The 134,593-nt window shown below is 40.0% G+C and overlaps 9 protein-coding genes and 1 pseudogene across 9 annotated transcripts; 9 read left to right on the forward strand and 1 right to left on the reverse strand.

The window, feature by feature from the left end:
• Positions 1–9,528: 9,528 nt before the first annotated feature.
• LOC139734335 (tubulin alpha-1C chain-like) lies at positions 9,529–21,875 on the forward strand. Its single transcript, XM_071645128.1, has 4 exons — positions 9,529–9,872; positions 19,217–19,439; positions 20,053–20,201; positions 20,581–21,875. Exons 1-4 carry the CDS (start codon positions 9,870–9,872, stop codon positions 21,562–21,564), a joined length of 1,359 nt encoding a protein of 452 aa, XP_071501229.1. The 5' UTR covers positions 9,529–9,869; the 3' UTR covers positions 21,565–21,875.
• Positions 21,876–30,079: 8,204 nt separating this feature from the next.
• Positions 30,080–41,525, forward strand: LOC139734318 (tubulin alpha-1C chain-like). The gene is made up of 4 exons (XM_071645110.1): positions 30,080–30,264; positions 38,021–38,243; positions 39,232–39,380; positions 40,540–41,525. The coding sequence occupies exons 1-4, from the start codon at positions 30,262–30,264 to the stop codon at positions 41,518–41,520; spliced, it is 1,356 nt and encodes a 451-aa protein (XP_071501211.1). The 5' UTR covers positions 30,080–30,261; the 3' UTR covers positions 41,521–41,525.
• Positions 41,526–52,573: 11,048 nt separating this feature from the next.
• On the forward strand, positions 52,574–54,143 carry LOC139734369 (tubulin alpha-1D chain-like). Its single transcript, XM_071645161.1, has 2 exons — positions 52,574–52,694; positions 53,011–54,143. Exons 1-2 carry the CDS (start codon positions 52,574–52,576, stop codon positions 54,141–54,143), a joined length of 1,254 nt encoding a protein of 417 aa, XP_071501262.1.
• Positions 54,144–61,599: 7,456 nt separating this feature from the next.
• On the forward strand, positions 61,600–70,327 carry LOC139734336 (tubulin alpha-1C chain-like). The gene is made up of 4 exons (XM_071645129.1): positions 61,600–61,668; positions 67,418–67,640; positions 68,227–68,375; positions 68,747–70,327. The coding sequence occupies exons 1-4, from the start codon at positions 61,666–61,668 to the stop codon at positions 69,728–69,730; spliced, it is 1,359 nt and encodes a 452-aa protein (XP_071501230.1). The 5' UTR covers positions 61,600–61,665; the 3' UTR covers positions 69,731–70,327.
• A 6,927-nt stretch (positions 70,328–77,254) lies between these two features.
• On the forward strand, positions 77,255–80,429 carry LOC139734337 (tubulin alpha-1 chain-like). Its single transcript, XM_071645130.1, has 3 exons — positions 77,255–77,358; positions 78,499–78,721; positions 79,053–80,429. The coding sequence occupies exons 1-3, from the start codon at positions 77,356–77,358 to the stop codon at positions 80,183–80,185; spliced, it is 1,359 nt and encodes a 452-aa protein (XP_071501231.1). The 5' UTR covers positions 77,255–77,355; the 3' UTR covers positions 80,186–80,429.
• A 9,701-nt stretch (positions 80,430–90,130) lies between these two features.
• On the reverse strand, positions 90,131–91,978 carry LOC139734371 (piggyBac transposable element-derived protein 4-like). The gene has a single exon (XM_071645162.1). The coding sequence runs from the start codon at positions 91,976–91,978 to the stop codon at positions 90,131–90,133; it is 1,848 nt and encodes a 615-aa protein (XP_071501263.1).
• A 9,516-nt stretch (positions 91,979–101,494) lies between these two features.
• On the forward strand, positions 101,495–105,405 carry LOC139734319 (tubulin alpha-1 chain). The gene is made up of 3 exons (XM_071645111.1): positions 101,495–101,627; positions 102,896–103,118; positions 104,273–105,405. Exons 1-3 carry the CDS (start codon positions 101,625–101,627, stop codon positions 105,403–105,405), a joined length of 1,359 nt encoding a protein of 452 aa, XP_071501212.1. The 5' UTR covers positions 101,495–101,624.
• Positions 105,406–109,187: 3,782 nt separating this feature from the next.
• On the forward strand, positions 109,188–115,363 carry LOC139734339 (tubulin alpha-1 chain-like). Its single transcript, XM_071645131.1, has 3 exons — positions 109,188–109,360; positions 113,322–113,544; positions 114,061–115,363. Exons 1-3 carry the CDS (start codon positions 109,358–109,360, stop codon positions 115,191–115,193), a joined length of 1,359 nt encoding a protein of 452 aa, XP_071501232.1. The 5' UTR covers positions 109,188–109,357; the 3' UTR covers positions 115,194–115,363.
• Positions 115,364–119,471: 4,108 nt separating this feature from the next.
• On the forward strand, positions 119,472–121,753 carry LOC139734372 (tubulin alpha-1D chain-like; annotated as a pseudogene).
• A 4,589-nt stretch (positions 121,754–126,342) lies between these two features.
• On the forward strand, positions 126,343–129,288 carry LOC139734320 (tubulin alpha-1A chain-like). The gene is made up of 3 exons (XM_071645112.1): positions 126,343–126,351; positions 127,562–127,784; positions 128,156–129,288. Exons 1-3 carry the CDS (start codon positions 126,343–126,345, stop codon positions 129,286–129,288), a joined length of 1,365 nt encoding a protein of 454 aa, XP_071501213.1.
• Positions 129,289–134,593: the final 5,305 nt, after the last annotated feature.

Here is a 134,593-nt window from a genome sequence, read left to right on the forward strand (position 1 = left end):
TCCCCGTAGATGATCCGCACAGGACAGTACCTGGCATGTATCTCAAAAGTAGTCGCCCGGAGGTGCGCACGCACATTTTTTTAACCGCAACCGCGTTTAGGCCCTGTCACACCTTTCCGGGCAAGCTACTCGGGCTTGTTACGTGTAGGGATTTTCTAGCATACCGGACATTCCTGAGGGCGGAAAAGGATTTGAGCGAGTCAGCGCATGTGTCTTACTTGCTAGACGCGTCATACTTGCGAGTATACTGTGTGACCGTACCAGTCGCGTGGGGGCTGACAACTCAGTGAAGGAATTCCTCTAATGGAATGGCTGAAGTCCCACAGAATTTCATTATCTTGGCTGCATACGGGACTGCGAAGTACCTGCGTGGGAATTGCCTGGGAAGTACTGCCGCTAAGGGTCTCCTACTGGCGTTCTGCGTGGACCTCTACGGGCATTCCCGCGACTCACCCGGAAAAAGTTTTGGTCATGCTCAAAACTTGGCTGCGGTTAAATCGGACTTGCGTGAGCACCTCCGGGCAGCTACGCGCTAGATACTGTCAGGTGCGGACCAACTGCGGAGAGCTCCGGGGAGTAAATTTGTTTCCCCGCAAGTCAAGCCGCAGAAGTTCCCCCGTACGGTATGACAAGGCATGAATGAAAATTGCAAACATTCTTGTTCGCCCGCTGAAAATCTTCTACGTGCTGGAAACTACCTCCTCGCCACAAGCCCGCGTAGTGGTGTGACACGGCCTTTAGAATGGTTCGGCCGCAAGGGTAGTGCGCTGCGTGCCGCGGCGAAGTCAGAAGATTCTGGATCTTTCGGATGTTGCAGTGGCTACGATCATCGGCAGATGCGGGCTCCACTGAACAAACCAAATCGCATGATGTAGTACTGACTTAGTTAACGTATATGATGGGTGATTTCTTGCTCCCTTTCATTTTTCTTCTTGTGAGGGCATGCACACAGGGTAAAAGAGGTACCCAGGTCCTCCTTTCGTCATGTTTATAGAAATACATTCCTGCCTACACCATGAAACATTATGCTACTTCCTGTAGTTCGCCGGGCTACCTTACTTGACCGTCTACAGGCCTACCTTATCATCAGTTTTCGTGTAGAGACTGATGTGGGGTGCTTATTATTTTACATAACAGATACTTTTTCATCTTCTACTTCTTCTACTTCTCCCTTTTCCTTCGGCGTGAAGAGGATTTAAGTTCCGTCTTTCTTATTGTCAGGTTATCAGGGTTGTTTTTTTTTTTGTAATCCTTTTTTCTTTCATGTAGGCCCTTTAGACGAATTTTTGTTTTCCCAAGAATTAAAAAAGAAAAATGATCGGGGAAGTTAAAATAGATTTATGAAAATGTTTGTAGAGTGGCGGGGGGTAAGAATGGTTTAAAAAGCTGGCTTTTTTTTCTTTTTTTTTTTTTTTTTTTACTGTTGTACTTCGGATTGGCGCATGTACAAACACCGATGGATGAAGCGGGGGGGGGGGGGGATCAGCCTGTCACGATTTTAGAGGTGGGGTTTTATCAACCTTATTTGAAACATTTACATTTGAAATCTCATTTAAAGAAATAGCGATTTTAAAAAAAAAAACAATCTTCTGTCGCATTTCAATAATGATTAAAGAAGAAGCTATCACTTCTATTTTCGGTTTTGTTTTGTTTGTTTGTTTGTTTTTGCTTGTTTTGTTCAAGCGGATTCTGCTCGCAAGCGTGGTTCACCCCTGAAACGCTTATCTCTATGATTAAGGATAATACAGGGTGTATAAAGTTTTGGTACCTCAAAAGTTTCCCTGAGTTTCCTTGTCTTAGTTTGTGTTTCAGGTTAAAGCACCTTAACTACATATAACTAACACTGTGAGACTTACTCTCCCCAAAGTGCTCTCATGTCTTAGTAATCATGCAATAATGGTTTCCTACAATACGTGTTTATTGATTGTCGCGGTACCGCGTCGAGTCAAACTAACGGTTCGTTCGAATTTTTCAGATCCCGCTCTGCTCTGGTAAGAATAGCGTATGTATCTTTAACAGAACACGTAGGAGCAAAATTTTAATACTTAAGAAAATACTGATGAATCACTGATGTATATCTAACAACTCACGTATATGATTGGCGATGTAATAGTCATTTGTGCGTGATCTTTCCGTAGTTCTTGCACAACTCTCTGCCGGGCCTCCATCATGACATTTGCTCCTGCGACAATTGCTCCCATGAAATATGTGTACACTAAGCCAAACACGAACTGTAGCCACAGACATAACCCTTACCTTAATCCTAATCATCACGTCAAACTAAACTTAAATTCCTATCACAACTCTAACCCTAACCCTAAGTCTTTGGAGAATATAAGACCGGAGCAATTGCCGCAGGATCAAATGTCGTGTCACCATACATACAGCATACGGTCAACTCTGAGCCTTTCTTTGACGCTTTAAAGGCATAATTTACCATTTGCAGTTGAAACAAAAATCCAGCATTAGTGCTTCAAAATAGTTCTAAAATGTGAGTTAGGGATAGAAACAACCACTGTAAAAATTTGAATCCGTATAATCTATGCAAGTGTCGTTAGATACACAAAATGTGAACAATAGTTATATTAAAAATGTTTCAAGACTAAACCGTGTACAGTTACGGTTTATTGAGAAAAACACTGATATCTCCTTATATTTTAGGCTTTATTGCAAAACTTTTATATGGTAGGATGTTTTATGATACAACAGACCTACACATATGCATCAAATGTGATATCTCAAACATTTTTGAAATCACTGCTCCCAAAGGTAAACTGGACCTTTAAAGTTCTCAGCAATCGAACTCTGAGAACGTCTATAAATTAATTATGAATTCGATTCGCGAACAATAGTGGTTGGTAAGAAATAACATTTTTGTATAAAAATACGCAAAGAAATGTTATGCTGGTTATATATTTTAATACGGCCGCACAGAGTTAGAAATATTTTACAGAAAACTGCAGAGAACAATGCATCATTTCCGTAGTAAATTAATTTTGAATTCATAACTGGTGATTTGATGACGTTGAAATGATCATCGTAAAATTGTATATTAAAAAAAAAAAAAAAAAACTCTTTTCATCGATTACACAGTCAGAAAAATACCTTATTAATCGATCGATTTTATTTATTTTTTCTTACCTTAGTTGATTGTCAGGTTATCAATATATTCTCATCTCATTTGATTTGATACAATTCCTTTATATGTTAAATTAATATTGATTTAGACCTGAATTCATAACCAGTGCTTTGAATGACGTTGAAATTATCATCATAAAACTGATTACAGTATTAAAAAAAAAAAAACTTCCTTTTCATCGATTACACACAGTTAGAAAATTCCGTATCAGTCGATCGATTTTATTAATTTTGTTCTTATCTCAGTTAAAGGAGACCTCCGGATGATTTTAAGATTTTTACATTTGAACAACTATGAACTAGTTATACTGAGGACAAAGTTTCAGAATTCATTATGACTGGAATGAAGTATGAGAATATTTTCAAAACTGAGAACAAATTGCGATGAACAAGGATGATGACATGGCAGAGTCACCATAAGTATGGTTGAGTTGGGGCTCAAGGAAGCAGAACAAAAGAAGAAGGCATGCTTATAAGTTTATACACAGGTGAACTTGCGAGCAAGTGGTATTTTAATGGAATTATACTGCTACATTTCTGAAATACGTGAACCTCCTATGTCATCATCCTTGTTCAGTGCAATTTGTTTAAGGTTTTTCAAAGCCAGTTTCTCTGCTCAAGAACCACAATAAATTCCACAAATCTATACATGGAGATGTCGATATATGTGCTACATGATGTGAAATTATGAAAGTAGCTTTTGAATTTTTCTACTTATTTTGTCCACCATGTTACTTAAAGGGACTGCACAGTGCTGGTTGAGATGTGGATTTAGCTTTTAGCGTTTTGCGAGATATTCAGAAACCACTCTATGACATGTCAAAGAGCATGCAATTCCAAGGGGAATCAAAGGTTTATATGGTGAAAATCGGTTTTCAAATGGTTGAGATATCCAAAATCAATGTGAAATAAAGAGATCCTAATAAAATAGGTGACGTGTCGCCTTTCATTATTTTCACTTTTTTTATATATCCCTGCCATTTAAAAACCAGTTTTCATCAAATAAACATTGAATCCTTCTTAAAATTACATGCTCTTTCATATTCAATTCATAAGAGGTTTCTCATAATCTCACTTAGGAATGCTATGAACCTGAATCTTCACCTCAACCAGTACTGTACACAGTTCCTTTAAGATGAAGATCAGCACTTTTGTGCCTACTTTAAATGCACCTGTACAGTTTGAGACAATCAATTTAAATAGAACACAACATTGTCATAACACTTCATTGTTTCAAGCATATGACACAATGTACCTAGTCGATGCCGCTTGTCACATTTTGTTATTTTCAGGTCATCAGTTCCTTTTTTATTATTCTTTTTAATGTAGGCCCTGTAGACTAATTTTTGTTTTCCCAAGAATAAAAAGAGAGAAAACAAATTATCGGGGAAGTAAAAAATAAGTTGATTATAAGGTTTGTTTTTTTGTTTTTTGTTTTTTTTTGGGGGGGGGTCAAGATTGGATTGAAAAGCTAGCCTTTTAAAGTTTTTCGACCATTTCATTTTTTTTGGGGGGGGGAGGGCTGTTTGGGTTTTGTTTTTTGGCTTGCGTGTGGATGTGACTTTTTGTTGGTTTTGTGGTGCACGGTCTAATAATTAGGCTTACTTGCTCGATCTCAAACTACCTAAGTCGGCCATGTACAAGATTTCAGATATAGGCCAAACACCAAAGGATGAAGGAGGAGGGGGGGGGGGGGCTGTAACGGTCGTAGAGATCGGATTTTATCAACCTTATTTGAAACACTAGCATTTGAAATTTTAAAAAGTAAATGATTAAAAAACAAATCTTTTGTGACATTTCGATCTTAAAGAGGAAGTTATCACTTTTCGGTTTTGTTTTGTTTGTTTGCTTGTTTGCTTGTTTTGTTAAAGCGGATTCTGCTCGCAAGCGTGCACTGATATGGATCTGTAGTACAAATGTTATGCGTCAATGTGGTCTTTGGGCGGAAAGCCTGCGAGACAGACTTGCGATAAGAAGTTAAGCGTGACTCTTCTTCTTCTTCTTCTCGCATGTGTGTGTGTGCGCACGCACGTCCGGCTTGTCTATGTGCACTTGCCTGCATGCAGTGTGTGTGTGTGTGTGTGTGTGTGTGTGTGTGTGTGTGTGTGTGTGTGTGTGTGTGTGTACGTATGTATGTGAGTGTAACAACCTGTGTTAAACTTTCTTTCGGGAAACCTACTCTTCCAATTCTACTTCTACATAGGTTCTCATCACGCACAATTTTATTTATCCGTCATGAATGACATGTACTTGAGAATGATATCAATTGTTTTTCGTGCCATGTAGCTGCTCTTTGAACATGCTGAGGTCGTGGTTTACGGTGTTACTTATATTGTCATGGATGGATGTTGAGGACACATCTCTACAATCAGTAAGATATAAAATGAATTCTGAACACATATAATTGACAATCACGCATGTAAAGTACACGTGAGAGGCTTGCTTCTTTATGTAGTACTGATCTTCACGGCATAAAAGTCCTCAGCAATCGTTTGTCCGAGAACGTCCAAAAAGTTATTTTGTAAATCTATTAATTTGAAACATGTCCAGAGAGTACAAAGTTTAAGAAAAATACATTAATAAATGTTATGCTAGTTACATTATAAAAGCTGATCATTAAGTAAAGTTAATAATTCAGAGTGAAGAATATTTATAGAAAACTGCAGAAAATAACGAATGATCTCTTTAGTAATTGAAACCGAAATTTAAAACTTGTACTTTAATGACGTTGAATGAATCAATGTAAAATTAATAATGATGATATAGATTATATCATAATTGTTATAGTCCATTTTGATCGATTACATCTTTCGATGAACTGTCATGTTAATTAGTAATGCTCGATGACGGTGTTTTGACTTGGGGTGTCACAGAGTTTCAGAAGAGGAAAAAATGTGCATTATTATGAAAAATCCCTATTAATCGATCGATTTTATTTTTTCCTTTTCTCAGTTGATTTTCAAGTTATCAATTCTCATCTAATTTAATTTGATATAATTTGCAAAAGACATTTATTGATTTGTCCGAATTAAAAAAGGAACGAGATTTTTTTAGAGTTTCTTTGCAGCCATCAATGTGGATGAGAAAAAGGGGATATTCGTGATTGATTAAATACAGTTGCGTGCGTCTCTTTCAATCGATTCATTAAAATTAATGCGTGTGAAAGGTCGACACGTGTGAAAGGTCGACACGTTAATACTCGACAGGAACACTGAACCCACGGACAATGCCACACATACAATGATCAGGCGATTCCTTGGACAAAAATTGCATGAGAAAAAAAAAGAACAAACCGCTCTTTCTATGCTTTACGTCGTGTGTGTGTGTGTGTGTGTGTGTGTGTGTGTGTGTGTTGTGTGTGTGTGTGTGTGTGTATGTGCTTATGTGTAAAAGAGTTTGTGTATGTGTGTATACGTGTGTTGTTGTTGCTGTTGTGTCCGCGTATAGTGTTGTGTGTGCACTGTGTTGAAATATTAATGTGTGTGTGCGTGTGTGTGTGTGTGTGTGTGTATGTGTGTGCGTTTGTACCACTGCTCACAACACAATCATGAGTCATTGTCTGGCATTCCATCGAAAGAGGGCTGAACATGGAATTATTGACCAAAACTTTCAGCCCCTCTACCGCTGCCGACAATTATTTTCACAATCAAGGAGAATCTATAACCATGGAGCTACTAACATAGCTCCATGCTATAACTAAAGGAATCCTTGTAATATCACTTAAAGCCCACCGCACACTACACGATTTTGCCCCGATTCACCGGTCTTAAGACCTTAAGACTATAGAAGTGTGACGTCTCAGTCTTGCCATTTTCTAGTCGTACGACTGGGTCTTGGCGCCAGTCGTAGAGATTTGACATGTTGAATTTCTACGACTGGTCGTAGGCTTTCAGCCATTCACAATGCAGTAAAATGCGAGCGCACGCAGTGCGCACTGCGCGCGCTTTATACAGTCGGGTCGTATAGTGTGCGGTGTTCGGTCGTACGACTGGTCTTAAGACCCAGCTTGGCTTAAGGCCACCGCACACTACACGATTCGACTGGTCTTAAAGTCTTAAGCCAAGCTGGGTCTTAAGACCAGTCGTACGACCGGACACAGCACACTATACGACCCGACTGTAAAGCGCGCGCAGTGCGCACTGCGTGCGTTTGCATTTTGCTGCATTGTGAATGGCTGAAAGCTCACGACTGGTCGTAGAGATTCAACATGTCAAATCTCTACGACTGGCGTTAAGACCCAGTCGTACGACTAGAAAATGGCAAGACTGTGACGTCACACTTCTAGTCTTAAGGTCTTAAGACCGGTGAATCGGGGCAAAATCGTGTAGTGTGCGGCGGGCTTAGAGTTCTGTGATGGGGATGGAGTCACAGAACTCTTAAGGCCACCGCACACTACACGATCAGACTGGTCTTAAAGTCTTAAGCCAAGCTGGGTCTTAAGACCAGTCGTACGACCAGACACCGCACACTATACGACCCGACTGTAGAGCGCGCGCAGTGCGCACTGCGTGCGCTTGCATTTTACTGCATTGTGAATGGCTGAAAGCCTACGACCAGTCGTTGAAATTCAACATGTCAAATCTTTACGACTGGCGTTAAGACCCAGTCGTACGACTGGAAACTGGCAAGACTGTGACGTCATACTAGTCTTAAGGTCTTAAGACCGGTGAATCGGGGCAAAATCGTGTAGTGTGCGGCGGGCTTTAGGGTGCATGATCCCCGTGTTTTAGTCAAATGCGTACGCGGGCGCACGGCGCAAGTTTCCTATAGAGACCTACGCTATTAGCCGGGTTCACACGTACACCAATTAGCGGGATACAAATCTGGAGATTTGCATCGCGATCGTCATCCCGAATTTTTTACACGAGTGGACAGAAAAAACCCGAAAATTAGCGGGATAAGCATCGCGATGCTAATCCCAAGAAATCTTGCGCTGGTTCGTCAATTAGCGGGATAATTGGCCCCGCGCTGGTACGTGTGAACGGTCGGGATTAGAATCTCGAGTTTTTATATCCCATCATGCAATGCGCACATCACAATATAGCGAGGCCTCTGCGAAGGACAAAGGGAAGTGCGCGCAGGCAATGATAGAAAAGGGCGCTGTGTGACCCAGTTTGCAGGCTTTGCTGTTTTCTCTATCGGCAATTAGCGGGATAATTCGGTACGTGTGGAAGCTCGCCAAATTAGCGGGATACCGATCACGATCGCTATCCCGCCAAACGTGTGGACGCTCGCAAAAAAAAAAAAAAAAAAAAATCGAGATGTGGATCGCGATCTTCATCCCGCTATTTTGTACGTGTGAACCCGGCTATTGACTCCTCTTAAGCGCTTACGCTTTGGCCCACTTTCCCGAGTCCGAAGAAGTCCGATTCACTGTAGTCAGTGGTCGGATCACAGTTCGGCTCATGATTCGGCTGAGGGGGATGACAGCTTTAGCAAACTTCTTTTGTGATGTCATAATAACAAGCACATATGTACGCACCCTGGCATTACTACAGACTGCGCGATTGAATACATATTTTTTTTTCTCTCTTTTTTTTTTTTTTTTTTTGCTTAGATAGAATGCATTCGTTTTGAAACTTTAAAATCGAGTATACACACAGACAAATAATTTCTTCCTCTCTTTTTTATTTTTTTTTAATTTGCTGAAGTGGTTGAAGGAATGATTAGTAATAACAAATCCTAAATGTAAACAATATAATTTTACATCTCTGTCACATAATTGTCTATCTGTAGGATTGTGATCATGCAGTATGGACAGAAAGAAAAATAGACAGAAAGTTCTGCATTTCCTAAAGGCGTCAACTGCACGTGGAAAAAAACTGTCAACGCTATAGGTGAAAAACAATGGTATCGGGGCCCTCTGGTATAGTACATTGGTATCACTGAAGAGGCGATTCTGGCTAAAGAAGACTATTATTAGTACAATATTATTATTATCATTATTATCATTATCATCATAATTATTGTTGTTATTTTTATTATTTAACCTGATCATATACGGTTCTTCCACTATACCCACGGAACAATACCGTTCATACCCCCTACCCCTCCTCCTCCCCCCCCCCCAACTCATATCCTTTCTCCGTCCCTCCAGAAAGTATTCTGATCCATCGTGTTTGCACCAAGGAGCAAAATGTAATGCAAATGATATGAGCAGGGACGGGACGGCGCAGTGTGGAAACACTGTATAGCAGCTGTATGAGAGACTGCGGGGAGAGATGGAGGGGAGAGGGAGAGAGCGAGATAATAATATTTAGAGAGAGAAGGGAACAGAGAGAGAGAGAGAGAAGGGGAAAGAGAAGGGAGGGACCTCGCCTGCATCGCCCGAGATGCTACGGCTTCCAAGCTCTCCCATCACCGAGCTGCACATTTCGAGATCGGCGCTTCATCATCATAGTGATTGCTCTAGCCATCCTCCGGAAAACGCTGCCATACCTTTTCTTTCTTTTTACTCTTTCTTTGAACTCCATCAGTATACCGTTCTCTGCATCAATCTCTCACCATTCAAAAGTGTAATTCGGTGGGAATCCTTTTCCTCTCTGCTGCATTCAAGAAAATTGTTTTTCTGTATATATTCAGCATCGAAGATATCACTTTGTGAGTGCAATTGCGGAACCCATTACAGGTCTAGGAAGAGAGTGTTTCAACTCAAACCCGCAGTTAGAATACTGACGTAACACCACATTAATATCTCTCTTCGCACATTCAACATCTAACTTCGTTACATCATGGTGAGTTTATAAGCTTCTTATTTACCATTCAGAGCATTTAAGCTCTCCGCTTATTTTTGTGTTTAATCAGATTTACATACGACGCAGGAAACCCTTTTGTTGAGGTGCATTCGTCATCTCTTTTGTACGCCGTGCTAGCATCACGTAAAACATCTATCTATAGAGCGGGGGGGGGGGGGAGTCAAATTTCAAACGATAATTCTAAGTATAATGTATACATGATGACCGTTATAGAATCGATACATTCTCGAGGTATACAGCCCAAGGAGCCTTCCGCTGGTCTACTGTTGCCTATCCCCTGTGAACTTCACAAGGAGCTGCAACACCCCCTTTCCTCAGTCTAGTTCTCCTCCTCCCCCCCCCCCCCCCCCCCTCCCTTCCCCGAGCAGGCTTAGCTCAAACAAAGAACCCACCTTTTCAATTCGTTCTGTCTCGCCGCCGCAAGGCAGACTCCTGCAGACTTAGAAGCAAAAAAGACGGTATTTCAAAGAAAAGAACAGGGAGAGAGGGAGAGAGAGAGAGAGAGAGAGAGAGAGAGAGGAAGAAATATGAGACTGCGGTACAGATATGTTTTAAGGTGTCGATTCAAGTGAATACGAACAGTAAACGACCCATTTAGGTGCTCATAACAATTCTGGCGTCAAGGGGTTTTGATGTTGCCATCATGAAAGAATTGACCGAATGCTCACAGAATAAACAGGGGCGGATCCAGGAATACTGTAAAGTGGGGGGGGGGGGGGGGGGGGCGCAACTAATATTTCCGATGCCACTTCCGGGTTTCATTTCATTTTTTGTCTTTTGTTTAGTAACGAAAAATAAAGGGGGAGGTGGGGGTGCGCCGGTTGTGCCCCCCTTTGGATCCGCCACTTAAAAACCTCTTTGATCTTCCATGTGTGTTGATATTTTGAGAGGAGATTACCTACTGCACATATTGTCTTTTTGGGTCATTTGCTAAAAAGGAAGGTGGTCCAACTTCTTGCCAAAAGCATCTCGATTTCAAGCTAATACGAAAGGCCAAATTTTCTGCCATCTTTGTGTTAGTCAAGAAAGGAGAGAAAAATATGTGTGGAAGTATCAGCAAATTCCAGTACATGTATACCATGGCTATAAAAAGTAGCAATGGTGACTTTCAAACATGTACACCATTATAATAGCTTCAGACCCGGTGTAGATCAGTTTCCACCTTTGCAAATTTAAAGACACTTAAAGTGCGCCTTCTTTTCCTCGTTTATTCATAGCCATTTCGTCATTGGCTGAATTGAGCTGACGCCTTCATTAATCTGTTCAGTAAATTCATAGCTTTTGCGATTTAACTCTCTCTTTTGGCTAAGATTATCAAGCTAGTAAGCGCATTCATAAAGAGGTTCTACGGCTGTGTGACTGTGATAATGACAGGTTCTCTCAGTGCTAGGAAGAATGACGCCTTGAAGCAAAGCAGATTACGTCACGCTGTGAAGTGAACTATCCGAGAGGACGATGGTTAATTTGGCATGTGATACGACACGTGGTATCATGCTGAATTAAACCTCCTAACACGCTGTGTTTGCACCGTTGTACACCTATACGGATTTTTTTTTTTGATTATATACCTGTCAGAGCGCGTTTGAGTGAATGAGTGATATTAGACACTGACTCATGTAAGTTGCACTTTAACTTCCCATCTGTGTTATCGTGTGTCAGTTTTCATTGTGTTTGGTCAGGCATTGCCAGGGGAGGCACATAATAGGGATTATGTTTAGTCCTATGGCAGATCCTCGGTTCCACGTCAATAAATTATAAAATGTCCTGTCATCTCTTCTACATTGGCAATGTCTTTTTTTAGTATGATATGAGCATAGAAATTACATGTTATATTTACTTAAATAATATTGCTTTAAGTGTCATCCAATTAATAATTATATCCATGATTACATTGCATTGTCTTATACATACCTTCTGCCATTCTCTGTATTATTCATAAGTCCATTTTGGTGATCCTTGTGAAGATGAAATTCATATACGTGTGGACACACTAAACGAACAGACTCCCACGATAACAGGCTCGAAATGGCGCACGAACAGAAGACAAAAATATTTAATGTCGTTTTCCTCTTTTTTATGGAGCAATCTCAGTGCAGTGGACTGGCGGTAAGAGAAATGCTACTTAAGAATTTAAGAACTCGCCAATCAGAGATCATGTCACGCAAGGGAAAAGGCAGCCAGCGAAGCCGGTGTTCCCAACAGTAATGACTCGCACAGAACAAGGTATCTCATAAAAAAAAACACTTCAATTTGCATACATGTATACTGAAACACCTACAGTCACAGTTTCATGGGTGTATTATATCTGCTTGATTCTACCCCTCACCTGTAACGTCTCGTGTGAGTCCATAGTGCAAACGTTGAGATCCTAATCAAGCAACGTCATCATCGTCGTCATCATTATCGTCATCATCGATTTTAGCGTTACCACAACCATCAGCAGGCTATACGATCACCACTATAGATGTGAACTCGCTTCATTGTCCAGTTGTACAAATCTCTCGCTAATGTAGCATGCAGTTTTCACAAAATCTGCACGAGGTTTATAACATGGCAAATCAATTCTCGTAGACATGGTACTTTACTTGATTGAATAATGTTTTATACTTCTTGCATTATCAACATGATCAAATTTATTCATTGATATTGTCAGTCTGATCATGATTACAGCAATAACATAGTTATTAAAACAAAACAAACAAATTTATGAATGTATTATGTGTCTAGAATTAGCATGATAAGGCTTTTCATCATGTGTCAAATTGGTGGTATTTCATGTAGGCCGCAAATAAACCCCGATTTCCTTGTTTCAATCATAACTTGCAAATGAAATTCCAGGGAATGGAAAAACTGTCACCGTGTCTGCTGATATTCCACAAAATATCAGGGAGAGCTTGTGAAGTGAACAATGTGATCATCAGTCTGATCATGATGCGATTTACGATCATAACAGGCAAAATACGGACATCTCTCACAGCGCGACTTAGGAGCATCACTTTCCTTTAGTAAAGAAACTAGAAACCTTTAAATGTTGTCGTTTAAAATCATGCAAGGATGCGTTATTATTTGATTTTTGATTTGATTTATTTCTGCATTCAATATGATACAATTTTAATACAAATTTTAAAAAGTACATAGAATAGCAAGTGCAGTGAAATAAATCGATAACAGTACACAAAAAGATACACATAGGCGATTGCATTGAGCAGTGTACGTACACAGAAACTTAAAATAAAATAAACAATATTTTTCAGTAAATAACAGAGATCATTGAATGCAGGAGACCACCATCGTAAGCGATTAAGCTTGAAATGGATGGAGGCCTCATTATGATAACAAGCAAACATGCAAGAAAATTCTATATGGATTTATTGAGTGAGGGTATGAGTATTGACATGAAAAATATCTGGGGTAGTTTTGCTGAAACACTCTGTATCTGCCACGGCGCCTCCGGAGCGCCGTCATCATAATAATATGGACCGGGAATAAAAAATGGCGGCGATGAGTCATAGCTGCCAAACTACTCACTGCACAAATCACTTCGAGTCTTCACCCGCCTCCCCCCGATCCACGTCAGCGTCTGACGTGAAGATAGTGCGACAGAAGCTGCCTTCTCCTCGAATATTACCCCACCATTCTGCATCGCACTACATCGAATAGCCATACAATTAGCATTTCTCCGTTCCCTTGCTGGCGCATTCTGCATTAAACGTCTGATGTAATAGATGCGGGAAAAGAAGATGCATGTGTGTGTTTGTCTCTGCTGTGTGTGCTGAGCGCCTTGAAAAGTTAAATGATCCGTTTCACCGACTACGAGTACTTGAAAGTAGTATATACGCCGCATGTACTCTGCTGATGACATCGACACCAGGCTAAAGATGTCTGATGAGATCTGAGCATCATTGTTCCAAAATGCGAGAAAACATAATCTCCGATTCATATCGCTTTCTCGCAATTATTCCGAAGAATGCATTTTATTATTCAAATTCAAATTCAAATTCAAACTTTATTTTCACTTTCTTTCTTCAACAGCATGTATAAGAAACAATATCATGAATTTGACATGCGAATCGTTGTAAATATATATAACCAGATAGGATTAACAACATGTTCTTGTCTACATGATCAGTAAAATAAAGATACATACACTCTATATAATATTATTATTATCATTATCATCAGCATTTTTAAGCACGCACGCTACTACTTCGGATTTCCAGAGAAGTCACAAAAACAGCCATTCTCTGGCATGAAAATCGCCTTTTGCGAAGAGATAATTTGTGTAATTTATATAAAGAGAGATAAGAATATGAAAATATGAAGTAGGTCTATAAAAGCGGGTATATGCATGTGCTTATGTATCATGTCCGCACATCAGTTTATTATACATGTATGTGTATGCATGTGTGTCTCTATGCACTTGGTATGTAATCTATGTGCATAATGTCCCGGTCATTTCTGTCATAACATAAGTAGGACTTTTTTTTTCTCAACCTGTTATAGTCCAGTGCCCCCCCCCCCCCCACTCCCCTCACTCCCCATCATCCAATCGCTCTACCGGTGCACCCGCTGCACACTTTAGACCTATGTAACAGCATGACCACGGATAATGAGTCCGAATCCAATGCAGACCTACAATCATTGACAACTGGTGATTTGTTATACTCTGTGCTTGCTGCGGAAGACTGCGTGGAAAGGATGCAAACAGCTGGCAGATGGTGCAGAGGGGCTGGCGTATCATAGAAATCAATGTCTGATGTGGCTTCGAACGCCAAAATGCTTTTAAAGCGGCATTCTATTTACCCCGCCATTGCCAGCGGGAATTCGTTCCGATATATTGGAGTCGGTTCAATGTGACTTTCAAAGTTGACACAGAGAATCTTGTGTATACAATCAACGATCAATGTAACGCCTGGAATAACAGAGGGATTAAGCATATACTATTGTTGCTCTACAAAGCCATTATGTATAATCAATTAAGTAAATGCAAAGCAGAACTTTTCGTCTTTAGGTCTCATCGCAAAGTTTGTGTTGATAGGTCCAGATTCGGTGGTCTGCATCTTCTTTTGATGATGGGCATCGTTTTATCTGATTACGTATAGTTTTGGAAAGGGGGGGGGGGGTTGAGTGTGCTTTCCGCTTAGAGGACCATGATCTCTCGGAAGGATCATATCACAAGCATCGATAATCATAATATATGTGAGTTGCGACTTTATAAAGCCACTCCTCACATGCACAACGAACGGAGGCTCGTAATCGACGTCTACTAGTATAATAAACGACAGTGGAAGACGTCGTGATACACGCTCTTTAGTGCATGGTGTATTTGCGCATTTATCATCCAATGGCATACAGGAAACTATCGAATTTAAGCATGGGCAGATGAAGAAAATGAGAGAAACGGGACCAAGGAGAGGGGGGAAAAGAGGAGGGGGAGGGGAGTAAACAGAGAGAGAGAGGGGGAAGAGGGAAAAGAGAAAGAAAGAAAGTGTGTGCATTTGTGTGTCTGACTAGATTGTGCATGTGCATATGTGTGTGATGTAGGCCTACATGTGTGATGTGTATACGTTTCTCCGTGTTTGCGAGGTATAGCGATAAAGAGGGGACGGGGTGAGATGGGGAGGGGGGAAGCAGAGGATGGGAAAGAAGGAAAGAAGAGAAGAAGCATATTAAAGGGGTCGGAACTCTCTGATTTCGACCTCAAAAACAAAAACGAAAAAAGAAAAACTCTGATGTCAATCCATAATCGAAAAGAGGGCATTAAAGATTAGCGAGATTATTTCCTTTATGCATGCATGGAATGGAAATCATTAGGGATCGATGTGCAGTTTTGGTTGAGATGGGGGATTCAGATTTTTTTTTTTTTTTTGCGAGATGATTAGAAACCACTTATGAAAGTGAGCATACAGTTCTTATAGTAATCCAGATTTTATTTGATGAAATTCAGTTATGAAATGGCTGAGATATCAAAAAAACGAGTAAAAAAAAAGTAATCCTATAGTAAAAGGTGGGTCGCATCTTTTATTTACACCTCTGTGTGTTTGGATATCTCAGCCAATTTCAAAAGCGATTTTTATCAAATAAACTTCAATTCCTTTTAGAATTTTGCTCTTTCATATTTCATAAGAGGTTACACATTTTCTAACCAAAAAAAAAAAAAAGGAGATGAAAACCTGAAGCCCCATCTCACCAAAACTATTCCATGCCATTAGTACTGAATCTAAAAATTGCCGATGAAATTAAATGCTCGCCGAGTCAAACGAAATATGATGACAATTAGTGCGTGAGTGTTCACACACCAAATCTACAGATATTCATTTTCGTCAGACATTAATTTAGCTAATGGTCATTACATTTGCGTCACACGCTGTAGTCATAATCCTTATTGATGAAACACCATTACAGCGTAACAATGGAAATCCTTACAATATGCATGTTTTTCATTAATGACATGTTCCCGAAAAAGAATCGAGAGAAAGAGGCATGATATTATTCTGAGTAAAAAGTCTGTTGACATAAAATTGATAGTAGGATTTTGTTACGATTCATAAACTTTGGCAATGGCTTTCCATGCATAAGCACGGCATGATGAATCATTACTGTGGTTCTACATACTTAACGCGCAACTGAATATGGTGCAGTTGTTTTTGCTGTTTTTTCACTCGTTTACTGAGACTAATATACAAATCGTATTAGTAAGACTAACTTGCAGACGAATCATAACTCATTAATCAATCTTACAATTTAGGGGCGTGGTCACGTCTACGACCACGGTTCGCCTGCCCATGAGTCATTCGTGTCACGTGATGTTAGCTCGTGGATTATAAATGTGATGTGACTTCGGAAATAAAGCATACGTCCTCCCCAATAAATACCCTAATAGCACTTAAAGGGGGTCATCGTCCTCATGATATAGTGCAAACTAGCGAGATGAACGATAATGAAATGGGACATAACATTCGAATGGATGGACATGAACATTACATCAGTCTGTTAAAAAATTCGATACGAACAACTTCTTCCGACATCTTCTGTCAAAAATAGTGCGTGCTTCAGGGATCATCTCCGACTCTCCCTCATTCCGATTAAAAAAAATATGTCATATGCAATTTATCTATCGGCAGAATTACAAAATAAAGCTTGTCAAATCACAACAAAGATATCATAATCACAACTCCCTCCCCCCCCCCCCCCTTTCACCTTTGGAGCATTGCGAAAGCCTTTCAACAATTCAAAGGTCACTTGTCTTCTGTTATAATGCTTTTCGGTTTTACAAGGTGGAATTCTCTGTCATAGTTATTGCACAGAATGTCGTTCATCGGGACAAGCAGGAGGAATTGCTCTACAATGGTGGCTTACATAATTATTACTTCTACATAAACAGAATATTAAAGTTGTGTTCAAGAAAGAATGAAATCAACCCGGACGGGCTGACTAAAGGTAGAATTACCGTTATCGTTCATAATGTATAAATTCGTCTAATATATCAGAATATCATCTAGCGTGTTCCGTGACTTATTTTCATTTCACTGTTAGAAAGGTCTGTAACTCGCTACATGCGTATTGGGAATTCTGAGATTTTGTGTACCCTTGCGGTATCCCGCTTTTCTTGAGCCTCTTTGTGGTGTCTCGTGTTACATTGTAAATGCGCCGGTGGGAGTCGGTTGAGTAGTAAAGGCGTTGGGGTGTTTATTGTAACTACATCGGCCCATTTTTTCAGGAGGTATCCCATGTTGCACTTGCCCACTGGATACGGGAACCGAATGTGTTGCATGGTACAGCTGTATGTGTTACTATTTCACAGAAGCAGTGAGTTAAATTCAGGTGTAGGTGATACGCAGATTCTTACTCTCATTGGTCCTCTACCAACTTAGCTCCCTCTTCTCTACCTGGTTTCAATGCATGATGTAACCTAGCTTTAATTGCTGTTTCTTCTGCTTCGGTCTTCTCTCGCAATTTTTTCAGCCTGATGACCTCTTATAGTATTGCCTTCCAATAATGGAGTCGACATTACACCACGGGGCTTAATGCGTCAATTTCCGTGGGTCTGGTTTGCTTAGTGTCGGACTCATGCTCATGGGACTTATTTGCCTAGTGCCGAACTCATGGGTCCTATGACTCATGGGCTGTATACATAAGTCGTGGGCTATGTGGCTCGAGGACTGTATGATTCGTGGATATCGAGCTCATGACGTACACCCTCCAATATAGTGCGCGACTAGGATATAAACACATGCATGGCTAACCTGTAGATTTTGTACCAATGGAAATCTGACTACAAAATGTTGTCTCAAGGAATTCAGACATCTTAAGCTGGAACAGATACCTTGCCTGTCCTCTCCAGAGCAAAGCGACTTCCGGTGGCCAGTTCTGCCAATTTTTTATCAGTACTGATCATATATCACGACCACAGCGGGTTATGAGAAAGTATGCTCCCAGCACAGCGGAGATAGGAGGACTTTGGTCCAGCGGAGTTACCGGGCAGTGTCAGGAGTGTAGGATTCATGCTTCACTGTCACGACTGTGATGGAGAATTTCAAGGGTAATAACCGGAGACGTACATGTGTTAAAGGGTCTATGTTTTGCTGCTGATTCTCTTGAAGTTGCCCCAAAATTAATTCTTCAAATCCAAGGGTCAGCAAATGCTACTGCTTTCAGTCACCTTTCCGAATCTTTGGTTTAGAGCGAGGCTGCTCATTCCAGGCTAAAGGAGATAAAAGGCTGTTCGAACCTCGGCAGAATAAGCAATCCATCATCCTCATTAATGTAGTTTTCGACCCACGTTGATGTGATGCTAAGGATCCTCTGTACATCTTTTCCCATAACATTAGTCATCTTGACTATCGTGCCTGATGATAGATAAACAATGTGTATGCAGGCAGGAAACGGTTGCAGGAACATTGCAAGACGCCCTCGGTCAGGAACGCAGTCAGGAAAGCATTGTCGGTACTCTTCCTTCTCGCTATATCCTCAGAATTTAAGTTCTTTGTCCAGGCTTTCGCTCCCCCCTCTCTGTATCTATATACACATACATACAAAAATACACACACACACACACACACACACACACACACACACACACACACACGTAATATTCATGTCACATACAGAATATTGTGCAGAGCTATCAGGATGAGGCTTTGAGATGTCATTTGATTCAAGCAGAGCAAAGGTCCCGAAATGACTGAGACACGTACTTTTTGACATGTCTGAACATCCTGAAATTTCTAAATGTTCCAGGTCCTACTCTGAATATTGTCATTCAAGAAATTAAATCTCGTTCTCTCTCTCTTTCTCTCTCTCTCTCTCCCTCTTTCTTGTAGCGTGAATGTATCTCAGTCCACGTTGGTCAGGCCGGTGTCCAGATCGGCAATGCATGCTGGGAGTTGTACTGTCTAGAGCATGGCATCCAGACGGATGGTCAGATGCCAGCTGACAGTACACTGGGCGGAGGTGACGACTCCTTCAACACCTTCTTCAGCGAGACTGGAGCCGGCAAGCACGTTCCCCGTGCCGTCTTCGTCGATCTCGAGCCCACGGTTGTCGGTAAGAACTATCGCTATATTATCTCCTATCCTATATCACCTCTTCTGTTTGACAGCTGTGGAATTTCAGTTGATATTATCTCAGCGATGAGATGCCAGAGTAAATAACGCTGGATGGCCAACGTGCGACAGTAGGGCATGAAAGCATTTGTTTACACCTCTTGTTCAAACTATATATAACGGAATTTATTTCCGGTTTCAATGCAACCGTTCAACACTACTATCTTGATTTAATGTGAATCGTCACTGTGCGTAAATGGAAAAACAAAATATTTATGAGAACGAATCAGAGTACAACCTAGTCAGCGGCTATAAGCGTGAACTCAGGCTTGTGCTATTTTGAAATTCGAATACCACGTGTTTTTTTTTCACAAGGTTTCCTTTTCAATCATTAACTTCGCTGGCTTGTTGTAATGCATTCGCAGTGGTCTTTCAGTGATCTTTCAGGTATTCTCTCTGTATTAAAATTATCATTTTAAGTACCTTATACATCATAACAAACATTGAAGGGTTAACACTAAAAAAATGAGAGTTCAAATACCATCTGATCAAGTTATTCTCACAGTCTCATTACAGTCATTAATCGCCGGTCTTGTGTATCCTTACCTTGCTAGATGAGGTCCGCACCGGAACCTACCGCCAGCTGTTCCACCCTGAGCAGCTGATCACTGGCAAGGAGGATGCCGCCAACAACTATGCCCGTGGTCACTACACCGTTGGCAAGGAGCTCGTTGACCAAGTCTTAGACAAGATCAGAAAGTTGGTATGTTTTCCTGGGGTATTTCACTCAAAGGTATATTCTTGTATGACACCCACTGCTGCGAATAGATAGAACGTTGTCATACTCCATTTACACTCTTAACACTCGAATTTTCTTTTAAACTACATTTATCATGAATATGGCTCACTTAGAAGGACACACATTTTCTGTTGCACGACCGATGGAAACTTTATTGACAAGATGATCTGTATGTCTGTTATTCAAACATGATCACAAAATGCTACATACGCGCATATACACAATAATATACACGAATTGTCCTGGATTAACTAGTGATTATAAAATCTTCGATAATACCATTGCGGATACCAAACCAAGCTTGTTGACTGTTTCTGAACCACTTCTTTTTCTTTGTCTGCAGGCTGACCAGTGCACTGGACTTCAAGGATTTCTGGTGTTCCACAGCTTCGGCGGTGGCACCGGGTCTGGCTTCACCTCTCTTCTTATGGAGCGTCTCTCCGTCGACTACGGAAAGAAGTCCAAGCTGGAATTCTCAATCTACCCTGCTCCTCAGGTGTCCACAGCTGTTGTCGAACCTTACAACTCCATCCTGACGACGCACACGACACTGGAACACTCTGACTGCGCCTTCATGGTCGACAACGAGGCCATCTACGACATCTGCCGTCGGAACCTTGACATCGAACGTCCCACCTACACCAACCTGAACCGTCTCATTAGCCAAATTGTGTCATCTATCACAGCATCCCTGCGATTCGATGGCGCCCTCAACGTCGATCTGACCGAATTCCAGACCAACTTGGTGCCCTACCCCCGCATCCACTTCCCACTGGCCACCTACGCTCCCGTCATCTCTGCCGAGAAGGCCTACCACGAGCAGCTGACCGTTGCTGAGATTACAAACTCCTGCTTCGAGCCCGCCAATCAGATGGTGAAGTGCGATCCTCGTCATGGCAAGTACATGGCCTGCTGTCTCCTGTTCCGTGGTGATGTCGTCCCCAAGGATGTCAACGCCGCCATCGCTACCATCAAGACCAAGAGATCCATCCAGTTCGTCGACTGGTGCCCAACTGGCTTCAAGGTCGGTATCAACTACCAGCCACCAACCGTCGTACCCGGTGGCGATCTGGCCAAGGTCCAGCGTGCCGTGTGCATGCTGAGCAACACCACGGCCATCGCCGAGGCTTGGGCTCGTCTCGACCACAAGTTCGACCTGATGTACGCCAAGCGCGCTTTCGTCCACTGGTACGTGGGAGAGGGCATGGAGGAGGGAGAGTTTGCCGAGGCTAGAGAAGATCTCGCTGCTCTCGAGAAAGATTACGAAGAGGTCGGCGTTGATTCCAACGATGGTGAGGAAGAGGAGGGCGAGATTGAGGAATACTAGATCACCGACAACTTTCCGTTAGTCATTGACCATTTTAGTTCATTATCACACTGTATCCGCAGTTTCAGTGAACAAAATAATAAGCTTTGGCCTTCCATAATTCATTTGACAGGGTTCCGTTGATTATTCAGCCACATGATATGTGCTGGGTGTAAACTGTATATGTGGATTTCATCACGATCAAAACAAAAGAGCATGATGTACAAAATTGACATGAAGATAACGAACTTCAGTAGCTGTCTTGATTGTGGCTTACGCGGGATTTCCTTTTCCCATCGCTGTATCATTTTCTCGTCATGCTCAGAATCTTGGTATGTTATTGATGTCTCGTGTATGGTATCTTCAAAATTGTATGACTAATGAGAAGAGTCAGATATTCTATTCTGCTTATTGTTTATCTATATTTTTTTCTAATGAATCATGTGTGGATTACGTCCATTAGCATACAAAACAAACAGTGTTCGTCATAAGTAAAGAATGCTCTGGGGGCAAAACCTTTGATACGTTTCAGCGAAAGAGGAGGGGGGGAACGGGCGATCTTAGACATAAATGACACTATAATTCCACAATATGTAAACCTGGAGATTGTTCTCAATACCTTAATATCTATCAAACTTTCTCGATATTCCAAGATATTATCGTAGAAAATTAATTACTTTCAGTCTGTATAACTGAAAGGAAAAGTTCCAAGGTATCATAGTCGTGAATCAATTAATGAATATTGGTCTAGTATGTTTTGAGCCAACCTGCACCACATTAGTAGGCCCTACCTGCTTCATTAACTAACACACAGTGGCTATGATTGGACTCTATTTCAATTCATGCTAAATTTCCGTGCTTCCAAGTCCTGAGAAGATTCCGGTACTCAGTATTTTATTCGGGACATTTCTTCCACTCAACACTCTGGAGACTAAAGAACAAAGAAGGTGCTCCCAAACTCTGAAACAGCCCCCTCTTGCGGGGTGAAAACTCACTATGATAGGGTATGTCTTTTTGTCAAGCTGACGTAGCTGGCGCAGATCAGTAACTGACTGGACACCTGGACAGTATTTCATGAAAGTTGTCAGCCCTGAGAAGTGTTCAGTCTCTGACAAATTCAGTAAAATCCTTGGTTTTGATGAGCCGAGAAACTCGGGTCACTGACTGTTACTATGGTAATTGTCAAGGACTGACAGCGTGTCAGTGCTGATAAATTTCATGAAACGATGTCCTGATCTTTTAATAGGTGTGTTTGTCTGCAAAGAAAATGAGGATTAGCTTTGGTTAGGCATAGAATTATGCATTCTCATCGTCAGGGGCTCCGTCAGACTTTCCAGATCAAGGATAGTAAAATGCTTTCATTCTCTTTACAAAAGCAGCATGCGATATCATGATAGCATAGATGAAATACACTAATGGATATTTGTGCACATTCTCTGAGTCATTTTACATCTTCCATCGCAGTAAAGAGCAAATAGACAAAAGCGATAGAACAAATATAAGAGGGGTTTCGTAAGTGTACCAATAGTACACGATTATGCTTAACTCTTTTTTAAAGTGTCAAGATAGAAATACAGTATTACTTGGATGTTACCTGTGAGCTTCTTAACTTCCGGTGTCACTGTTAACCTTCCTAAAGTTCAGATATTCGATGATTTATGTTCTCGTTCAAATTTACTGTTGGTGTTCTGTTGCCTGCATGTGAACATTTCAGTTGTGTATAATGTTTTTCTTTGTGAAATTATGCAATCGACGCTTGGTAAGAACAAAAAACGTATAGCCAATAAATTCAACAAGCTGAAATGTATGCCGCTTAGAGTGCTTGTGCGAATTGTGTGATTTCATGGCTCGTTAGATTAAGGTACGTACTTTATCTTTTCTATTGTCAAACGTAAATGAATTGCCTTCTTCCTCTTGCACACCAATACGCGATTAGAATTCACTATTCCGAGGGTTTGTCCTCTCGAAGTTTCATTAATCCGAAAATAAAATAAGATTCGTAATTCTAAAAGTTCGTTTGTACCCATCTTTTTTTTTCTATTTTTGGATTAACAAACTTTCGGAATAACGAACATCATTTCATTTTCGGACTATGGAATCTTCAGAATAACTAACCTTTGGATTAACTGACCCTATTTCATTTTCGGATTAACGAACATGTAGGTAGGCCTACAGGGAATTTCAACTTCTGTGTCTCGGAATAACGTATCTTCGCAAGAAAGAACATCGCTCCCGTAGACACGTATCACACTCGCGTGTGTTTGACTCATGCATGCGTTCGTCTGTATGGGATTGGTCCTGTTACGTGTTGGAATGGAATTGCTTATCGACGATCCTGTTTGCAAAACACACCAACATCCAGACAACAAGACTGCAAGACAGACAGAAATGCATGAAAACAAATAAACAAACAAACAAATCAGAACACACACGCGCGCATATAAAGACACACACGACCATCGCCAAAAGTTTTAGAATAACATGATTTATCGATTTTACATAAATCAGAAAATGCTGTACAACGGATCTGTCATTTCACTGTTCATTGCATTTATATTCACATTTCTGAAATGAATAAAATGAATAGGATAACAATTACAGTTAAACTAATTATCATTACGCGCATAAATATAAATGGAAAAAAATGGTCACCGATAAATGTGTGTTCTTGAAAGAATGTGTTCTTGAAAGAAAAAAATAACAATCAGATTTTAGATCGGTTATTGGTGTGAGACTCATGGTAGTATGCATAGGGCTCCGCACGAAAAAGATAACAACCAAAAAGCAATCTTTATTACAATGAAATAAAATGAAAAACCAAAAAGGAGAGACAGAGAGAAATTCTTGGCAGGTGTATCCCGCCCGATGCAACGTCCCTGGGCTTGGCTTTTTTTAGACCTTTTTACATGAATAGAATCGGTATCTGGCAATGCTGAGGTATAATTATAATGGTAAATCCTCTTGGTAGTGTGTTGTTGTTGTTGTTGTTGTTGTTGTTGTTGTTGTTGTTGTTGTTGTTAATTTTTGTTTAAGAAAACAATAAAAATAAATGGGGGCTCTATTGAATATAACTTGCTCCAGACAATACTGATATCAAATCAAACTACATTATGAACAGCTCAAACAATATGATTATTTGAACTTTATAGATACTAATACAATGTCTCCAGGAGGGAGCTCATTAGAAAAGAACAGTGTGAAAACGTCTCCGCGTGACCTTCATAATCTTATCTTCAGAACAAAGAAGGGCCTAGTGCTAACAATGAAGATGTTTCTCTGGGTTAATATGACAATCAATTTACATCATTATCAGCAGCCCTATATTATGTAGAATCGCTCTAAGCCAGCATCAACATTGCAATAAGCCAGTTCAGAGTTAGCTCATGGTCACATTGGTCCGAATGACCTTTCTTTTTTTTTCCTCATGTGGTTAGGGGCACTTCATTCGTTTTAGCGCGACATAGTGCGTAAGCTTTACATACATGGAATTCATTGACCCTGTTCAAACAAAGAATGAACTTCCATAGACCAGATGACCAGAATGATCCGTCAATTAACACTTGGGAAAGCATCCATTTCATTATTTTGCATTGAATGTATTAACATTCTCTTTCTATTGATAATTGCCAAATACCACTTTTGCTGTCAGGTGGATGTGCTGGCAAGCAGCGTTTATAGGGATTACATGAATAATCTGTACATCACAGATGCTTATCCCAGTGAATTAAAAAATAAACATGCCTGTTGGTACGAATAACCTTTCTTCTGCTCATGCGCAAAGTGGAACTGCGAACTGGCTTATTAACGGAGGGAGTAATCAATCTACAAGTCCTGTAATTGATACAGAAGAGAGAACGATAAGCAAGATGTAAATGAATAAACAAATAAATTGGACGAAGAATCAATAGAACGCTGAAGCCAGTGGGAGGGCCTACGTCCAAAGAAGGTCATTTTAAGCAGGGAGGTGTCTCACCTCCCTGTTTTAAGCAATCTTAGCTCTTAACGTATCTCAAAGGATTTTGCGCAAATTCTAGAAAATGTGTTTGAGATTACTTTGCTGGAAAATGTAAAAAGAAAATACGTATACAGCAGGAAATATGTCACGTGACAACGAAATCCGAACTGCAACAAATCATTTAGAGGAACTTTCAACAGCTTTAACTTTCCTGCTACTTCTTCTTTTTCGCTCTGAGCTTCACCGAGGTATGATTTTCATACAACGATTTTTCAGTCAAAATTAAGAGCTGGAAGGAGACCCCCCCCCCCCCCCCCCCCCCATTAAGTTATCATAGACTTACCGTAGCTTTATAGGTTCGACATCAATAAACGTTTCTGGTGCTGCATTTCAAGTTTGGTTCAGCAGTGCCAGGATCAGGTAGGGTTTGCGATTACAGAAGGCTGGTTTGCAGGTATAGCGAGAACTAATTTTCAAGCAGTCAGACAATCAAAAACGAACCATTTTGATCTCTCTCCCACCTGCCTGATTAGAACTCGATGAATGATGAAGAGTACACCGCGAACCACCGAGAATAGAATGCTCCTCCCATGAACATTGGGTGAATGCTGCCATCAGCGACAGTAACCTGCAAATTTCACTTTGTGAAATCCCAAACAGATGCAAAACAAAACTGGCGTCGCCACGAACCAGTGACTCTCCTTAAAAAAAAAAAAAAAAAAAGAAAATATATGAAATTGTAAGAGAACCCCTAGCCAAATGGAAAATCAGATGTTGTTACAAGAAGCGTTTAGCATAGGCCGATTTGTACATTCTCTGCGAACACAGTACACACGCCCAAAGAATCATGATAAAAGGTATTATGAAACACGTGTTCGCATGTGAGTCTGTGCGTGTGTGTGGGGAGGGGGGGGGGGGGGAAGGGGGAATTCGTCCCTTTACAAAAAAAAAAATGTCTGTCTGTCACTGTGTGTGGATGTATGTGTGGTGTAGTGTGGGTGTGTGTGTATGTGTGAGTGAGTGTGTGTGTGTGTGTGTGTGTGTGTGTGTGTGTGTGTGTGTGTGTGTGTGTGTGTGTTAGGTTGTGAGCGTATCGTGTGCATCTGTATTTTCAGTATCAGCATACTCCACGCAGTGGTAAAATCAAAATGTGAAGAAATAGAGAAGCTCATATCCACTATGCTGCATCCTCAACCCTCCTTCCAAAATATGGGGACATGTGAGTATAATATCTGTAAACCTTACTGTTGCTCATACAACGCCATTACCCAAGCTATTTTGACCCCTTCCAGGCCCAAGGAGGGGGGGGGGGGGCACATTGTACATGCCCCCCATATAACTTCTTTATTACATGATGTATCACCGCCATATTTGGCACATGAGTAGATCAACTTATACTCTATATGACCCAACATTTGAAATTTCTCAAGGTCACCCATTGAGGGCGCTATTTGCCAAAGTATAAAGATATGCATAGGAAATATGCTAAAGCCATGTTTTTTTTTTCTTTTTATTTCTTTATCCTGGGTATATGTTCTTATTTCATTCTAAGCATTGTGGTTGAAATTTCTCAAGGTCAACACATGGGGGCGCTATTCATTACAACATAAAGAAATATTATACGAGACCTATATGATGCAGGCTATTGCATGTGACATGTACATATATTTGTATCACATTCTATATTTTAACAATATTGGAATTTTGAGTTTGCAGATTGATAATATGATAGACAAATGATACTACAAGCAAAGCTTGTGTGAAAATGACACTGAATAAAAGGTTAGTCTTTGGAAAATGCTGTATTTTCCATTATTTCTTATTATATCTATCGTTTGTTGTCCATGTCATATTAGAATAAAGTAGATAATATGAAGACCAATTCAGGGTAATTCACGACCGTAATTACTTCACATTTTGGTCCTTCAGCAAAGTACAGCCCCCAAGCCCCCAGTTATTCATCCATTATTATATTGTTTAAACTGAAACTGGAACAGAAAAACGTACAAAATTTGACGGGACATGGTTGTCAGTTTACGGTTACCATCACAACCAGCAATATCGGATATTGCTAAGTTATACATCAACATTTTCGCAATAAAGTTTTGGGAAAAGTCACCAAATTTGATCGAAAATCGACTGAAGGGCATATCCTAGGGGTGGCAAATGAAAATATGGTAGGGGGCACAATGTGCCATCCGGGCTTTATGATGGGGTAAAGGATATGCAATATCAACAAATGTATTTTTACTTGTGTTGATTTATAATGTCCTGATAATATACGTGCCATATTTTTGAATGTATTTTCTATTTTTCTTCAGATTATTCGGATACGCCAACAAAAAATGAAAAAAGAAATCTTCCTAAATTTGGATTCTGTTGATGACATCATCTGCCCATCACTACACTACTCAAATGACCCCGTATAAACTGGATGTAACTTGCATATTTCCATGCCATGCTACCTAATTAGTAACTGTACATGGATAGGAAACGTAGAAAATATGACATATGATTTTATTTAGATAGTCGTTTGGCTCCGTGGGTGATGATCACCGTTTTATTACTCTTCTCAAGTCAACGTGCATTTCATTGTAGGACATTGCTAAACGGCCAAGTGCATTGCATTTATAGGACGATCGAGGGAGGTGAGACTCTCACCTCCTGATAAGACACAGCCAGGTAATAGCTTCAGTCAAGGAAGCAGAATGGATAAAAGGAGAGAAGATAATTAAGAATAATAAAAAAGGAACTAAGAGGATAATGAGAAAACGAAAAATAAGAAGAGGAGGAGAGATTGACGTGAGCGAGAAGAAGAAAGAATGAATACAATAAGAAGGATAGAAAAAGTAGGCCTAAACCCTTGCTTATGTTCGATGGCCAAATAGCATTTGTACGGTATAGCCTAACATACAATATGTGATGTTATCAATAATGCTCCCCGAATTGAGGGTCTACAAAGAAAAGCAACAGACCAAATGAGTAGGGCCGGCAGGCGAAATATTTGTATATAATGGGGAATGTTTGAAATAGGCAGGACGACAGAGAGAAAGTTAGAAGAAAATAAGACATGATAACTAAAAGATATTGGAAAATTTATGAAATGATATTGCTTATGTATATCCTATTTACTATAGGGCCTACAGCGATTTTGTCTTGCTATCATTGTCCTGTGTAGTGTATAACGACTTGAACAAGACTATGTATTTACGGGGGAAGTGCTCAAATATGCATGAGTCATTGTAAGGCGCGAAATGCCATCTGCTTCCTTGTAAATTCCTCGATAGTACAATGTACATAAACTATATTATTATGCAATTAATGCAACGCGTATATCCAGCACACGTGGAGCAATCGTCGTCTGCTACATACATAACACTAAAACACGAGCGTCATACCAAGTTCTAGAATTGATTTCGTATCGCTATTGCGTAAGTAAACACTATATAACAACGTAGATATCATAGTATATACCTTCATTATAGAGAAAAACAAACAAAGAAACAAACAGACTTTTCTATAACGGGTGTGAGAAAGATGCTGACGAAAATGTTTGAACTGCAAATCTCCGTTGTCAGTTATCATAATTTACCTGAGGTCAACATGTAGGCAACATTGATTAAAGCTGAGTACAAACTTTTTGGAACATACAATATAATTTGTCTTCTACAAAATATTCCATTAACTACGAAATCCGGGGAAATTGTCTGAATATGTTGTGGGCCATATACACAGCCTACTGCTTATACCAACCTCAATAATACACTATCTCTGTATTATGTAGATAAAATATTACATGTGAAAATAATTTATACAAAGATATAATCATGATCAAGTTCAAGACAATGTGAATGTAACGTAATATTATAGGCCCATACATACAAAAACCATCGCAGGTCCACCGTTTTATGCAAAACGAATACTACAACGTAAAATGTACAATGTGAAATGGCGACAATGATATATTCCTCAATATCATAATAATAATTCTCGATATCAAAATGAAAGTTATGTACAGTGTATGTATAACCGTATACGTATTATGTACATGACCTTGTAAGCCCTGTATGTATGTGTATGTAGTATGCATCTATACATGCCGGACTCTGTATTATGTCGCAACACTTGTCTCACGTACTGACGTATACGCGATTGCTACATGCATGTACTTTCCCCAGCATATGCTGACTGCCAAATTTAGTCTTGATACTACGTACATCTTTCCCCTGAGCCACACTGTTCCACTCTCAGCATTCCATGATCCACGTGGTGCCATTACTATTATTTCAAAGAGGGTGCAAAGGAAATAGAAGCTTGAATCAAAAAAAAAATCCTAGGTTTTTACCTGACAATACTCTCCCGCCTACATTTGCCGTTAGTCTATGCTTTTATTGATCAAAATGAAGACTTTAAAAATGATTGTCTGTTTAAACTGTCAAGTAAAATGTCGGAACATCAAAGACTACAGTCCAATGCAGCGAGAGCTGCAAGGCCCTCCTCTGCTCACAGAAGGTCCATTGCCTTATAAAACCAGGGAGCGTTGTACGGATAGTTTCATTCCATTCTCTTTGTCGACCGCCCATCACAACGGACCACAAAGAGAGCTACGGGAGAAGAGCCCAACTGGGGAAAGTCTTCATGATTTATAATTATTTTTATGCTCTCATTTGAGCGTGAGATCTCAGGGGTGTATTTCTGACGTAATCAAGTTTGTTTTCTGTTCGTTTGACTCGTTTGACTCGGTGCAGGCTATCATATTCAACATGGTAAGTTACCTGCTTTCATGTTTTATTTCATTATCATTTTGTTCTAAACTTATTTTCTTTCTTTTTTGGAGGGGGGGAGGGGAGGGGGTGGACAGGCCATTGTAAATTTGCTTTATACTGGTGTGCCAAGACATTTTTTTTTTTAAATAAGAACTTGGTTCGAAGAAGAGTATAATAATTGCTATTGAAATAGTTTATACGAGCATGTGCTGAGTAATGAAGATGTAAATGGTCAGGCAAAAAGATTATCATCATAACGTGTAAGATAAGAATAAAGATTTGTATACTAGTACATCAAATGAATCAAAACAGAGTTTTACGTTTCACTTAAGGAGCTTTAAGCAAACACGAAGATATTAAGGTGAGTTAAAATTCCGTGAGAGATAAAAGTGGATAATAAACTCGATAGTAATAACAGTCCTAATGCTTCTCTTTCACGGTTTTCTTTTTCGTTTCCAAGTTACGTAATATCTATATCTATATTTCTATGAGTGCGTGAAGGGGTCTCGACCAGCTACAGCAGAATTATAAGAACCCATTACAGAGGGAAAGAGAGAGAGAGAGAAAGAGAGAAAGAAAGAAAGATAGAGAGAGAGAGAGTTGTGAAATGTTTCATGATTTTTTCAACTATATTAATAACATATTAAGACTTGTTTTGCTAAAGTAACATAAGTAAGAGGGAAAATGCAACTATTTGCATTTTTTTACCTTAATCTCTGTTTCAAAGTTAGTGAAATGTTTATGTTTTTGTCAAAAATTAAATAAAACTTTCAACTAAATTAAATTGAATTTAAAGTTCAATACAGTTTGGAGATATGCTGAGAACGATGCTTAATGCTACCTAGATATGGCCCTTATCACAATGTGTTTTAAGCTCTCTTTCCTTATGTTATTCCAGATAGAAGTGCTATCTTGTCATTCGTATTGCACTGAGCTCGATCGTTCTACCCTATTCATAAACATAATGTATAGTGTTTTGTTGCATATTATATTAATAATTTGGTAAAATGGCAATCATTATGCGATTATGAAAGACATCAAATTCAGGATCTTTAAAAAGGAAATGATCTGAAGCTAATGTCAAGGTGAATGTCGAAAATTCGACTTAGGCATTTGGCCATAGGCCTATATGTTATACAAAATTTCATCATAAAGACATACCCGATAGATAGGTCCCCCCCCCCCCTCTCCCGTACACACATGCACAAATACACACACAAACGCAAATGCATTATCTGGAAAAATAAGCTGAAAAGTACATTATAATCTTATTATAGCTTGATGTGACATTGTTTAAAGGGAAGCTGTCAGTAGACAAAACGAAACAGTCAACCAAAAACAAAACAAACTGACATTTTTTTTTTCATAACGCAAAACCAACGAAAACTTAAATTGGAACAAGATGCGGTGATCTTCACGGCGTTGTTAGCTAGCTTAAGATCTGCGACGCGACCGCTAAGATGACGCTAATTCAGGAAAAATGGGGTTCTGCACAGCTGTTTATGGTTATGGCATCGAAGGGATGCGTCGTCTCAAGTTATAAATATCGTTCGCGTCGCAGAGCCTCGCAGAGCTAAAGCCTGCTAGTGTTGGACGTGGCGACGGAAATTCTAACGGAAGCGTGTCATTGGCGTGTGAGTCACCACGGGAGGGGAAATTCAAGATATGACCTCTGGATATCCATCAAATTACCCGTATTATTTTCTTATGTCTGACCTGAGTTTCCGGAGAAGGAGCCCAAAGTTATTCCACTTGACAACTTCTCCAGCGAGCAGGACTGGAGTCTGTAGAATCCAGGGGCGGATCCAGGGAGGACCGCAACCGGCGCACGCCCCCCCCCCCCTTTATTTTTTGTTGAAACAGAAGAAATAAAAAGAAAAAATGGGGGAGGGGTGCGTGCGCCCCCCTTTAATTTTGTAAACGCGCCCCCTCTTTACGGAATTCCTGGATCCGCCCCTGGAATCTGTCATGTGTTGACACACAAACACACAGTGACACATATCCAGTTATAGGCTCACACTGACACATACAAACAAACGAGGGCGCACACGAATAGACAAAAATACACACAAGCTTTGCAAGTACTATAATGTATAAGATTCTCTCCAAGATGAGGACAGATTTAAATGTGTCAACATTGCTTGAAGATTGGGAATTCGCATAAGATTCGAAGGACTCAAAAAACTATTTCATTAGGAAGTTTAACCGTTCAATTTTGGAAAAATGTTCATCTTTTCATTTCATACTTTTGATAGGATGAGGGAAGGAGAAGAAAATGCGATGAGAATGGAATAGAAGTGAAGTCATCGTTGAGGTGATTTGTAAAAGAAGGATCAAGTGGATAACCGGCGCAGTGACTCAGGAAATAAGTCTAATTCAATTTCAATTCAATTCAATCTTTAATTCGGATTCAATATAATTATAAATATAAAAATACATGTGAATATGAGCAAATTGCACAAAAAGTGTATATTAAAAACAATGGAAACATCGACAAAACAAGGCGAGATTATGAAAAAAAGAAAAAAAAGACAAAAGAAAAAAAAAACACGGAAAAAACAGATATAGCACAGGTACATAAAGAACAGAAACGCATTATCATTGTGTGTTTGGTTGATAGGAAAATGGTAGAAAGCCAGAATAGGCTTGTTATGTTGCGCATACCCCGCGTTATCATCAGTATAAAAAATACTTCAAAAAATAAAATGTATAGTTAATCATAAATAACAAAAATATAAACACCATAATTCAATCTGAGCTCCACTTGCAAATGCACTGTAAAGAATTGAGCAACAACAACGTTATATTGCATGTCATCATTAACCATTTTTGTGCCGCATTCATATTGCCTGTCCATAGGTTTGCAGTGTGTGAAATTTGTGCACAATTATTGACTCATTGGTTCAGAAAGGGCTAATGACATACAGCGCTGTTGTGAACAGACGTCCAAATTAATTAATCTATATACGCACAGCCAAAAGGTTTACGCTCTGATTCTAATTACCCGTGTTGGCGATCGATACCAATTGGACTTCTGGAGAGGGGTACTTTGCATACCGTGACGTCACTGAATATTCATCGAGCCTTTTATCGAAGTTTATCGAAATTCAGTTATACTTTATAGTTCTACGTAGACAAAATGTGACATTGAAAGTCATTGCATTAAACGGGATCAAAATAAATTACCACACGTTATGTAAAAAAAAGGGTTGTCCAAATTACTGTAGAGGTCATTCGCTGTAGCCACTTTAGGTGGAAATTATGATGACGGCATTTACTTCTTGGCTAAAACATTTGTAACACACCGAAAATCAAACAGTAAAAACAAAAACTTACGGTTTTTTTGTTGTTTTTTTTTGAAGCGTGATTCGGAATTTATGAGTGTATACCATTGGGTTATACCAAATGTCGTTATGACTAGATATACAGCTTAGGCCTACATGGTTTCTATTTAAGTGAACGTAATTTTAACATAACAATATCTTCTTTGATAATTACTTCACTTATACTTGCCAGTGTATCGAATTGAAAATGATCCGTAGGAATGTATTCGATATAGAATACGGGGAATTATATCAGTATTCTATAGCAGCCTTTGTTGCATTTATTATGTACGATGTTCTGCAATACCCACAGTCGAAACCTTTTTATCAGATCAAGCACAAAGTCAGGTTGTCTCAGGTAGGGGAAACACGCTCAAAGGAGCACAAGACTCTCATTTATGCTCGTGAGTGAAACAGGCAAAATAAAAACAAAGCAAAAGAAACGAAAATGGTTGCCGCTATGCATCCCATGAATCCCACTTGTCCATCCATTTTATTTTTGTACACGATGGAGAGCCTCCATTTTTGGAGAACGGTAGATTTTTTTTTTTTGGTCTTTTTATCCGGTCAACATGTCAAGAATGCTATAAAATCATAAATCATTTTTACAATTATGCTTATTTTTCAATGACGTGTGAAAATGTGTGTTATGCGTTTGGAGGAGTCCTCTCATTTTGTCTGACGTTGAATACATTATGTACATCATGGCCCGAATTCACGAAGGTGGTACAACTGAAGCCATGGTTTAAACCGCAGACAACTTGTGTGGAGCGCCAAGTGTCGCATGGCCTATTTCGTTACGAAATCGGTCATTTCGTCGACGAATCATTTCGTAACGAAATGACAACGTCGACAAACTGATCATTTTGTTAACGAAATGAACATTTCATCAACGAAATGGTCATTTCGTCGACGAAATGACTGATTTCGTTACGAAATAGGCCATGCGACACTTAACGCTGCATACAAATTGTCCATGGTTTCAACCATGGTTTCAATTGTACCACCTTCGTGAATTCGGTGTATCTAGAGTCGCGTTTCCCTTTAAAGCATGACACTTATTTATACATGCGGGTTATCGGTACGGTAGATCTCAGCAACAGCTCAGAGCATTGGCATCCGCCTCCTCCGAAGCTCGGCTCGTCTTTATCATCAGATCTGCTGTGCAACTCCAAAGATTAACATTGATCTATCACATTAAAATCCTGCAACAAAAAAGGGGGGATCTTACAATCATTATCGTGAAAGGTTGAGTAGGGAATAATTTAAGAATATAATTCAGTGTACATATTATGCGCGTAACAGGCGGTAATGGAACGGTTCGTGCCTGTGACCTTTGGGTGTGTGTGTGTTGTAAATATACGAACTTCACGGCAATGCCGAGATAGCCTTACTCAAGGCGGTCTCGGTTATACTCCTCTTTGAAAATGATATTCCCAATGCAGTTCGACATCAGAGCAACTTCCAGGGGTCATTGAGAATATCATATTCGCATGGCAGTCTTGACATTCCAAAAGCAGTTTAGTCAGGAGCGACATGATGAGAGTTTCACTCTCGGACTGCGGACGTTAACCTGCTCGTAACTCCCTGCCGTTCTCGACATCAACATGATAAAAGAATTCACAATGTCTCCTTGAATAGCCTACATTCAGGAGACCAACATCTGTTCCGCGGCTGCTGTTTGCCATTCCTGGAATTTCAATACGTAGGCCTGTATTGAAATCTCGTATTGAAAATAAGCTTTTGAAAATAGCATATATTTAACTGGTTTATCGTCAAGTTAAGTTGCTTTCGATTTGTACGTTTCAATTTATCTATATTTGTATGACTACAGTAATCACGGCCTCAAGAAGAAGTGCGGATATTGATCCTACATAGTATATTGTGCGTTGGATATAAGATTGAACTTTGGCAAGGCTGGTTAAAGGACAAGCTCACCCAAAAATAATATTGAAGTGAAGGCAACAATATTATTAGAACGCATCAGTGAAAGTTTGAGGAAAATCGGACAATCCGTTCAAAGAATTGTTGAAGTTCTTGTGCAGCCTTCGCAGGATGACACGACTACTGACAGTTTGTGATGTCACATTATGCAGGCCTACAACGATACAAAGAAAAAGAAACATTCCACAAAATTTCATTTTTTAATTCCCTCGACTTGTTACTGAAACATGTCAAGAATGATGTCGTCCCCCCCCCCCCCCCGCTTTCTAAGAGGTAAGACAAGCACTCTGTCATTTTTCTAGAAATATGAAGGTATGCTGAGTTTTTTTTCATTATTAATTGTTATCTATACGTGACATCACAGACTGAATAGTAGTCTTCTTATCCAGCGATGGCTGCACAGAATCTTTAAGACTTTATAACTGTTGAACGCTCCATTGTCCGATTTTCCTCAAACTTTCATTGATGTCTTCTACATTGCTGCATTCACTCAATCCACACATAGTATACGTTTGGTTGAATTTGTCCTTTAAAGGTGCTGTACAGTACTGGTTGAGGTGGGGATTCATATTTTTTACATTCCTAAGTGAGATAATGAGAAACCTGTTATGAAATATGAAAGAGCACGCAATTTTAAGAAGGATTCAACGTTTATTTGATGAAAATTGGTTTTCAAATGGCTGAGATATCAAAAAAAGTGATAATAATAACTTACAACTTTATTAGGATCTCTTTGTTTCACCTTGTTTTTGGATATCTCAGCCACTTCAAGACCGATTTTCATCAAATAAACTTTTGATACCCCTTAGAATATTGCATGCTCTTTGACATCTCATAGAGTGGTTTCGGAATATCTTGTAAAATTTTAAAAGCTAAATCCTCACCTCGACCAGAACTGTACACACCCTTTAACAATATATGCGTTTGGAGGTGGCTCCGGTTCAAGTTTGAGCAGGATACAAGTCTCGCTGCCAACCTTAATTGCGTACTACTTCCTCATGAGGGAAGACACTCCGAGCGTCAAAGTTGATTTAATATAAAAAAGACTCAAGAAACACACAAAGAGAGAAGGATGGGGATTTCCATCAAAGTCTGACACGACAAAAGAAGTTTACATGGAATGTTATATTTCAACATGCTTTCGTGTAAGAGTTGCATGGGCCCATGATACGCACATGTGAAAAGAGGATAAATGTCCTTAGTTCGCACATGTCTCATTAGTTTGAACATATATTTATATGTGTCAATTATGTTAGAAATATTTTGTCAATATTCAGGCAACTATAACGCTACCCCTTCTCTTTCTCCAATATTATTCATCCTTGCTAATTATTGCAACTCAAGGAAATGTTAAAGTAAAAGATGCCTTTTTATTATTTTAAGTAACGAAAAGGGATATTTGGTGAAGATTTGTTTGTAAAAAGAAATGGACTTGTGAGACTGTGACGTCGTCAACATCTTATTTACTTTGTGTTACTGTGACTGTCATTACTGTTGGGGAGGTTTTGTGAAACTGAAAATTCCATAGCTTTGCATTTCTTTTGGTACAATTGCGGAAATCTTAACGGGTCTATTTGTCCGATTTTATTATATTGATTAAATTCAGTTTGTCATTTCAGATGTACATTGTTTGATGCAAATATTTAATGTACAAGTGGCGCTGTGTGTGTAGCATGTTTGCAGAGAAAATCAAGTAAATCCGAGAGTGCTTTCACCTTTTACAACATTCTGTCGTTTGAGATCAAGAGGACTATACATACTGTCATCTTAGCGCGCTAACGCCCCTGTCGGTTCTGAACGGCCGATTTTGGTCATGAAGAGAATGAATCAGTTCTTCACTGGCCTTTTGAAGTGACCTTTTATGGTCATCCTCTCCTCCTCGAGGAAACGCGCACTATCCATTTGCTATCTGAAGCCAGCGGGCTTGTCTAAATCGCAACATGAACGCTATATCGCTAGAGCACACGCAATGAAATATGTCATATCTATGTTCATATTACTTATAGTATCGGCTCGAGAATTATGGTTCTGTTGACTTGTTCCTCTTTTCTTGAATTCAGCACCCCATAATAGTCCACGAGCAGTCACAGATATCGAAGAGAAACGGGATCCGAAGTTCTATATTTATATAAGATATGATACCATGATACCAAAGAAGCTTGTTTGGAAAAGATCCACAGACTATGCACGCTGAAACGCGGTAGGGCTACATGAATATGGGCGGTTTTTTTTTCGACAATTCTTAACATCCATACTTCCTCCTTCGTGTGTTCATTGTGTCTTTATCCACGCCGACAATGTTTCCTTAGTTTATTTGCCTATCGCTAATACTTCCTTGAAATGCCATTGTCTGAAGAGAGTCATTTATTTTCGTCATGCAATGCGTGCCACAGACATTATTTAACCCTTCTGTGGATGCCCGTTGTGGAAAGGATTCTTGTTCCGTGCTGGTTATAAAGATCACATTTTCCTTCGTGTCTGTCTTACAGCGTGAATGTATCTCCATCCACGTGGGACAAGCCGGTGTTCAGATCGGCAATGCATGCTGGGAGTTGTACTGTCTGGAGCACGGCATCCAGCCCGATGGTCAGATGCCGAGTGACCACTCCCGTGGCGGAAGCGACGATTCCTTCAACACCTTCTTCAGCGAGACCGGCGCAGGCAAACACGTCCCGCGGGCCGTGTTCGTCGACCTCGAGCCGACCGTCATCGGTACGATTTGTTCTGATCAAGATGCAGTTTTAAATCACTATACTCTTCGCGTAACATAACCCTTTATCGGATATATGTCACAAAGATCATCTAAATTCCATGAATGTTTGAATCGCTGCAATAGCACAGATCAGAATTCTGACAAATATTCCACTACAATCAATTCTAATATGCCATTAATACTTTGGAAAAAAATAAAAGCATAACTGATAGGACTGATACCTCACCTAGCGTTAATAAGAAACGGCAAATTTCACAAAAGACATTTCAGTGATTTTTCTTCAGTATAGAATCTGGCCTAAATGAAAGAAAAACAAAAACACCCCGATCCATTTAGCTTAACAGTTAATCATCTCCCTAATAAAAGAGAAAGTTCGATGTAAAGCCAGGCAAAATGTTTTCCCGAAAAAAAATCCTATAATCCTCGGTGTTTAAGATATATCTAAATTATCTATATTTCACGTGTGTCTTATAGGTATTATAATAATCCAAGACTCTACATTCATGTCCAGCTGAGAGTTAGCACTTCCTCTTTGCAGCCCTTACAATATTATCGTTTAACCTTTAAGAGGTCGATAGCGTTAGAAACATAATACGTTCCAAATCATATCATTTTCTTTATCTCCCTGTAATCTCACTTTCATATGTACAGCCAGTGGGTGCAGGCGTATTGATCATTCCCATCTTGCAGTATCCAGGTCTACATATGATACTACACATGATCTTAGCCAAAAGGCCGAGAAGCGAAAGCAAAAGGCAAAAAGCAAAAGCAGCAAAAGGCCAAGGTCTGTGGCACATTCGAGATGTTATGAATGACGTTGGAGCAAGTCAATAGTATTTTTATGCTTGTTTATTCTTTCATTGTTGCTTTATAGACGAGGGTCCTAACAAGAGCCGCACAATGCATGTTAAGTGCTTTCAGTTATGTCCTTAAACATTTTCACCTACATTCCATCTACATCAGTCATCTCTTTTATTTCTTTCGCAGATGAAGTCCGTACCGGAACCTACCGCCAGCTGTTCCATCCTGAGCAGCTGATCACTGGCAAGGAGGATGCCGCCAACAACTACGCCCGTGGTCACTACACCGTCGGCAAAGAGCAGATAGATATTGTGCTCGACAGAGTTCGAAAGCTTGTGAGTATTCTATGTATTCTATCAATCTTATATTTAGATGGAATATAACCACCACATGCAAGCAAGTGTTATATACTTTCCTGAGACCATAAATGGGGGCTACAATGATCCTACCCTCCCATTTTTATACATTTGTAGCTGTCTCGAGTTCGTAACGAAGTAAAACTAATAAGAAACTCTTGGTAGCCTCGAGAGTCATGAAGTTATTGGAGGGATAATCTCAAGAACGTTAAAGGACAAGTTCATCTTCATAGACATTTAGGTTGAGTGAATGCAGCAATATTAGTAGAACACATCAGTGAGAGTTTGAGGAAAATCCGACAATCCGTTCAAAAGTTATGAATTTTTAAAGTTTCTGCTCAGTCATGGCTGGATGAGAAGACTACTATAGCTTGTGATGTCACATGAGTACAACGGGATAAAGAAAGTATGAAGAAAATTCACCTTATTTTCACTTATCTCGCATAACAAAAGAACGCTCGACTTCTCTCTTTCAGAAGGCAAGGGGAGTAATATTATCCTTACCGTACATCAGTAACAATTCCAAGAAATGTGCACTTTATTTAAAAAGTAAAATTTTGTGAAATTCTGTTTTTATTTTCATTATATCGTTGTACGCATGTGACATCACACGCTGTAGTAGTCTTCTCATCCAGCAGTAATTGCGCAGATACTTAAAAAATTCATAATCTTTGAACGGATTGTCAGATTTTCCTCAAACTTTCACTGATGTGTTCTACTAATATTGTTGCATTCACTCAATCCACATGTACATGAAGGTGGACTTGTCCTTTAAAGACAGATTTGATTTGCAGATTGTCATCTTGGGGGGGGGGGCAGTGAAGAGAGAAGGACGAGAGTGTGACAATTAAGGGATTGAACAGGAAGAGTGGGAGTTTTATAGGGGTAAGGTAGACAGGATAGGGAAAGACAAGGGGATGGAGGTCTCCTCCCTCGACAGAGCAATGTCGTAAAAATCACAGTGTCGTAACTCTTACTGAAGGTCAATAAAGCAATGCTCTTGAAATTTTCAAGTTTCCTCGGGGAGCAGCAGGAATATAAATGGCTTGATAGATATATATTGATAGAGAAAGACAAAGATATTTTAGAGAACATGATCGTTTGTATCAAAACTTTTTTTTACCCCTGTCACTAATAGGCAGACCAGTGCACCGGTCTTCAGGGATTCCTCATCTTCCACAGCTTCGGCGGTGGAACCGGCTCTGGCTTCACCTCTCTGCTCATGGAGCGACTCTCCGTCGACTACGGAAAGAAGTCCAAGCTCGAATTCTCCATATACCCGGCGCCTCAGATCGCCTCGGCCGTCGTTGAACCATACAACTCAATCTTGACCACTCACACGACGCTGGAGCACTCTGACTGCGCCTTCATGGTCGACAATGAAGCCATCTACGACATCTGTCGGCGCAACCTCGACATCGAGCGTCCGACGTATACCAATCTTAACCGTCTCATTGCGCAAGTCGTGTCTTCAATCACAGCGTCTTTGCGTTTCGACGGTGCGCTCAACGTGGACCTGACTGAGTTCCAGACCAACTTGGTGCCGTATCCTCGCATCCACTTCCCACTTGCGACATACTCTCCGGTCATCTCTGCCGAGAAGGCCTACCATGAGCAGCTGACCGTTGCCGAGATTACCAACGCCTGCTTCGAGGCCGCCAACCAGATGGTGAAATGTGATCCTCGTCACGGCAAGTACATGGCCTGCTGTCTGCTGTACCGTGGTGACGTCGTCCCCAAGGATGTCAACGCTGCCATTGCTACCATCAAGACCAAGCGCACCATCCAGTTCGTCGACTGGTGCCCAACTGGTTTCAAGGTCGGCATCAACTACCAGCCACCGACCGTTGTGCCGGGTGGCGATCTGGCCAAGGTCCAGCGTGCCGTGTGCATGCTGAGCAACACCACGGCCATCGCCGAGGCCTGGGCTCGTCTGGACCACAAGTTCGATCTGATGTACGCCAAGCGTGCCTTCGTCCACTGGTACGTGGGAGAGGGTATGGAAGAGGGAGAATTCTCCGAGGCCCGTGAAGACATGGCAGCCTTGGAGAAAGACTACGAAGAGGTCGGCATGGACTCCGTCGATCCGAACGACGAGGATGAACAAGAGGAATACTAATCTGATAGAGGGACAATGCCAAACAAAGATCAAATTATTTCCACCTTTCTTTCTTATTGATGTAACCAGGAGTTAGGTTTCCTCTTATGTTTAAAGCGACCACTAAAACATTGAAGCCACCACTAAAACATAAACCTTCTGCGTTTCACTCCACCGTGCAGTTACGTAGTTAACCTTCGTAGACCTCCTATTCCATCTCAAGGCAGACTATATATCAATTTCACGAGTAATATAGTTGACATAGCAATGAATACAAATAGTTATCTGTACCTCGCGGTACATCCTCATTACTAAACTTGTTTACAGAACCATAGGCGCTTTGCCACAATAACTTTCATAAACTTTGACACCTTTGAAAGGCCATACTGTCAATGAACGACGTTCTGCCAGCCGTTTCAATGAAAATATTGGATGTAACAACTTGCATATATCACAGTTTGTACATTCTTCTTTCTCTAGAATAAAAATTAACAAACATGGGTAGGTATAACTCATATTTTACGGCGTGAAAATAATGAAATCACAAAGTATCGAAATACAGGCCTACCGTCAAATTTCGAATACACCCAAAGATATTCATTTAACTATTTGAAGCCCTTGTAAAATCTTCGTCTTCTGGCAAAGTTGTCTCATACGATACTGCCAATGAACATTTCATTAAGTATAGGAGCAAGTGTGACAACGATCTTTGTGCAAGATCCCATCGATATATTATACTTCAGGGTAAACATTACGAGTATGTGCATTATAATTTCTTACATTGTGCAAGATATTTTCGGAAATGCAATAAAACGGATCTAGTAAACACTTTAATGTTTGACGAATATTCTTAATGATACTTTCATGTCCCACATAGAGCCGGTTCCAGCCGATTCCATCTTTAACGCTTACGGACAATGTTCCGCTGAATGATGCTAAGTATTTCACTGTGTCTGCTGTACAAGTCGTATCACCATTCTTCGCTGAAGCTCCCGACATCTGTGTGTGCGCACATGTGCCACTTGAGGGCGTGATTGTAATTTTGCCGGCGTCAGCTCGTCATTGTCACGGCGGCCCTCGTGAAACGTGTCTCGAGGCAGCACTTACCGAGCAGGCAACAACATCGTTAAAGGGACTGTACAGTACTGGTTGAGGTGGGGATTCAGGTTTACAACATTAATAAGTGAGATAAGGAGAAACCTCTTATGAAATATGAAAGAGCATGTAATTCTATGAGGAATTCAACGTTTATTTGATGAAAATTGGTTTTAAAATGGCTGAGATATAAAAAAAGCAATTCTCATAAAGTGTGGGACCCACAATTTGTTACGATGGCTTTGTTTAATTTGTTTTTGGACATTACAGTCATTCCAAACCCAATTTTCATCAAATAAACTTTGAATTCTCTTAAAATGGTTACTCTGTATTATATCATAAGTGTTTTCTTGGTATCTCGCAAAAATTTAAAAGCCTAATTTTCATCTCCACCAATACTGTACTATCCCTTTAACCCTTCGGCCCCGAACGTCGGCGACTGCACGTCCTGTACACGGTTCTGTGTTTGTGCGTTGTTAGTGTGTGTGTGTGTGTGTGTGTGTGACGGTGTTTCTTTGAGTTTTCATGAGTGTGCGTGTGAGATGTGGGTATGTGAAAATGGACGCCTTTATCATCATTGTACAACATTTAGGAGTTTAGCGTCACCGCGTCCTCCAGAGAGTAAAAGCACGCCGAGAAAAGTTTGACACGGCTTATGATATTTTGGGTGCTAAAGTGTTAAACAGTATGTAATCGCTCCAAGCAAACGACAGTATTCCATAATGGCAGAAAATATTGCCATTTTCTTTGTGACTTATTAATTCTCCCCACGTTCCGCTGAAATAACGAAAACAAAAATAACAACAGTTAACCTTGTGACTGTGGTGTATGTTGGAAAGTAGGTCAGGCAGGTGATATATTGTGACGTTGTTGTCAGTGAAATAAATCGTCATGTATCTCATTTTATTAAAGCAGAAGAGTCTGCTTTGATTAGAACCTCGTTTGATTGAAGTAGACAAAACAGGGTGTATTCGTCGCTTACAATTCCTCACGTCAATGACATCGCAAAGGCAAAACAACAACAAAATTGCATGAAGTATAGTTCCCCTTTAAATACTTCCCGAAAAGTATCAAACAAACATAGAATCAAGTTAGCAACAGGAAAAAAACACAAAATGATACAGATGCAAATGAGTTCATGTGGTTGCTATGAAAATGAAGTAAATAGCTAGCTAGTTGCTGGCACGTCTTCGTGAATGTGAATTATTCATGACGTGAATTTCGCTCGACGAAGTGTAATCATCATGGGCAAAGAGGGTGCCTCTCATCCAATACTTGCTAGTATGCGGTACTGCTTGAGTAGCGCATTTCTTACCTCTAGGCCAAACAAAGCAAACTAGTCAGAGGTTATAAGCAAGCGGTTGGTAGTGGTGGAGGTCCAGTTTATTGAGTGAAAGAACAGCCAAGCCATTAATATTCTTTTGATTATGATGACTACGAGACGATGGTAAGAGTAGCAATGCTGCCACAACCATACCGACGCAACGTGGAAGTACACATCATCAGTGTCGTTGTCGATGATGAAGATGATATTCATGATGATGATGATGACGAAGACGTTCTTAAAGTTGGTGATGATTAGAATATTCAAAAAGATTTTAAAAAAAACAGTGTGACATTAATGCTTTTGAGACATGGAGAAAACGTCCATGCATTTGTACAAGAATATTTCATTGTCTCACTCTCAATATCAAAGAACTGCAAAGGTAAATACTGTAATGGTAAGTGTAGATAGATAAGGCGTGTATAAAAAGCAGCGGAACACGAGTTTCCCCAGCTCCATTCACCCGTTTTTAATCCTAAACATTCCATCCACGTGGGTTTCGAACCCTAAAATCGTCTCTAGTGTTATTCGTACACAGCGTCTATTTCGTGGCGATTTTCGGAGGTGCCTTGATGAAACATATTAATCGCAACCATTTTTTTTTCAAACTGACTCTGTCATCCTATAGCAACGAAATTTCATTGGATTAGTGCATGCATGAGCATGCCGTATAATTGCTAAATGGCGTTGATGTTGACCCCTTAGAATGCTGAAGGTACTAATCCGTGCCAATGGACAATCCATGCAGGGACGACCTATCGAGTTACATTCAAAGGGGTCAACAAGGGTCATAGACCGATCTCCAAAGCCATAAAAAAAAATCTCCCTGACCTACTTTGTATTTATAGTAATCACGATTAAAAAATAGTAATAATAACCAATTCAAACCGCTAACACGATATGTGCAGGCGATAGTGTAATATTCAGACACTGTTTTCTCTCGACGGAGTCGAATTAACGTCACTCTCAAAGAAAAAAAAATCGATAATCTGACCAACATTAACAATGTGTACCTGTTGTATTGGGTGCACGTCACGAGACCGACACCCACGAGTCGTACATCCCACGAGTCATACAGCTCACAAGTCATACAGCCCATGAGTTATGCAGCTCACGAGTCATACAGCCCGTCAGTTTGACACTAAGCTTACAAGGCCCACGAGCCCGTGTTGTATCTGTCGAACTCGTGGGCTGTTTTTACCAAGTGTCGAACTCATGGGCTGTATGACTCGTGAGCTGTATGACTCATGGACCTGTTTTCAATGTCGAACTCGTGGGCTGTATGATTCGTGGGTGTCGGTCTAGTGGGATGACCCCGTTGTATTGAATGTCTTTACAAGTTCACCAATAATCATCTTCCGACTGTTACAGCGAAGCGGACGAGACGTCAAAATGATCATTCAGAATAGAGGACTGATTTTGACGTATTATACCAATTCTTGTCATCATCACTTTTTAATTACTTCACTCAAAATCATGCTCAATTCTGGATAGTTTGGATAGTTATAATCAATTAGCCGAGTTTTCACACTTTCGAAGCCTCGTTCAATTGCCGACATGACCAGATATTGAAAGCTTTTCTGCATATCAACGTATCGACTTAAAACACGTGATGTTGTTGTGGTATACCATTGGACAGATATTAAGGTACATGCTGTTAATTACTGCACTTTGCAACAAGAAGTTGTGGGCCAACTTGACAATTTTTGCACAATTCTCTATATGCCTCGCTTCTTTCATTCATTGTTTGCCACATGGATTGAGATCAGTGTAAAAATGACATTATCAGATTACTCTTATTAGCATGTTTATGACAACTCTTATTAGCATGTTTAGAAGCACGGTAAGACGGGTCAAATCGTAATTCAGCCTTTATCCCAATTAAGTTATTCAAGGAGAATTTTCATACTTCATCAAGCAAACTGCTCCTTAGAACGGGGTCAGAGAACCATTTTTTTTTTCATTACAAACATTACACAAGGAACATCAGATCAATGAAATAAAACGACCAAGGTAAAGCAAAATGCACATTTGAAGTAAGCCCATGCATTTATCTTACATGATGACAAACGCCGTCACGAGGCGTATTATATTGTTTCCTTGTTTCCCACACATGCGTGTCTTCGCCTGTAAAGCAGTGTTTCAACTTGCCGTCTGGTATTTGCACGATCTCTTTATAATGTCTTTAAATATTACTGAACAGTATAGATTCACACTAATGTTACACAGTATGTTCATGCCACGCACCGGTTCCCCCAGTCGGTATATTAAAAAGGACGTCCTTGAGCGACAAGAGAGTAGAGTTGAGAGCTACAATACCGTGTGGGAATGTTTTCCATGTCAGCGTGGCTCCTTTGACTGCAGACCGCTGTGCGCAGCAAGATGTGAAAAGTTCCCATCACAGTTCGCAACGTAACTAAAATGGTTGCTTTTTTAATTAATAGGTCACCTGACAGCCATCTAATGTTGACTTCCACCGATCCGTATAGGTTTACAAATCGCAAATTCTAGACTTTTAAAAAAAAATCAAAATGTGTATTTGCAGATTATTTGATAATTCTGTGCAAGATTAATTTTTCGTGCAGACGGTAATAAGATAACAACACTCTGGACTGCCTTCCGTGATGTCATCAACAGTAAAATCAGATGAAGTAGGGGCCACAATGGCTAAAATTTTAGACACCTTTGACTATATCTAATGCACATATTTCACAGTTGCAGGACAGGCCTGGGTTCATAGAATAACACTTTAGAACCTTTCAATTATGACGGTCATTGTTATGTACCATTGTAGGCAATGTCCCAGGAATGAACAGGTGTGGCAGGGTTACAGCTCGGTATTCCGAAGGTAATTCGTTATTCCGAAGGTAATTCGTTATTCCGAAGGCTCTTCAGTCCGAAGATTCGTTATTCCGAAGGTTCGTTATCCCGAATTTCATTTTCGGATCAACAAATCTTCGGAATAACGAACCTTCGGAATAACGCCACAAATGTTCGGATTAACGAACCACTAGGTACAGGGAATTTGTGTGTTTCGGATTAAGGAACCTTTCGGAATAACGAACCTTCGGAATAACAGCACCCGTGTGGCAGTATAGGCCCCTATACTGCACAGTTCACTCCCGTTGTAACGAGCACGGTTGTAACGAAATATTCGTTGCAACGAAGTAAAAATTCGGGTCAAAAGAATATTATCTATAGGCCTATACATTTATGTACTTTACTTGTTAGGCTATAATAATGACAATAATGATGATGATAATGATAATGATAATGATGATGATAACAATAATAATAATAATAATAATAATAATAATAATAATAACAATAATAATAATGATAATAAAAATAATAAAGCAGCTGGTCCCGAGGTCTGCGTTAAAATGGGAGTGTATACTCTATGCGAATCTTGTTATAAATTATAGTGAGCCGGTGCACCTGGTTATTGCACGATGCGTACCTTGCATAAGTTATTGTTAAAATGCTTATTTCAGCTGACTTAATTTATTTCTGATTACGTCACCTAAAGCAAAACAAAAATGAGGAGTATGGAGATTAGCGGGTGCAAAAAAAAATTGAAGTGATAACATTTGATGCACGTTTCTATCAAAGAATTCCTGACTCAAGACCTAATTCACAGTAACAGTGATCATCATGGACACAGAACCAGAATTGGATGTTAGGGGGTCTTTTAAGATGAATCTTATTTCTTTCTTAGCAGTGTTTATCTGGATAGGTAGCCTACAAGTAGCACACAACCACACACACACACACACACACACACACACACACACACACACACACGTAGACGCACACAGCATGGACGATGAACATGACTTACGATGTCAGAAGAACATATAAATGACAATTTTCACTTGAAATCTTTCATGCTTTTTATCTGGTTAGAGATGAAAGCATAACATAACTGTATTTCTATCTATAATGCCAGAATGTAATTATATATGTTTGTACACACACACACATACATGCATATATGCATACATATACAGTGCATGCAGTGTATGGTATAGTATGCCATTTTAACGTTGAAAGTTAAGCCTTTGATATAAAGGTATATCGTCATTTGATTAAGAACAGAGACAGGTAACGATTTATTTTGTAATGAGTGTAGACGCCAAGTCCTTCACTGAAACAAAGCAACAAAAAAGTACCATTACCCTGTGAAAAGCATAGAATATAAACGAATAGACCTGACGGCTGATTCCAATATACCGTAATCTGGCCAGCTGCCCTTGCTTGAAGATGTATTAGGCTTGCAACATCCATGGATACTTCATTTTTTTTTTCGCTGTGATTAACACGATAAACAGACAGACAGACAGACAGACACACATACCAACACCAAGAGCCGCGGAATGTGTGTTTTTTGTTTGCTTTTTTTTTTTCGGGGGGGGGGGGGCCCTCCGGGACGATGTTATTAGTATATATTTTAATCAGCTCAGTAAAGAGACAAATTAGTTTTTCATTTTCAAGTGGAGAATCAATTTTTGACACTTAAAGTCGTTTTGAACTGTTCTTTAGGATATAAAGTCTGATATTACATTATTGTAGTGTATAATTTTCAAATTATAATCCTGCAATTGTTTTGTTTCATTTTGTTCAATAGAAAATAATTGCCTCCGCAACTTATCGATATAATTGAAAATGAATCGTTTCCTCTGCTCATGTTAGGCACATCCATATGACTACACGCAGATTGGGGTGTATCCTCCTTTCAGCAGATGGTAATAAACTTGACGTATAAAATGTACGAAACATGAAGCACGCATGTGCATCATTTGAGAGCTGTCTATTTAAGGTTCTTGGAATCTGTGTGTGTGGCGGTTTCTGCTTTTTTTTTTCCCATAATGTTTTCAGGGTGTGCACTGAAGAAAAAAAAATCCACTTCCAACATTGGATGTACGAGGAAGAATTCGTGGAATTCGCAAGGGAGAGCACGATGAAGTGCCGATGGAGGCAGAAGGGGTGTGACGTGGGGAAGGAAGGGGGAGCTGCGCCCCTATGTCTGATACAGATATTGGTTGTTATTCCGAAGGTTCGTTATTTCGGAATTAGGTTCGTATTTCGTTGTCAGGCACCTTCTTTTCACTTTCGGGTTTGTCCGTAACAAACCGTTGTATAACGAACCTATTTCATTTCTTAATTGACGAACCTTCAGAATAACTAACATTATTTCGTTTTCGGATCAATGAACCTTCGGAATAACGAACCTTCGGAATAACGCCACAAATGTTTTGATTAATGAGTCCCTTGTATAATGTTCTGATTAACGAACCTTCTATAGGTATACATGGAATAGGGAATTTCTGTCTTTCAAAATAACGATCCTTCAGAATAACGAACCTCATTTCACTTCCGGGTTAACGAACCTTCGGAATAACAAACATCACTTGTCTGATAAAATATGTGCTTGAATGATGCCCTTGGTAACAGTTTGTCCAGATCTGAACTCGGTGACATCGATGTTCGAGTTCTGGATACACAGCGGACCACTAATTTTCTTTTAAACGCGTTCATCAGTAACCGATTAGTCTCAGATCTTTTCTCCATTCTTACTAGTGTACAGAAAAATTAAGAGAAATAGTATACCCAGTGTCATTTTTTTATAGTCTTGTGTTTTCTTTGACTGTCTATTTTTGTTCTGTTACGTTCTGCTTTCGGTGCAGATATCAGATTTCGATGCTATTCGCTACGGTTAACAAATTTTCTGTTAATCATTTAACAGTGACAGATTGATCGCTTTATCACATCTTATCTCTTTTTTTTTATGCTTCTATACAAAAAGGAAGAGATGCAGCAAACCGGGGGGGGGGGGGCGTTTCATGAAGGAACTTGTCGGATAAAATGTCCGACAAGTCAATTATATCCGACAAGTTCAGAGAAATCAGCCAATCAGACTAAAGATTTTCTCAAAACTTGTCGGATATTATTGACTTGTCAGATATTTTATCCGACAAGTTCCTTCATGAAATGCCCCCCTGGTGTCACATATCTCTGTGCTTTCTTTGATTACCTGCTTTAATTTTGTTCTGTTGTGTTCCGCTAAGGGCGCGGATTGATTCCCATGTCATCGAATCTGCTGGTTTATGATAAGAAAAGACGTGGTGCTTTATTATCGTCATGACGCTTAAAGGAGGACTATGGATGATTTTCAGATTTTTACATTTAAACAACGACATGAGTTGGTTATATACTGGGTACAGAGTTGTAAATTTTATAATAATTTGGACGAGGATTAAGAATGTTTTGTAAAACTCATAACAAATCACAATGAACAATAATGATGGCATAGTAGCCTCACCTTACAAATACGTGAGCGGAGGTCAATGAAGCAGAACATAAAAAGAAAGCATGGCAAATTCTACACAGGTGAACTGGTTTAAAGGAATAACATTGCTACATTTCTGAAATATGCGAGGCTCCTACGTCGTAATCCTTGTTCAGAGCAATTTGGGGTTTGTTTTGTTTTGATTTGTTTTTGTTCTCTGATCAAGGACCACGATAAATTCCACAAAATCTATACATGTAGCTGTCGGTTTATGTACTACATATACGATGTCAAATTATGAAAATCGTCTGGAGTTCCCCTTTAAAGGAAAGATGATTCTTTATCTCCTTGTGTCTCTCTCTCTATATATATACCAATCTATCCATGAACGATTCTTTTATCTATTTATTTTTTTTTTCTCTCTCTCTGTTCATATCTTCCATGATCACTTGACGACAGGAACATTCATATCAACAGACTTCCCTGTCGACTTTTCTATTGATTGGATGGTGATCAATAAACGCATCAATCTATGACATTGGCAATGAATGACAAGAATTGCCCTCAAAATAACTCTGTTCACCTGGCAACCTCCCTGTGAGGCAGGAGCACAGACAATGGATCGAATCCGGCGCAAACACGAAAGCTCGCGCCGCCATTGGTTGCCTTCCCTGGATACGCCCCATGTCGGTCGTCTGTTTTTATTGACAACGGGGGCTGCCGCTGGCAGGCAAGGCACTGCCGTCGAGCCAGGTGATATACCAGCGAGTCGAGAGCTGGATGCGCCACTTACCACGGATTGCTTACAGCTCATCGCACGTTGCGAGCAGTTTTGTGAACCACCCTTGCCTTAACTAGCCAAAATGGTAAGTGCCGCCTGTGATGAATTTCAGAAAGCTTTTCCATTTTCTTCTGTGTTGTCTGCCCGTTACTTCATTGCACTTGAAACTCAAAATTCCAACAGTTTTTTTTATCAATCATTTTCAAAATGTTTGATTTCATATTTGCGTTGATGAATATGTTGATGAATTATGAGAATGAATTGGTGTCGATGTGAAGTTATCTTGCTTGAATGTTCTTCTGCATGGAGATGGTGAAGACTGAACAATTCATGGGGGGGGGGGTGGTGGAGGAGGAGAGGTATCAATACTAAAGGCAACCAAGGGTAAAACAGATGAAGATAAAAATTGTAACGATGGACACACATGTCTGACAGTTAATAGACAAGTGATGGTCCTGTATATGTATTTTCAAAATTTCGAGATATTTTTTTTGGGCATATCTGTCAACGAGCCTCTGTGAACCAGCTTACACAATAACCAATTGGCTTGAACGCACAGTAGCTGCTTAATGAATATTTCACATACTGCTTCATAGTTGTCATGACAACCAGAGTTCATTTTCAGGCTTCCATTTGCGTTCTCCTCACGTACGTCAATGCCGTTGGGTAGCAACCCTTTTACATTACGATACTTATGATCACTGGTGATTGTCTGTGTGTGTCTGTGTGTGTGTGCTTCTTAAGTTCTGTGTGTGTGTGTGTGTGTGTGTGTGTGTGTGTGTGTGTAGAAAATTGCAGAAAGTCACATCAACCTTTGTAGCCGAGCTTCAAAACATTATTTTCATCTGCTAATTAATCAGCTCGAGCGCATCGCTAAACTTCAGTCAGGTCTTCTGACTATTGTCATGAACTTTTATGTTGCTGATGTTTTGTTCTGCGTTCATTTTTCTTAAACTTGAAAGACGTTGATAACGGTTGAAACCCTTACATAACTCCAACAAAATCATTAAAATCAAATCAAAATTGTTATTATTTTCTTTTTATTCCAAAGCAACGCTTATGATTCGTAATTGCGATGTCATATCTATGAAAACAAGAAACATTTCTGTTTTGGGCCAAGTGCTTTTTGCCATTGTCAGATATTTGAATATTGACATTTCGGCAATTAGTCTCTTATTTCTTTTTTTTCCAAAATAGATTAACAGAGAACCTCCACGAAGGATACTTGTATATCAATTCTACAGGTTCGGATTACATACTGCAAGGTCCGTACACCATCAATGATTTTGCTTAGCTGATACACCAAGAAGCTTTGATAAATGTTTAGAACCGGACCGGAAAGGATGTTCTTAAAGAAACTGCTGAAAATCTTCAGTTGCCAGTTGATACTGACATTTTGATATGTCCTTTTATCTTTGCCTGTATACTGCTCAAAGTCGACATCGATTACAATCGTTTATATCACTGACTTTTCTTCCTACAGCGTGAATGTATTTCTATCCACGTCGGACAAGCCGGTGTCCAGATCGGCAATGCATGCTGGGAGTTGTACTGTCTGGAGCACGGCATCCAGCCCGATGGCCAGATGCCTTCTGACAAGACCATCGGAGGAGGTGACGACTCCTTCAACACCTTCTTCAGCGAGACTGGAGCCGGCAAGCACGTTCCCCGTGCCGTCTTTGTTGATCTCGAGCCAACCGTAGTCGGTAAGGACTTATTTCAAACATGTTTTGAGACTATGATATAACCATAATTTACTATGATTTGTCAAATTGTTTTTTCTTTTTTTGTTCATTTTAGCCAGGACCAAAGTATGTATTTCAAATAGCGGAAATGTTCTTATGTCAAGAATAATAAACAAAATATCTAACCTTACCTCTGTATCGCCTCTCGTGGGCAAAGGATGAGCATTGATTTCAGGGAAATAGACGTTCTATGCTAATCGTCTACGTTGTCTTCTGTCCCTAATAGAAAACTGTAATGATACAAGGCTCGTCTATGTTTTTTCCACTGCCTTACCAGATGAGGTCCGTACAGGAACCTACCGCCAGCTGTTCCACCCTGAGCAGCTGATCACTGGCAAAGAGGATGCCGCCAACAACTACGCCCGTGGTCACTACACCGTCGGCAAAGAGCTCATCGATCTCGTCCTCGACAGGATCAGGAAGCTGGCTGACCAGTGCACCGGTCTTCAGGGCTTCCTCATCTTCCACAGCTTCGGCGGTGGTACCGGATCTGGTTTCACCTCACTGCTCATGGAGCGTCTCTCCGTCGACTACGGAAAAAAGTCCAAGCTCGAGTTCGCCATCTACCCTGCACCTCAGGTTTCCACTGCTGTTGTCGAGCCATACAACTCCATCCTGACCACTCACACCACTCTTGAGCACTCCGACTGTGCCTTCATGGTCGACAACGAGGCCATCTACGACATCTGTCGGCGCAACCTCGACATCGAGCGTCCAACCTACACCAACCTGAACCGTCTCATCGGTCAGATTGTGTCCTCCATCACCGCCTCCCTGCGATTCGATGGTGCCCTAAACGTCGACCTGACGGAGTTCCAGACCAACTTGGTGCCCTACCCTCGTATCCACTTCCCTCTGGCCACCTACGCTCCCGTCATCTCCGCCGAGAAGGCCTACCATGAGCAGCTGACCGTTGCCGAGATTACCAACGCCTGCTTCGAGCCCGCCAACCAGATGGTGAAGTGCGATCCTCGTCACGGCAAGTACATGGCCTGCTGTCTGCTGTACCGTGGTGACGTCGTCCCCAAGGATGTCAACGCTGCCATCGCTACCATCAAGACCAAGCGCACCATCCAGTTCGTCGACTGGTGCCCAACTGGTTTCAAGGTTGGCATCAACTACCAGCCGCCGACTGTTGTGCCGGGTGGCGATCTGGCCAAGGTCCAGCGTGCCGTGTGTATGCTGAGCAACACCACGGCCATCGCCGAGGCCTGGGCTCGTCTGGACCACAAGTTCGACCTGATGTACGCCAAGCGTGCCTTCGTCCACTGGTACGTGGGAGAGGGTATGGAGGAGGGAGAGTTCTCCGAGGCTCGTGAGGATCTGGCTGCCCTGGAGAAGGACTACGAGGAGGTCGGTGTCGACTCCGTCGAGGGTGAGGGAGAGGAGGAGGAGGGCGACGAATATTAGAGCAACTCAAATGTCGTGATTATGGTCTCGTAACCAGACAACTCGCTAGAATCTCCTTTGCTGTCCAAAGTCAGTCGTAACACGTCATTGTAGTGAGAACTTGCAATAAAAAGATTCTCACATCTTTCAAAAGAACACCTCATCGCAATAAAGCAAGTATCTATAGAGATATCCTCAAGTGCAACTTCTTGAGATGAGATATAAAGCCTATTTGCCTTGTCTGTCTCGAATATAATGGTAAAACTGTAGTCATAATTTGATCTTAGTGACAATTTCTTACATCTAAATAACAAATATCTATAAAATTCCACGTTTAAGACATGGACGTTGTCTCCAGCGTTATCGTTAGACGAAGTTGCTATCTACCGTCAAGTGCTGTAAGGATACAGATGTAATCGTTTCATCAAGGCTCATCACGTTCATTATACACAGACTGTAGTATGCCTTCTTGTATCGAGACTACCTGAAATACATACACAGTACCTTGCTTGCACACCTTTCATGATGTCATTTTGTCATTGCATCTTTTACCACTTTCCAAAGCTATCTCTATAAATAGTCATTGTAGCTAGAGTGTGCCTCTTGTTCAAGAGTCTTCATTATCCGCTGGTTGGTAGAGTGCGCTGTGCTGCGGATGGTGAGGTCTGGAAAAGCTGAAGTAAATCATGCCTCTTTTCTTATATAGCAACAATAGCAACTGCGTGGTGAGCAGTGGAGTGAGTGTAGTGTGCATGAAGACAAACGTGTACACTAGAGGAGTGACGGAATTATCATAAAATCGATTGTGAGTGATGATGTACCCTTGCAAACAAGGCTTCAAGAAAATGTCCTTAACAGAATAGAGTGGGATTTACAGGACACAAACGAGCGAGAGAATTGAGAGATTTGTGTTGAGATGAACGTACACGCAGGCCGAATGAATGACTGGATAAATGGGTATATTGGTCCACACGTGTAGTGGTGACGAATGTGCTGGCCTGTTTGATACAAACAAAACAATAAATGAATTGAAATGGCATGTGAGCGGTATGGTTTTAAGATTTTGATTCCGCGTTTACCACACATTTAGTACAACTGGACTTTTCTTCTGATGCAAAAGTCAGTATAAAGGAAATAAATTTTGCATTGTGATATTGTGACAATAAGAGAGATTTTCAATTCTCAGGTAGATCGAGTTCAACACGCCTCATCGACCGGTAATGTACCAGACTAATTAAATCACTCCCATACCACAGAACACTCCGAGTCTCAGTGTATATGAATAAAATTAGTTAGCTGGATGATGCCAGTTTTAATTTTGATTAGTTTTAAAACTTTTTTTTTTCGTTTTGTGTTTCATTTTTTTTTTCTGAGTCTGAGCTTTCGCTCTCAGCAGAATCTTCGTCAGAGGCAAAATTACTTTTTTCTTACCGTTTTTATTTTTTAAGAATTGTATTTTTCGTATTTCACATTCACAATAATACGAGGAAGCATGAAAGGTGAGTCTTCAATTCTCTCTTTTTCTTTCTCTCCCTCTCTTATTATTCCCACCATTTCTTTCTCTTGTTGTCCGTCTGCCTGCGCGTTACACTATGTCCACGTACAGTCAAACCTGTCCATAGCGAGCACCCAAGGGAAACGGAAAAAAGTGGCCGTTATAGACAGGTTAAAATCTACCGCGGGAAACAAAATATGTGGCCGCTGGCCGCGTTAGACAGGTGGCCGCTATACACAGGGTCTTTAACAGGGCTTTTCTCTCGGGGGATTTTTCAGTGGCCGCTACAGACAGGTGGCCGCTAAGGCAGGTTTGACTGTATATACCTATGTCTATGACTCTAACAACCGAGCGATAGCATGCAGTTGGTTTCTAGCTCGCTTATGCTTGAATCGCTCATTACGTGATGTCGACATATCATATCAAACCTTGTCACGACATCGCATGATTTCATACCATAGCAAATCTTCCCACAAATGTATGTCACACATAACTATTCATTATCTGATGTATACTTCCCTGCGATGAAGGGAGCAGCTGGTTGCCATGACTACGAAGCCCTGCCGCTCAGACTATTAAACCCGTCACGTTTCGCTCTCAGACGTCACGTGACCAGCGACGATGACTCATAGCCCCGATATACGACGTCGTCTGATATGGGCGCTGCCCTCACTCACTGTGCATGTCGTCAAGTGCACCCCATCGTCGCTTGCTTCATCGTTTGTTATGCCTTTAAGCCAACAGCAGTGTGAAATTCACAAGACACGGACTGCTCTGCGGTCGTACATGGCATTGATGTGTGCATGGCAATTATGAATATTTTAGCCTTGCTACCAGGCTGTCATTAATGTTACTCCGTTCGGAGTACTTCTTTATAGTCATACACAGTGAATGATGTATAGGTTGGTTCATGTTTAATCTGGAAAGACTTAGGAATTACCCATAATCTTTTTGTTTAATCCATAATGAAAAATAACGCAGTACGGTTATCGATCTTGTAATTTAAGGCTTTGATTCGTAAATTAGTTAAAAATGATTAGTATGATCCATTTATGACAAAGCATATTTTTCTGCAATACAAGTTTTTGTTGTGGCAGAAGACATGTCACATATTTGACCTAAGGGCTTATCGCCTCAGTTACGTCTTTTGTTGCAGGTAAACTTTAGACATCCACAGACACATAACAATGATAAGACGTGCATGGGAAAGAAATTAGGTAAGTGATCTTTAGACTTGACGTTTTTAACAAATGTATAGTTCATGAACCAGCCGCGACAGACTTGTTCTTATGCTGAGAGTCAATGTGCCTGGAATACCCATCGACTTCATTATCACAGTAATTTGCAACATAAGGAGCGCGCTTTGACTCTGATCGCGCTTAAAGTGAAGGGTAAACTTCAACTGCGCAGTGAAATAAGACTTTGCTGATTACAAAAGAAATGGAGGATATATGTCGGTTTCTATTCCAACTTTCAAAAGCGCAGAGTTGAAGAGACACTGATGTGTACACGAAATCATGAGGTGTAGGGTCAGTGGCTGTGGTATGATGAGCAGAAAATCTTGAGGGGCAAAAGTCTTTCACTTTATCCTCACTATACCTCATATTTTCGCCGTCTTTCATGCCTTAAATGAAACTATGGTATAGGCCTAGTAAATATGATTTTATTTCTGCATTTTAAAGTAAATTAAATGTTAGAATGGTAGTAATCGCAAACAATTTGAAAATCGTTGATTCTTCAATCAAACCATTACGAAAAAGGAGACTGCCATCTTTATGTTAAAGGTACTGTTTACCTTTGGGAGCAGTGATCTATAAAAAATGTTCGAGTTATCACATTTGAGGCATATGTGTACATCAATTGTATCATAAAACATCCTACATACTGTATGAGAATTATTTCGCAATAAAGTCTAAAATATCAGGAGATATCACTATTTTTCTCAACAAACCATAGGCCTAACTGTGGACGGTTTATTCTAGAAACAATTCTATCACAACTATTGTTCACATTTTGTATGTTTAACAATACTTGACATTGGTTAAACATTCTTACATTGGTTATGTCTATCCCTAACTCACATTTATCTCTAGAGCTATTTCGAAGCATTATACAAGCTAGATTTTTTGTTTCATCTGCAAATGGTAAATAATGCCTTTAAGCGGAAGCTTGATTTTGATGACGGCTTCTTCATTAATATTTCATTATTCAAGATGGCCTTTATATCACACTTCTGTTTTACTTTCAAAAAGGGTCTAGTATTAATTCATACTAGTGATAAGAGCAAGGGAGGGGTTGGGGGGGGGGGGTAACTGCCCCTGCTGCGTGCGACCTTCGTATCATGATATTATGACGCGATTCGTGCGTGACACACGAACATTTCAACACCTATACTTCCTTGGTTTGAGCGACAGCACATGCAACATACATAGTAGTAGTCCACATCTTGTGTCCGTATGTATTACAGTGCTCACGAAAGAACACTTCTCTATATGTTATAAGGCATTCTGGTCCATGCGTGTCTGCATACATCCGATATACAAGTTTACAATTTGCCGGTTGTTAATTTTTGTTACCCATCAATGTATCCGTTCTTTGTTCTTGAAGTTAAAGTCGACACTCCGTTTTCAAGTTGATTGTCAATGTGGAGACTAGAGTAAACACAAACAAAATAGCACAAGTTTCATTACAAAAAAAAAAATGATGGCAAATCTTAGGTATCAGTGTCATGTGAAACCATACGTGACATCTGCGATGGATGCGGTGTGGCGTTTGGCAAGCAGATGCACAACAGCAACTCATGTGAAGCACATGTTTTGGCTAAGAATCCCGAAAGAATTCCAGGAGAGTTTTCATATTTCCTTTTTTTTTGACGTAAGTGTCTATTCAAGGTTCAGTCTCCCGTTCAAGAGAAACATCACTGCATAATTCAAGTTTAACTTGTGTAGCTATCATGAAATGTGCGCAAATTATGGAAATACCTTTGAAATTATGGTAGCTGAATTCCCCAGCTCCCCCCCCCCCAAGAAAAAAACAAGCCAAAAAAAAGTAATGATATGTTGTAGGATTTCGTCAGGTTCTGATTCTTAACATTGAAAAAATTACATTCTTTCCTGTACCCGTCATTTTTTCCTTGAAAGGGGGAGGGGTGTTATAATGGCACCCTCGTGACATGTCGTGAAGTGTGTGTTACAGGTGAAACAATACAAAGAAATACACTTCTTGACTAGTAATTTCGTGAATGAATGCCGTTGTTTATCAACATGAGTATGCAGAAAATCTTTAGCCTGTTCCCAATCCATCACGCGCATTCGACCAGCATATACATGTATATGTACTGGTCGAATACTATACTGATAAGTAATATTCCTAAACAGTTTGTAGCTGTTTTTTTTAATCATTCTTTACGACCTACTTTCTTTGTATAATCAGTATACACACACACACACACACACACACACACACACACACACACACACACATATATATATATATATATATATATATATATATATATATATACATTTACGTATTGTATAATATTTTGATAGTGAATGTCCATCTTATGGACTTATAAGAATTAACAAGCACTGCCATCCAATTGCCAATACACAATATCTTTATTCTGTGACATGTCCACATATTTCCCGGGTACAAACACGACGATTATCAGTACAATGTGATGCATATGTCAGGCCATCTATGCCTCATTAAATATTCCTCGTTTGGGAAGCGAATAAAGCGTGTACTGAATAAAACATGTCATTACCGCTACACGAATATCTCACCTCCATTAGTCCCATACTACGGTCTGCTGCTATCACTGTGAGTAGAGTGAGAGAGGGGGACAGAGGGGGACTTGATTGGGCCGGGCCGGATATTGACTGAAAAAGAGAAAATATGAGAGATAATAAAAAAGGGAGACAGAAAGAGAGAGAAAGGGAAGTCCATTCAGCAAGTATATATTGTTATAGGGGGTGCTGTTCGTTATTCCGAAGGTTTGTTATTCCGAAGGTTCGTTAATCCGAAACACACAAATTCCCTATATACCTAGAGGTTCGTTAGTCCGAAAATGAAAAAGGGTTCGTTAATCCGAACATTAAATGTGGCGTTATTCCGAAGGTTCGTTATTCCGAAGGTTCGTTAATCCGAAAATGAAATAGGGTTCCCTATTCCGAAGGCTCGTTTATCCGAAAATGAAATAGGGTTCGTTATTCCAAAGGTTCGTTGATCCGAAGTGATATAGGGTCCGTAACGAACCTTTGGAACAACGAGCTTTGTTTCATTTTCGGATTAACGAACCTTAGGAACAACGAACCTTATTTCATTTTCGGATTAATGAACCTTCGGAATAACAAACCTCATCATATTTTCGGATTAACGAGCCTTCGGAATAACGAATCTTCGGAATAACGAACCTTCGGAACAACGACCCTTCGGACCAAAGAACCTTCGGAATAACGAACCTTCGGAATAACGAGCTGTAACTGTCATAGGTATTGATGTCTCCCACACCGGCCACGTAAAACAAATCATAATTCCAAATTCAATTCAACTTCAAACTTAATTTCAAAATTTAAATTCAAAGATAACAGATTATCATTATTATCATATGGAGTTGGAGTTAACTATAGCGTGTGGACTTTTGCACATACAATTCAATTCAATTCAAAGGTCTTATTTTCACTTCTTTCAACAGAATGTACAAAAAGTATAAATTCGACATGCGTGTGAAGGAATGATACATAGATAGCAAAAAATAACATTTGTCAGTAGTCATTACAAAATGAGACATTTTTCATACAAACATATTTATACATTCTGCGAAAAAATGTGGAGGTACCCACTCAAAAGACTATGCTTGTACAATGTGGGCACCTCACAGGAGAAAAAAATAGGTGGAAACTTAATTACAAGTGTGCGGGATGAAAAAAAAAAGAAGTGGAAGAGGGGAAAGGGAGGAAACAGAAATAGAAGTAAAGAGACGAGACAACTAAAAACAAAAAGCCTAGATCAATCGATACATTCAAGATCAAACCAACAGAGACTATTAGCCATATTAGAAGTGTAGAGCGTGGAAAGCGACGAGAAAGTGATATATACAATTGTATGGAATATTGCTGATAGCGGAACATGTTATCTGTTCTGTGAAGGCACGTGTAATGTAATGCACATGTAGATGGAGCCAGATATGAATATTTTAGACAGAGGAAATGGGAGAATAGAGGGAGAGGGAGAGAGAGGGAAGAAGCGTTGTACTCGAAGACATTAAAGCCACTGTTTACCATTGGGAGCAGTGATTAAAAGAATGTTCGATTTACCACATTTGGTGATATGCATCATAAAGTATCCTACCCTATAAAAAATCTGCAAGAAAGTCACAAATATTATGAGATATCACTAACCTTTTCAATAAACCATAACCGCAGACGGTTTATTGTTGAAACAATTTCGATAAAACTATTGTTCACATTTTGTGTATTTAACAATACCTAATGTGGTAGGGTACATGGTAGGACAATACGGTATACCAGATACCATGGTAACCATGGATCATCAACCAATTTAACATTAAAAGTCTCATAGATATGAGTTGACCAATATGGCACATTTCCAACGAAACACCGTGGGTTGAAATCACTGCTTTCTCTGAGGAATAAAGATAACAGACATTATGATGAATTTTACTCTAGATACATTAGGTTTGTTTGTTGTTGGTTTTTAAGGGTAAAGTGTTCAGTAAACTCATTCAGGATGAGCAACAATAACTGAATAAGTGACACCTGTGCGCGTTTTCAGTGAGTCAGCATCGGATGAGAACGGGAATGCCAGAAACACTTTCACCATTTTGGGGACAATTGAGCAGATGAGGAGAAAAAGGACGCACAACTGTTCGACTGCGCATGCCCCCCACAGGCGCTGGTGTGGCGGCGGCATAAAAAACCGCGAACGAGAGTGCGTTTTCATCAGTTGATAACCAAACGTCTGCTCAAAGCTCTCTTCGCGACGCTTCGCAGCTCTAGGTATCAATCCAGTTATCTTGCCAAGATGGTAAGTCCATCTCAGTACATACTCATAACATTGACCTTTGTTCTTGTCCTCCCCCTTCTCTTAAAGGTTTTACTTTCGATTTGTATGTCTGTATAAAAGTATTCCATTAAACATATCTATGTCGATGTTTTTGTCCAGTGTATTTTATCTTGAATAAACACGCGTATGCTTCAGTATTGATATACTCGGATTTGTTATTAGCAAGCCATCCTTTAGCAAACCGTTCCTCAAAAACGCGTAAACTTGCACGCTTTGTGTATCTAGGATATAGGCCATATTTGACAGTCGTTTGCTAAGACGTACAAAGCAAATATTATGATCATCGTTGCGTTGGGACCGCAGTTACGTAATGCTCTCGTAGTTATCATTGATTAAGCTGTATAGCGATAAAGAATGGTGCAGCAACTTATCCTAAATCTTTCAAGTATTTACGGCTCGATTCCAGATTGTCATTGTGAATAAAAAAGCATGCTAATATGTGCTAACTTATCTAACTTTCTTACCTCAGAGCTGGAATAAGGACGCTGGAACAATGATTGTGTTTACACGCATGACGTATGCCGAAAAAAAAATATTGATGACTTGAGTTTCTCCTGATTTTTACGTAGATAGAATTACAGAGAAGTGCAATGAAGGATGAGTGTTTAATAGGCATAGAAGCTTCATTATTACCCTTGAAACGCAGACGTGTATTCTATAGTTGTAGTTTTACTGGCAGGACTTGCCACTGCAGCTTGCAGTGTATAGTTCAGACAGGGGACATAATATCATGACCGGCACATAAAAGTGCAATTGTATCGTAAAGGACTGGCATCCCCAAAGTCTTGAGATATCAGAAGACTGAATTTGCTTTTATGTAATTAAATTTCTTGGGGGAACAAAAAAAGAGGTGCATCACTATCATGTTATTATGATTCAACAATCTGTCTGTTTATCAATTGGTGTAAGTTCTGACTTGTTTTTTTGAGCATAATGATGGTACTGCTATGAAACAGATAGAAAGATAAATAACTGAGATGATACAATAAAATTATGTGGACAGATATAGATAGATTTTGAGATAATAGTACATCGCAAAATGACAATATGATTACATATAATTGTATATATGCGATCATGGCAATATATTACACAGTTTCGATTTGCATTCTGTTTTCCGATTCATTTGATGACTTTATTTTCCTTTTAACCCTCCACTGTCAAGCGTGGAGAAGCATCTCATTAAGTGCAGGCGATAGAGCGGGAGGCATATTCCTGTTCTGATACTGTAGATGGTGCGTGCAGTGCAAAGCTGGACAGTGCCACGACCCAGCGATGCCATTTTCGCGCCATACAAGAGCGCGAGTGTTCTCTTGATTAGGGTAGTGTCTGGGGGAGGAAAAGATAGAAAGAGATAGAGAGAGGGAGAGGGAGAGGGAGAGAAGGCCAGAGAGATAATGATGATGGTGATATCGTACATGAAAGATAGAAAAAAGGGCGTTGGTCCTGCGCAAAAGCGATGCGCAGTGCGCGAATTCCAGGGTCTAATCTTCACTCATTTTTGTAAGCACATGTTTTCCAATGCCATTATCGATTTATGCCTGACAATTTTGTGAAACAAATTCCAAATGATAACAGTTATTATCGACTGAATAATCCAGCTGCCGTGCAATACAACCCTACGCTACCACTCTTTGTGCTTGATGGCTGTATACCATTTGTGAATACGGTAATGAGGTTGTATGCTATATGACTGGGATTAATCTGATATGATCCGCATCAACTTATGTTTTGGTGCATCATTGATCATCTTTCTCGTAGTGTTATGCACTAGTGGACCAATCTGTCAGTACGGAATTTGCAGCATTTATCTCGTTATTTGATTAATATTTTTTATCTCGAAATTTGTTTTGTATTTCTGATGTTTCTTATTCCAAAACTGCATAAATCTCACGTTTGGCGTTGTAGTGGTTGTCGTTTTCCTCTTTTGTAATATAGGTTAAAACAAACATGAAATAAAGCCTACAAAAATATCAGGTGATTACTCTAGAAATAAAAATTTTTACGAATGGCCTCATTGCCTGGCCAATGATGCTGCAAATCATTTCCGTACGCCAAAACCTCCTAACGACAGCGTGGTATTTATATGAAATGTCATATATGTATACCAAACCGACAAACATGCATAATGACATTGTGTTTAATTCACACGCATTCAGCAAGGTTTGATTTGACGCTAACGTTGCCTATCACAAAAGGACAGCGAGACGGTTTTAAATTTGAGTCGGGAAATTAGAACAGAATTTCTCATTGCGTCCAAGACATCGCCAAGAGGTCCGGTATACAAGATTGGTTCCTCGCATTCGACTTCCTTTGCCTGTGTCCATGAAAATAACTGCTATGATACAGGGCACCCATAATAGAGCCCACAAATACGTCACTCCCCACACTCTTCACACGGTATGATTTGACACCGCACGGGTGTGGCAGGAGGCGCTCGGCTAAAATCCATCGCAGCTCCCGGAGGGGTTGCCATGGACACGGCTATGGGTACGTATTGGACGGAGGGTATGGGGGGGGGTGGCTGAAGGTTGTGCAAGCCGCTTAATGAGCAGACTCGCTTGTCGCTGGCTTGCTATTATTGTGAGTGTGAAGTATAGAGATCGAGATCGAGGGGTACAGTCAAGGGTGGCGTGAATAACGGATATTCTGCTGGTATAGGCATGGAGCAGACGAACGTATTATTATGTGATTGTTTTACTCGAGCGCCATCTAGAGCGATCATTCATCTCACAAAAACCTGCAAAAGCTCTTCTGAGATTTTCTGCGTAATATTCCATCATCTATAGGCAGAAATCCACATGACAAACTATGTTCTAAGCTGCGTGTGTGTGCGTAAGTCTGTGTGTGTATGTATGTGTGTGTGTGTGTGTGTGTGTGCGTGTGTGCGCAGAGAAAAAGAAGGTAGAGAGAGAAAAAAAATGAAAGGTAGATGCAAAGATGGATTGCATATATGCATTAGATCTTAGACCACTGAGAGCAATTTGATTCCTGAGAGAGCTGCAGTGTATTATCACGTACGATAAGAAAAGTAACATTCCAATGACCAGCAAGAATATACAGTCCCTGAGCGACGTTCCATTGTTCTTCCCACATAAAAGTAAAATAAGGCGACGTTTGAAACAGCGACTGAGGGTCATTAATGTCTCGTGTTGGATGATCGATGTGGAAAATAACAGAGTTTTGACATTGTGCTGACTTTGTGATGAAGATGACTTTCCCCACGTGCACTTTCCGTCCATACACCTCACCGTGACTCACTGTCGCACATCTAATATGTGAATACGTGAGATGCTGCCACTTCTATTCAGGGAGCACAAGGCCGAATTAATAATCATGGCAATACGCAGCTCTCGTCTGAAAGAAAAGCAGAGAAATTAAATTGAAAACGCCCTCTATGCATCGGTGCATGGGATTAATTAGCGACGCTATCGATCCACGAACAACAGTCCGGATATTAGTCCTCTGATCGGTGTTCAGGGTCAGCAGATCTGATTAATGCAAGATACATCGTTATGCCGCCACTTTCGAGGTTGATTCAATCAGAGACTGAGCAATCTCCCTGTAAAAGTTAATTTGAATAATTGACTGGGAGCGGTGTTGATGTTCCTTGTTTGTTTGTTTGTTTGTTTGCTGTTGTTGTTTTTTTACGTCAATGACAATGCCACCATCCAATTATCAGATTAGACTGCCAATATCTGTCAATATAGTATACTGGGAGTTATATGGACTGTTCTCTCTCGAGTATAAGTCGCAAACTTTGAATAGCGTAATAAAAATTATGGGCTGATGAATGACGTGCCTTACCAAATTGTTAAGACTGAAATAAAAAACAACAACGCAAGAACAAGCAAACATAAACAAGGTGTGAAAGGACGGAGTGTGAATGAAGTGAATGGAGGGCGTGGAGGGTGTGAACAAGAATAGACACTTTCGGTATCCTGCGTTTGTGGCTGCTAAATGCCAATCAGTGTCGTTTGAGATGTAATCCACACGTTTTCACAAGGTGTCTATTTTTTGTGAGTGTTGGCGGGATGCGATGAGGTATGGGATGGATTAGTTCGTAGAGACGCATGCGAGCGTGACATGATCCTGGCAGTAATTGTCACACATCGTCTTGATAATCAATGAACATGATGTAGCATTTGCTAAATGTGATAAATTTTCCGTAAATGAGAAGACTGCCTGACAATGTCCGAATATTGAAGTGAATTATCGCAAATTTCAACTTTTCCAACGCGCATTAAATACCGACACTTTCCACCTATAGATGCACAGGAGTCTTTTCCAGATCCACCGTGAAGGGGGAAACACATATCCGAGGGCTTGCAAGACCTAGAAAACAACTTGAAAGCTGTCAAGAAAAGATATATGACAGCCTGTCTTTTCCCATGGCAAGATCGAGATAAATTTCGACCAGAATATGAAAGATATTGTCATGTCAATCATAATGTAGTTCAAAGTAATGGTGAGGGTCTGGCATACAATGGGCGGCTCTTAAAGACGAGAACAGGTGAAACAACTGCGTCCCTCCTTTCCTGGAATACGGCACTGTTGATACGTTGAATTTCTATGGAAAATCTCGGTGTCGTCTGCCTGAAGTAAGCGACTCGATGTTAGTCTGAGAGGATGACACACAATGAGTCATCAAGACGAGCAAAATGTGTTGTTAGTTTCCATCCAGCGAATGTGTTTGCTTCGATCGACCAGGGATACCTCATGCGTAATGTTCTCCACAGCCAGTCGCGACCAGTCTGTCTCGAACGATGATAATCGCACGATGTGGGATGGCGGGATAAACACTGCCGTCGTACAGGAGCAGGAGTGGTCTGTCTTCCACTCAGCGGATAACTGTGCAATGCGTCTGTCTGAAGAAGCGATCTTTCAGGCGGATTTCTGAAACTAGTAACTTGATGACTAGTTGAATGGTTTTATGTAGTGGGCTTGCCCGAGTAGTAAATCAGGGATGATTTAATCCGTCCTCTCTACCAAATTAATTGCATTATCGATATTAATATATATATATATATATATATATATATATATATATATATAATGATTGTCATGGTGAAAATACTAATAGAATTGATAATAAGATAGTGACGATGATGATGATGATGATGGCAATGATATTGATTTTAAAAAAAATGATGAAGAAAAACTGTCCCTTTCCTTCATACATTGGTGAGAAGCTACCTGAAAGCAGAAATATCTAGTAGGCCTATACAATTCTGCGGATTCTTTCTCGTTAGAGAGATTACTGGTTCTGTATCGTTGCCGCAACTCACTGTGGCGTCACTACAGTGCACGAGTCTACTGGTCGAATACTTCTTAGGCCTACCCACCCTTTCGTAAGACCAAAGCAGTGTCGGAGTATTTACGGTCTACAAAAAATAGATGGCAGCAACGTAACTGCTTTGAACTGCAGCTTTTCGAGGAATAGACACAATTCATTTTCTTTTTCTATATCGAAAACAACAAAAACAACGCCGTTTCCATCGTGACAGTCTCATGATTGAGTATGCGGTCACATGATAAATTGTACACAATCACTTGAAACCAAGAAATGTCAGATGACGTTTGTGTGCAAACCTTTTTCCTTGAGCCTTCATTCTCGCATATTGTCCCAAGTCATAATAAGACAGCCTCATGCTCCACATAGAGTAATTGATACATTCAATGATCGTCATCATTCTCATCCCTCTTCCAGCGTGAATGTATCTCAGTCCACGTCGGTCAGGCCGGTGTCCAGATCGGCAATGCATGCTGGGAGTTGTACTGTCTGGAGCACGGCATCCAGCCCGATGGTCAGATGCCTTCTGACAAGACCATCGGAGGAGGTGACGACTCCTTCAACACCTTCTTCAGCGAGACTGGAGCCGGCAAGCACGTTCCCCGTGCCGTCTTCGTCGATCTCGAACCTACTGTTGTCGGTAAGAAGTGCTATAGAAATTTCGGGAGCGTCATTTTTTTTTTCAGTTCCTTCTTCATACAGACTTTAAAAAGAAAGGTACAATACATTACAATATAATTATCAACTCTCAAAACGGTAACGGCGTTCGTTCGCAGTTATCATAACAAGGTATACTTAAAATGTTATACTGCGCTGAATAGTTTGCAGAATCAAGAGTGATTGCTCAGCTCCGTTTTTGTTTCTACATTTTCCGAGCATGGAAGTCGACTACTGTATTATTTTACCTCCAGCATATGTGTCAAGGAGATGGGTTGAGCTAACTTTATACCTGATGCACACTTTTAAAACTGTTAAAATTCCCCTTCCCACATAAAAAAAAATATATATATTTTATGTGTGCTAATTCTCATGGGCGCTGCATACATTCGAGAGCATTCGAGAACATTATTCATCTCAGAGAAGGTAAATGGGGAAAATACCTTAAATATGTAAATGTGGATATACTGCACTTATAATCATATATTTGGGGTTAATTGCCCATTAAGTTAACACGATCTCAAGGGGATGAAATGTCATTTCATTTTTTCTCCGATTTACCTTTGCAGATGAAGTCCGTACCGGAACATACCGCCAGCTGTTCCACCCTGAGCAGCTAATCACTGGCAAGGAGGATGCCGCCAACAACTACGCCCGTGGTCACTACACAATCGGAAGAGAACTCATCGACATGGTTCTCGACAGAATACGCAAATTGGTGAGAGAAAAGAAAGAAACAACAACCACAATACGTCGGGAGATATTCCAATGAATGTCATGAATGTTAGATCGTTCTTTTTCAAGACATTGTCGACATTCTTAGCCTTTGTAACGTTCCGAATCAAATAGGCGCCAAAAGGCTCTCGTGTCACCGAATATGTCTTACAGTATTTTCTTTGTTTGCGTGTGTTGTTGTTTGCTCGTCTGTTTGAGTCCATGACATACTCATAATCGTTTACGTGCATTCATTTTAAGAAAGTCCCAGTACGAATTCAAAATAGAGGCGAGTCGTCGCAGTAACTCAACTTCCGCACCCATTATGAAAGCCTTCAGTTCAAGAATGTACATTTTTGTTTTTGTCTCATTCAGGCTGACCAATGCACCGGTCTTCAGGGATTCCTCATCTTCCACAGCTTCGGCGGTGGCACCGGCTCCGGCTTCTCATCCCTTCTCATGGAGCGTCTCTCCGTCGACTACGGAAAGAAGTCCAAGCTCGAATTCTCCATCTACCCCGCTCCACAAATCGCTACCGCTGTAGTCGAGCCTTACAATGCAATCCTAACGACACATACTACTCTTGAGCACTCCGACTGTGCCTTCATGGTCGACAATGAGGCCATCTACGACATCTGTCGGCGCAACCTCGACATTGAGCGTCCCACCTACACCAACCTGAACCGTCTCATCGGCCAGATTGTGTCCTCCATCACCGCCTCTCTGCGATTCGATGGTGCTCTCAACGTCGACCTGACGGAGTTCCAGACCAATTTGGTGCCCTACCCTCGTATCCACTTCCCTCTGGCAACCTACGCTCCCGTCATCTCTGCCGAAAAGGCCTACCATGAACAGCTGACTGTTGCCGAGATCACCAACGCCTGCTTCGAGCCCGCCAACCAGATGGTGAAGTGCGATCCTCGTCACGGCAAGTACATGGCCTGCTGTCTGCTTTTCCGGGGTGATGTCGTCCCCAAGGATGTCAACGCCGCCATCGCTACCATCAAGACCAAGCGCTCCATCCAGTTCGTCGATTGGTGCCCAACTGGTTTCAAGGTCGGCATCAACTACCAGCCACCGACCGTTGTGCCTGGTGGCGATCTGGCCAAGGTTCAGCGCGCCGTGTGCATGCTGAGCAACACCACGGCCATCGCCGAGGCCTGGGCTCGTCTGGACCACAAGTTCGATCTGATGTACGCCAAGCGTGCCTTCGTTCACTGGTACGTGGGAGAGGGTATGGAGGAGGGAGAGTTCTCCGAGGCTCGTGAGGATCTGGCTGCCCTGGAGAAGGACTACGAGGAGGTCGGTGTAGACTCTGCCGCCGATGAGGAGGAAGGCGAAGGCGAAGACGAGTACTAGACGATACTTGAAACCAAGAGCTACCCGCAATACGATAATCATATTTCATTTTTATCATACCTTAGGTCATGACTCTGTAGGTGAAGATACGAAGATGAATTCCTACCACATCAATTACAGGGTGTTCCATATGCAACGGGACAACTACAGTTTTATAGTAAATGCGTGAAACCCGTTTACTGGCTGCCAAGCAATACGAAAGATGTGAAGTGCTCTTCAGTAAGGCGTAGCGTACAACCGATCCCATGTCATGTCCTACACAGCTCGTTGTGATCATTATTGCACAAATTGCCTTTAATCTACACAACACAAATTGCGCTGAATGAAAGGTTTCATTAGAAGTCGAAACATGGCAAGATATATTTCCTCGTCTTGCTATCCTAGTTGCTCATTCCACCGTAGTTTGATGTACTGATTATAATTAATTCATGGGTTTGCAATTACTCTATACTTTCACTAGTTAATCGATCAAATTAATAATTTTGCAATCAATTTAATCCCTAGACGAACACACTAGACTATTTATTATGAGAAGTATATTGACAATTTATGGTTTATTTTGCTTTTTCTACACATCTCATGTAGCGGTAGAGAATCGAAAAAGGTGAAATGGAAAAAAATAAATAATCTATAATCAAGATGAAATCTGTATCGCTCTCGTTCATTCCTCTTTATACTTAGCCGGGTTAGGGAAAAAGTGCGAACTTTACAGAGAATATTGAGAGACAAGTACTGTCATTGTGTCGAGTGGACAAGAGCACAGTGTAGTCACTGATGTCTACTTGTAGTGTGACTTTCATTTTCTTCCATTAGACTTTTGGATTTGGATTCGTTGTTACCGTGGAGAAAGAGAGAGGAAGAGGGGGAGGAATATAAAAGATATATATATGATATAGAATATCTGCATTATAGATATTAATATATATATATCATTTATTTATTTATTTATTTATTTATTTATATACATATTATGTATGTATATGAAGTAAACATAATCTATACATATACATAGATTTACATATCATACAGTGCATATTATACAATCAGAGTTCATACTCACAAACAGGTTACGGCGAATACTGATGTCTAGAGGAGAATTCCAGGCCAACTATTCGAGTTAGTCTGAGGATAAGGAGTAAGAATAATACGTTACAAGCACAGCAGTGAATTTTATGAATAAGAAAGTAAATCCTTCAGTCAAGTTATTGTGAAGTATCTTGTTACTTAGAAAGGATTATAAAGGGTGATTCTTTTCAAACAAAGAGTCCGTAGACAATGACGTTAACACCTTGTTAAATTAAGTCATACGTACATTTTTTTTTTGCACATCACGTGCGAAATAGGTTAATCTTCGAAATTGCAAAAATTGTTTGTTCTCGGGGTTTTTCTCCCACTTTTAACTTATCAAGATCAATGTAAACATATCAAAGAGACTCGTCGCTTTACGTTGGCTGTTGTCAGGTCTGGCAAGTCAATGGGGTACCATTCATAACTTGTGTAAATAAAGGTGGTGTTGTCTACTAGGCCTCCTTTTTCGTGAAGGTTATACAAAATACATGATAGTAAATAAAAACTCAATGAGTACTGCAAAGGGAGGTGCTGAAATAGATGCCTTTTGCCCAATGCTGTTGTTCTGTTAATGCTCCTGGTGACATCACAATTTCACACTTTTCCAGCAGAAGGAGGTGTTCTTTTCATAACACTTATGCAAATTTGTATTCATAGTTTTTCGAGAGCAAAATAAAAACGGTGAGCGCGGCCAGTCGTCAATCTTCCAAGTCAGGCGAATACAAAAAACAGAACAGCGCCCCCTATCGATAGAATGAAAAGTTTCTGCATACGCTGATGATACAAGGGGGTTTTAACTTATTCAGTCCTGCACTTCCGAGTTGAAAATATTTGGAAAAAGGCTGGATGGTCTCTAAAAAGACGCTAAGATTGTATTTTGCATTAAGAGAGAGTATAAATAAAAAGAAATGAAATGTAATAGCGATAGAAAAAACTCTCTGCAGTTGAAAAAGAAAATAATCCGTGAATAGATAATAATTATGATGATTATTGTATAACTTCAACACACTTTTATAAGATGTTATTTGTTATGATATTGTTCCCATATAACCTGCTATGTAGTAACATTTTGTTACATCTTTTTATCTGAATCCAGCGGAAGTACTCCCGTGTCAATTAGACAAAGCTGATGATGGAATTTTAACCCTTTCCTTCCCAGGGGGTTTGGATAGTGTGAACATCCCTCTGGAGTTTCCTGTGCCAATCAACACTCAACGCACAAAACTGGTTAACGAATGCCAACAAATATCATAGATACCACTGCCCTAATTCGTGTACAGAGTTTGCAACAATCTAATACATGAATATAATAAAGAAATCATTTTAAAAAGAGCCTCCAGTATAGAAAAATAAACTCAACAACATACATTAATTTTTTATGTAAATCACCATGTAATACACGTATCACTTTCTACAACACTCTAATAAGCTAACGACATTGACACATTATACGGCTTACAATACATTTACGTCCTCTCAGATTTTTGTCATTTATTGGAACGTTCTGTTGGGAACTTTTTTCTCTCTTCTTTTAAAGTAATTTATTTTTGGGGTGAATTTCCTCTTTAAGTTATTCACATGAATTCTGCGCCAGAAGATCAAACCACTGACAATCGTGGCAAGCGAGAAAATGCTTGTACGCTGAGTATCTATAGCAAATAAGAGTTTTCAGGTAAAAATATCATAACTTCTCTATAATGCCTGTGTAGAAGAAGTTCTATTACTTCATCTCAAGAAGTCAAGTCTGTACAGTATGACAGCCCGACTAGTGACTCAAGCCAAGGATTACATTCGTCGGCTCTTCGAGAAAGCTGTCTCGCTCCAGCTCTCATTACACTGCAATGGAACAACATTTATCTTCTGATCATTTCTCCCAGCAATGCCCAGTCTTCAAAATATTATCTAGAATCAAAGTGTACATACTTACTCAACGAGGATACCGTTCACATATTTTGATTCTTCACAAATTTCCTAGACACCATTAACGTGGGGGTTTAATCAGTCTGTCTTACTGTTTTCATTTAACTATATATCTAACGCATATAAATGGCAAAAAAGAGCACCTGCGAACATACTTTGAAACAATACATGGTATGAACATTTTCATCACTGTTCGATAGCATAAGAATACATAAGCTTACAAAGCACATGTTTTGCTTACGATACATTGTTTTTTCTTTTCTTTTCTAAACCAAGATCGAACATTAATACTTGTCAAAGTGAAACAATTTGTTAACGAAACATAAGAGACATTGAATCTCTCGCTTATCAAACTATTTGTCGTGTGTCCAGCTTTGGGTAATTACGTTGTGTATTAAAACAGCTGGCCAGGTGTGAGCCCAAGAGGGCGCACATATATTTTTATGGTCGATCTTTTGGTTGCATCGATACCTCCTTGGTTCACTCTGTGCGTTCAATCAAAACGGATTTGTTACAAACTTGTTTTAGTGCTGCATGTGCTGCATTAAAGAGCATGTATTAAAAGTTAGTTACATAGGTTGCCTACGGAGCAAGATGTTATTGGTTGTCCTATATGACCAGATAGGTGAGAGAAGTGTCACCTCCCTGTCCTAACCAACAGCACAGACAATGATATTGTGAAAATGAGACATTCCTTTCCATAGTGCTTCCCTCCACAACAATTCAAAGACCCCCCCCCAAAAAAAAAAAAAAGATGAAAATAAATCGATAAAAATGAAAATAAAATAAATAAATAAATAAATAAATAAATAAAAATAAAAAATCTGAATAGCGTATAAAAGCCATTTATTTTGTTGTTGTCATGGTTTCACTACTCTGAGCACTCTACGTTGGCAGGGGTTACACCATGGATATACTGTACCTAGGTCCATGCGTTACACTAGGCACTAGGGCAGTCCTTTAGCACATTTCCAGCCATCGCATTCTTGCATAGGATAGATTCAAGGACCAATGCGAATCGGCATGTAGGCGTTATAACGCAGCCGAGTACACCTTCCTGACCCGATCAACCAATATAGAACTTGTTGTACGTTGTAATATGCAACTATGATTATATCAAGGAGTTATCACACACTCGATCCTTGAGTAATAACCCCTAGCTCTCTTCAAGAATACTGTTTCAGTGGGTTAATTATTACACACACCTAGCGTGATACACAGCCCGTCGGTTTTTTCGTCAGTAAAAGAAGTCGATTCCGTTCTATATTTCGCACAGTCACCAGGCCAATCCAGTGATTTACCAGCTTGGGAGTGTGAACAACTCCCAAGTGGTGCCCCCTGATCATAACTTATCGAGAAACTGAAATACGGAGTGCGTTATTGGAGGTCGAACACCACGAGGCTGTACTGATTAGGGAGAATAGTTTAGAAATAACACAAGACACTCACGGCATAAACAGACAAAATCGCATACTACTAGTACGTGATAGACACATTCAGTTACAGCACACTCACCTGCAGAATGAACAAAGAGAAACTTTTCCCGTGACTAAAGTTTTGATGAAAAGAGGAGAAATCAAAATTACAGAGACAAAAACGCAACCGATAAAGATAAGTAGACTCATTCCCTGTCTTCTTACCCCAACAAATGCGACATATTCTTTTTTTCGCATATAATTTACTGGAATGCGTGTTTTCTTTTGTTTTGTTTTTAGATAGTTTTGTTTGGCGATTATCTATAAAAGGTGAATACTCAAACGCTTATTTCCAATATAGTACATATTCCAATTATAGTACAGGACAAACACTGCACACATAAGTATAGAGACACATTCAAGATATTTAATAGGAAATGAAGTACAGTATATTAACCTATAACTTGGAAAGATGTAATAGCCATTTAAAATCTTATGGGCTGTATCTTTGAATGACAATATCTACATACGTTCGATCGTTACTTCTAAAGCATGTAGGATTTTTCCATCTATAGACAGCTAATTCTTTCAACCATTCATACGGCCATAACTGAAATAACTATACATTCTTTGTCGATAAGAGTAAGGCTTAATCATCAGAAAATATGATATAAAACATATGATATGTACATACACTTATATTTGGCGAGATTACAGACCACTTTATCAGAGATCTCTAAAGTCATGCCAAATACTAAACGAAAAACAGAGTAGGCCTATAACATTGTCTTAAAAAAACTGTGATCTTGTCATCTATTTTAATAAGTTCATGTTTAATGTGCAATACTTTGTTTGATTGTATGAAATTATAACACATGTATCGTTTTGTTCGTTTGTACGTTATGCTTTTCTTCCATAAAAACACTTTTAAAAATCGCATTTTCTATCAATGTTGAAAATCACTGGAAGTAAACAATACTATCATCTAAGCGATAATATGTTACACATTCATAATAAGGACATGGGGTCTGAAATCTGAGAGTCATAGTAATTATATAAAGGTGTAGGATAAGAATTTGTTTTTCGTTATCAATAGTCATCCTTTTTCATTCAATTATTCATTCATACATACCTTTATATTTCCATCTCCTACAAAACATGTAGGCCTAAATACATTTTGTATTTGCGGGTGGTATATAAATATGAATTTGGTTGAGAATGTGCTTGACTGTGGTTGTGTGCATTATGACAAAAAGAAGAGATATGAACTAATTGCTTGCTATATACAAAAAGGCAATCTGTAGGTGGATGGAAGGAAAAAAGATGATGAAATATTCTCTTAATAAAATCTTTTGTCACCTGTTAAGAAGTGACAACACTTCTTACACTTGAGTTGAGCGTTAAAGACCATCTTCATATTACTAGACCATAGATAACGAGTATGCATTATACGGTGTAAAATTCGATGGGGAGGTTCCGCGTGTTATCGATACGCCAATTCTACGTCCTTGTTGCCACGGTCAAGCTCCAGCCGTTGGTAAGGTCAACATGATTGTATAGACCAGGATCGGAGCCTGCGTGAAACGGTCGTTAAGTACTTATTACGTAATATCACCTAGTCTTCGATCTTAAGAACCCTGTTCAGCTATAGGTCTGCTGGATCATGGATTCAATAATTCAGCGACAGCTCTTTTGATCCGCAAGCCCATTTTGCAGGACCCACGGGACAAATTGTATTTCAAGATGTATCATTTAATTTATACTAATATCGCTGTATCTATTCCCAGACATCTTCAACTTCCGCATTCCTCACCAATGACGTATAGGACTAGAGCAGGGTGGCAATCAGTCTTGCCGTTGGTTCTATCATAATTACTGTTTGTACTACGTGAATAAAAGCACAGAGATCAGGGAGGTGGAAAGAGACACAGCTTCTCGTATTTACTATTATGCTACGGACGACGATGGATATATAAAATGTCACGTATTAGGGGCCTACATCTAAAATAGGTTGACAGGACATATCATAATTATATATGTATATATATAATTTGCTCTCACATATCATTGATATATTGGTATCATTCTCTACCAACGTGATTAATGAAGAAAAGATTGGTGAACATATACCACAATGACCTTTTTAGTTTTATAGGTGATGATAGTGTCCGATGATATTCTGTAGTTTCGTCTCATTTTCATATTTCAGGTCTTTTTACCGCTGCCAACGAACATAATCGTTAGAAAAGGCAGTAATACATGGACAATATTGCAATGAAGCTCTTCCATAAATAAGGACTGAACACTTTACGGGACAATCACTATACAGTAATCAAGGAACATGCTGTTATATTATTCTGGCATTTATGATAAAGCCTCTCTGGAATGCGACACGTTGCCGAAACCACGGTTCCAATAACACGAGGACGATAATCTCCGTGTTCTCTGGGCAACACGCGCCAGAAGCAGCGTGTGAAGCCTGAAGGCTAGAGCTTGCAAGCTATGGTAGCTATATATCTCTCTCTGTCACTCTGCTGGTATGTTATATATAATAAATCCTGTACACTTTATTATCAATAAAGACAAAGAAATATACACTTGAGGAGGAGAAACCAGAAAATATATGTACAGTATATTAAAATCTTTGGGGAAACCCAACGTTTGATACTTGTGACAGGGAGATCACCTCCGTGCTTGAAAGCACGATATACAGCTGTAGAAACACATCACATATTGCAGCTACCATTCGACCTCATGCGCGCCATGAATTTGTGCGGAATTTAGTCTCTTCATATTCTGCTGTTGAATATATCAATAAACCTTCATCTCTGTATGCAAAATGGGCAGTTAAAACAGATAAACATTATAGTTTTATATGTGACATTCCCAAAACTACTTCCCACAGCAAGAACGGCTCTTGCAAAGGGTCTGAATAGACGACTAATAGGGATCATAGGTCAGATATGTTTGAAAGACCGTTCGCCGTCTCTTATGGCAACCTCAAAGCAACAGGCGGGTTGCCGTTGCTGGCATTCCTTGGTAACCGTTATTTGGACCAATCAAAAGACGACTCGTAGAAGGCTATATAAGCCTCGGCGCGGTCGTGGCAACGTCAGTATATCTTTTCGAAACCCTACCATCGACTTGGGACGAGAAAAGTGCCTTCATCAAGCCATTACCTCTTCGTATTCATTCGTTGTTTTTACGACATAATCTGCAATCATGGTAAGTGGAATAATCATTGATAGTTTCCCTCATCTCTCCATCAAAAATGGGTGTCCAAATTTAGCAATATTTTCTCCTCCTCTTTCCTCAAATTTTGGGTTGGTTTGAGATCGTGTGAAGATACATGGACTGGTGCCATGGTGAGAAATCACCTCCCTGGTTAAATATTCTTAAAAAAATCGTATCGCTCCCTTGAATTTCTATTTACTGATATGTTAACCATGGTTCATTATGTTACTATATATTTCCATGTATTTTGTACCATTACGGGTTTTTTCTCCAAATGTGAGGACAAGGAATATTTCAGCATAAATTTTGTCTTCACCTTTTCGAGTTGAGTTTTGGCTTCCAAGAGTACTGCCAGTCTAACTGCCCTCTGTCATTGTCTGTAGGAGCTGAATTCACTGTATGGTGTACAGCAAGACCTTACAGCAAGATTGTCATTATACCTTCCGTTGGTTTGATTTTTACTCTCAGTGGTCTTCTTATAACTCTTGAGTCTCGCGTGCACAGATAAAGTCTTGTTCATTATAGCAGTGTCAGATATCCCTCGTAGCTCGTCAAAATGTTATTCATGTTTCATCGACTTTTCATCATGGTTTGAGGAGGTTTGATAAGGGCTGTAAAAATCGCTCTTGCGGTGCGGTGCGCACACCCATGCATGTTAGCTGAGCTGAGCACGTGTTTACTCTTCGTCTTCTTGGATGTTGACTTAATTGACGCCGGAACAATCCGGAATAATCCAACCGCTTTTCACGTGATGGGTGGGTGATACCAGAATTTGGACTTTGTTCTGTCAACATACTTGAAGTCGGCATAAAGTAAATACGAACGAACGAACCATCCATCAATCAATTGTTCCTTTTTTAGCCATGCGATGGTTCATGAGTTTTACTTAGCGGCACTGCAGGTGCCATTGTCACCTTGAGAGAAGATTATGCTGCGGGGGCTGGGACGGGGGGGGGGGGGGGCGGAGGGATGAGCATTGAACCTCTCCATTTTTTCTCTCTTTCCAATGGGACATAATTCTTGGGTTCTGGATGGTGCCATTCTGAATTTTTCAAACAAGTCCACTCATTATAAAGCTACAAATAAACACGTACTTAATCAAACCTCTCTGTTCGCTTTTCCACCTTACAGCGTGAATGTATCTCTATCCACGTCGGACAAGCTGGTGTCCAGATCGGCAATGCCTGCTGGGAGTTGTACTGTCTGGAGCACGGCATCCAGCCCGATGGTCAGATGCCTTCTGACAAGACCATCGGAGGAGGTGACGACTCCTTCAACACCTTCTTCAGCGAGACTGGAGCCGGCAAGCACGTTCCCCGTGCCGTCTTCGTCGATCTTGAGCCCACTGTTGTCGGTAAGCACCAAAACTTTGCCATTTGAATGTAACTAATTGTGTATGTTTTAAATTGTTTAAAATAATTAAAATGATTAAATGTGCATTGTATAGTGACTGACACATTCAGTTCAAATCAATGGCAGTCATATTTGATGTAACTTCCTAATTAATTTCAGACTTGAAAACCATAGAACGCAAAATAATCAGTTACAGCTGTATTGATTTAAACATATTAAGGGTGGTACATGTACATGTACTAGTATTCCGTTCTTATTTTGCCAGATTTCAAATCCTTTTTTATGCAGCATCAGTTGTTTAATAACAATCTTCCGTTGCCTTCTTTTAACAGACGAGGTCCGCACTGGAACCTACCGTCAGCTGTTCCACCCTGAGCAGCTGATCACTGGCAAGGAGGATGCCGCCAACAACTACGCCCGTGGTCACTACACCGTCGGCAAGGAGCTGATCGATCTCGTCCTCGACAGGATCAGGAAGCTGGCTGACCAGTGCACCGGTCTTCAGGGATTCCTCATCTTCCACAGCTTCGGCGGTGGCACCGGATCTGGATTCACCTCTCTGCTCATGGAGCGTCTCTCCGTCGACTACGGAAAGAAGTCCAAGCTCGAGTTCGCCATCTACCCTGCCCCTCAGGTCTCCACAGCTGTTGTCGAGCCATACAACTCCATCCTGACCACTCACACCACTCTTGAGCACTCCGACTGTGCCTTCATGGTCGACAACGAGGCCATCTACGACATCTGCCGTCGCAACCTCGACATCGAGCGTCCCACCTACACCAACCTGAACCGTCTCATCGGCCAGATCGTTTCATCCATCACTGCTTCCCTCCGATTCGATGGTGCCCTGAACGTCGATCTGACCGAGTTCCAGACCAACTTGGTGCCCTACCCACGTATTCACTTCCCTCTGGCCACCTACGCTCCCGTCATCTCCGCCGAGAAGGCCTACCATGAGCAGCTGACCGTTGCCGAGATCACCAACGCCTGCTTCGAGCCCGCCAACCAGATGGTGAAGTGCGATCCCCGTCACGGCAAGTACATGGCCTGCTGTCTGCTGTACCGTGGTGACGTTGTCCCCAAGGATGTCAACGCCGCCATCGCTACCATCAAGACCAAGCGCACCATCCAGTTCGTCGACTGGTGCCCAACTGGTTTCAAGGTCGGCATCAACTACCAGCCACCAACCGTCGTGCCCGGTGGCGATCTGGCCAAGGTCCAGCGTGCCGTGTGCATGCTGAGCAACACCACGGCCATCGCCGAGGCCTGGGCTCGTCTGGACCACAAGTTCGATCTGATGTACGCCAAGCGTGCCTTCGTCCACTGGTACGTGGGAGAGGGTATGGAGGAGGGAGAGTTCTCCGAGGCTCGTGAGGATCTGGCTGCCCTGGAGAAGGACTACGAGGAGGTCGGTGTCGACTCCGTCGACGCTGAGGGAGAGGAGGAAGAGGGCGAAGAGTATTAGATGACAACATGTGTCATTCCACAGCGCATTCAGTTTGAACGCTGACCAGATTCCTTCGTGAACCATTCCACATCAATGACAATTCCCTCGGAACAAGACTTTGTTGAAATTTCCATAACTGCAGCAAAATCCCAAGGATGCCGAAAAAATAAACTCTCATTCAGTCACTTGAAAGCACAATCAATCACCTTGCCTTTTTTGGAGCAAAGTTCCAATAAAGTTTAAAGCTTTGATATCTCATAAACTTACGGTTTCCTGCGCAATATCTTATCCGAGTTATTGGTGGGGGAGTGCTGTGTTGGACGTAGGTGTGGCTTTGAGAGGTGAGAATATAAAAGTACTTGCGTGGTGTTGACCGTGTCTGTTTGTGTCAGCGTCAGAGAGGTTACTTAAAAAAATCTTAGGAAAAAAACAAACAAACTTAAAAACTTCTTGTGTTTGTACATGTGAGTGTGTGTGTGTGTGTGTGTGTGTGTGTTGTTGTTGTTGTTGGACGTAGGTGTGGCTTTGAGAGGTGAGAATATATAAGTGCTTGCGTGGTGTTGACCGTGTCTGTTTGTGTCAGCTTCAGAGAGGTTGCTTACAAAAATCTTAAGAAAAAAAACGAACAAACTTAAAAACTTCTTGTGTTTGTACATGTGAGTGTGTGTGTGTGTGTTGTTGTTATTGTTGTTGTTTGTTTGTTTTTCCCGGGAATGGTACTTGTATAGAACGTTTATTACTTGCGCCTAATTCCACAAGGAAGTGGCTACGCTAATCAAGTCAATATCAGCTCAAACACAAGACTTGTAAATGCATGACCACGACACGTACACTAACAGACATAGTCTGTACATGACGGGTACAATGAACATACATTTTGGTACACTTGTACAGGTATACATGTACAAACACCGTAAACATTTACATTGACACACAAAAAAAATGACATAGACACATTAATGACTGTATGTGCCCTTGTCTAATTTGCATAATACATGTCCAACAATACACCTGTATGTGATGGTTACTTAATGGTTTGGATAACTGTTTTAAACGTAAAACTCTTCACCGCTCTGTTTAGATTCACTGAAAAAAAATCATCTTGGCCTTCATGTGTGCGGTATTCGTCCAGTTGTCTCGTACTTGTACAAGAAAACGCGTGTGTTTTTACTTTTTTTTTCTATCAAATTTTGGCAAACTGCTCTTGTGGTCACAAACGACAAAAAAAAAATATGTGCCAAGGAACACCCTTCTTTTCTCGAAAATATTTTTTTAAAAAGAAAGAAAAGAAAGAAAACCCTAGTAAGAAGGTCAAGGGTAGGGGAAATAAAAAACAAACTGAAATAAAGATTTTGATACAATGTATACGATACAATTAATGACATACCAGTGCATTGTGTGTGTGTGTGACTGTATTCATTATGGAGACAGAGAGAGGAGAGGAGAAAAAAGTTCGACAATGAGGGCGCTAGTCCAATAAAAATGTGGTATGCCCTTTTACAAATGGAGTAAAAAAAATATAATTGTACAGGTAAGCCTACATGTACACGTATACAGTATTGAACATTTCTGTGAAAAGGAAACTCGGTCTCGTTTTCGATGGACATTGATAAAAGCAAATCAAGTAAAATAAAAAATAACACGTACGATAGACTTGGCAAATATGGGGAATATTTCAACATTCGCATTTTTTGCATGTTTTTCTTCATCACTGATAAGTTCGCAAATGAATGAACTTTACAAAATCCCATCGAATAAGGTAATGTCATCATCGCCCTATAACAAGTGTATTCTTAGTTTATTAATCACAAAATAATACTTTCAAATCATTCTTTGTCAATAATCTGACAATCAATGCTCTAGAAACGAATTTGATTTTAAGGATTTTTTTCTATCTCTCTTTGAAGTCATTAAAAAAAAATTGAGCAGAAATGGTCTCAAGATGAGTTGTAAATCTGATTTTGAGATTATTTTCGCGATAATGTACCAAATCTGAAATGTTCATTATCCTTTACTTGCCGTGTGAAATGTTGTAAAAGTACATTATACATCGTATTGTACAATGACAAATATTATGTCTCATAGAGCGTTGGCAGCATTCGATGGTGTTTTTGATGTTATACCCTCCGTTTATACAGACGCGGAAGTGGCAGCCGAGAAGAAGAGGGTATAGTCAGACTGGTTTGAGAAGGACTGAGATAGAACAGCCACATCTATAATAATGATACTAATGACTACAGTAAAAAATGACCGGTATAATCTTATTTTTACCTACATTGAAGCTAGCATGGCTGAGCTCTCTTGCCGAATGGTTCAAATGCAACGCTATTTCAGTTTCACGTTGATAACAGATGACTGGTCAGTGGAATATAAACTCACGGAAACTGAATGGTATAAGCTGCATTACACTTTGCATTAAAGATAAGAACGTTACGAAAATCCAAAGTTTCACATATTTTCACTGAAGAGTTGTAAGAGACAATTAAATTCTGCATAGACAACTATATCACGTGATGACGTCATCACCTCTGTCCTATGAATTATTGTTTGCCCTCTGCTTTCCACAGACCTTAGAAATATTACAGTATTATGGCTCTATGATTGAGTAACGACAACCTCTCTCCTCTCAAAAGTCACCACTGATAATTCATCGCAACTCCACAATCTTTTGATATGATAAATTTATTGCTTTTGATCCATTCCAACTGCAACAACAACGACAAAAGGAACTTCGGTAGAGATTTTATATCCAGGCCTCTGGGAACCTTATACACTATGACGATCACCTATGCTTATATCTAATTTGATCATGGTTTATACCACTGTTTCATGTGCAGCTTGACTTTCATTATCGATTTTCATCATTTTTCGTGAATACTCTCCCAACCTGTGTTCTTGTTTCAAAAGTAAATGCCCCCTGATGTCCAATTCCTTATGTTGTCCATGGTATAAATTTTACTTATGATTTATTTGCTCGAAATATGTATCAGAATCTTGGTCATTTGATTATGCAATACTTTAACCAGGCCGGGGTCGTACAACACAATTTCATATCTTTTCCTGATGCATGCCATCAGCAACGACTGTCATCATAATTATATGTATAGTCTCTGAAATGTAGTTCTGTAACACCTATACTATTGTGAATTAGTCAAAGTAAGGTGCATATACCCGTTGGGATTTTGATGCTTATTTCAGATGAATTTCCTCTTGATGACATGAACAATGACAGTCAGGAGAGTTTATAAACAGGGATGGGGTTTTGATAGTGAGACCAGAACAAAAAACAAAAGCTAAATGATAACGTAACCGGAGCTTATATAATTATTTGGATCGAACAGGTCGAAAAATTTGTTGGCCTGTACTCTTCAGGCAAGTCAGGGAGAGCTACTACATGTTGACTTGTATTGCTTTATGATAAGCTATACCCTGATCATTACTTTTGCGGCCAAAAGAATCATCTAAACAATATGTACCGTATTGTAATGTAAAACAATATTTCTGCTATTTTCTTCAGATTTCTGGGATACGCCAGAAAGAAAAAAACACACCAAGGTTCTTTCCGTGACGTCATCTGTCAGTCATCGGTAAAAGTGTTGAAACTGGACCAATGCGATTAACAAACGACAATGGAATGCACCTTCCCCTACAGAGACTGAGCATAACTTGCATAAGATTGTTACCCTGCAATGTCTTTAGTTAACCACATTAGTAACATGGAAACGTGCAGAAACGTGCAGAATCACTATCCCATTCACTATGTTCACCTGAAGGTCTACATACCCTATGCCTTTCAACACGTGGAATCCAGTTTGCATACATTGGATATTGCTATGTCAGGCAAGTCTGTGGGAACCCTCAGGTAAACCTTTTGGATGCCACGAACAGTTTTTTTTTTCAAAGTGTGCATACAATTTGTATGCAACGTGTACGTTATTCGGCGGAAATGCTCACTCTTCATTTAACGTGCAGACATTTCAAAGTGGTTAATTTCTACTGTATCACAACAAATTGTGTACATTCTTGTTGCTATGTCAGACAAGCCTCAGTGAAACTTGGAAACACCTTTCAGATGACATTCAAGTCAAAAGCAGTTATGTCGTTACACTAACAAAAGTTGAGCTTGGTCATATTTCTGTATGTTATAGGAGAAATCAGGCTATGCTATTTCAATTTTTTACTTCAGTTCAATCATAGTTTATTTCCAATCAACGAAAATCAAAACGTGATACAAAGTATACATATCGTGAAATGATATTGTCTAAACTTTTACAAAAAATTCATATAATATACGAAATGAATTATATACATCAACATATTTATACTTTACCTGTGTTGCTTTTGTGTGATGTTGTTAACAAACAGGCAGAAAGTATCGTTGCTGCGCCAGATCCTGCCTTTTTCAGTCACTTCTACACCACCCCACGACAACCCAGTCAAGAGTCTTCTTTATATACACATTCCCCACTGTTTGCTCTTCAAAATCACAGGTTGTTCCCGACTTTCAGGTTGGCTTTCGACGAATTAAAGAATCTTTTGCATTGATGGTCACTCATTCATGTCTATTCTTTCAAATCATCAAAAATAATATATTGCATGCAAAGTGCTATCTTTTTGATGTTGTTTCAGTCAATGTTGGGAAACTATAGCAGCAACAACTTGTTCAATGGGGCCTACACACTGATTCACAGTTTTTAAACATGTTAAAGGGCACCTGAAATCCAAATGCATGTTGATTTGTGTTGATTTATGATATTCTTAACATCACTGTTTCTGTGATATCAATGTGACTAACAAAAGACATGGCGAGGGAACATGCAAGTTAGGCTGAGTCGATAGGAAGGTGCACTCCAATGTATTTTGTTAAACATTTCAGAACTCAGCAATGATTGACAGATGAGGTCATCTGAGGAATATTAGTTTGGAAGGATTTTTTTGTGGGCGTTCCCAAGTAATCTGAAGAAAAATAGAAGAAAAAAAATCGTTAAAAATATATGGAATGTTCTAGATATTCGTTTCACAGCAAAAGTGACGCAAATCAACACAAATAAACATGCATTTGGATTTCAGGGTTAAGGGGTCCACGTCAGAAGAAAGGTAATGATATTATAGACCGTTTCGTTGATGCATTGGAATTTCATGCATATACTTTCTTCACAAAAATTGCCTTTAACTCTTAACGTGCCATGGTCGCCGATCGGCGACCATAGTCCTGACGTGCCATGGTCGCCGATCGGCGACTAAGAAGAGCAAGAAAACTCCTGCTCATTAAAATGTTTGTGGTATCATAATTACTTGCACTATGAAACTGCCATTGATATATAATGATAGCAGATAAGTGTATCTATCGTTTGAACTAAATATTTGTGTATGCTTACATAGGATTTTTTAGAGTAAATTCATGATTTTTCGACAAGGTATGTTTTCTTCGCGCCGGGAAAATTCGGCGTGAGCGCACCCTCTGTGAGCTGTGTATAAATCAAAAGTCTCATTGGTAAACCACGCGTGTGTACGCTATTGAGTCTGCGTGTCTTTTCTATGAGGTTCCAGTCGTCTTGTTCCGCTTGGATGCTGTCCTGCGGGACGGCTGAAAGCATGCTTTCATTTTGTCCCTCAGAGAAGGTCAGCTTTTATTTTGACGGTCAAGCCTTTCATCCTTTTGTCTGTTTGATGTACTGTAATCGTCCCGACGCTTACATACAATCAGATACAAAAGAAGAAAACGCCTTTGTCCTTGTGTATGCACGCGTACCAGCAAGCGAAAACTTGACTCGTGAACTAAGCCGCACGGCACATCCATATAATTTGCGTTGACGTGATCGTCATTGTTTTTAGCCTGTCATTGCCGGTCTCCTTGTTCAAATGAAAGTGAATACCAGGAGAAATTTAGGTTGGCGTACTTTAGGACTAAAGACAGAATGGTAGAAAAAGAGGGGGAGGTGAAAAGGGTATAAAAATACCCAGGTATAGTCCCATTTGTGTATGAATGTGTCATTACATAATATCATTAGCGCTAGAAAGAGTTCGATATACACACCTTGAGAAAGGGAAGTACTGAATACATAATGCAGCTGGTATGGTAGTGCCCGACATCATAGTAATTTCGTACGCATATTTCTGCGTACTTACGATCTTCAATACTCGCGGGACCTCGTAGACTGGCCTCACAAATCGTTTATAAGGACCGAAACCGCAAAAAAAGAATGCAACACAAAAATGCAAAAACGTTAAGAAATTCACATTTTACCTCAGATTTAGAAGAAGATGTCGATTTATCGCAAGATTTTATCATGGGAACTATTCAAAATGTTCGTATTAGACATTTTGCGGTGAGAAAAAAAAATGAGCCTCATTAGCCGATTCTTTTTCTCTTTGTCCTCCCCTCGGTAAGAATACTAGTAGGTACATGTAGTGAACCTTGGGTAAGAATTGTGGTTCTGGTGCAAGAACAAGATGTGAAAGCATTGACTATGTCATTACGAAAATCATGTACCTAATTATAATGCGATTTTTTTTTTGCGGTTGTAAAAGACAACTCAGTTTTGATTTTTTTTTAAATTTTTGGAGAGAAAGATATACTTGAAGCCTATTCTCCAAAAACCTGAGTGAATAATTTGCGTACTTTTGCTGAATTCGTATTTTCAGGACTTTGTGAATAACCGGTGTTATTTTTTGCAGACATTTCATCCACTTTGTGCTGAATTCAAAGCCACAAAAAAGGCGTTCGGTGATACGATCCGCTCTCCTACTGTATACATAGTAAACGATTCATAGACATTCACAAAGCACACATCGCGATAGCTAATGTCCTATCTTTTTGGCCCTTTGTATGCGTTTATTGTGTACTTTCTTCTGACGATAAGTGTCCCATGTTTTGCAAAATAGTAAAGTGCTCAACAAAACTAGTCAACAAAAGGAATTCCAATGTTGACATTGATCAAATCCAAAAACGTACGTGAAGGACTTTCCAAGATAGCGGAAGTCATTCAAACTGACTAAACTCTCACTAAAACCCTGTGGACTTACGAACCTTATTGCTATCTGCACCGCGTAGTGCGCCGTGTTTTCATTTCTGTTGTTGTTATCGTACGTATCGAGGGCTGCAAATTATTATGACGTTACACTTCTGAGGATCGTTTTATAACGGATTTTTGACTCGGTGAAAAATCCATCGGAAATACAAAATAAAGATATTACTTTTGACATTTCTGGGCAATGAATCGAACCGCGATATGTCTTTATTTCTTCTTATTGTTGTTGTGTATCAATGAGCTCCTCATATACTTGGCGAGCAACTCTCTTGCACTTCCTCTTCTACAAAATTTCGTGAATAAATTTGGCAAATACAACAGATCACAGTACTGTAGGCTGTCTTACTTGACACCTGACGCTGTTTTACGTAATTTGTGCAAAGTGCAACGTGATTTTGACCTTTTTTTAGCTTAGCTTTTTTGTTCTAATCTAAGATAGAACTAAGTGTACCCGTATAATCAAACCTTTTGTTGTGGAACTTGCCTTGATTCTTGTTTGTGTGTTGTTTGATATGTGTGTGTGTGTGTGTGTGTTCTTTTTTTTTTGGGGGGGGGAGGGGTACTATCCATACAAACGATCAAGACGCAGCCTTTTTCAATATTCAATAATTGGTGCAATTTGGTCATACAAGAATGTCGTTAACTCAAATCTTTACTTCACAAAATAAGTGAAGAAGTCGAGGTAAAATTATTATATCTCTCTATGATATATGAATAACTTCAAATTATTGTTGTAACGTTAACCTCAATATCCACCTGTCCCTTCTCTCTCTCTCTCTCTCTCTCTCTCTTTCTGACAGAATCGCTTTGTCTCTCAAACTCTTGTTGTTACTAATACCCTATTGGCGAATTTCATTTCTTCTTTTTTTTTTCTCTCTCTCTCTTTTTTTTTTTTTGGGGGGGGGGAGAACTATATACTCTAAAGAGGAATTGCTGTACAAGGCTTCGTGCATTGTTTCTTCGTACCTTGCGTCTCGTATGATTTGATGCGGATATAAAAACTGTTAGCTTACATGTTGACGTTGTTGTACAGTACGTTTGCATGGAGTGTATGATTTGATGAATTCCTTTGTTGTGCATGTTTTCAGCTTCGCTTATTATACTTTTCCAACCTTACATGCAACTAAGTGTGCTAATAATCATACTCTTGCTTTGTTTGTATGTGTGCTTTTGAGTCTTGTTTGTCGGTTGTTTATTTGATTTTGTGTTTTTAGGCGAAGAAGAAACTGACGACCTCGATCTATGTATGTATACAATATATATATATATATATATATATATATATATATAGAGAGAGAGAGAGAGAGAGAGAGAGAGAGAGAGTAAGAAATATACGCATATTATATACTTATATATTTATATATATATATATGTATGTATGTATATATACATATATATATATGTATATATATATATATTATATGCACACATGTTTATTATTATTATTATTATTATCGTTATACTGTATGTCATAGATAACTATTTTTGGAACGTCGAGTTCCATTTCCATTCGTCACTTTCTCTCTCTCTCTCTCTCTCTCTCTCTCTCTCTCTCTGTCTTTCTGGCAATAGTATTCTCTCTTCAAACTGATCTCACTCCACATATACAACCTGTTACTGAATATACATTGCACCTTCTCTCGTCAATAACTCTAGATACTACTAGTATCCTTCAGTAGTTACATACACTTCAGTTTTGCAATCTCACTATAATTGATCAGCTTTGATCTGACATTACACACTCAGCAACGCTGATTAAATTACAAATAAGAAACAGATGAGTATAGTTTATCTCTTTCACTCGTCACTGTGAATAATGCTTTATTTTCAATTCCTCATTCACACGATGACTAGTGATATCTGGAAAAGAATTCACTGCTCTTACATTGACAACTTACATGCATGTAATATGTGGTGATATGACAATTACTTATTCAAATGCGATCGTGGAACTCGCTGTAAAATCATGACAGCGGCTACTTATTGTTGAAGAGCCAAGGAATAATTACACAATGACATAAATAACCCCACATAATCTAAAGTTTGATAAGATACACCATTGAATTCATAAACACGACAATATACCATCGAGATTCAGAATTGCCACTGACAAGTATACATTGTAAGTGTAATGAGCACTACACAAATCCATAATTCCATAATTTGTCGGACATATGTATGTATACAAAATAAATTACTAGTACAAGTTGATAATAAACTTGCTAGTGGCACAATCACTGGCATATCACTGGTTACTCATGGGGATCGATTTGACCCATAATATCAACCTTTTCTGATAATACAAGAACTTGTGAGCTACATCTCAATAAATTATCACATTGTCATTGATATTTTGTGTATAACCATATCATCAATATGAACGTTTATCTCTTTGTACAGTATTTGATTTTTTTTAATGCTATTAATTACTATTTCGAAGACTTACGGATAATAAATAACCAATCCTTACAATTACGGGAATATCACCATTATTGAAATGTACATACATTGTGTGTACACTGTAAATAGGCAATGTAATATGAGAGATAACTTGGCAGAGAAATTCATGTCTAAAGATTTCACGTTACCCTGGCTAATGACATAATCATTGGTAATTGGGATCGATTTGACAGACAATAACCACCTGGTTTTGTGTACATGCAAATGAGTACAAGTGAGAGTACACGGAACGTTTCTTTTGGGGTGAAGTTCAGACAGATATCGCGATTATACTTCAATACATCTCAGTCTTGGATCGTAAAACCAATAATGTCCATGTAATTACAATGAATCATGCACCTGGAAATGCTTGCCATCTGTGAGCTGTAATTTGAACATGCATATTCTATAAGCAACGGTAGACAGGCCTATACACGACAAGTTCATGACATTGTTTAGAGTTCATGTCATCAGAAGACTCAGTGTTTGTGACCTATGATCGGAAATCTTTTCTGGTGTGGTAGATCTCGAAACACGGGATGCAACACATAGCAAGTCCACATTGTCGGCAGTATGTCCTCGTCTGTCTTCGCCTTCCCCTCCTGCGGTCCGAACACACGTAGCAGTCAGGACGATGTTGTCGATCTTCGAACTCTGCTGGGAAGTGGCGCTCAGTCAGTCTTGCCTCGTTGTCGGCGATGGGAGGTGACGGTGTCCGACGATAGCGAGATGCTCTGTAGCCGTTCAGCAGACCCTCAATCACCCGACATCTGAAGTCGCGCGTGGACATCTTGTGGCCAGCCATGCGAAATGCGATGTAAGCGTTCACGAGAGCTACTTCCATGGTGAAGTGGTAGGTTACGCGGTATCCCTTGATTTTCTTATGAGGGTAGCGGTAGTAGGACATGCGTTGATCCATTTTGTCCACGCCGTTCATGAACCTGTTGTACACGTCAACAGTTGCTGGCTTCTGAATCGTACGGCGACCTCCTTCGGCGTTCTTACTCCGTATCTGCTTCTGTTTGAGATCGTTGCTGCTGACGGTCGACAGCACGTTCACGAGTTTCACGTCATGCCAAGTCACTGCTGACATCTCCCTCCCTTTGGCGAAAAACACGGGATCGTCACCTTTCGCAAGGTGCAGACCACCACGTCGGATCTCTTCTGGAAGTCCTCGTCGGTTGCTCCTCACCGTTCCACAGGCTCCAAGTCCGTTCCGTGACAGATCCTCGTAGAGCTTTACGGAACTATAATAGTTGTCCATCACGATCACGCGATCCGTGTTGTAGAATGGCTCCGTCAGCTGTTTCACCAGGGCTTCAGTGGCGCTGTCCCCATTGTCTTGTCCCTCGGCTCCGACATACTGCCGCCACCGCAGACAAAATCCCGTTTGGGCGTCACAGAGCATCCAGAATTTTATCCCCCATTTCCGTGGTTTGTTTGGGATGTACTGTCTGTAGGAGATTCTTCCTTTGAACGGCGCCAAGCTCTCGTCGATTGACAGGTATCCCCCGGGAAGGAAATGCTCAAGGTACGTCGGCTGGGACATATCGATGAGGGGGCGCGTCTTGTGAAGGGGGTCGAAACCGGGCTGTCCACGGGGCACGAGCTTCTCGTTGTCATTGAAATGAAGGAAGGTGTTCAATAGCTGAAATCGATTCCTGGAAATGACGTCGGCAAACCCAGGAGTCACTAAGATGTCGGAGTTCGTTTCCCAGTACTGAGGCACAGATGGCTTTGACACCAGTCCCATCGCTATTTGAAGTGCGGTGAAAGCGCGTATCTCCTCCTCATCGGTGTCCAGCCATACGCCGAATCGAGAAGCCTCTGGGAGGGGCGCTGGGCAATCGAAGAATTGTTGCGCATACTTGTTCGTTTCATCTGCTATGTGGGCAAAGATGGGAGTCGGATAGAACTTCGTAAAAAAGTCCACTGGCTCCAATCCTTCAGCGTCGAAAAGTAGTCTGGGTTGGTCGTCATACACTCGTCGACTTGACTTGAATCGCTCGTCAGGCTCAAGTCTCCGCCAATCGTGATCGGAGAGTGGTTCAGCATGAGTTGTTGGATGAGGCGGAGGTAGATCATTGAGGTGGTCATCGTCACCTCCATCAGCTTCGTCGCCTGACGAGTCTTCAAACAGTGATTCACCGTGCTCTTCAAACTCCGGGAGAAGACGTGAGGAATCACGTTCTTCTGTGCTTTCACTGCTACGAGATGATTGCGTGTCTTCTTCCCAGTTGTTATCTACAATATCCTCGATTTCGAAGTCAGAGTCCAACATGAAATCACGGACCTCCTCGGCAGTGAACTCACGCCTTCGCCGTTTTCTCGGTGGAGCCATAGAAGCGAGCACACTTTAGCTCATTCAGGAGAGACTGATAGAGTATTTAGAGATTATGAAGCAGTAACGTTGTTGAATCGCAGGAGAGATCGAGATAAATGATGATCACTGGCAATTTCCCCCTTCTTATGTAAGTCAATGTGATCAGTTCGGGTGATAGAATAGCAGGATTAAAACTATCAACGTTCGATACCTTCGCCAATCACGTATAAGCAAAGGTTATTATAGCTCTAGAATAAGACTTTCGTTTGAAAGACCTGAAAAGAAAGAGTACCGCCTATTTCCAAAACCTAGCCCATAATAAAGACGCGGCACGCGTGAATAGATGTTTCATGGCCACCGCCACCTCACCGCGGATACAATAAGAGTGCCTTATTTGCATAGATGAAAGCGCCTACCGAAAGACCGCCTCAAACAAAAGAAGGCCTTGACACCCAACCTTGGTCATGGTCTATTACATTCGAAAAACATGTGTCAGTATTTCGTTGGTCAAACTATGGAAATACATGAAAATATCCTGTCGAAACAAGAATATCGGTCTGTAAACACTCGTAAAATAATTGGGAATGAATGTTTTGAACTGGCAGTAATTCAATTGCGAATGTCAACCTTACCTTTTCCCTGTTATATTGTACCTTTTCTCCCAGCAGATTCAAACGCGTTAATAATTGTGACAAATTATAATTATCATGCAGTTGATTTTAGTCAGTAAATCTAAGTTTCATCAAATATGTCAACGAACTAAACATTGTAATAAAATGAAGTACATTCATTTCAATAAACCATTACCATGTCGATTTAAAAGACACATGTACATATATATATATATATATATATATATATATATATATATACTCATATATACAGAGTGGGAAAAGATAAAGGCATTCATGGACGTATAGATAACGTACATGTTTCACGTATATACAGTATACACACATTCGTTGAACTACGTTCGTGAATGCCCTTATCTTCTCACCCTGGATGAATAATGAAGTAGCTACATGTACACTTGTTCTGTACAAGGTCGAGGCGCCTTCTCTTTCTCGCTCTGTCTCTCTCATTTCATATATATATATATATATATATATATATATATATATATATATATAGTAACAAAAGATAAGTAACAAAAATACAATGAATAATACAATAATGTAAAATGAATTTTGTTATTGTTCTCTCAGTATCAACACTTGAGAAAGGGCGGCGAGACGCTCGAAAATTTGTGTGAAGAAATAAACCGTTGGTGAATACAGCATGAACTTTGTTACAGCTTTGTTACTTATCTTTTTATCTTGCCAACACGTGGGCTACCTTATCAACATATATATATATATGTATATATGTATATGTATATATATTCATATTTTTAATACACATATGTGTATCTTTATAATATATATAATTTTGCCTTATTCTGTTCAAATGTATGCAAATTGGTTGCTTTTTTGCGCGCTTTTGTGTTTACGTCCCAAGCCCTTGAAAAAGACTGGTAACTCCGTCGAAAGCTTGGGAGAGTAAAAGGCTATTAGTGAACATTACTGCAACGTCTGCGAGCAGTCTTTCCCGTCACACCTACACATAAATATAATTCAGCACCCACAACGTAGGAGGCCAAGCCCGCTTCACCTTATATGTTGTATATATATGATTATATATAATGAAACGTTTAGTCCGCGTGTTGGTACCAGTAGGTATAGAAAAGATGAAAAAGTAGAGTGGTAATGCATTTTGACAGTCTTCATCTTCATCATCATTTTTTCTGTCTACATGTATATAGAAATATATATATATATATATATATATATATATATATACCAAAATATATGTATCTTACATACAATTATAAATTCAGCAATGTTATAACAACTGCACTTGATAACCTAGGACGGCGCTTCTTCTCTGTCATAATAGTATAGGACAAAATATGTACTACCATGTAAAGCAGAACATAAAAATGCTTCTCCTTCATGCTTCAGTCAGATTTTTTTATCCCGTTTTGCAAAGCTTCTTCAGCATACATAATACCGTGTTGTTGTAGCCTATAAGAAAAGCAATCAGCTTTTGTGAGAAAAAGGAAAGAAAGAACACAGACAAGTTTCAAACGTAAAACTTGCCATTCATCTCTCTCATCTTGACCACACAGTGGTATAAACACGAACTAAAGATTTGCCACGCAAACGCTAAGAGGACGCTAATCAGGCAGATCATTATGTTCTGAACATGCGCGACACAGCCAACAGCCATGATCATTGTCCAACACGGGAGGCTGCGCCGTCTTGATGTTAGCGTCGCCGATCTGAAGAACTCGCTGTTACCACAGATCAGAATTGAAGATCGCGGGTAGTAGAATACCCATTTCCATGAATTTTGGATACTAGAGGTATTCACATGTGCATAAAAAAATCACACTATCGATCGAGATAAATGATGATCACTGGCAATTTCCCCCTTCTTATGTAAGTCAATGTGATCAGTTCGGGTGATAGAATAGCAGGATTAAAACTATCAACGTTCGATACCTTCGCCAATCACGTATAAGCAAAGGTTATTATAGCTCTAGAATAAAACTTTCGTTTGAAAGACCTGAAAAGAAAGAGTGTCGCCTATTTCCAAAACCTAGCCCATAATAAAGGCGCGGCACGCGTGAATAGATGTCTCATGGCCACGCCACCTCACCGCGAATACAATAAGAGTGCCTTATTTGCATAGATGAAAGCGCCTACCGAAAGACCGCCTCAGACAAAAGAAGGCCATGATATCCAACCTTGGTCATGGTTTGTTACATTCGAAAAACATGTGTCAGTATTTCGTTGGTCAAACTATGGAAATATATGAACATATCCCGTCGAAACAAGAATATCGGTCTGTAAACACTCGTAAAATAATGGGGAATGAGTGTTTTGAACTGGCAACACCTCAATTGCGAATGTCAACCTTACCTTTTCCCTGTCATATTGTACCTTTTCTGCCAGCAGAATCAAACACGTGAATGATTGTGACAGACTATATTATCGCGCAATTGATTGTGGGCTGTAAATCTAGGTTTCATCAAGTATGTCAACGAACTAAATATTGAAAAGAAATTAAATATTCATTTCAATAAAGCATTGTCATGTCGATTTAAAAGATATACATACATACATAATATGCAGAGTGGGAATAGATAAAGGCATTCATGGACGTATAGATAATTCAACGTACATGTTCCACGTATACACACATTCGTTGAACTACGTTCGTGAATGCCCTTATCTTCTCACCCTGGATGAATAATGAAGTAGCTACATGTACACTTGTTCTGTACAAGGTCGAGGCGCCTTCTCTTCCTCGCTCTCTCTCTCTCTCTCTCTTATATGTATAATATATATATATATATATATATATATATATATAATATATATATATATATATATATATATATATAACAGCAACAAATAGTTTCTTCTCGGAGTCCTAAGAAAGTATAGATTCACTACAGTAGGTCAATATAAACTCCGTTGGAGACGTAAAGTGTCAAATGTATTGACTTGACAAAGCCCTATGGGCGAAAATGCGTCAAATTTATGTCTCCAACGGAGTTTATATTGACCTACTGTTGTGAATATATATATATATATATATATATATATATATATATATATATGTATATATATATATATATATATATATACCTTTATATACGATTTTGCCTTATTCTGTTCAAATGTATGCAAATTGGTTGCTTTTCTGCTTTTGTGTTTACGTTCCAAGCCCTTGAAAAAGACTGGTAACTCGGTCGAAAGCTTGGGAGAGTAAAAGGCTATTAGTGAACATTACTGCAACATCTGCGAGCAGTCTTTCCCGTCACACCTACACATGAATATAATGCAGCACCCACAACGTAGGAGGCCAAGCCGCTTCACCTTGTATGCTATATATATATAGATTATGATTATGTATTATGAAACTCGTAGTCCGCGTGTTGGTACCAGTAAAGAAAAGATAAACAAGTAGAGTGGTAATGCATTTTGACAGTCCAACAGTGCTATTTATTAGCACATTCGGACTTTCAAAATTCATTACCATTCTACTTCTTCATCTTTTCTACCGACATGTATATAGAAGTATATATATATATAATGTTATAACGACTGCGCTTGATAACCTAAGACGGCGCTTCTTCTCTGTCATAATAGTATAGGACAAAATATGTACCATGTAAAGCAGAACATAAAATGCTTCTCCTTCATGCTGCAGTCAGATTTTTTTGTTTATTCCGCTTTGCAAAGCTTCTTCAGGATACATAATACCGTGTTGTAGCCTATAAGAAAAGCAATCAGCTTTTGCGAGAAAAAGGAAAGAAAGAACACAGACAAGTTTCAATCATAAAACTTGCAATTCATCTCTCTCATCTTGACCACACAGTGGTATAAACACGAACCAAAGATTTGCCTCGCAAACGCTAAGAGGACGCTAATCAGGCAGATCATTATGTTCTGAACATGCGCGACACAGCCAACAGCCATGATCATTGTCCAACACGGGAATCTGCGCCGTCTTGATGTTAGCGTCGCCGATCTGAAGAACTCGCTGTTACCACAGATCAGAATTGAAGATCGCGTGCAGTACAATACCCATTTCCGTGAATTTTGGATACTAGAGGTATTCACATGTTCTTAAAAAAATCAAACTATCATTTTTTAGCTCTGTATTATTCAATTTTCAAAACAGATTCAAATTCTGTCCATTCCAGTTGCATTACTCCTGTCTCGATACCGGTGGGACGTGGCTGTTGTGATGGGTCCGTACATGTATTTCCATAACCATCCTCCATCATGTCTATAGCAACGTGGATTGACTGTATGCATTGTACCAACGATTTTCGTGTACATTTTTCAAGAAGTGATTATGTCAGTAATGCATCTAATTGTTATCAAAAAAAGAAAATCAACAAGCTGTATACAGGTACTTGAAATACGTGGGGTACCTTGTATGAAGAATGTGGTAATGACAGGGTGTTGAAGGAAGGCCTCTGATTTCGACGGACTGTGAGAAAAAATAGGAAATGATTATCATTAGCGCAGATAGGGTCTTTACCAAGAAAGAAGAGTCAATCAGAGCAACGTACAGAACAGAAACCAAGAATTCAAGAGACCTCCCCTGATGGTAGCATAAGTTGTGAAGATTTTGCATGTTCAAAGAAAGCTTTAGTTCATGAATAAACGCAGTATAAGCATATACAAACTTCGCCTTTTGTGAGAGTTCTTTCGGTCGACTTTCAAATGCAGTGAGCATCGCGGAGCTGCAAGAAAACGATACATGTTTTATGAAGACTAGAAGAGCCCTATGATAGTTATAGTCGAAGCCTGTGAATGAAACTTATATACTAGCGTGACACCTACGCTTTATTGAACATGGTTTGAGTTTTTAGGTCAGTAAAACACGTTTCCAAATTAATCTTTGACAGGAATTACTTCGACTCCCTTTGCCTATAGCATATTTTGCTTCATTTCTGTGCACAACAAAATATGAGTTTCAGTACCACCTGTGTTCTGCATTCATTCCTTGAAACCCTTCAGTTTGTAGCGAAATGAAGCATCATCCTATATGCATCCTACAGCATACGAGTGATTGCATGGGTGTATACGAAACTACAAACGTGAAAAACAGCTCATTCTGTATTTGGCGTGTACATGCATTCATTTATTATGTATAATTATTATCATCATTGAGCGCATCTAATTGAACTCATGAACCAGACGGCGAAAACTTCCCCCTTCCTTTGCAGCGATAGTGATTACTATTGACATTGAGATTATCGTAACTTCACAGTCAATTATGCCTAATGTGAATAACAAGTCAACGATCAGAAATGAAGAAGTTGAGGGGCAAGATATAAAGAGAGAGTGAGGGAGAGAGAAAGAGAGGGGGAGACAGAGCACATACTTTGATTTATGCAAAGGCACGATCAGTGATCGAAATCATAAAAATTGATAAAGAAAAGTATGAATAATGAAGCTAGCATTCTACGCTACACCGGGACGACTGAACTTCGACAGTATAGAGTGTAAATACTGTTTCTGCTAGAGAAAAAGATGACACTCTGAGTTACAAGACGTGTAGTGAACAGAATTAGCAGCAATAAGAAAAGCGCCTCAGATCTTCCGACAGAAGATAGCTGTATTGACTATACTGCTGAATAACGTAAACTAATCAGGAGCGATTAGCGAGTAAGGAGACGTAATTTCAAAAGAGAGATAATGACATCAAAAAAACCCACATTAGCAGAGTTTCTAAAGGTTGTCTTTATGTTTGTAGTTTCTTTTCGTTGTTTGTTTGTTTGATTGATTGACATCTTGTTTCTTTGCTTGATATTTTGTTGCCCCGGCGGCTCAATCCCACTTACCAGCATTGCCTTCTTCTTTATAGCTGCTACACGGGTACGATGATTTTTGAAGTCCTTTGATTCTCTCTTTCTATCATTTTGCATCATGGTAATTTTGTTGGAAAGATTTTAGTTTTTACTGCACCTCAAATGTTTTCCCTCATGTTTTTTTTTTTTTACCTCAAATAACGTGATCATACTAATCATATAATGTTTAACAATTTTATATATATTTTCTTTTTTTTTTCAAAACATAAGGATGCGTGCTTGACTTGATCATATTCTTTGATGTGTGGATGCATGACTTTCGCGACGGATGAGTGCTAGACTTTACATTCTGATTTTGCAGTTTTCTCCGATATTACTAAGGTTGTGAGACGTTAGCGGTTAAAATGTCGGGAAATGAATCTGCTGTCATGCGAAGGTCCAGCATCAAAACACTTTTCCGAAGTGAAGTACAATTTCTGGGATACCTCTAATATCGCTGATATTCTGTTTGTAAGTGTTACCCAACACCCAATGTACCGATCACGTCAAAAAGCAAAGTAATAGTTTTTTCACATGGTCATAATATTGGTGCGATACGAAAATGAAACTCACTAAGCTCCAAAATAATTTCAGTAAACAATGATATTGTTACCGATCAAAATCTTTTGAAATATTCAGAAATACGCAAACCAAAAATCACTCTCTCCCTTTCTTTACGCCTCCCCCCCCCCCCCCCGAATCACCGCACTGCAGTGCACGCAAATGCACTATCAGTAACCTTTGTTTATTTCATATGGATGTGTAGTTCTTGGTCTGTGTGCCATTATGTCCTTCATTTTGAAATAGACTAATTAGTTTGAGAATTTCATATTCCTACAAAACGATGTTCGCATACAGTTCGCGGGAATATTAGACCTAGATGAGGGTCTGATTGCTCTTCAAAATCTGGTGAACGTTTCAGAATGAGGATTATGTAGATATGTGTAGTGCTATATTTTCAAATTCCACTTTGTTCCACGTATCTGGTTTCAACCAGCGCTAGGCGCAACAAGCACGTGGCTTCAACTGCAGGTTTCAGCGGCTGTCCTCGTGGTGCTGTGAGTAAATCGCTTGTTGTGAGCCAAACACGCGTCGTTGTTATGAAGTTACTAAGGTTACACTTTAGTCATGCCGCGATCGCTTTGGTGGTGGGTAGCTACGCAAAACAAGGAACTGACCATTGATCGATTACTCGTAGACTTTTGATGAAATAATAAGGAAGGCATGCGCCGCATTGTCAATAAGATATTTTTTGGTCCGACAGTGTAGCACATTGTTCAAGGCATCCTCGGATTATCTCCGCCTGTGACCATGGGCTCGCACGCCAACGAGCCCCTCACCGACAAAGGACTGCCGATTTCAATAGGGCACGCTCGCCCCTCACACTAACAAAAGAGGGATTACTGTTGGCACTTCCTGCTCAAATGGATAAAAGAGTGGAAAGACTCTCCTCCAAGACCCGGGACAATTACCTTTACTCTCAAAGAGGAACCGGGACTAAATAACCAAAGTTTGGGAATGAACTACTCGGTCAAAAAAGTAAATTGCATGGGCAAAACAAACTGCGAATATCTCGGAAAGTATACGACTCTAGTTGACAAATGTGGTATCATTCGAAAGAAAAAATGTATATCTAAAACTTTGTCACAGAGTCAAACACACGTTCTATTGAAGAAAATTCACAATTAATTCTTCCTTTTCATGCTACCCAAAATTTCTTAATAATTTTTTTATGATATGATTTCTTTCAGCAATATTTCAAATTAGGATAAATATTACTGCAAACTGACGACATGGCACGAAAGAACTACCATTTCTCCACATTTTTTGTGCAGACAACATTTCAAAACAAGCAGTAATTACAGAGATATGACAGTTTGAAATTACCCTGTCTATCCAGATTCGGAGCTTCCGAGCACTGGCTAAAAATCTCTGGCACGTTAGGGGTTTTGGGCCTGGCACATTAAGAGTTAACACTACGCCCACAAAGCCGGTCGGAGGCTTGCCCTACCTAGCAACCATAGGGTGATTTTTTTTGTCTGTTTACTTTTGTTTTTTTCTTTGTCTGAGGACCTATGCTGGAGGGAGCACTAGGTGAATGAAAATGCTTCGTTGCTATAAGCCAGTTTACAGTTCCACTTTGTGCATGAGCAGAAAAAGGTCATTTGTACAATCAGGTACGTTGGTTTTTTTTGTTTTTTTTTATTCACTGAGATAAGCATCCCTGATGTAATGATTATTCATGTGACCCTTATGAATGGTGCTTACCAGAATATCCACCTTACAGCAAGCCTGGTATTTAGCAATGTTGGTAGAAAAAGTTTGTTTATGCATTCAACACAAAACGACAAAATGAATGCTTGCCGGAGTGTCAATTGACAGACCATATTCTTGTCACCTGCTCTGCGTAAATTCATTCTTTGTTTGAACGTGAATTCCATAAATTGTGAGCACGCTTATGCATCACGCTGCTTTATTAACGAGTGAAGTGCCTAACCAATTGAGAAAAAATAAAGATCTTTGTACCAATTTGTCCATGAGCTAACTGTGAACTGGCTTATTATAGACTGCTGCAGGAAAAGAAACATCCATGAATTGTAATACACTACGGAAATTGTCTGTTCGCTAACAATTCATCGGAGAAATGTTCACATGCCAACAAATTCGAATTTACTTCGCAATTAAACCCGCCCTGTGGGAGGGGCTTAATGAGCAGGTTACTAACCTCCCTCGGTGTCACAGTAAGAGAAAGATGCATAATATGCAATGTAAAATGAGCAATGATTTGCATTAACGTTGATTTCCCCCCGTTATACTCGTCAACATAGAATAAACTGTAGACAGCAAAGTTAAAATACAGAAAAAAATAAATGGTTGAAGTGGTGATTTTCATAATCAATCACCATGATCAATTGAGCGCTCTAGTCCGCGGAGACATTTAAAATCAAACATTTATGATATGCCCCACAAAGCAGCACGTTGTTGAAAGCTGTATAGGCACACCCTTGAAATGCAAGCACGCTCTTTGCATAATTATTCAGATTGGCGCTCTCCGGCATGTGCTTTATTTGTGTTCTCCATTGACCAATAACATCAGTCGATATGCGCCTGACTTACAAAGACAGGTGATTTCCGTAGCAAACATCACATAGGATCTTTTCGGCCCTACCATCAACGTAGGATAAGAAGAACACCCTTGATAAACGTACTTTCCGTTACAGCAAATTTCGACACTTTTCCACAGCCCAAATGGTAAGTTTGACTGTCGACTTTCAGTAGAGCCTATTACTTGTTTTTGTGAAATGGTGTAGATAGCAGCCATTATCACTGCTACGAAAACAGCAGGCATGAAAGATAATTCAATTTACCCTAAAAGTCCACGTGTTTATAGCTTTTGAAATACAAATCTAGACTTCTACGTTCTCATTTTTTGAACTCTTTTAACTGTTTTTATAATATCGATAATGTACCCCTTCTTGGACTTATTGGAGAAGGCATGAATCCTCCGGTAATCTAGAGACAAGTCTATCAAAAAAAGGAATGGGAAGAGGAGCGTATTTTGTTCGTTGGATACCCTTCACATTTTCAATTGTTGCTAAATTTTACTTATACTCGTTCACTCTAAAATAACGTTTTCCCCATTGCTGTAATTTATTTGTGAAGGACTCGCCATTGCATTAGACAATGCCTCATGAAGCATGAGACTGGGATACTCGGAAACTGTACTAACATAAATTTACAGGACGATGATTATTTATTCAAAGACTTAGAACTCTACATGTGCAGCAAATGTAGATTAATTTCAATTTCAATTTGAGAAAAAGAAATTGCTCACGTTATTGTATACTGTGAGAGAATTGTTCTTCTTTCTGAAGGAAGTAAAAGAAAAAGAAAATCATGCCTGCCTTCCCTTTGCGTCCATCTTTGTTTTGTTAGGTAAATATTTATCGGAGAAACTTCACTATAGACTATCTAGATCTAGTTTTACTAGAGGCTTGTTTCGTTTTATTCAAAATCTAAGTTCAGATTGTAAAGCTCTAGTAACGTTAATTATGTTTGGTGCGAGTTTCAGGAGAATGAAACCTACCTCGAAAAACATGTAGGCCCCTACCGTGAAAAACTATGCCTTTTTTAATCAGATCTAGTACTTCGCACCAAAGACAGGTTTCGACGTTTATTTCGTTTTTTTTTTTTTATTAATTTTCTTGAGAGTGACGTCCCGTTTTTGACCAACCTACCTCGGACGAGAAAATGTCCAAATAATTTAGAAACAATGCATGGTTGGTCAGTACTATCTGGAGCAGGGCATCCAGGAAAGAATATTATATTACCTGGCATGCCTGGTAGCTATGCCTATGAATTCGCCTGTGACAAGATGTACAGATTATAGCAGACAGTCAAAACTTACGACTCATGAATAAATTTACATGAATTCCACGCGAAGACTTTGCGCTTATGCCTACTTCTCGTGTTCTCCTCTCTATCAGCAATTAACAATATTAATGCTTTCCTCTTTACAGCGTGAATGTATCTCAATCCACGTGGGACAAGCTGGTGTCCAGATCGGCAATGCCTGCTGGGAGTTGTACTGTCTGGAGCACGGCATCCAGCCCGATGGTCAGATGCCTTCTGACAAGACCATCGGAGGAGGTGACGACTCCTTCAACACCTTCTTCAGCGAGACTGGAGCCGGCAAGCACGTTCCCCGTGCCGTCTTCGTCGATCTCGAACCTACTGTTGTCGGTAAGAAGTCGACAGCTATCATAATCATTTTTGTAACATCCGAGGCTAAAATCTTAAACCCAGAGGTGCAATCCCACATGATAAATTTGGCTTCTGTAAGACTATAGTTATTAGCAGATCTGTAAGTGTATGGTATATGTATGGATATCAACAAAATTACACTTCAAGAAATTATGGAAGTTTCCCAGGTCACACATGCTACTAAAAACCAGAGACCTTAGTCTCGCAACAATGGTTGCCTTTTAGCGATAATGCAATTATCTCTAATCAAATTGACCCGTAAATCAAGATTTTTTTCTTTTGCATGAAATCAAAATGAACATATTGTATCCTTGAAGTCATGTTGTACAGGTGAAATAACCTTGAGATCAGATCAAGGATCTGATCTCAAGAGAAGGAGTTGTATCTGTTTGATGATCAAGTACACACACACACACACACACATATATATATATATATATATATATATATATATGTATATATATATATATATATATATATATATATATATGTATATATATGTACATATATATATATATACTTTTTATGTATATGTATATATACAAACACACACACACATATATATATATGTATATATATATATATATAAATATATATACAAACACACACACACACACACTGTACAAGGAAGTGAGTGATGACGTTGAAACTTCGAGTTTGTGAGGGGATTGAACAATAACACTATTTCTTGCTGAAAATAATTAAAATGTGAAATTCTGCGACCTTACAATCACGTCCAATTTACATGAAATCGTACTATATTTACATTTATCTCTTAACACCAACTTTAACATAATAATTGTGAAAATTGCACTTCGGTGAACGAAATTGTTTTGAATGTCTAATATTTTAGAAGAAAAAAAAACCTCCTCCCCACCCATCTCTCTTAGTGTATCACTCCTTCATTTCCTTGTAACCGCTGAAATCTTATATGTATCTTTTGCAGTATCATAAATCATTTTTAATTGTCTTCGACAATGCAATGATTAGCCGATGAAATGTTCATATGGTTCAAGATATTTCGTTTTCTAAATTGAATACTAACGGCTTCATTGATACTCTTCTAGTAACGTGGATTTCAGAACTAAAATGTTCACTTCACTTCAATGTTTAATGTTTACCTCTTTTGACAGATGAAGTCCGTACTGGAACTTACCGCCAGCTGTTCCACCCTGAGCAGCTGATCACTGGCAAAGAGGATGCCGCCAACAACTACGCCCGTGGTCACTACACCGTCGGCAAGGAGCTCATCGATATGGTCCTAGACAGGATCAGGAAGCTGGCTGACCAGTGCACCGGTCTTCAGGGGTTCCTCATCTTCCACAGCTTCGGCGGTGGCACTGGATCTGGCTTCTCATCCCTGCTCATGGAGCGTCTCTCCGTTGACTACGGAAAGAAGTCCAAACTCGAGTTCGCCATCTACCCCGCCCCTCAGGTCTCTACCGCGGTGGTTGAACCCTACAACTCCATACTTACAACTCACACCACTCTTGAGCACTCAGACTGTGCCTTCATGGTCGACAACGAGGCCATCTACGACATCTGCCGTCGCAACCTCGACATCGAGCGTCCCACCTACACCAATCTGAACCGTCTCATCGGCCAGATCGTTTCATCCATCACCGCGTCCCTCCGATTCGATGGTGCTCTCAACGTCGACCTGACAGAATTCCAGACCAACTTGGTGCCTTACCCTCGTATCCACTTCCCTCTGGCCACCTACGCTCCCGTCATCTCTGCCGAGAAGGCATACCATGAGCAGCTGACTGTTGCCGAGATCACCAACGCCTGCTTCGAGCCCGCCAACCAGATGGTGAAGTGCGATCCTCGTCATGGCAAGTACATGGCCTGCTGTCTCCTGTTCCGTGGTGATGTCGTCCCCAAGGATGTCAATGCCGCCATCGCTACCATCAAGACCAAGCGCACCATCCAGTTCGTTGACTGGTGCCCAACTGGTTTCAAGGTCGGCATCAACTACCAGCCACCAACTGTGGTGCCCGGTGGCGATCTGGCCAAGGTCCAGCGTGCCGTGTGCATGCTGAGTAACACCACGGCCATCGCCGAGGCCTGGGCTCGTCTAGACCACAAGTTCGACCTGATGTACGCCAAGCGTGCCTTCGTCCACTGGTACGTGGGAGAGGGTATGGAGGAGGGAGAGTTCTCCGAGGCTCGTGAGGATCTGGCTGCCCTGGAGAAGGACTACGAGGAGGTCGGTGTCGACTCCGCCGATGCTGAAGGCGAGGAGGAAGAGGGTGACGAGTATTAGGAGACGACGGACTTTCCACAGCGCTGATTGTTGACGACCTAGGTGTCTTGAAATAATCATGATGGCACAAGCAGACGCAGACATGCTTCCAAAAACTCAAGTATATCGAAAGAACCGGAAAAAAAATAAATCCACTCAAGTGCTATATATCAATAATTGTTCAAAAGTGTGTCGTTGTGTTAGTCACATTTTGTTTCCTTATATTTTATAAACAACTAAGACCGTCATTCTACAGAGAGTCATTGAGTTTGATTATGAAAAAGGGGTCTTGCGACGTGGAAGTGTGTCAAATTGTTTTTATTCTATTCTTTTCTCTTTCAGTATGGTTGTTTTCCAAGTTTTGAATGCCTGTCCTGGTTAGGATTAGTTCAAACGGATTTTAAACATCTACACATCCATCATTCACGTGCCTTTGCAAACACAAGGTGTGGGTTAATGTGTGTGTACATGAGTAAACGTATGTATGAGTTTGGGTTGCAATTGCGTGTATGCCTGATTGTATATTTGTGCGGTGTGTACTAGGTGTTACAAAAATATTTCCCGCTTTCGATCCTTTATAGTTCAAAAACTATATATCAGATAACACTAACATTGATATGAACAATAAGCTGAATAGTGTACAATTTTGTTGGAGGTAATTTGAAAATAAAAGAATGATTCAGTCTCGTAAAATTCAACAGTAATTTTTCAGTTAGGTTTCAGATTTTGCTCTATTTTCAACCAAATGCGGTGTATGCAAGCACATGGAAACATATTATGCTCATTTTTCTCATGTGCATGCTTTTCACCTTGTGTCATAAATTCAGACTAGCGGTGCTCGGGGTAATCCACATGAATCATTAATAAAGTATTCATGTGGCTTGCAGCAGAGCTCTGAACAGGTGGTATGATAGCCATGTCCATTGTTCAGGGTCATTGTAAACACACACTCACATACATGTACACATCATTGTTTCCTGTGTAAAGTTCCAGTTTTGTACAGAGGGTTAAAATTTGCTCAAAATCTGGAACCTAACATTGAAATAAATCATTGATTTCATGAAACTAATATAGGTTTTCATATTCATATCACCTCCAACTAAATTGTACACCATTCAGCTGTAACTCATATCAATGACAGTTTTATCTGATATATAGTCTTTGAACTATTAAGAATCAAAAGTTGGAAATGTTTTTGTAACACCTAGTATTTGTGATGTTAAAGGGATGGTACAGTATTGGTAGAGATGAAAATTGGGCTTTTAACTTTTTGTGAGATACGAACAAAACACTTATGATATAGTACAGAGCATACCATTTTAAGAGGAATTCAAAGTTTATTTGATGAAAATCGGGTTTGTAATGACTGAAACATCCAAAAACAAAGTAAAACAAAGCGATCGTAATAAAGTGTGGGTCCCACACTTATTAGAATCGCTCTGTTTTGGATATCTCAGCCATTTCCAAACCAATTTTCATCAAATAAATGTTGAATTCCTCATGGAATTACATGCTCTTTCATATTTCATAAGAGGTTTCTCATTATCTCACCAAAAAATGTTAGAAACCTGAAATTAGGTCTCAACCAAAACTATACGATCCCTTTAAGACATAAGTACTTAGAAGGTCGGCGCCAAGTATACTCTTATCGCAAGAAGTTCGACAGATCAGCGCTCAATCTAAATAAAAGCACAATATCAAGATTTCAAACACTGACGGGAAAATTACCTGCACAGAAAAACTATGTACTGTAAAAAAACACAATTTCTACATGTTTGTGACAAATCCGATTTCATTTAAACAAGTATAAACATTACAAAAAAGAGCGAAGATTCCAGGTGGCCAGTAAACAGAGCCAACTGGACGTCGATACCAACGCTCAACAAGCTATATGAAACGTTAATGACGATTAATGCAAGCAATAATCATCATGATCTTGTATTGTAGATTGCTGGAACGGCGATTGAATTTGCAGTTGCCCAAATACAATACGAAGATTCAAGTTTATTTCCCATTATCATAAAGAAAGAAAACAATTGTACAGTTGGAACATGCCTTCGTATAAAGAGATCAAACAAATATATAACAATTACACACTTGTATGACTACATCTGAGAAAGGGGCAATAACAACGAAAAACGAATGAAACGGCACTGAGTTTGTGATAAAGGGGGGGGGGGACGTCAACGGGAAAGAGCATTGCGATGATAGAGTCTTGTGTAAACAATAAACCCATTTTCAATTACTAGTATACATACACAGGTTTGTTTTTAGCAGAGAAGAGCAACTAAAAATGAAGATATAGGGAAACTTAGGCGCAAGTTGAGGTGCTGTATAGCTACATTCAATTGAAATGATAGTTTTGTAATAGATAATTGTATGCTTCATGCTATGCGAATATTACTAGTATTTGTTATTCAAAGCCATGTTTTAAAAGACCTTACCCAGACAATGTCGGGACAATGTTAGGAGAGCACTGCACGTTTCGAGTTTTGACATTTTCTTCTTATCATTGATGTTTTACAAAACGTCGTGTCAAGAATGTCCAAATATAGTGTAGTAGTTTAGTGTAGTAACTTTTGTAGATTAAAAGACTCGTAAATTTCTATCTAGGCCTACCTAAGGAAAATTATGAGGTCATTAGGCAGGAAAAAACTTCGTAACTTGACATACGTTGTTCGGTGACCATTCGGATTTTTTTTTTTTTTTTTATACAGAAGTACGTAAGTAAAGTAATGTAGTTTTGTCAGATTAGGCCCATTTAGCCTGTGCAGCAGGCAAAACTATGTAGGCTATAAATGTACATCTCAAATAAAGCGAGCTTGGGATAAGTCCATGTGCACATGTTCCCTCGCAATGTCTTTTGTTCGTCACATTAATACGACTGAAACATGCAAGTTATGCTGAGTCGAGGGGAAGGTGCATTCCAATGGCTTTTGATTTTGTTAAACATTTCAACACTTTAGCAATGATTGACAAATGATGTCATCTCAAGAATATGAATATCGATTGGTATGAAAGGATTTTTTTTATGGGCGTTCCCAAGTAATCTGAAGAAAAATAGAAGAAAAAAATCATTAAAAATATATGGAATGTTTCTAGATATTCGTTTCACCGCAAAAGTGATGTTGAGGGTATTATGAATCGACACAGATCAACATGCATTTGGATTTCAGGGCCCCTTTAACTACTGGATAAATCATTACAGGTTATGTAACATCACCGTTGGTAAACTCTGAATTGTTTCCTTATTTCCCCCTTGCATTCCTCACTGCATGTCTGTCTGTGCTTTCAAATCATGAATTCACCTGTTTCGCGCTAAGTTGTTGCTTGTTTGTTTGTTTATTTGTTTTGCTTTGGTAGTCACAGCAACGACTCGTGTATACACGCTTGATTCACAATACTCTATTCATTAGAAACTCGTGCACCCGACTAATTCGCTAAAATAGCACCCATCTATAAATTTGAATTTGCATAATTATATAGGCAATCCCGCCTATAGTGGGAGGAGCCTCATGAGTTGGGCAAGGCCCAGGAAGATTGGCGGCCTTGCTTGCATATTCAAAGAAGAATTTGTAGAATGGAATGTATGTCGGCAATAAAGAATAAACAACAACCATCGATACCAGCGGTATTTTTTTTTAAATCAATCCGGCGCTCTTGACCGCGAAGCCACCTGTACGAAATCAAACGCATGTACTGAGCAGCGAGCACGTTGTAGAAACCTATGGACACACCCTTTCCTGGCACGCACAACTCATTATCATTCAGATTGGCGCGCTGGGGCATATGGCTTTCTTTGTAATGCGAGACGACAAGCTCAACGGATATAAGCCAGACGGTTTCTAGGTAGAAACCACTGAGGTTCTTTTCGGCCCTACCATCGACATAGGAGCAGAAGAGCTCTCTCGTGGACTTTGCTGCCTTTCACTTCAACATATCTCGACGCTTTTCTACAGCATAAGCAACCAAAATGGTAAGTTTGACTGTCAGTTATTTTGCGAAAGAGACTAGAAAGTACGCATTACGAAAATTGGGATTATGAAACTTGATATTTTTGAAGTCCATGTGTCCTCTTATAGAACTCTAGTATACTACATTTACTAGTCCATGGCATGGGCCACGACCCGAAAATGGGTTATTGGTACCACCCGAGGTGGCAAAACCTTTTTGGTGTCATTTTGTTTGTCGGGTATAGATATGCTTATCAAGCTATGAATAGCATTTCCAAATGAGTAGCTGAGTCATAATAAACGAATTTTTAACCAATTTAGTCTCGTTGTTATATCCCTATATTTCTGAATCGAGACTAACCGCTATACAAAGAAGAAGGCGTAAGTATTCATAAATGAATGATACACGCCAAAAAATTAAAATAACAACAAAGAGCACTGTCTTCTGTATGTTCACAGGTGTTCTGTACCCGTTGTTGTTGTTGTTGTTTTGTGTTTAGTGGCTTTTTCCATTCTCTTTAGAATATTTACGCCAAACACGCGATCTATAAATTTCTTTTCCTTTTATCATTTTTTTCCAAAAAAAAATATTGTAATGAGTATCCTTGGTCAGCTGTCGGTACGTCTATTTGCCTGCTTAAATTTCTTCTGTTTGCCTGTTTGCCTGTTCTGTTTGCCTTATTTGCCTGTTCTGTACCCATTAACGCGGTGCTCTTAGTCTTTATTCAAGGCAGCGAAGGAAATATCCAAAGGGTTATGATGTCCACAGCTGTCACGCGGTGCGCTTAGACCTAGTCTTTATCTAGAACAATGTACCGTTATCATATCTAAAGTTACTAATAAAAGGAATTAACTAATCTGTTCTTTATACTACCCTCTAAACAAATACATCAGTTTTAAACAAAAATCACTCTGTTCATTAACAGTATTATTTATTATAATTAATGTAGTGTACCGGTACATTGTTTTTGCATTATCTTTCATTGTTGGATGGAAATAAAGCGACATTGGCGTGGTATTATTAGCGTTTTCACCGTAGCGTTTTCTCCGGAAAATGATAGATAATTGAAAAATACGGTAAAATTCACGAGGAATTGCTTTTTATTTTTAGATGAAGGGATATACACTGTATCATAAGCTTTGGATATTCCCTTCGCCGTCTTGAATAAAGTCTAAACGCTGTGGACATCATAACCTTTGGATATTCCCTTCTCTGCCTTGAATAAAGAATAAGCGCACGGCGTTTACAACAGAACACCTGCTGACAGTGCTCTTCTTTGTATACCGGTTAGTCTCGATTCAGAAGTATAGGGATATAACAACGAGACCAAATTGGTTAAAATTCATTTATTATGACTAAGCTATTCAATTTGGAAATGCTATCATAGCTTGATAAGCATATCTATGCCCGACAAACAAAATGACACCAAACGCAAAAAGGTTTTGCCACCTCGGGTGGTACCAATATCTGGCCTGGCCCCTGGACTAATTGAAGCTTACGTTTTGCTTTCCAGCTTCTTGGTATGAATTCGTTGGAAAAAATGATTATCTCAAAAGCTTTACAGATAACCTCTTTGATTATTTTTATCATAGTTATATCAACCACCCTTGAAATAAAGTTATAAATTTACCAGTAATTCAAATTCAATTTTATTAACTGAAAATTTGTAGGAAACGGAAATTTAAATGTAGCTCATGTTTTATATATTTTGTATTTGGCAGAGGTAATTCATCCCAGAAAAGAAAATTCTTTGCAGGGAATAACCTCCGCTAAATCTGAATCATAAAACGTGTGCTACATTTACCACAAGTTTCCAGTTACCGGTATGAAAATATTTGCCTTCTTTCTGAGTGTGAGAAAATGTCTAGCGTTAAGGTATTGTTTGCCTGGAGCACTCGGATTTCTTTTATGTTTCCCCCACCCTTTTTTGGAGTGTATTTAGATTGGCAGAGAACAAGCTGGCACAGACAGGTTAATTGGAATGTGAAGGAGTATTTGTAAGCCCGCTCGACGTATTGTTAAAGGGACATTCCAGACATTTTCTTTTTAAATAGCATAATAATCATGTAGACCCTACTACATAAATCGATGGTGCCATGTAAAACTTATAGTTTATACATTTGTGAAGTATGTTGTGGTCCTACAGCAGATAAACCGATACTCTGGAAAAAAAAAATATTAACGATACACTGAACAAGGATGGTGACATAGGACTAGGAGGCTCACATATTCTTGGCAAGGCAATTCCATTACTGTTACAATACCACTTTCGTAGTTCCTAAAACAGTTTCACTGGTGTAGAATTCATGCACGCTTTCTTTTCTGCTTCCTTGAAGGCCCAATTTGCATTCTTATGACATTATGTGAAGCTGCTATGTCATCCTCGTTCATAACTATTTGTAATGAAACCATTCTAGTTCGTCACCCCAATCACTAGACTAGATCTATAAATTCAGATGTGTGAATATATAGCCAGTATAGTAAGACCGATTTATAGACGTTGAAATGCTCAAGTCTAGAAAACATCCGGAAGTCTCCTACCCCACGACGCACACGTGGAACGCACACAAAAACTAAAAGTCCAATTGCATTTTACTCTTAATTTTGGTACAGATATCAGAGAAACTCTTCCTCAATGTTAAAGGGTGTGTACAGTTCTGGTCGAGGTAAAGATTTAGCTTTTAACGTTTTGCGAGATATTCAGAAACCATTAGATGTCAAAAGAGCATGCACTTCTAAGGGGTATCAAAAGTTTATTCGATGAAAATCGGTTTTGAAATGGCTGAGATATCCAAAAATAACTTTAGGTGAAACAAAGAGATCCTAATAAAGTTGTGGCATGTCGCGTTTTATTATTTGCACTTTTGGGGGGATATCTCAGCCATTTGAAAACCAATTTTCATCAAATAAACGTTGAATTCTTCTTAAAATTACATGCTCTTTCATATTTCATAAGAGACTTTTCATTATTTCACTTAGGAATGTTCGAAACATGGATCCCTACTTCAACCAGTACTGTACAGTCCCTTTATGCGTGTTTTTGTCTCAGATGCAAAAGGTAATTTAATGTAAGCTTCGTCTCGAAGCGAGTTGAATTATATCTGAATAGGAGCGAAGAAAGGGGCTCGTAATTAAACGGCAAGTGTAAACTATTGGGAGATCACTGCGGGGGTGTGGGACTCGAACCAAGGTGGTATCGCGTGTGTGATATACCGCCTTCCTCAAAACCATGCAGCGAAATCGAGGATGCTTCGCATATTGCAATCCTCATTTGAACAGGTCGTAGGGCAAAATCTCGGCCGTGGGCGCATGTTATGTGTATTTACAATTAATTCCGCAAGTCACTTTCATGCGTACATTGACCCTTTGAAAGAAAAACAATGAAGTAGGCGCTCCCCAAACTACAAGTTGAATACATGTCCATTGAGGCAACTATGTACGCAATATTGATCGCTTCCCATTACCCACAAAAACAATCTTTTGAATAAAGATGTCAAACCAGGTATGACCTATGGATCATTACTGCCTTAAGATGCTCCAGTTCAGTATTGGGTTTGACCGATACTTGGGAGTGGTATTCCTGTCACCTCTTTTGACAAGGAAGTTAAGTGGCTCCATCGTTTCCGGGTTTTTTTTTTTCTGAAACAAATAGGCCAACTCATTCGAGTCTAGGGAGGATAAGATGTAGGATGTTAAAAAAAGAATAACGAAGGATCTACGTAATACGAGTTGCTTCCAACCACAAGGCATGGCAAGGCAAGACGAGTCGGAATTTCTTTTAGGGAGCGCTCCAGCTAGTGTCATCCAGGTCATTGAGATCTAAATTAGAAAGTCAGAAAAATTTACGACATGTACAGTGTAAATTACAAAACTTTTGCCTTCTCATTTTTACATTTTGCACAAGACAGTCGTTTATCAACATTGCTTTTTATTCATTTCCTCAAAATGCCAATTTTTTTTTATTATCAAATTTCTCCCTCCAGCGTGAATGTATTTCTATCCACGTCGGACAAGCCGGTGTCCAGATCGGCAATGCATGCTGGGAGTTGTACTGTCTGGAGCACGGCATCCAGCCCGATGGTCAGATGCCTTCGGACAAGACCATCGGAGGAGGTGACGACTCCTTCAACACCTTCTTCAGCGAGACTGGAGCCGGCAAGCACGTTCCCCGTGCCGTCTTCGTCGACCTCGAGCCGACCGTAGTCGGTAAGACCTTTCCATTGAATCATTGTCATTGGGGAGGGAGTGGTGGAGTACCGCTTGTATCTTGAGGATGACAATACAACTGATTGAACTGGTGTACCATGTGGCATGTCTCTTGTACCTGTATTTTCGGTATTTTTGTGTATGCCAATGTCGATATGAAGAAGGGCCAAAATTAACTTCGTGGTCGTATGTACCCTACATTTGTGAATACATCGTTTTCATTTAATTTTATATGGTCACAGAGAAAAATTGGTGTTTCATTGCGTATCATTTCATTAGTGGAATTGAATGTCAAATTGGTGTCATTTTAGAATCATTCATCAGGCAACTTGAAAATATTTAAAGATTTTATTTATGTGCAATTAAAGTCCATTTTTTACAATTTCAACAGTCGTCCGTGATGCAATTGGCAGAGGCATCAAAAAATTTCACAAATGAGTTGCAAATGAGAAACAAGTTTATACAAATGGTAATCCAGCAGGGGCACACTCCTATTTCTTTTTCTCTAATATGCAGATGAGGTCCGTACCGGAACCTACCGCCAGCTGTTCCACCCTGAGCAGCTTATTTCTGGCAAGGAGGATGCCGCCAACAACTACGCCCGTGGTCACTACACCGTCGGCAAGGAGCTAATCGATATGGTCCTCGACAGGATCAGGAAGCTGGCTGACCAGTGCACCGGTCTTCAGGGATTCCTCATCTTCCACAGCTTCGGCGGTGGCACCGGATCTGGTTTCACTTCTCTGCTCATGGAACGTCTCTCCGTCGACTACGGAAAGAAGTCCAAGCTCGAGTTCGCCATCTACCCCGCCCCTCAGGTCTCCACGGCTGTTGTCGAGCCATACAACTCCATCCTGACCACTCACACCACTCTTGAGCACTCCGACTGTGCCTTCATGGTCGACAACGAGGCCATCTACGACATCTGTCGGCGCAACCTCGACATCGAGCGTCCCACCTACACCAACTTGAACCGTCTCATCGGCCAGATCGTTTCGTCCATCACAGCCTCTCTGCGATTCGATGGTGCCCTCAACGTCGATCTGACGGAGTTCCAGACCAACTTGGTGCCCTATCCTCGTATCCACTTCCCTCTGGCCACCTACGCTCCCGTCATCTCCGCCGAGAAGGCCTACCATGAGCAGCTGACCGTTGCCGAGATCACCAACGCCTGCTTCGAGCCTGCCAATCAGTTGGTGAAGTGCGATCCTCGTCACGGCAAGTACATGGCCTGCTGTCTCCTATACCGTGGTGACGTCGTCCCCAAGGATGTCAACGCTGCCATCGCTACCATCAAGACCAAGCGCACCATCCAGTTCGTCGACTGGTGCCCAACTGGTTTCAAGGTAGGCATCAACTACCAGCCACCAACCGTCGTACCCGGTGGCGATCTGGCCAAGGTCCAGCGTGCCGTGTGCATGTTGAGCAACACCACAGCCATCGCCGAGGCCTGGGCTCGTCTGGACCACAAGTTCGATCTGATGTACGCCAAGCGTGCCTTCGTCCACTGGTACGTGGGAGAGGGTATGGAGGAGGGAGAGTTCTCCGAGGCTCGTGAGGATCTGGCTGCCCTGGAGAAGGACTACGAGGAGGTCGGTGTCGACTCCGTCGATGCTGAGGGCGAGGAGGAAGAGGGTGACGAGTATTAGACGACAGCTGAATTCCACAGCCCTTCAAGTTCAACCAGAACTCATCACAAATATGATGACTACAAAACAGAGGCAGAAATCTTTCCATAAACTGAAAACTAAAAAATACGGAGGTGGTCGCGTACGTAAACAATGATTCTACGACCGAGAAGAAAATAAAGTTACGCAAGTGTAATCAATATTTGTTCCAACTTCCAATGTGTTTTCCTGTTTAGCAGCATTTAAAGTGGATTTGTCATTCGTATGAAATTGCAGGAAATGATAGTTTACGCGCATATCGTGCATGACCGTACGTTTGTATGATAGTGTATGGGTGTGTGTGTGTGCGTGTGCGCGCGCGCGTGTGTGTGTTCATGTGTGTTTGCGGTGTTCATTTCTAATTAGATTAGCCCTTAGAAAGGCATTAAAATCCATCGGTGCCAAGTAATCTTGCTCCGTTCAGATACTGCTACTCAGTGGTCACATCTAAAAGCACTTTTCAGGATTTCAAGAATTGACACAATAATTGCCTACATAGAAAGATTGTACATTTCAAATTTCTTTATGTCCATGACAAATTCAATTTCATTCAAACGTGTTCACAACAAAGGAAAATGAAGCCGTGTGTGTGACTGTGTAGTAGTTTGGGGACATGATACCCCCTTCTTGGATTTTAGCGCAAATCATTCCATTTGTAAAAGGTCACTAGTAAATCCAACGATGTTCGATGTTGCACTTTTGATGTGGCGATTCATTAGGACAAATTAGTTCGATATACTTTTCATTATACCAAAAAGCAATCTCAACTCAACTGATGGTGTTACTGGTGACAAAACATTGACAATTCGGTAAAATCATACAGACAGTGAAACTGCTAATTGCTCAGAATACAACCAGCTAAAGGAGTTGTAAAAACACAATTGAGCACACACACACATATATGCATATACAAATATTACAACTAAAATGTCATTCCATACCATGTTAATGGTGGCTTTCAAAGTGTTAGATCATTTGAACAAATACTCAATTTTTTCATGAAAGTAACCCTAAAACTATACAAGTTAGGAAATTCTCAAGTTTTGAATGAATTCTCGAACTAATGATATAACTGTAGCAATGACGTATATGCAAATTAGATGAGGTCATGTTGCCGGTCCTGACTCGAGTATTTCGTCAAGTTTGACAGATAATTCATAAAATGTGCAATTTTATATTACAAACAAAGTAAAAAGGGTTTTTTCTTACACGTATGGAAACGATAAAAAGAAAACATGAAGTAAATTCATCACGTTTTTGCTTTCCCAGCATGATAGGAGAGCACTTGATTTGCCTCTTTCAGGAACAGGGGGCATGTTACCCTCAACGTATGTCTCTAACAAGGAGCAGGAATGTGTAGATTTCCTTCCCCTCCCCCCTCCAAAAAAAAAAAAAAGAAATTTTGTGGGATTTTCTGATTTCTTACATCGTATCGCGTACAAAACGCCAAAAATGTAGCTCAAGTTGGGCTGTGTTGGAATACATTTTTAAGATGGGGGGGGGGGGGTGAGCAATCAGAAACCTCAGTTGCGATCTTAACAAATTTAATTTGTAGAGGGAGACAAGAAGTGACGAAACTCGCATCGGAACCTTCACCCCTCTGAATAATATCTTTCTTTCGTTTAATCAGAAACTAGTTTGCATACTTTGGTCATTACTTGGTTATCATTGGTTACATAAGACACAGAATCCTCGTGCATAATAGTAACCTATAGCTTACTTGTTTATATTTCCCAAGGATTTCATTTTGTTTCACTGTTATTACTTCCTCTAGCTCTGGATTTCCACCATGTAAGATCATAGTTGGTGGAAACTGAACAGGGTAAGACGCTTAATTCAAAATGGTATTATTTCTTTTCTTTTATGTTCAACAGTTCCCTGATGTGCTTCCTTAAGTTGGTTGGAGAGGCCCAAGGGTCATAGTGATTTTGATTGCTTTTTTCCAACCCGGCTCCTTCGGGAAGCTCAACAGGGAAAGCCTGACACTTTGTTTTCTTGTGTTTTGTTTGTTTATTCTGTTTCTCTGTTATCACTTGTATTGTTTTGCAAATGCCGAATAAATAATAATAAATAATAATAATAGTTGGTTTGCTAAGTTACAGATTATGTAACACCTTGGCAGAAGTTCTATTGGGCCAAGTTTATCGCGTTTATATTCCTTGCAGGGCCTTTGCTTTCCAATGATCAAAAATCTGTACTATTTGTTCGTGTGTTTTTTGTTTGTTTGTTTGTTTGGTAGCTTAAGTATTTGTACTGAGTTCACAGTATTTGAATGTATTTATTGCGAACAGATGACGCACACAACTATGGATACAAATCTCGGTCATCGGAGAAATATTCACCTACCTGTGTAGGTTTTAATTTACCCGGTACTGTGTGAGTATAAAAATCAGCTTTAATGTAAACTTTGGAAGGGTTGCGTGAGCAGTTACCATAAAGCGTAATCGGCAAAGGTTATGGCCTCTCCGGGTGTCATTTATCTAAAGAAGAATGCATGAAATGCAATGTCAAACGAGAAGTAAGTATCATCACTGCAAATTTCTTGTGTTTTGTGTCAATCCGCAGGTATGTGCTCATTGCTAGTGTGTAAAGACGCATAGGTTAGTTGCCAAGGCAAAATCAACGAGAGACGCCAACGTTTCTCATGAATCATTCATGTCCAAGAAGCATCTTTTAAAGTTGTGATGCGACGCACTTGACTGTGAAGCCACTTGAAGTATTAAAAAAAAAACATGCCTCTCTGAGCAGCGTGTCGTAGAAGGAGACAAAAACCAAAGAAGGGATATTCTTTTGAAAGTAAACCACCTTGCATTTGGCATTATCATTTAGATTGGCGCGCTCAGCCATGTGTTTTATTCGCTCTCTCCATTGGTCAATCGGGTCAATCGATATCCTAGAAGTAAGGGTTCTATATCAGTGTATATAGGCAGGTGGTTTCCAAGTAAATACCACAAAGGCTCTTTCATACCCTACCATCAACATAGGAGGAGAAGAAGCGTCCTTCAAAAACTTCAGATACTCTTAAAGACATAAGCATCCAACATGGTGAGTTTGAAAACTATTAATTCTTCTTCTTCTTCTTCTTCTTCTTCTTCTTCTTCTTCTTCTTCTTCTTCTTCTTCTTTCAACAATGTGATGGTAGCTAGGAAAACAAACCCATAGACGATTTTTATGGATTCAATACGCTAACTCCTGAAAACTAAATTTTGGCATTCCAACTGTAGAAAGCGTCCTCCTAAGAACTCAGGGTTTGAAAAGATAAAAGCAACAAACAAACAAAATGATGGTTTAAATGTTGTATAAATCTTCAACTGCAGTTTTGATTGTGTGCTACAATTAAGTCAATGTTCCACTATTTTTCTCTCAACTTTTAAGAAGGAGAAAATGTCTCGCTTTTATATGTTTTCCCAAATCATATTTTCTTACTTGCTAAACATAGGGCTCCTAAACTATTTTTGTATACGACACGGAAGAGAATGCCTCAAGGTTTATAGCTGGATTTGAGGGTATGTCTCATGAAACGTTGACAATTTCCAATGACCTATAGCTGTCATATTAAGAATATACGGGACTCCATAGCTGCTAAACAACGAACCTGAGAAATTTAGGCCTTCAGGCGTTTTCATCATTTTTTTTTGTTGAAAAACAAAAACGTACTCAGATTGCAAGCAAAATGTTGAAACTGAAATACCTCTAGCATAGAAGTCGCTCAATATTGATGGCTTCATACGATAAATCATGGCTTAAGATGCATAGGAGAAAATCTTCCCCATTTTAAAGACAAAAATACAAAAACCTTATGAAATAAATGGTATCTAAACATGGTCCACTTCAGTTATCCATTGGCACCGAGTCCTTCTCTGTGATAGTGCATCCCTATATAACTTACTCTTCTTCCAGCACAAGTGCCATTATTTTCTCTTTGTTTTGTGTTTTTTATTGGCGTGTTGGCAAGAACGAATTCTTGAATGAGTCTTTGGAAAATTTGATAATTGATATCGGTGTAATGAGTTCTCTTTTGGGTAATTTGTGTCAATTTTAAGCTGCAATACACTGTCAGGTGTGAACCCTTCTCCAACGGCGCTCATATGTCATCGAGGTCAATTTTGCAGCCAAAAAAAAGACAAAAAAATGAACAACCCAAAGCATAAAGCAATTTACAGCGTCATGGGGGAGACATTGCCTTAATGATAAGAGAGGGGGAGAGCAATTTTTGGCCCTAGCTGCTTTTGTTCAATTTCTCGAAGTTACATCGACCAGATGATGTTCGTAAATAGTAAAGTTACCTCTTTTAATGTATTCAAACGTAAACTTAAGGAGGATTTTATACAAAATTATCATTCCTAAGTTCTTGACATGCTTGGCTGGCATTACATGTATTCTATCTAATGATTGTAACTCACTTTGTTTGTCCTGTCTTCGTAATGTACATGTAGTGTTTTGTGTAACATGCTGTATTGCTTTTTGTTTTGTTCTTGCAACTGTATATTTGTTCATCTCGGTTTTTTTTATAAATATGAAATAATTTTCCACCAATGCATTTTTTAATTGATTATCTGAGTCGGCCAGATTTTAATGAAATTTTTAATTCCTCGTTGGCTGCTTCCCTTCGGCTTTATGTATTCCAAAGTTCTGTTTTTACTCTGTCTGTCATGATTGTTCATCGATGTCTTTAGCTGCTGTTTTTTATGCTGAACAAATAAACTTCAATTCAATTCAATTCAATTCTTTGATTACCAATTTTTTTTTTCCCTACAGCGTGAATGTATCTCTATCCACGTCGGACAAGCTGGTGTCCAGATCGGCAATGCCTGCTGGGAGTTGTACCTGTCTGGAGCACGGCATCCAGCCCGATGGACAGATGCCTTCTGACAAGACCATCGGAGGAGGTGACGACTCCTTCAACACCTTCTTCAGCGAGACTGGAGCCGGCAAGCACGTTCCCCGTGCCGTCTTCGTCGATCTCGAGCCCACAGTTGTCGGTAAGACCTTCTTATCAATCCATTGATGCTGTCATGTTGTAGAAGAGGGTGGAGTAGAACCACTTTTATGCTTTTAGGATCATCATACAACTGATGAAATCATATTTTCAATAAATCAGTTTTCAATGGGATATGTCGTTTTTATGTGTAGTATATTATTACTTGTTATTTTCTTTTTCTTAGCTATATCAATGTCAAGGAGATTGATCAGTCATTTCATCTATGAAATTTAGTGAAAACTCATGTCGTTATTTAGGATCATTCATCAGGGTACACTGAAAATATTTAAAGATTGCAAACAGTCTAAATAATGATTTTCTCATTACAGTTTTTTTTTTAAAATAACAATCGTGACACAATTACCCAACGATTGCCCGACACAATAAATAATTTCATGGATGATTTGAACTTCTTTCTACCCTTGCAGATGAAGTCCGTACCGGAACCTACCGCCAGCTTTTCCACCCCGAACAGCTGATCACTGGCAAGGAGGATGCCGCCAACAACTACGCCCGTGGTCACTACACCGTCGGCAAGGAGCTGATCGATCTCGTCCTCGACAGGATCAGGAAGCTGGCTGACCAGTGCACCGGTCTTCAGGGATTTCTCATCTTCCACAGCTTCGGCGGTGGCACCGGATCTGGTTTCACCTCTCTGCTCATGGAGCGTCTCTCCGTCGACTACGGAAAGAAGTCCAAGCTCGAGTTCGCCATCTACCCCGCCCCTCAGGTCTCCACGGCTGTTGTTGAGCCATACAACTCCATCCTGACCACTCACACCACTCTTGAGCACTCCGACTGTGCCTTCATGGTCGACAACGAGGCCATCTACGACATCTGCCGTCGCAACCTCGACATCGAGCGCCCCACCTACACCAACCTGAACCGTCTCATCGGCCAGATTGTTTCATCTATCACCGCCTCCCTCCGATTCGATGGTGCCCTCAACGTCGATCTTACCGAGTTCCAGACCAACTTGGTGCCCTACCCTCGTATCCACTTCCCTCTGGCCACGTACGCTCCCGTCATCTCCGCCGAGAAGGCATACCATGAGCAGCTGACCGTTGCCGAGATCACCAACGCCCTGCTTTGAGCCCGCCAACCAGATGGTGAAGTGCGATCCTCGTCACGGCAAGTACATGGCCTGCTGCCTGCTGTTCCGTGGTGACGTCGTCCCCAAGGATGTCAACGCCGCCATCGCTACCATCAAGACCAAGCGCACCATCCAGTTCGTCGACTGGTGCCCAACTGGTTTTCAAGGTCGGCATCAACTACCAGCCACCAACCGTCGTGCCCGGTGGCGATCTGGCCAAGGTCCAGCGTGCCGTGTGCATGCTGAGTAACACCACGGCCATCGCCGAGGCCTGGCTCGTCTGGACCACAAGTTCGATCTGATGTACGCCAAGCGTGCCTTCGTCCACTGTACGTTGGAGAGGGTATGGAGGAGGGAGAGTTCTCCGAGGCTCGTGAGGATCTGGCTGCCCTAGAGAAGGACTACCAGGAGGTTGGTACCGATTCCGTCGGGGGTGAAGGGGAGGAGGAGGAGGGTGAGGAGTATTAGACGACAGCTGAATTCCAGTGACAGTGACTTTTCACAGCGTCTGATGAATGACTTGAAGTTACCACGGCTGTGACGACGACGATGACGACAACGATTGAAAAAACGCTTTCGTAAACTCTAAAATGAAAATGCTCAGGTGATAACATACGCAATAAATGGCAATGTCAACCCCCCCCCCCCCCCAAGAAGAGAATAAAGCTGCTCAGGTGCTATCAGAAGTTTTGCTTAGTGCGTTTCTTTGGATTTTTTTTTTTTTTTTTACAGTGATAATTTGTCATAAGTGTGTGTTCTATTTGCGTGATGGTGGACATTGTTTTTTTTTATAAGAGAATGAGAGTATGATTAAGTTTGACGCGAAATTTAGATGGAAGATTGAAGGATGCGAGATGCGAGATGATCACGCTGTGTGTATGGTCGTGTAGATTAAGAACATGATTATAGCTTTGCTGGATTTTGGCCAAGTGTAAACAAAACAAAACAAAACAAAAACGTACCAAATGCAAGTGATCGCCAATGTCCGACAAGTAATGAAACTGTAAGGACCACTACCTCAGTCAAGTGATAATTGTCATACCAAACAATGAATTGCTAATTGTCAGAATACTGCACAATATATATATATATATATATATATATATATTATATATATAGAGAGAGAGAGAGAGAGAGAGAGAGAGAGAGAGAGGTAATGTATTACGTACAATTGAACAAACAAAATTAACATTCAAATAGAAATCGCGTGATAAATGCGTGAGGAAGTTTGAAACAAAATAGTTCTATATAATTGGACACAGATGGGAACATGTCATAAAACAGACGCCATAATATGTCAGAAATGAGTGGCGTTTTTTTTTTTTTTTGGAAAATGCAATTATACACACACACACACACACACACACACACATATATATATATATATATATATATATATGTACATTTATGTGCATATATACATATATGTAAATAAAGTACAGTAGTCACTATAATTATGACAGATGAAATACGCTCCAAAGATGACAAAATCCATTGCTGCAGATTCAGTATTATACCTCAACACAGTAATGCTACACACACTCAGGTGTATATAAATATAAATATATATATATATATATATATATATATATATATATATCATATGTGTGTGTGTGTGTGTGTATTAAGTGTAATTCCGCCCCACATTCAAGGTGAATTTGATGGCGTTAAATCAAACAAAGAAGAATGGTAAGTTTCCATCAAAATTGGTACTATATGATGCTATGAAAGTGATAGAATTTTCCAATTGTCACATGATTAACTTACGAAAGAATGACATCTAATATACGACGAATGCCAATTTATGCGAAATAACATAAAGGTGATGGATGATATTATGACGTCAAAAGTGTGTCAGTATCATGGTCTCGGCTCACCAAAACTTCCACTAAATTTCCAATGATAGCGTGAAAAAAAAATCCAACTCAATAAATCTTTGCTGTCTAATATGATGACCGTACAAGGAGAAGTGTCGCTTCTGTTTATAATAATCCTCCCAAAACATGATTTTCATTATTATTTCTTTTGTGTGTACGCGTAAACGAATGTGAGAATTGTTAGTTGATGACGTCATCACTTCAGTTAATTGTGTTCACTAACATTGATCCATGAAAGCATATTTGAACATCTACCATTGTCTACAATTTCAGAACCTTTTTATTTCAAGTCTGACTGTGACAAAACTTCTGCCAATCCACTCGTCGGATTTCACTTGTAATTACAGACACTGCAATGTCTATCTAACTGAAAAGACACTCTTGTTACACCACTGGAGATTAGCAGTACTCTAATTTGGTGTGATTCTCCTGATTTCCTTCCATTGGATGACTTTACAAGTGAGTTTAATTACATTTTTGATATTATTATTAAAAATATTTTTCATTACCTACTACACAGAATGTGTGACATGCTCACTGCCACATCTTTTCAACTGCATCCTGTTTAAAATACTTGCAACCCAGCTTACACAATTAATTTGCTTTTCCATGTCGGGCAAACCTTCAGGTAGACTTCTGGCCATCCATGATAGAAGCTGTGTTGTAAATGTGTGTATGTATTACAAGCTAACTAGAGACGTCGATCCTATTATCACAATAGGCGTTTTCACATCAGCCCGATGTTTCGAAATAGCGCGCTATTTTGCTGACTATTTTCTGCGAAAAATATCTCGAGTTTGGATTTTTATCGGGCTGATGTGAAAACGCCTAGTATCGTCATTGTTTGTTATCGCATAAATTATATTAAAACATTATCATTCCAGGCATACATTTACAACAAACGTCATTCCCGCTAGCCATGAAGCTTACTCGAAGCTTGCCCAACGCAGCAACTTACTAATGACGTCAATTTGATCATCAAGGTAGTATTGAATGGACAGACCGTTTCTGTAAAGAATACTGGCAAATATTTCTTCACGTTCTTTGTTCATAAGAATTGCCTTTAATAAGAACCACAAAGCTTGCTGGAGGCTTGATCGGTCTATACCTAGCAACAACGAGTGATTTGCTATGTGAATTCCTGCCCAACAAACATAATTGGCGGGAGCAGGTGAATGGAATTATTTCTTACGAGGCTGTCAGAAAAGAAATGTGCATGAATTTGAATACATTACCCGAACAGTCTATGAATGTCTCTCTGCTTATTTCCCAGTGATCGGGGGAAAACGAATAATGATTGTGAGAGAGTGAGAAGAAAGAATGGAGACTAAATTTGAATAATTGTATCATCGAGCTGGCCCATCGAGTCAGATGTACTGAACGACACCACCGCGCCTTGGGATCCCCGAACACCTGTTAATGAACTATTGCCATTCAGATGAGCATCATCTCCGCACGGTTGTCTGTATTATTATGTGTATATGAGTGTGTGTGTGTGATGCTTGAAGGCGCCACGTACATTGACTTGCACACGGATCGATTTGGTCACCTAGGCTAAATGATTGTGATTCGGCAGACAACTTTACTGAGTACCGAACAGATTCTCTTTTCAGCCCCTGCCATCAACACAGGAGAAGGAAAAGGCTCTTCGCGTTTATAAAATCCCTCGGCTCAGCATTTTGACTCTAGTTTTCTTGGAGTGTACTAATCGTCAGGAACAATGGTGAGTTGGTCTTTTAGGCTGCCTTGACTCTTCAGAGGTTTCGCCTCAGTGAAATATTAAATTTAATTGGAAATATTCCCAAATGTATGTAGTAGCACAGACCAGCAACTGGGATAGGACGGCACACACAAGAAACCGTCAAATGCTATTTGTGTAGTCACTCGTTCAAAAGACAAACACTTCTTCTATAGTTTGTAGTTTTCAATAAAGCTACATCCATGGTTACTCCGATTTTACTGGAACTCGGAGCACAAGTGTTGGCCTTCAGTTTGTCTTATCATTAGATTCAATTTTTTTGTATACTCATGTAAATTACAGCTGTTCCACATTTAACGCCCATATCAGGATGTGTCGCCACTCCTGGTGGTACAGTACACCTGCCCTGTGGCTGGGAACTAAGCATTTTACTGTCTCAAAATATAGAAGGAAAGAAATCCATGTAATATGTGCATTGGCAGACTTGAGGCTCACATGTGTACATAAATTGCTCATTGAGAACCAGTGTGTTTGTACAGTGTACCACGGTGCGAGTTGTATATCTCTTTGTGGTAGGTAACTCGTGCGTGAGTCATCGTGGGATTTCTGAAGCGTGGCGTTGCACCGGCTTTGGTGGTTGCCATTGGCAACCACTGCGTGTATTCTTATTTTGCTTTTGTGTGGTGTTTGTGTGAATGCATGAATGAATGAAGATTTGGTTATTGGGAATATGGGGATGAGTAGGGTCTAGTACCGAGGAGGCATAAGACGAGCACCTCCTTGGTAATGCATTATTGGATACGTGTAAAGCAAGTCCAAAGATTACTCTGCGATTAATGGCTTCTTAAATCCGTATTGATTACTAGTAGTACCATTCATTCTCACTGAATGCATTCCCAGAAGCGATTACTCAAAGTCAGTGGTTTAGTCACCACTGGCAACCACCATGGGTGTACATGTACATGGTAATGCTGATGAGTGTGTTTGTGTCCTTGAGTGTGTGTGTGTGTGTGTGTGTGTGTGTGCGTGCGTGTGTTCAGCATCTAGGGAGCAGTGTTCCTGTGCATGTAATATATTCTGTTGCATAAGGTTTCATTAGGGCGTTTAATTATGTGCAATTAGTCGATATTGTGTGGTAAACTGAATGCATTAATTCTACACATTCACATAAGTATCCCACCGGGTCGGCTGTTGCCAGTAGCAACCAATGCATATTAATTTATTGTTTGTGGTGGTAATGCGGGGGGGGGGGGGGGAGGGGGAGAACTATACTATGCAATTAAGTACGAAGTATTCTGTACGCATGACTTTAGTGAGGCGTGTTTATGACCATCGTCTGGTGATCAAATTACATGCTATTTATCCAGTATTCATACTAAATATCAAATACACTCACATAAGTGCAGCATACCACTTTGCTAATGGTCGCCAATGGCAACCATAGTATTATGTGTGCCTTTGTGTGTGCGTATGAGTGTATAATGGGAGTGGTGGGAGGGTGAAGGGCAAATCAATGTACTGAATTATTCATACTCTTGTGAGACAGAAAGCGCGATGGTCGACGGCTCGCAACTCGTTGCGCACATGATATTACTCGGTATACATAACGATTCATGACGTACATTCAGAGCGGTGATTTGGATTATGCCTACAACTGGTTGAAATATTTGCACAATAATCAGTTCGTCAACTTAAAGAGGAAATCCACCCTAAGAAATATAATACTTTAAAAGAAAGAGAAAAAACTTCTTCACAGAATTTTGCAAAAATGACAAAAATCCGATAAGAAATATAGGAGATGTGACAATTTGAAATTTCACAATTTTTGGGATAAACATTTCTTGACCAGTCCTTATGAATCTAAGTGAACGAGTCGATGATGTCATGCCCTCACAATTTTTCATGTATGTCATATGAAATTCGGGGGGAAAGATGGTATTTTTAGATAATACAGGTGAAAAACATAATTTCATACCAAAGTATATCACAGTTAACATTTTGTTCGTTTTATGTTTACACAGCTGCAACATGGCATTTTGGTCATGTCTGTATATAAAACGAAAATGAATCTGTGAGGGCATGAGATTATCAACTTTCTGATTTAACTATTCATAATGACTGGTCAAGAAGTGTTTTCCGGAAAAAAAAGAGTGTAAATTCAGATTGCCATATATTCCGTATTTCTTATCCGATATCAATCATTTTGCACTGTTCTAGTGAAAGGACTTTTTTCTCTTCTTATGAAATTGATAAAATTCTGGAGTAGATTTCCTCTTTCATAAGATGTCATCAGCTGTAGTTTCATGCTTTATGAAGTGATGATGTTTTCCGTGCAATTCGTGTCATCATGAAACCCTTTTGATCGTGTTAAGTCCATGGTCTTTGAGAGTCGAATCTATAAGCCCACTGATAGATTCAAGCGAGAAATGTATTCAATTCATCTGCTCACACCAAACATACAAGATGGGACATGTTTTGAATGGAGCTGAAATGACAAGAATAACTAATCTGTTCTTAGCGATGACATTTCAGCACTGTCAACTAGTAGCCAGTTAAAATGTCCTCGCTACAAGTGCTATATGGCTACATCAGACAGACACAAATGATTATGTATGTTTGATAAGATTTCGCGTCGACGCCCCTTCTCTTCCCGATCAAAAAGTAGCAAGTTAGTTATCCTTTTTTTTTTTTATCTTGCAGCGTGAATGTATCTCTATCCACGTCGGACAAGCTGGTGTCCAGATCGGCAATGCCTGCTGGGAGTTGTACTGTCTGGAGCACGGCATCCAGCCCGATGGCCAGATGCCTTCTGACAAGACCATCGGAGGAGGTGACGACTCCTTCAACACTTTCTTCAGCGAGACTGGAGCCGGCAAGCACGTTCCCCGTGCAGTCTTCGTCGATCTCGAGCCCACCGTTGTCGGTAAGACGTTGTTGCATGGGAAAGGACATTGTCATGTTATCATGATAATCAAACAACTGAATAATTATCACGATGTGATATATTTGTTGTCTTTTCGATAACTTCAGTGATTTATCAAAAGTATCCAAAAATACAATTTTCATTGTTGTTTAAAGTATTTATGATGTAATGAGCCGATGATCTGAAGAGAAATTTAATCAGCATTTTTACACGATGAGAAGCAACTGAAGGGGAGTGCTTGAAGTTTACGCGACGTTGAAATCGAGTTTATGTCAGCAGCAGTCATTGTGGCATGAACACTATTTAGCATTAACATTCGGCTCCTCGTCCTGCAGAATTTCACATTTTATGGTTGTCTTTTGCTTTTGCAGATGAAGTCCGAACCGGAACCTACCGCCAGCTGTTCCACCCTGAGCAGCTCATTTCTGGCAAGGAGGATGCTGCCAACAACTACGCCCGTGGTCACTACACCGTCGGCAAGGAGCTCATCGATATGGTCCTAGACAGGATCAGGAAGCTGGCTGACCAGTGCACCGGTCTTCAGGGATTCCTTATCTTTCACAGCTTCGGCGGTGGCACCGGATCTGGTTTCACCTCTCTGCTCATGGAGCGTCTCTCCGTCGACTACGGAAAGAAGTCCAAGCTCGAGTTCGCCATCTACCCCGCTCCACAAATCGCTACCGCAGTGGTTGAACCATACAACTCCATCCTTACAACTCACACCACTCTTGAGCACTCCGACTGTGCCTTCATGGTCGACAACGAGGCCATCTACGACATCTGCCGTCGTAACCTCGACATCGAGCGTCCCACCTACACCAACCTAAATCGTCTCATGGGCCAGATTGTTTCATCCATCACCGCTTCCCTCCGATTCGATGGTGCCCTCAACGTCGATCTGACGGAGTTCCAGACCAACTTGGTGCCCTACCCTCGTATCCACTTCCCTCTGGCCACCTACGCTCCCGTCATCTCTGCCGAGAAGGCCTACCATGAACAGCTGACCGTTGCCGAGATCACCAACGCCTGCTTCGAGCCCGCCAACCAGATGGTGAAGTGTGATCCTCGTCACGGCAAGTACATGGCCTGCTGCCTGCTGTACCGTGGTGACGTCGTCCCCAAGGATGTCAACGCTGCCATCGCTACCATCAAGACCAAGCGCACTATCCAGTTCGTCGACTGGTGCCCAACAGGTTTCAAGGTCGGCATCAACTACCAGCCACCAACCGTCGTCCCCGGTGGGGATCTGGCCAAGGTCCAGCGTGCTGTGTGCATGCTGAGTAACACCACGGCCATCGCCGAGGCCTGGGCTCGTCTCGACCACAAGTTCGACCTGATGTACGCCAAGCGTGCCTTCGTCCACTGGTACGTGGGAGAGGGTATGGAGGAAGGAGAGTTCTCCGAGGCTCGTGAGGACCTGGCTGCCCTGGAGAAGGACTACGAGGAGGTCGGTGTCGATTCCTGCATGGAACCCGAGGGCGAGGAGGAAGGCGATGAGTACTAGACCATTTATGATTTCTAAGAAAAGCTTGTACCTAAACCAGCTTTACCCGACTAGAAGCTCTTGCAAGCTCCTATTCAAGCGTTGAGCGCCCGAGTTCACGCGCAAATGTCTGTTCCTCGCATAGCATGCCCCTCATTTTAATTGTATTGTAAGAGTCACAATTTTCGAATTTCTCATGCATTATGTTCGAATTGGCTTGACTATTGTTATTTTCTTTTTGCTAACTACCATTTACGAAATGGCTACAGTGGAGAAGGTGAAATAACTTCTATTCAGTCACTGCAAAAAGGACCAAAATTCACCCTCTTGACCATTCGAACGTCAATTATTACGAAATCTAACGTTATTGGAGTAGGGCCTACCCATTATTTCATGCGTATCAAAATGTGTTTTCCTTCATCTAATATTTTCATGCAGGAATGTACCTTTCCTGTCTCTCAGGGTGGGTAAATACTAAAATGCTGCGCGATTCTTGAAAAATAGAAATATCAATTGGCATCTTCTTTTTTCGAGAAATCCTAATATAAAGATTATCATATTCATTTCCATTTCCAGTTCCATGTTCATAGCAAGTGAGCATACTCACATTAATTCCAAGGGACACTGCCTGTTAATCCGTTGTGGAATTGTGCCCAGCGGACATACTCCTCGACTTTGTATGCCTTCAAGGTCAAGAGTTGGTACTTTGCCCTTTTTCTTTTATGCCCGATTCTGCTGATCCGTAAACGTACCCGGTTTTTTTTTATTCCACCAGTCTGTGTTGAAACGCAACCACAGAATGCTCTAGAGAAACTTTTCGACTCAGATCGAGTAAAATTCTTCATGGCATCGCCCTAGATTAAGACTCATTAATTCACTACGTAATGAGTTTACATCCCATGGTTTAATGTTCATGTTCAATGTTATGCTTCCCAAACAGGCTTACAGGATAATCTGTTAGATGATTCACTATAAAGAAAAAAAAACCCGCAAAACACGACAGACCTTGGAAAGAGAAGGAAAACTTGCCTCGTACATAGAATCTCTTGTATTGCAATATCGTGAATGAATGCAGGATCAGTTTACTCGGTATTGTAAGTTTCTGTGTTTCTTCAAATCAATATTCCTGTTTATCTATTTATTCATCATTGTCTTGTCTTATGCCAGTTGGTGTTGTGTTAATGCCGATAATAAAATCCTGTGATGTGTAAATGTGCCACTTGTTTATAAATTGTGTAATTATTTCACATAATATTTTGGTAGGATCATCGAACTGATGCTATCATACGCATACAAAACGTGAGCGAGCTGGAACCCAACGCAGTAGATGAGCCCGTTAGTGAAGGAAGACTTTTAATTTTCGACTCGGGGACGAAATATTCATTACCCAAGTGCTTGTCAGAGTGAGTGTGTGTATGTGTGTGGGCTTACATTATCCTTCTACAGGAGTTAAAATAAAAGAAACTGACGTCCGACTTTTTGAGTATATGGTTTCGATGTGATAACAACTGATGGTATCAGTTGACGTCTAAGCCACCTGATGCACGCAAAACAAGTAATTTGACATAATCTATAATTACCTGACACTGCGTCATACAATGATATTGATTATAAATAAATGCCAAAGAACCGTGTATATATATATATCCATGGCCCTTTTGGCCGACAAATTCATCAAATTTTATTTTCAGATGGCCAGACAATGCATGATTTGGTGGCCTGAAAAAAAAAAGAGAAGAGTACAACCATTTTAACACAGCACTAAAATATTGCAATTCGCCATGATGATTTAGAAAAAATGGCAGACGTAATAAAGTGCTGCAAATACCACGTAATGTGACTAGGAAGTAAGAAGGAAAATATTACAAAAATTAAGTAATGTGGCGCTTTGAGGTTGATAAACTTTATGATAAAATAAATATTAATTCATGTAAAAACGTACAGACAGGCAAAAAGGAAAACGCTGGAGACATATTTGCCACGAGAGGGCGAAATTTGCTTTTCCGGCTCGGTTCTCATTAGGCACACTCATTAGGGCACACCGGATGTCGTATGGATAAGAGCTCCGGTTCCAAAAAGAACACGCTGCTCTTTAAAGGGGATGGCTAGTAACTGATCAGTGGGAATCAGTGGGAATGCTGAGGGATGATTGTTCCAATCCTTGTGGGATTCATTTAAGAGTACATTATATATCTATTCTTGTGTGAAAATAATTTGCTTCAGAATGGTCTCATATTCAAGTAATGTGCAGTTTAATGTTTCCAGGTAAGCGTCCCTGGTCAGTGACGGGGCATTAATCTGCACATTACTCAAAATCTCAGAAATCAAATCTCAAGCGGGAGAACGGGAGATTGTGCAAAATGGGCTTTCGGCGGGAGAGTTGGAGTCTCTGCTAACCGGTCTACTGGAGTCCTGTCTCTCTTTGTATACTATAATTATATATCCAATGTTGATGTTATTTAATCCGATGTATAAAAGATGATTTTGTTCACTTGTACGACCATTCATTCATTTCAGACATATTCTAGAATAAAACAGATATAGAATGCTGTGTTATAGGAATGATACAAACAAAGAAGAAAAAAGAGACAAGAAACAAAAATATGAAAACACATTGCATTTCCCAAACGTAACAAGTGATGTCTGGAGATTGCAGGAAATCATTGTAATCACATAATTTGCTGTTGAGAGTAGGACTATAATAGCGATACCAAACTCCTATACTCCAGGTCCTATACACAAAAAGCAAAAAGAAAAAGAAGCACTAATGCATCTTCAAAATAACACGATAATATTCTGAACTGCTACAGCGCGAATGAGAGAGAAAAAAAAACAAGGACAAAAACATTAAACAGCATGAATTATCTGCCTGCCATAGGTGACTCTATCTCTGGACCCCCCTCCCTATACACATATCTGCGTTTGGTTTGATAAGGGAGCTATATAACACACCATACATACACTATAGTCTTTATTTTTTCAATAGTAGTTCAATTCAAATGATATACACACTGTCACACACACACAGTAAACAGAAATTATCATATCTGCCCGCTTTTGTGTTTTATTCTGCTTGTTTCTTATGAATTTTGTATAACAAATACCCCGGATAGAGTGGTGAGACTTTTAGTAGAAATACAAAACGTGACTCATCTCACCAACAAACAAGCACTGATACAATATATCATGCATATTGCCGCCATTATGGTACCACGAATTTGAAGATAACTTCCTAGTTTATATCTAAACACAAACGAAAGCCTAGACGCACACTCTATTGTACAGACACAAATCATGCTAATTCATAAACACGGCATTCAATCCTGTATTGGTATTGTCAGACGACACCCCGCGTCGAGGCTCTCCATAAATCATAATCCTATGATATCGAAACAAGCGAAGTGAAATTGAATCGTTAATCAACATGGACGAATTGACTATGCTGTTTTGCAACGTATAATTATACTTCCTCCACGTCATGATAGTGCCTTGAATATGAACGAGGTGCTTTTTCCCAACCACACAGCAGTCTCCGAGATACTTATCCGCTTTAAGAGACGGTTTTGGTTTCTATTTTGCTGGCTCTGGCAAATTAATATAGAATAGAAGAAAGTGCACTATCTGCCTGTATTTCACGAAAGTAACAATTAAACTGCGTTTATCAATTTTACTATATTATACGATGATTACTGGATAATGTACTGTCGTACATTCCCATTGAACTGCATTCGTGCAGTTCAATGGAAATGTAATTGTAATTGTAATTGTAATACAGCGCACTCCCGTTGTAACAAACACAGTCTAACGAAATTCCGGTTATAACGAAATAGGAATTCAGGCTCAAACACTATCCTCTCTATGTTTGCTTGTTTTTTTTCTATGTTCGATTATGACGAAATTTTGATATAACGAAAGAAATCAGTTCCGAGGGCATCGTTGTTACGGGAGTCCACTCGTAATTATTATGTACCAGGCACTATTACTCGAGTTGTAAACTCGCATGTGTCTCGCTGTGTTGTATGCCTTTCTTCGTGGAAGACGTGCCAATCAAGATTGGGTTTTACACTTTTGCTATCACTGCTAACTGCATTCAATTGCATTGTGTTGCAACGGTGTTTTAAATCGACAGGATACTCAGTACATAGGGGGTTAAAGGGATGGCATATGTTAAGATGAGGATTCCGGGTTTGGGGTTTTTTTTAACCTTTTTTTTTTGCGAGGATGAGAAACCACTATATGATACTACAAAGAGCATAAAATTCTGAAAGGAAATCAAAGAGTATTCGATGACAATCGGTTTTGAATTGGCTGAAATATCCCAAAACAAAGTAAAACAAAGCAATTCTAAGTGGGTCCCACCGTTTTAGGGATGCTTTTTGGGGATACCTTCATCAAACAAACTTTGAATTTTTCTTGTAGAATCATATGCTCTTTCATGTTTCATAAGAGGTTTCTCATTATTTCAAGAAATCATCATCAAAAAAATGCTGAAAAACCTGAAGCCCCATCTCAACCGAAACTGCATCATCCCTTTAAACATTTGCGATGCGTAGACAGAAGGGGAGTGAAGAATGATAAACTGCCGCAAGATGGAAGAAGAATGAGTTCTGCCTTCCTATATCAACAACACGTACTTATGGTGTGTGGTGTAGCACATTGTATTCCATGATATACCCAATTACACTGGCACAGAAACAGCTGCTCATTAGGCCTATCATACAGAGCACGTTATAGTTGTGGTTTTTTCCACATTACTTATGATTTACACTCTTTTGAGTATCTGTGATTGGAGAGGGGTGAGCATTTTCCTTAACATGATGAACAGTATTAGTGATTTTTGTTCAATCTAAGTCTTGAATATTATCTGCTTCTGTGTTGTTTAACTGCATAAAGACAACCAATCTACTGACATGGATATATTTAGCTCCGCGGTACTAATAAGGAGCAAAACAAATAAACAATGTACATTGTCTAAAAACGACATTTAGAAGACGGCACTATAATAAGAAGCTCAACAGAGTAAACAATGTATGTTGTCTAAAAACAAAGACAAAAATTGAAGTACATCTTCCAGATAGTGACAGTGTGTTTCTTTGTGAGTTTCTTTGTGTACTTGCAAGCTATTTCATTTCAGTTGTTTGTGGGTTCCTCAAGCACAGATACCCATTGATAGATATGATATACAAAATAATGACTTTCCAAAGCCTTAACTCGAACCGACGTGAGAGCGTTGTATTTTACCATAGCCATGCACAATGCAAGTGTGTGAAATGTTCAATGGAATACTTGCATTCTCTGAGCTGCATTGGCACCACTTGTAATGTCC

Source organism: Diadema antillarum, unplaced genomic scaffold, assembly GCF_040938485.1.
Source record: "Diadema antillarum isolate AM-2024a unplaced genomic scaffold, OU_Dant_1.0 seq00000523_RagTag, whole genome shotgun sequence".
NCBI lineage: Eukaryota > Metazoa > Echinodermata > Echinoidea > Diadematoida > Diadematidae > Diadema > Diadema antillarum.

Excerpts from the sequence above, each read along its gene's own strand:
- LOC139734335 (XM_071645128.1), top strand. Across the intron at positions 19,440-20,052 it reads TCTCGAGCCCACGGTTGTCG|ATGAGGTCCGCACCGGAACC; the intron begins GTAAGAACTATC and ends TTACCTTGCTAG. Across the intron at positions 20,202-20,580 it reads TAGACAAGATCAGAAAGTTG|GCTGACCAGTGCACTGGACT; the intron begins GTATGTTTTCCT and ends CTTTGTCTGCAG.
- LOC139734318 (XM_071645110.1), top strand. Across the intron at positions 38,244-39,231 it reads CCTCGAGCCGACCGTCATCG|ATGAAGTCCGTACCGGAACC; the intron begins GTACGATTTGTT and ends TTTCTTTCGCAG. Across the intron at positions 39,381-40,539 it reads TCGACAGAGTTCGAAAGCTT|GCAGACCAGTGCACCGGTCT; the intron begins GTGAGTATTCTA and ends TGTCACTAATAG.
- LOC139734369 (XM_071645161.1), top strand. The coding sequence starts at position 52,574 with ATGCCTTCTGACAAGACCATCGGAGGAGGTGACGACTCCTTCAACACC. Across the intron at positions 52,695-53,010 it reads TCTCGAGCCAACCGTAGTCG|ATGAGGTCCGTACAGGAACC; the intron begins GTAAGGACTTAT and ends CTGCCTTACCAG.
- LOC139734336 (XM_071645129.1), top strand. Across the intron at positions 67,641-68,226 it reads TCTCGAACCTACTGTTGTCG|ATGAAGTCCGTACCGGAACA; the intron begins GTAAGAAGTGCT and ends TTACCTTTGCAG. Across the intron at positions 68,376-68,746 it reads TCGACAGAATACGCAAATTG|GCTGACCAATGCACCGGTCT; the intron begins GTGAGAGAAAAG and ends TGTCTCATTCAG.
- LOC139734337 (XM_071645130.1), top strand. Across the intron at positions 78,722-79,052 it reads TCTTGAGCCCACTGTTGTCG|ACGAGGTCCGCACTGGAACC; the intron begins GTAAGCACCAAA and ends TTCTTTTAACAG.
- LOC139734371 (XM_071645162.1), bottom strand. The coding sequence starts at position 91,978 with ATGGCTCCACCGAGAAAACGGCGAAGGCGTGAGTTCACTGCCGAGGAG.
- LOC139734319 (XM_071645111.1), top strand. Across the intron at positions 103,119-104,272 it reads TCTCGAACCTACTGTTGTCG|ATGAAGTCCGTACTGGAACT; the intron begins GTAAGAAGTCGA and ends CTCTTTTGACAG.
- LOC139734339 (XM_071645131.1), top strand. Across the intron at positions 113,545-114,060 it reads CCTCGAGCCGACCGTAGTCG|ATGAGGTCCGTACCGGAACC; the intron begins GTAAGACCTTTC and ends TCTAATATGCAG.
- LOC139734320 (XM_071645112.1), top strand. Across the intron at positions 127,785-128,155 it reads TCTCGAGCCCACCGTTGTCG|ATGAAGTCCGAACCGGAACC; the intron begins GTAAGACGTTGT and ends TTGCTTTTGCAG.